At 36.3% G+C, this 144,179-nt stretch overlaps 1 protein-coding gene across 2 annotated transcripts; it reads left to right on the top strand.

Moving 5' to 3' along the window:
- The first annotated feature begins 51,368 nt into the window (after nucleotides 1-51,368).
- Nucleotides 51,369-123,016, top strand: CDH7 (cadherin 7). 2 transcript variants are annotated; one of them, XM_066328532.1, is made up of 11 exons: nucleotides 51,369-51,578; nucleotides 81,849-82,143; nucleotides 89,470-89,589; nucleotides 91,922-92,089; nucleotides 93,935-94,122; nucleotides 104,427-104,680; nucleotides 108,378-108,514; nucleotides 110,430-110,541; nucleotides 112,401-112,546; nucleotides 114,607-114,858; nucleotides 122,160-123,016. In XM_066328532.1, the coding sequence occupies exons 1-11, from the start codon at nucleotides 51,369-51,371 to the stop codon at nucleotides 122,651-122,653; spliced, it is 2,376 nt and encodes a 791-aa protein (XP_066184629.1). In that variant the 3' UTR covers nucleotides 122,654-123,016. The 2 variants fall into 2 exon arrangements, with proteins under 2 accessions (XP_066184629.1, XP_066184620.1); XM_066328523.1 differs by having other exon boundaries at nucleotides 110,430-110,551; nucleotides 112,429-112,546.
- The last annotated feature ends 21,163 nt before the right edge of the window (nucleotides 123,017-144,179 follow it).

The following is a 144,179-nucleotide window of genomic DNA, read 5'->3' as shown; positions in this document are numbered from 1 at the left end:
TTCTAGGTCCTCAAAGGAAAAATGTAATCTCTTGGAAAAAATAGTTGCTCCTTTCCTTGAAGAGAAATCTCTGTTGCTGCTACATGTATATATACTGCATACCATTATTTTCTATTCTCTTGATAAATATACTAAAGATAATGCTTTTGTGCCTTTTTAGTTATGTTTCCTCAAGACAGCTAGTTAACGTTATATTATATATATACAGCTAGTATATATATATATATATAGTTTATGTATTTAGTAAACTATTTTGCTATTCTATGAAATGCTATTTTTCTATTTTTTTCTGCCAATTTGCTGTATAGCTCTAATGTTTCAGACCACAGATATTTATTTTTAAAGAAGGGATAATAATTTTCTGCACATATCATTCATGTCTGGATACTTTGAAAACACATACCAACAATAAATACTTCAGGTGGTTTCAAACTGTATGTGAGTGTGCAGGAGATAATGAATAAAACGTTTTTTCTAAGATCTGTGATTTACTGTTCTACCTGATAATTTCTTATGTAAATAATATATAATATATGCAAACATATATATCATGGAAGAAATGCTGAATTCAAAGAATCTTTACAAAGAAAATATTTCTTAAAATTATTTGGTTATTAGATTGGGAAAGGGAAAGGACAGTTTAACTTATGCAGTATTTCTGAATAAATTAAAGAAAACAGGAGGATCTTAGGTTTCACATTGTGTATCAACACCAAACAAGTTGTCCTTATTCTATATTGTCATTTTTATGTGTATATAACAGTATGGAAACAATTATTTTAGAGGACAGAGCTGAGACAATGAAAGAAGGTAGTAATGTTTCTCTTTCTGAGAAAAATTCATCACTAACTTTACTTCTAAGTGTAGCAAAACAACTCAAAATATCACAACTCCTTAAGACCTCCATTACATAATGTATGTGAATTATACCATTATCCCGCTTTGGGTATTATATATCCAGATTTAGGAGAGAAAAAAGTGTTATACCCTACCAGCAAAGCACCATTTAGCAGAAAGAGAAGTTCTATGTCACTGTTCTAAGCAGTTTAATTCTGAATGCAAAAAATCATACATACACCCACCACACACACATGTTGTGATCCTTATTAATTTATTAGAGGTGTATGTTGTTTTATTGGAGAGAGAAAAAAAAAAAAAAAAAGCAAAACCCCATAAGCCAAAATTTGAATTGCACAATACCGTATCCAGAGCTTTCCTTTTAAAGGGATGAGTCTGTCACATGCATAATTTCAATTTATAGCAACACAGACATTAATGCAATAACAAACCCTCCAAAACCCACCAATATTTTGCTAAAAATATTTTCTCTTCGCTAACAAGTGTACTGTTTCCTAAACTGGATTACTACTATATTGGATATAAATCAGCGAAAAAGCCTAATTTCCATACACATGTGTGGTTTTGTATTAGCACCTGGGCTATGGTGGTTTTAAGAGGGGAAAGAATATTTATAAGCTTAAGATATGAGTTGGTCTCTAGCTGATTTTAAATGCTTAGGAGCCAAATTCTACTGAACTCCAGAAGTCATGCTCAAATACTTCCATGCAGTGAAGCAGATCTTTCAGTTGTCAGGTGTCTGCTGTCACATCTTCATGCTGTAGGAACACACTGACACAGGAAGCACTGAACAATGACAGATCTAAGTCACAAGAAATAAAAGTTTAGGATTTCCTCAGGTGTCAATTTAGCTTCTTAACAGATACATGAAAAAATACATTTTATTTTATATTATCAGAGTGGTTTCAAACACAAAACAAATCCAGTTCCTTTACTGGAATGATTTCAGATCAAGAAAATGCATTTTTGTTTACAAATGCCTTGGAGAGGTAAGGTTTTTGTAATTTGCCTTATGAGATTGGAATGGTGAAAGTGAGCACCTTCAACCATCATGGTAATGTCAAAAGTTGTTTTCTAAGGAGCAAGCCTGTCTCCCTGGTCATTTCATTTTCCAGAACATTCTGATTTGGTAATGTGTCACTAGAGGGTGCTGCAAAGTTGTTTTCTAATATATTATACAGACAAGTAGTATTTATTTTAATGATTGTTGAAAATACAGGTGCAAACTTTCTGGATAGAAAACCTCTATGAAGTATTGATGAACTATCACTGGCTGATAGGCTTGAATGTCATAATCTGAAAGAAAGGTAGAAATTTTTTCGAGTTTAAATGACAGACCTAAAACATCAGCGAATTAATAATAATATATCTTAGGTTTTCCCTGTATGCATTAGAAAGGGTCTTGATTAGACACCTTTGCATAATTATATAATAATTCAAATTTATTTTAAGCATGTCTTCTGACCATTAATATGCTACTATGTTGAATCCAGAAGATTAATTAAGAAGGTAGGAACTTTACTTTTTTGGAAAGACTTAAGTAAAATCTTGTTCTTTAATATAAGACAAGGACCAGGCCTTATTTTTTTTCATTGTTGTTCCAAAGACTTCTAAATAGAAACAACAAACCAGTAGAAGAAATAGCATGTGGCATGGTGTTGGTTGAATTGTGTATAAATAATACAAATCACATCCTATAGTTCTGAACTATCATCTGTACTTATGACCTCTAAAAGATAGTGGAAAACATTGTGACTTAATCAAATCACTAAATTACAGTGAGGGGCACCTACAATATCTAGATTTCTGGCAGATATAAGACACTGTGAGAAATAATAGAGAAAAGAGGTACCAATAAAAAAAAAACCCTGTAAGATGATGAGCACTGAAGAGTGACAGAGGAGTATGTGTGATTAATGTATCAGTATGATTGTCATAATTACAGCCAAATGCAGTTCAGATGTGATAGCAGTATATGGAGGTGAAGGATTAGAAAAAAAGCCCATCTTATTCATGTACATCCTCCTTACTTCTGTTTGATAACTTTGTTCCCCCAGCATTCTCTTACTTGTGATAGCATTATTAAAATTAATTTCCAATTAATTTACAAACCACTAATCACTGCCCAAGTAGCAAGCTATGTTTACAGATCCTGTTTTTGAACCTAAAGGCACTAGTACAAGATATCATAAAGTATTTTGAGACCTATAAATCCCCAGGACCAGGTGCTGGCACAGTAGTGCAAGTCACGGCCTCTGCTTGCACCCCTGGAGCTGTGGCAGGTACTGCTGGAACCATGACACAAAGGCTTCCACCTGAGGGAATGATGTGGCTCAGCAAGGAAAGACCTGCCCTGTCCACAAGAGGGCTGAGGTGGTTGTGAAGTGCACAGATTTAACACGTTGCTTGGAAAACATTTGCAGGAGCTGTCTTTGTGACTGCACAGTCGTTTGCAGGGAGGTGTGGGTTCTCTCTGCCATGGAGCAGCTGCTATGGGGCCATGTCCGTGTAGTGGTGTGCCCCAGCTCAAGCTCTGGCCCCATGAGCCGGCTGCTGGCCTCTACTGAGAAGCTTCCCCTGCTGTTGTGGCTTGCAAGCTACCCTTCCTCCAGCAACTCAGGCTGCCCACAGTAGTCTGACCTTCCTCAGAGGTATTTCTCTTTACTTTCCCAGTCAAGCTCAGATGCTCTTTTCTATCAGGCAACAAAAGGATGCAATGCGAACCTTTGCACACTGTTCCATGTAACTGTTGGACTCTAGGAGCTCCTCACAATGCTTTTCAGTCCTCTAGGGCTTTGAAAACAGCATGAAAGGGCTAGAAATAGGGTGGAGGGGAATATACTCAGCAAGGTCACAAAAATGATTTAGTTGTTATTGACATTTTTGCCTCTTGCAGCCACCCATCTAAGAATAGAATGAAATCCTTGTCATTTATCTCCCTCAGTGGATCCTAACCCTGTCACAAACTGAAAATTATTTCCTTTCCACAATAGATAGTGCAATGTCTGAGCAGTAGTTAGTAGTTACTGTGTTGGTGTGAAGCAATAGGCAGCTATGATAAATAGCTTATTGACACAGTACATGGTAATTTCTCAGCTGGAACAATTGTGTCAATACACACTTGGGAAGTTTTTAATTCGTGGAAATTCTATTAGTAAAAGATATGTCATTATGGAGAGACCTCTGTTCCATAAGTTCACCTATGTACTGCCATGATCTGCTTTAGCAGTGAATTGATGAGGTCAGAAATAAATATTTGAAACAATTAATATATTATACTTAATGTTAATGATAAATATGCATCCTCAAAACAATAGAAAGAAGCATAACACTTTGAAGTTTTAGAGCTTAGACCTTACTACTAAATTAATAGAAAAAAATAAAATCAGTCACTGATCCTAGTTACACATAAACAACTGTAATGTTTGTGGATTTCCCTTTCAAAGCATTTGAGTTACAGTGGTGATGAAAAAACATCCACAGAGTGTTTTCATTTTTCACTGTAGTCTTCTATAACTTCATAATATCTAAACCAATTTAAACTTGTATTAATAAAAATGCTTTGAACTGAGACCTTGCATGTCAACTTGCAACACAGAAAGAATTTTTACTGTCAAGTTATGATCCTCTAAATTAGAAGTTGCTTTATAATTGAAATGCTGACACAGACTTCTAATTGTAGAGGTGTTGGCAGGTGCTGCTATGCTAGCATTATATTAGCAACTTTTGCCTGTGAATCTTGTTCATTAAAGGTTATGCTTATATCATATGCATACAGATTATAGGTTGTAGAATGACAGCTGTGTAAAATCAGTCAAATTAAAACACACACTGTAGATGAAAACAGTCACATATTAAACAGATTAAATTAATAGCTTTCAAAGTTTCTTTCACTTTAAAAATATATAAGGGAAATATTTTTAGAGCTACCTGCTTAAGAGTAAAACAGTTCATGCAATGGTTTCTGATACTGCATTAATCATTAAGGGACAATAAAAACACATCTTCTCCTTTAACTAAACATTAAATTAGTTCAACTATAGTAGTAGTCTGAATTGCAAGTGAATAGAGCATGGACCTAATTGCTGTAGTGTTCCAACCCTCCAAGCAGTGCAGATGTTATGCAAATAGTTTTGTGTTCATTTTCAGATTGTAAAATGTGGTCCTTTTTGCAAAATCAGAATGGATACCAACATAGATGCGCACAAAGTTAAAAAAAATAAAAAAAAATCACTGAATTCCCCTATGTCTGGTTATTAGAAAAACCTTTCAAAGCACAGGCTTGTTTTAAGCAGTCATAGTGACTGATCCGCACCAAAACTCTTGATCAAAAGATAGTAGACTTAGATAAAATTTGGATCTAAATCTCACTGAGCTGCTGGTTTTGCTGAGGGTTTGTGTGTGTGCATATTGAGCATGTTTGCACTGTAAAGTACCAGTGTCCTATGCAGGTACAAATGTCTTCTTAAGTCTTTTCTATCCTGTCTCCATCCTGCAGAAAATCATAGTCCCAGTGTGGAAACAGCTGATACGTTCTGCTGGAGTATGTTAGCCTATTTCCATCTCTGTCTAATGATAATTTACCATGTAAGTGCCTTAGGGACGAGACCTGTGGTAGATGTTAAAATAATAAACATCATCCCAGTTTTGAAAATGGTGAGGCCTTTTTCAGATTTCTAATGTTTCCATGCACCTTCAGTGGGGAATTCCTGTTATTCAGGGTTACAGTGCAGATGCTAGTAGACTTAAATTATTTAAAATACATACAAAACCATAACCAAATGAAAAAGAAATATTTAAACTTTTTTTTTTCTTTCTATTTTTAATTTCCTTTAGTTTTCATTTTGTTGTTTTTGATTTCTTTTTTGTTTTTTTAGGAAGGTAGTCAATTTGATGTTAAAAACATGTATTTGTTAAGCTGGTTCTGTGATATTAAATTACGCTTTTTACACGGAAAACATACATTCAAGTCACTTCCCAGCAATATATTTAAAAGCATTTTTATTTTTGGTAGCTATTCTTTTAAGTAGATATCATATTTCCATATGTATTTTAATTGACAAAGAGGGAAAAAAGCAATGCAAGGATAAAAATGTTATTTCATGGTAACATTTCAGTGTTATTTATTGCAGGAAGTTGCATTTTTTTTTCATCCCATCTATTTATATCCTTTCTGTGCCTTATCTATACCTGTCTTTACCACTTGCTCAGTTACATAGATTTCCTTTTCTCAGTTTGACCCCATGTATATATGTGTATAGTAACCCTAATTCATTCCTACACTTATATATCCACATATAATTTTGAATTAGCATGTCTTGAGCTTATTTGCTTAGTTTCTAACCCAGCTTGTCTGTTGCTATCACGCTCCATAATTTTTTATGTCTATTCACTTTTTTCTCTTGTGTAATTTATCAGGGCATTGGACCACAGTGAAAGAATTGCCTTTTTTTTTTTTTTTTTTTTTGATTGGAAATTTTGAGAGAAATCAATGGTGTTTTTTGTATAAATTCTTAAAACAAAATGCATTGAATATCAACTAAATCTTTTATCAATATCATTGGTTTTTAAAAGGCCCAAAATATTAATAATGGAGTTCTTTTGTCTGGCAACTGCATCAGAATTCTTCTATCACTGAGACATTATTCTATACAGAACTACTTGTTTGGGTATTTTTTAAGTACAGTCAAATCTTAGAATTTTTTTTTTCTTTGGATAACAAGCACAAATTAGGACAAAAAGAACAGAGAGAAGACAGCTGGATACATTTTCTATTCTTGTTCTATTTCTCCCACAATGCATTTAAGAGGGGTGATTAAGATCCTGTAGCATTCTCTCTTCTCTTGCTGTGGATCCTGAGACAGCAGAGTTCAGATATACTTTCAAAACTTGTCTCCAAATGAATCAGTGGAGAGAACTGAAAAAAATATTTGACTTATTACTAGTTATTATTGCAGTTTAAGAATAAGGTGTACTATGGGTAATTTTCTTATTAAGAAGAGACTTGGAGACTGATACAGTTACTGGAGGGATGTTTGCATTGTCAGGAAACATAGAAGACAGGCCCATTTTGTGGCTGAATTAGTATTTTATCCTTTATCAAAAGAAATACAGGACAAAACAGGTGAGCCAGTTATAAAGCCTTTATCAATTGCTCGAGTATCTGCTGCCAGTCTGCTATTAAGTAACTGTTAATTTGGTAGATAAATAAATGAACACATAAAGTACTTGCTTTCAAAAGGCTACATTAACCATAAATAAATAAAGTTTTTCAACCAAGCAGTAATTACATATTTGCTCTACTCAGTGTCTCAGGCATCTTCCACTGCACTCATACTTGCAGAGCTGGGACATTACCTGCAGAAGTGCATGTTTTTCCTCACTTGTAAGTGCAAGTGGCTTTAAAATTGATTTTTTATAACAAAATAAGATATGAAAACAGAAATATCAGAACATGCACAAAAATCTTATTGTTCTGAGCATACAGAAATGCCAATTTGATTTCACCCCTGCCACCTGGAGGAAGCACATTTTGCAAGATTTTACAATTGCTGTCGTTATGGTTATTACTACTTCTCCTTCCTCTACTTCTAGTATTAAACAGATTTGTTAAAATGAAACATCATGCTGTAAATAAATTTCTACATATCTAAAGCAAACAAAACTAAAAGGAAAATTACTTCTTTTACAGACAGGACAAACCTTAGCCATGTGCTACTGAAACAGCTCATATAATTTAAAGCCAAAAAAGGAAATTACTAAAGTTAAAATATCAGTGTTAATCCATTAAAGTGCCACCATCATCTCATGCTCTTTTGTACCTCAAAAATGTGTTAGAGAACTTTTAAATACTGAATAAAATCACTACCGAGTGCACCTAGATAATATTGCATTCATAGGTGAATAAATCTGTTGCCATCCAAAGAATATGGGTAGTTTGGTGTGTGCCAAATGACCCTATATGTATATACATAAGTAAGTATGTATGTAAACATACCTGTATATATACAAAGATATGAAAATAGATAATAGATAATAGAAAGATATGCTTTTATGCATACAGATGAGTTTCCCTATTTTTCAAACCAAATACCTTTCTTTTCTCTTATATATTTAGATCTGTCAAAGCTATTCTTCCATAAAAATAAAAAAATAATGTTTTGCTGCATGGTATAATCATGGTTTAGTTAGCAGGAAAAAATTCTGTTGAAGGAACTGTTTTCTGTAAGTAAAGTCCTTCAATTCAAGGCAAGGATGGCTTTAGTAAAACAATCTGTTTGTGGTCTTACACTGGTTTAGAATGTGTAACTTAGTCTTCTTCACAGAATCATGGCAACCTAGAATGGTTTGGGTGGGAAGGAATCTTAAAAATCATCAAATTCCAATCCCCACCATGGATAGGGACACCTTCCACTACACCAGGTTTCTCAAAACCCCATCCAGCCTGACCTCGAACACTTCCAAGGACGGGGCCTCCACAGCTTCTCTGGGCAACCTGTTCCAGCACCACACTACACTCACAGTACTCAATTTCTTCCTAATATCTAGGGTAAATCTGTCCTCTTTCAGTTTAAAGCCATACCCCCATGTCCTATCACTACATGGCCTTGTAAAAATTCCTCTCAGCTTTCTTTCAGCCTCATTTTAGGAATTGAAAGGATAAAGGATATAAAGAAGATCCTGTAGCAGTCTCTTCTCCAGTCAATAAGCCCAGCCCTTCATGGAAGATGTGCTCCAGCCCTCCTTATCCGGAGTCATTCCAACAGGTTCTTGTCTCTCCTGTGCTGAGGACCCCAGAGCTGATCCAGCACTCCAGTTGCAGTCTCATCAGGGCAGAGCAGAAAGGCAGAATCCCCTCCCCTTCCAGGGATGTCCCTGCTGCTTTTTATGTGGCCCAGGACATGATTGGATTTCTGGGCAGTGAGTGCACATTGCTTGGTCATGCTGAGCTTCTCATCAGCCAACACTCTCAAGTCCTTCACCTCAGGGCTGCTATCACGTCATTCTCCTCCCAGAGTGTACCTGTGCTTGAGATTGCCCTAACCCAGGTGTGTAGGACCTTGCACTCAGCCTTGTTGAACCTCATGTATTTCTCATATACTATTCCTCAAGCCTGTCAGAGTCCCTTTGGATGACATCCCTTACCTCAAGCACATCAACCGCACCATAGTTGGGTGTCATGGGCAGATTTGCTGAGGGTACACTCTATCACACTGTTCATGTCACTGACAAAGATGTTCAGCGCTGGCCCCAATACTTGGAAACAATTGTCTGAATCACCTTTAAAGGTGATCAGGGATTTTTTTTTTAATATGCTTTCTTTAGTTCTGGCAGAAAATTAAGTTCTCTGAGGACTAGTGGTGAGCTACACTCCAAATTAACTGCCAAAATGCAGCAATTTTTCCCTTCTGCTTAATTGTATTGTGCAAGCAATCAATCATGCAGGAAAAGCAATTACATTTTTGTTTTTATTCTATTTTCTTATATTTTTGTTAATATCAAAGTGCATATTGTGTTTGAAAAGATGCTCTCTCTCAAACATGCTGCCTCTCTGAGAGCAAGGAAGCAAATCAAATCCAACAGTAATGAAATAATTCTTGGTTTTGTGGTAGGGTACTGGGTGGAAAAGAGATGCATATACACAAATATCTCATGAAAATATTTTCTCAAAGCATATTTAATACATTTTGACTAAAATAAAAATTAGAAAGATGTGTCTGCCCTCTGTAGAAAATTGCATCTGTTCAACACACCCAGAAACACCTGAATGTCAGAAATACTCAGCTGAAACATTTTATTCACATCTGCTGATAATAATGCCCCATGGGTATTCAGAAGCCTCATGCCACTACTCTCAGTAGGTTTGGTTCATTAGCAAAGAATTTTCCCCTTGATGCACTTTTGGCCGACATGTAACATGACTATTTTTTTATTGCAATGAGTTTTCATCTCCCAGGAGGCAAATATATCTATTTGCTAAAACTATTATTGAAAAAATACAGCGATTTTGTAACTCAGATATTTTACATAGGGAACAACCTACTTCTCAGGCAGCTTTATTGGTAACCTTGGCATTACAAAGATCCAGAGCTACAGAATACACTACCAGCCAAAAAGCTAACCAGCAGGCTGGGATTCCAGCCTAAACTACTCCATGATTTGGGTAGGTAGTGTGGAAAAGTATGGTTTTGTAAAAAGTTTTTCTTTCCCTTTCAAGAATAATGGCAAGGATTGTTTTTCCATTGATTTATGACACAGAAAAAGTCCCACTGAATTAAGCCATCATGACTGGACTTGATCTTAGAGGTCTTTTCCAACCTAAATGATTCCATGAGTCCATGAATACTTCATTCAAGTATACTGAAACAAATCTGTCTTCCTCACTCTATACTGCTTGACTGTGTACATAATTCAGAAAGACTCAGAATTATTCCCCAGTTTTAACTGATATTCTGAAATCTCTAAGGGTCTGGAAAAGGTGTTGGTGAGAACAATACTGCCATAAATTTCTTTGGATAACATTCAGTGATTTCTTATATTGACCACACTGAATCCAAGACTAATTACTTGATAAGTCTAATTTTCTCCTGGTATAACCTGACGGAAAATAGTGAGGATGATTTAGTGGATAATTTAGCTATTAAATTTCTCGTACATTTAGTTGTATGGTGAATGAACTTGCTAGTAGTTAAGTTTATCGAAAAACTCAGCATCCAACATGGAGAAGAACAGTCTTGACACATTAATATCAAGTTCAAAGGATCCAACCAATCCTGATCATACTTTAATCATAGGTCTTATAATTATGTGAACCTTCATATTTTTATTTAAAAAAAATTGAGCAGGAAGAACAAAATTTAATCATTTTGATGGGCCAAATTTATCATCTCTAAATAGAGTTTACTAAAAGGTACTTTATTATTTTGATGTCAGATTTCATCAAGTTCAAAAAAAATTAAATAACTAGTCTCCTTTTAAAACACCTTGAAGAACAAGCTGTTGTGAAGTCGCACTTAGTAGTATACAAAAGAGATAAACTTTACATTAACCATGGAAATCTAATAAGTAATAACCCATTCATACACCATAACTCTCAATATTCAAGAAGAACAATTCTTCTGTTGATGTCTCATTATACTGTTCATCAGATTATAAATGTAATATATTTTTTCATATTTTATATATAGCATTTTAAAATATCTGTAGTACATATTTTCGTGGGCTTGATTGGAAGATGGACTAATGCATTTACCAAACAGTTTATTAAACAGATTTTACAGGTTTTCAGAATAAGATCTTGAGCTTTTTTTTCTTTTTTCATTATTCCTCCAGCTTTATTACGTAAAATATGCGCATCTTAATAACATTGGTTTTTGGTGGTTTTTTGGTGGGTTTTTTGTTTTTTTTTTTCCTTTGCTGGATATTTTGGAGTTCAAATTAATATTAAGTAACTTCCTTTAAAGTTTTTTTTTGTCTTGACTCTTGAGCTTAATAGGCTGAAATTGAATTTAATGGAGCAGAGAGGAGGGTGAGTGGGTGGGGAGAGCACAGTCACAGTGGGTTGTGGTGTGGAGTGCTGCAGTTTGCAACAGGACTCACATTCTGGGACCTGGATTTCTTCTTCCATGCTCAGTGAAGACTATTACAATGTGCTTTATTTTCAAGAGACAGCACCTCCTCCCTCTTCTTTTCTCACATATTCTCACTCCTCCTTCTGAAAGGAATTGTTGAAGTGGTTTTTTTCTCCCCCTAAATAATGTTATCCCACAGGTGATACCATAGTTGCTGATGCACTTGGCCTTGTCTATTTTTGGATCTGGCTGGCATTGGCTCTGTCTGTCACGAGGGAAGCTCCTAACAGAATTCCCATGGAAGCCACTACGGTCATAACACCCCAGTGTCATTACCAAAACCTTGCCATGCTAACTCAGCGCACACAGTTTTAACAAAAGTCATTTAACTACCTATTTTCTTAGAAAGTTAGGAAAAAGACCTGTTTGTAAGGCCACCTTTTCTCCTTCCCCATGCTGCACTGCAGTTTTGAAAAGAAGCCCAACAAAGCTGACAGCATCACTGTGCTAGAGAACCTGGGGCTGCTGCTGGTTCTACAGGTCCAGCCCATTCCAGGGTCTTCCCACCCCAGGGGTCTGGCCTGGGCTGGAGTGTGGTCATCACCAGGAACCGACAGACCTCTGAATCCCCAAGCAGGATATATGCAAGAGAGATTTGGAAGCAGAAACTAGTGCCTGAAGCACATTAGGGAAGACTTTTAGTTTTGATACTAAACATTTGACCGGAGTACTCTGCTTTAGGTTAAAAGTGAGGAAGTAAATTTTTATAGCAATTAAGTACTCTCTCTGCTGTAATGTCAGGAGTGTGAACCTGGAAACAAATCCGTTCTGTATTCATCCAAGATTTACAGAAATCATGTGAAAATCTCAAGTACTTGAGGCAGTGCTAAGGAGTGATAACTATATCCTTCATTGAAATGGCTTCCATTTAGCCCTATCATTTGGAGATGATGAAAAAGGGGAAATGAAAGGTAAAAGATGGATGTATCTACACAGAATGGTGAGAGTACGCATGAAAGATGATCCTACACAGCATACCAAATATAGCTCTAAAGATCCAGGAGTTAATGAGAGTGTCAGTAGTGGTTAATGCACTGCTCTGCGAGGGATATGAATGAGGCCATATCCTCCCATGGTAAGGAAAGTGTAATTTCAAATTGCCTCTGATATCAACATGCAACAACTGTGAGCAAATATTGAACTCATAATGGCAATTACTGCATTTTAATTACTGAATAAATTATGTTGCATATAATAGACAGTAAATTGCAAACATTTTACAACTTTTAAAATGCTAAAATCTACTATCTGCTAAGAAAAAGAATCCTGTTTTCTCAAAACCATGCAAAAAATAATAAAACCAGTAATTTCCTGAAGTTGATAATTTTATTTGAAACATGAAACAAGATAATTATAAAAAAACAAACTATGATGGACACACTTTCCTCCTGCTTATCTTCTTCCTTTTTCTTCTACTCCTAGCTCAGATAGTTGCAACAAAAGGCATTTGGGATTACATCATCTGTTCTGTGTAGAACACTAGAAGTATGAGTTGCATTGCTGAATAATCAGAATTTTTTTTTACTAGAATGCCCATTCTGTAGTTTGAGTTAATACACTATTCTGAAAATTTAATATCTTTGCAATCATTTTAATATAGAACAGAACAAAGCTGTGCTGAAAGACGCTTACATTTAAATAAATTAGAGCAAACTAGCAAAATGCAGAGGTTGAGATACAGGGTGAATTGTGCACATGAGGCAACTTCATCGAAAAAGGTTTCAAAACATGTTTTATCTCCAAGTCCTTGAGAAATGAAAAGAAAATCAGCAATAAAGGGAGCAATAGAGGAAGCTAGCTTTTTCAAAGCAAACCTCTGTAAGGGCAGATCCACCACATAATCCTTATTTACTGGAGTCTGAACTCTTGTAGGCAAATGTAAATATTCAGCACAAGAATGTGTGCACAATACAGATATTCTTTATTCCTTCAGAGCAAGGCCTCTTCAGTATGGCTTATTGTCAATACAAGATAGCTGTCTGTGTAGAGAAAAGAAAAAACACATTGTCCACTGTAAACTTAATCTCTTGCTCCTAAATGAAGCTTATTCAAATGTGAAATAAGTCTTTCTTGAGTCTTGGCATCGAGATGTTTTCATTCAATAAATACGTATAAACAAGCTCCTTATTACTGATTACACAGAAAGCTTTAATAGGGTATCTAAATTACGGTTTTAAGAAAATCCTATTTCTTGTGTGTGCTGGGCAGTTTTCATATTTCCTACATTTGGTAAAATCTGTAAACAAAACTTTCAAGATTTCATTAAATTACTGTGACATATGGAGATGGAGTAAGCAAGTATCCCCACTGAACATACTCAGTTCTGAAATATACAATGTGTGGCAGTACTTTAAAATTAAGGATTGTCTAGTTCACTGTGTTTGTTCTGCATGTTGTCAGTGTGTTCTAGTGAGAGAGGTTTTGTATTGTAAAGTTTTAGCGAAGCTAGTGGTCATTTTGCACTATGCAGTGTAAATGGCTTGACTGCAGATGAAGAAAAAGGAGGGTGAGGAGGTGGGGTGGTGTTCTTTGGAGTATTATTACTCAATCATCTAAAAAGGTTGGTGTGTCATATTCTGTCATTTGATAATTATTTTGCAATGCTCTTAGCACACATATTGCTTCCCTAGGTAGTGATTGTCTGAAGATTTCATTACAAACAGGAGCCTTCAGGGAAGAACTTTGCTTAATGAAATTAATCATTATATGGGTTTACTCTTTAATAAGGTACTTTGCAAGAGATTATTTCTAGATGGAATATATTAGTGCAGATATGCTGTTTTGACAATCAACACACTATATGAGAAAGAGAGAGAGTAGGAGAAAAGAAGGTGGGAAGGAGGGAGGAAGGGGAGGATAACAGGGAGAAAAATAGCTCTTCACCATACCTTCCTCTGGCCCCCTTGACATGTACTGGGAATCATTTGACCTCAACAAACCATTTGGTTGTTGATAATGTGATAGATGGAAGATGACTACATGACTGCAAAGAGGGAAGATATTTGGTTGGTATATTTTTGAGCTGCCTTATTGTGCCCCTCAGGTGCCAAGACAACTCAGATAATCAGTAGAGAGGCTGGGTTTGATACACAGAGATTGAATTTTAGCTTATGCTCCCATTTTATCCTTGAGTTTGTTTTGGTTTTTTTGGGTTTTTTTCCTCAGAGTCAGAATGCAAGACTTTAACTTCTTTCATTTCTTTTCTTTTTTTGACTAGTGCACCATCTATTGAGCTTGAGTTACCTGCAATTATGCAACTTGAAGAACCTTTGTTTCATAAACAACAAAAAATTAGTTAATGAATCCAAGATTTTGGACAGTTAAAACTACTTACAACATCTTAAGAACTATTTCTACTCAAGTTTCAAATCATATATACCCGATAGATTTTCCTGAAATCTATTTTGCTTTACTTGAAAATATAGTTTGCGTCGTACCCAGTGTTTTCTTAACTGTGTTTGAACATAAGGTAATTCTGGAAGATTAAAAGAAAGACTGTCTTCTGGTGACCACCAGTAGTGTTAGTAAATGGCTGGTGTGTCATGGATTAACATTTGATACTTTTAAAATTGGAGAATTTAATCTCTATCTTTCTTTTGATTAACTTTCATGAAGACTCAGTATTGTCTCCAGTGTTAGCTCTACAGGAAAGAAAATCAGCACATTACCTTGGGCATAAAATTAGAATTGTCCCACAAGTCAAGTCTAAAAAACACTGCAAATCAACCAAGGATGATGGGGGAAGATGCAGAAGCTCAAGTTTCAACTTTGTGTCCAGTGCCAGGTTAGTTTTCTTCAGACCACAGTGGTAGAGGAAGACATGGCTTCTGCCTCAATGCTGGAGCAGGAGCTGTCTTTCATGTCAGAAAGTCCTGATAGAAAAGGTATGTGGTGGACTACCCCTCCCTCTCTCTCCATCCATGCACAGCACCCCTTAGACATATATATATATATATATATATATATATAAATTTTTTTTTAGTTTAATGTGTTTTCAGAATTCACAATATATGACCTTCTGAGGTGAAAAAATGCTATACATCAGCAAAGGGTGTATTATGGATTAAACATAAAAAATTAGAAATGTAAAAACAGATAACGTTTATGAAAGGGCATGGCATTTTAGTTCGGTTTATTATTGTGAACACAGGATTAATTCACATAAATTAAGCTAGAAATCATAAGCTTTTTTTTTTTTTTTTTTTTTTTTTCCCATTCAAACAAAGAACACAGTCTGCAAAAGAAAGAGGAAAAAGCAATTATTTTTGTGAGCATAAACTATAAACTATCAGATTTTCTAATTTGGACACTAGCTTCACTCTGAAGCTTATCCAGCCTTTTATAATTTAACAAGTAGCCCTGATAATCTGCTGCATTGTGCACAATCATTTGCCATTTCTAATTAAAATTGACAACCCCCCAGAAACTTCCCCTAGACAAATGTGGGAAGTTTAGAATAGCTTCAATTGGTTTAACTGTTTGGGACTGTATTTCTACTTAAGCTCCTTTTAGAAAACAGGCAACAATATATGGAATGCTATTACAAACCTGTAAAAATGCCCAGAAAATAGATTTCTTGTGATGACGTGTAAACAGTGCCTACAGAACCTTTACCATATGAAAAAAACCATAGTGAAAGCACCATTTTCCCTCTAGACATGTCAAAGATACTTTGTTCTTATTTGGAAGCAGTCTCTAAGAAAAATATTGTCTCATATACAATGTGATCACTGCTGCTGCCTGGATGACTGCTTGTCTGTTAAACTCCAAACTCCTACTGCAAAATCTGGTGTGTGCTTGGGCTCTTATAAATGACCTACTTAATCTTGATAGAGGCAGCGCTGGACCTCCTCATACAAAGGTAACGTTTCATACCTTCCCTCCTGCAATGAGATGGTGTCCTTGTGGTTCAATAAAAGAGTGACTGGAGGGTGACATACAACAATTTGTGCATTAGGAAGCCAGAATCCTTTCTTTTCTGTTCAACTGTGAATTATTGCAGTCCTCTCTTCCATACTTAACTGTCATTAAAGCTGGCTGTGTAATTCAACATGTTAATAGAAAAATATTTTTCTCTACTTCTCTGAAAATAATGAAGCCCTTAATGACTATTTTTTTTTTTTTTTTTTATGGATCAAATAAAATAGTGGGGAAAACATTGCTGATTTATGTATGGTCATGTAAGAGTGCGTGCATTTTGCATATTTCAGGAGATGGATTTTTGCCTGCAGCTATGCAGTCCATTTCTGGAATGTCCACACTAAATTCCCGAGACCACACATGGAGAAAGGGAGAGAGAGAGGGAGGAACAAAATGATACCAAAATGCAGATCTGATGCTCCCCATGTATTAGGGGGCTTCTGGAAACTGATGTTGTTAACATCTTTACAGAGTACTGAAGTTGCTGTTGTAGAGGCATTTCATTCTGGAATGGATTCTGGAAGGAAAATGCATTTCTTATTAATAGTGGGTCTCTTTTGCTGTATGAATACAAGATGGATGATGCTGAAGGTCAAGTCTTGGCCAAGAGACCTAGAAAGTGTTGTAATAGACATTCAGTGCACATATTCAGTAAGCATCTAGTTCATAACAGAAAGAGAACTATGTTCTTTGAATGTATGTCTTGCAGGTAGACAAATCAGGAGATTGGTTCAAATACAGGATTTTGCATTCGAACCTTTAAAGACAATATAAAAGAGTATTGGCCAGAATGCTAGTGGCTTCTGAAAAGATGTATTTTTCTGTTTTGCACTTGTGCCTTTGCATGTGACAATGACATCCAGGGAGAGACTTATTTCCTTGAGAACTTGATGACAGAGACATTGGTTCAGGGAGAGGAAGATGGAGTTCTACATAAAAGTTCTGAGATTTAGAGAGAAGAAAATCACAGACATACAAGGAAAAAAAAAGTAATTACTTTCTGTGTATTTATTTTCTATCTCAATGTGTGTGTGTGTTGTTTTCTGTTCTACATGAGTGCAGGAATTTTAAGGAAAAAAACTCTAAACTTCTATTTATTACTCAAATTTGAAACCAATTTTTGTAAGTTCTCTGTGAAAAGAAGAACGACATAAAAGTCCATAAAAAGTTATAGACTCTCAGATTTCCTAGTGCGATAAAATGAGTCTCTTTTTTATACCTGTTATTTCTTTAGATTGAGTAATGTACCTGACCTAGCCTATGCTTCCTTGTTTCTGTCTTTGTTGATGAGACATATGAACAGCATTTATTTCCTGGCTTCCCTCTCCTTCTCTCTCTCTTCTCAAGTACTTGAATTCATGTACAGCATATTTTGGCTTCATGTATCTTCTTGCATGATGAAGCATCTGCCTGTGGTGCTGAAGCTACTGGCAGTGCCTGTGTTTGCCCCAGAGCACATTACAGATGGTAGTGTCATTGCAGATAATGATAGCCTAATATACTCAGGGTAGCAACAGGGGACAGATGCTGCTTTTGTTCAGTTTTCAGTGGCAGATCCACCCTTACAGACTGGGGCGGAGGGGAGAAAACGCCTCCAAAAAACAAGCAAAGCTGGCAATTTAGGTAAAGGCCACTGGGTGGGGTAAAAGTGCACATCATTAAAAACAAAACAACAAAAAACCCAACCGAAACACCCGTGGATGATTTGTCGGAAATAACAGTGCAATCAAAATACTAATTTTTTGCCAGTAGATTCTCAGATGTGCAGAATATCAGTTTCTACATACGGAACAGTACACACTCTTCATTACTTTTATTACTTCCATGATAATTTACATCAGATTACACATGGGACCATTTTAAGGCTTTTTGTCTCTCAGGATATGGATATGAGCAAATCGCACCCTATAATCTTCCATCATCCCCAGTGCTTTTTCCAGAGGGGATTTACACTCACACATAAAATAAACATGTAAACCCCTACTGCAGAACGGCAAAGGCCCTTTCTTCCAGTGACTGCAAGCATCTAAAGTACATGCTGTTTATCTTTTGCCTTTCTGCAGCATAGGCAGATGAGGAAAGCCTTATCAGATAATAATTTTAAGTAGGAATTTAACTTTAGCACTATTTTTCACTGAGTGTAATGTTTTAACAAATTGCTGTTGTCTTATTTCCCAGTTTCATAGCCTGAGATAATTTTAAAAAATTTACAATTTTTTAATGATTAACATGATTTTAGAACAATTTTTTTCTTCTTGCAGTTAGCAACACTAATGAGGGAATGGAACCCAGGTTATCCATGTCATCAGTCATCCATGTTCAGCCAGTGTACCAGAAACACAGGAGAGATGCCAGTAGCTGAGTGGGGAAAAAAAAAAAAAAAATCACAGTGTGTATGAGATTAACTTCTTGTACATCCTTTTACCAGTACTCAGATCTGCCATCTGTTTTCTGCCATAATGTAATTGCTCTGCTGAAGGTCCTTGAACAGGTTTCTTCCCATAGCACTGCTATCCTTTTCATATTTTTCTGTGGGAAGGAAAACTGTTGGCTTGATTTCAGCAAGCCCCTAAAATGGAAGACACAAGGAAAAACAGAGAAAGTATTACAGACTTTTGTAAGATTTTTTTTTTCCCAGACATGTTACTGAAGAGTGGTCAAAAATCAAATAACAAAAGAATCTCCCTTGTCTTTGTAACACTACTGCCATTTTCTAAATCAGCCAAAAGGACTGTTCTACATGCAGATGTTGAAGCACCAATTCCAAGATAGGATATTGCCCTTTCTGTATAGAGAAGGCCATAAAAACAAATTGCTTTTTTTTTTTTTTTTTTCATCTTCCTACATTTCCATGGTTGTATCCATCTATAACTCCAAAGACCTCTTACATTTATTAACTCAGTATCTGTTATCACTTGTGTCATAGGGTCAGTGGACAGGATAGTACCAATTTCTGCAGGGAGGAAAGAATACCATCTCCTATTTTTAGCAAAAAGACTGAAGCAAGGCAATAAGAGCCATTATACTTCCTCTGTCATTTAACACATTTAACAGCTGGTGTCGTTTTTCATTGACTTCACATCTTTGTACAAACATCCCCATTAGAGCTACTTCTAGTGGGTAAAGCAGCCATCTGCTGGGGCTGCAGGTCCTTCTGCCCCCAGAGAGGACCACTTCACCTTATTCTTTTTAGAGAAGTTGACTGCCTGGACTTATTTCTACTTGCAGTGCTTGGCCTACAAACAAACTGCTGATTTCAGCCCATTTCCTGTTCATCAGGAATACCAATCAGCAAAAACCATTAGAACAGATGTTACTGTCTTTAAGTGGCTTTAAGAGAGAAGACACTGAAGAGCTGAACTATCTTACAGAAATTTTTAGATGTGAAAGTGTCTGATGCACATCACTTTCTTGTGGTTCCTAGCCTGTGTGTAAATGAATCTTATTGTCCACTGTTGACAGCTGTTCATTTTTCAAGATTTTAAAAAACAACTTGACGGAAAGCAAGCATAGTAACAGGTAACAGTACTTAAACTGCTTAGACTATTTTAGAGAGTATCAGTAGGGCAAACAAAAAACCTCTGTTAATGTTTCAGAATACCTTTTAATTGTCCTGTTGTGGTGGTGCTAAACATAGAAACAAAAAAATTAATCTCAACAATTTGTGTAGTTTTGCAGACAGGTCATTTACCGAAATGTGAAGACACTACCCCTGGCTTGCTAAGTAAGCCTATACTAAATTACTAAATATTGGACATCAAACCCATAGCTTCTGTCCTGTAACAACAAGATCATCTTTCCACTCTGCCTTGCACTGCAGAGCAAAGATAGTAATGCTTTTTAATAATGTCATTACTGATAGTACTTATTACTTAAACGATTACCCAGTGTTGTAGTACTACTGCCAGTCAAACTGTATCTGCTTATAGCAGAGCTGAATCTGTTTCGTAAGGCATTGTAGAATTTGAAGCACTTCAAACACGCAGGGAACCATGACCAAATAAAAAGGAGGAGATTGAAATAGAAGGTTTGGATTTTCCTCCAAGTAACTCTCCCTATTCTCCACTACCGTACAAAGCAGAGTCTTTCAAATTATTTCATTTTGAGGGCCTACTATTGGCTTGAGCATTGTCTAACTAGGTCATCCAAGGTATCCTCCTCCAAGCACTGAAAGGTTATGATTTGCTGCTCTTCTAAAAGTCAGTCATCATCCCATTCTAAAGAAGCTGTAGCTTTCCAGCCTACACAGTGAGCACACCACAGATTTCTGTTTATGTTTATACCTCCTAAATTTCTATCCTTGTCTTTGACCATAGAGAAACTCTTCTTTTTCATGATTGTGTTGGGAATTAAATGTGGCAATACATTCAATGTGGGTTCCATAGTCAATAAACAATTATCAATAGCAACTTGAAATATTCATTTAGGGCCTAAAGTAAATTTAATAAAAATTGCATAAGAGTTAATTAACATAAAACACCCGAATGCAAAATGAATTAAACAAACTAAAATAAAGTTCATGTTTTAATCAGCAAAGCCTTGTTGCTTAACAGCTCCTCCAGGCTTAATGTTCAGCTTAGTTTCTGGATCACACTCTTTCAAATTGCTCCACAGAGGCATAAATCTGACTGCAGCTACTGTATACTCTTGTGAGAGTGAGTACATGTGTATATTTCTGAGTGGGAATGTGAAATATAGCGTGCTGGTGCACTGCATGTGAATTAGTCCTTTCTGTATTAGCAAAAATACATCGCAGTATACTTTTCTTAAAGAACACTGTCAAATATTTTCAGCTTCCTTTTTTTGGAGGGTGATACCAGAGAAATTCAAGAATAATGTTGGACTCAATTAGACAGTGTGAATGGAGAATATTATTGACTTCACTGGAATTTTCTGGAATAGACACCAACATGTTTGAAATCTTACATTATCACAAAGTTCCCTCCTTTGGCATGCCTTCACTGCAGTATTTTTCTTTTTTGAGGCAAAATAAAAAAACATTTCACAATCTGTTAATCCATAGATCTGGGACACATGAGTTTCAAAATAATGTCCAAACTTACACTTAAACCCACACAACTAGATAAGTTGTCTGGATTATGTCACATGTGTTAGCCTGCTCTGATCCACTATGGCTCATCATGCAATCCTCTGAACACGAGTGAAAATGCAGCCTGAGATAACTTTTCCTCCTCTGCTTTCTTACTAAGGTTCAGCACAACTTGACCACAACGTGCTTTGAACAACATGGCTAGTGCTGTTTGACAACATACAGCAACTAAGCAATCAATGCACTAGCCAGACATTTCTTGGATCTAAAGCAGGTGGGAACTCCCAGTTGATTCCCACTGCCCTCCTGGGACCCTGCCCTGGCTGTTGCGTCTCTGTCTGGTAAGATGAAGAGAGAAATGATGTGTAGTATTAGCTGTAACACTGGATCCAGGATGAATCAGAGAAGTTTTTTTGGGGTTTTTTTTGTATGCTCAAAGACATGTCTAAATTTTCCTGACAAACATAAAAATACCTGAAAGTTTTCCTAATAACTACATGAAAATCTGCTTGCATGGTAACCCAGCTTATTTGTGTTCTACTAATCTACTCCATTGTCCAGTGTATATTTCTGCTAAGGACTTTTAGCATATGAGTTATCAGAGATTTTTTCCTAAATTTCTCCATCTGTGAGATCATAATAGTGTCTTTCTGTATTGCAAAGATTGTGAAATAAAAGTATCAGGAAGCAATATTTGAGCCTCAGATAGAAAGGTTCACACAAGTGGAAAGCACCTTTTTTATTTTCTGAAGTCTGTCAATGATTCTGCAGTGTAGAACAGGTTTGTGAAAAGCAACTTCTTTGTGGCAAAATTGTTCACATGGTTCTACATTAGACAAGCAAGTTCTGTTGAGAATATTGTTTTTTTTCAAGTACAGCTAATTGAATTCCAGAAACTTCTATGTGGGAGGAATTACTGAAAGAAATCCTGTTAATATCTATCATTAATACTGAGCACGACTTGCTGGAGTTTTTAAAGCAGTACTGATTTTCAAGTGTCTTGTTAAATGACTAAAGATCCCTATTAAAGAGAGTCCCCTCTGACAAGCCTGTGGCCACTGTAGCTCAAAAGAGAACACTTGTGGAAAAAAGGGTAGTCATCCTTTTACTATTTAGATGACTTAGAGAGTCACTGCATGAAATTTCTAGGTTTAATCACATATTCAACAGAAAATGTTTTTAAGGGTGAAATTTAACAACATGTTTGACAGCCCAGAAAAGAAAAACCCTCAGGTACACTCCTGATTTAAAACAAACTTGCTAAAATAAAAACTTTTGATGGAGGACATCTTATAGGTTGAAATTCTTTCTCTGGAATAAAGGATTGCATCCACATCTCACTCCTAGACCCACACAGTAAAACTGATTTGATGATGTGGAGAAAGTTGCTTAGTCTTCTTGATATATTATTTCCTAAAACTTTTCTTAGGCAGAACTTTCAAAAAACTGAGACCTAAATGGTAGCCAAACTGGTCTAAAGGCATCACAAACCAGAGGAACATAATGAACTTCTGAAATAACTATTAAAATTCACCTGGGCATTCCCTGCTGCAGAGGAAGGGTTCACCCTGGCTGAATGCCAAGCACACACTGATCTTCTCTATCACTCCCCTTTCTAAGTAGAGTGGGGAGAGGAAATTTAACAGAGGGTTTAAAGATTGAGATAACTAGGAGAAATCACTCACCAAATACCTCATGGGCAAAACAGACTTGAATTAAAGATGGCAATTGAATTTATTACTAACAAAATCAGAGCAGTATAATGAGAAGTAAAATAAGACCTTAAAAACACCTTTCCTCCACCCTACCTTCATTCCCAGCTCTACCTCCTCCACCAAGCAGTGCAGGGAGATGGGGAATGGGGGCTATGGTCAGTTCATGACAAGTTGTTTCTGCCTCTGCTCAGGGAGAGGAATCTTTCCCCTGCTCCAGCATGGGGTCCTTCCCATGGGATATAGTTCTCCATGAATTCCAACATGAGTTTATCCCAACCATGGGCAACCATCCTGCATGAACTGATGCAATGAGGGTCACTCTTCCATGGGCACAGGCTGCTCCACTGTGGGCCCCCACAGTGTCACAATTACTACCGGGAAACCTGATCCAGTGTGGGGTCTTCTCTCTACAGGTCTGCAGGTCCTTGCCAGGAGCCTGCTCCAACAAGGGTTCACAACCTCCCCTCAGGCTTCCACTGCTCCAGTGTGGGTGACCTTCAGGGGCTGCAGGCAGATCTCTCCATCCCCATGGTCTTCCATGGGCTGCAGGGGCTCAGCTGCTTTACCACAGTCTGTCCCACAGGCTGCAGGGGAATCTCAGCTCCAGCTGCAGAGGACTCTCAGCTCCTATCTTCCCTTTTCCACTGACCTTGGTGTCTACATAGTTGCTCCTTTCACATATTCTTACTCTGCTCTTCTCTGGCCACAGTTAGATCTGCACACTTACTTTGTTTAGTCTTTTCTTTTTCTTAAATATGTTATCATGGAGGCATCACCACCATTTCTAATCGTCCCAGTCTTGGCCAGTGGCACATCCATCTTGGAGCCAGCTGGCATTGCTCCTGCTGGACATGGAGGAAGCTTCTGGCAGCTTCTCACAGAGGCTCCCCTGTAGCCCCGTCTACCAAAACCTGGCCATGCAAACCCAAAACACCAGCCTTGTGCTCAGTAATGGGCAATGTCTCTTTTGATGATATAGTGAAAACTAAGGTATGTAATATTCTACTCAAGATAATATTTCTTGGGCAGATTTTAGTGACACTTTTTTTTTTTTTTTTTTTTTTAGGGGAGGGAGGGGTGGGTGTTCCCCTTTTTTGACACTTCTTTATGTTGCCATTTTTATTTCACATAAGCAAGGGTGGTCCTGGTTAATGCGTCCAAGAAATTGTGGCACGGGCTTTAAATCTATTTCAAAGTCGTTCAGATGCACTTTAAAAGAGCAAGAATATCAGCCCTATACCTTGTGCTTTCTCTCCACTGAGTTCAGCTACAGGGCAAGCTGCTGCAAAGAAAGTGTTTATGTGAATTTGTCAGCAGAATGCCCCCAAATCAACATGAAATAGAGGTCAAAACAAAAGTGGAGGGCAAATCAGTTATTGAGCAATTTCTAAAGAAAACCAAGGCCAGGTTAAATGTAGCTTATGTAATTCTTTTCAAAGAGCAGATTCAATAAATTTATGGAGCTGAAATCCTGATTCTCAGGCTCAAGCAAATGAGAGCTGAGTGGAGAATACATTTTATTGGTATCAATCTTCGGTGCTGTGCCACAGACAACTGACCCCCTGGATGACTTGAAACATAGTTCTATTAGTCACTGGATCCTTCAGTTCCTGTGATTCCTTGCCTGGGATCTCTGCCCAGAAGAACATTTTATGTTTTGAGTGATTGTTCACTGGTTATACAAACAACTACCCAGAGTGAAGTAGAGGATCTCTATAGAGAAGAAAGAGGGGCTAATATTTGAAAATATAAAAAGAAATTTGAAATGTTAAATGTCTAAATTTAGATGCTCTATGATTAAAAATAGTATGATTTCAGAGAATTTGCATTATTTGCAGAGTTGTTTCAACATACAGATCAACATACAGGTTGCATATGACTCATTAATTTGAGAAGCTATATGTGCAGACTAGTGAATGCATTTAGAAATATATAATGTGTTGCAATTTAACCCTTTTACCCTCATTTTATTAGGACTTGTGTTGATTTCAGCATCAACTTTGATTTTAAAGTGTAGGGTTATTGATTTAACTTGTAACATCAAAGCAGATCACTTTGATATTTTTTTCTTCTAAACTAAGTAAATTGACTTGAAAAGTGTCTATGTTTTGGTTTCTGATTACATCTCAGAAGTACTGGTGATGAACCAAGCAACTAACTGTGAATTTTTCATATCCTTACACTCCTAATATTGAATATGTATTTACATTCCAGATTTTGTATTTCCCAGATATATGAAATCTACCATAAGAATTAAAGGTAGAATGAATGAGATATTTTTATTTTAAGAAATGAAGTATCATCTACATCTTCATGAACCTGTAAATCCTACAGTATTGACATTCTTACTGTCAACAGGCCCATTTAAGTATGAACAGCTTTGCTAGGGACAGAATTATGTTCAGGGTTACCAAATCAGTCTAGTGTTCCATATAGTTAAAATTAGTTTTAGAAATCATGGTAGTAGCACACATTTGCAGCTGTAATGCTGTAATGCTCGTTTCATCCAGCCATAAGGCTGAGAGGTCTATGTTTACAATGATTATTACTTTATACCCAAGGAATTAAAAATTCCCTGCAGATATTAAAGGACTTTATTTCTACATAATCAATAGAGAACCTTTCCTTCAAATCCCCTTTTCTTTGTTTTTTTAAATCAATGTTTTTCTTCTTATAAAGACATCTCTTTTGGCTGTTTGTATACTTCATTAAAATATTCTTTTATCCTTTAAAGATAATACTATACATTTTTACTCATGGTTTCTTCATTCCAAAATACAGTAAAATAGATAAGTGCTTTAATATTTTTTATGCATTTCAGTGTCTGATAGATGACTATGATTTTTGAAATTATAGAGGAGATCTGAAGTCCAGTTCAATTCCTTCATGCTCTAAGAAAGCAGTAACCTCACCAGACATGAGGGGTTTTGCATCATTCTTCTTTTCATTTGAGAATGAATGCTCTTTTAAAATATATTTTTTTTAAAGGTATTCTAACAAGCAGTAGTGGAATGCCCTTTGCCATAATCTAAATACAGACCATGCTTGGGAAAAAAATGACTCTGTGTAGTCATGATATTTCTTAAGAATAAATTTAGTTTGTGTGCTCTTTGGGTCCTTTTCTATGTTAAGACTGCTGTATTTATTGAACATAAAACAACGAGAAAAATACCGTTTAAGTTTTTAAATTGGGATACTTTTATCAATTGACAATACCGATTGAAGTTAAAAAACTAAAAATATTTTCTCTTTTTCCATTTCATACAAGTAAGTTTTCTTAATTTCTCTATATAAAGATTTCAGGATATCATAAATATTACTTGGGTGACCCAAGCTAAATTTGGAATTTAGCTTCAGGAAAAAAAACCAAAACTCACTCTAAATGCATTTAATTGGATATGCAAGTTTTCATTGGCTTATGCTTTAAATTTTAAGACTTTTAACAAGCTGCAGCATAATTGAACTATGGCTTATTCCTGTTCTTCTTTTCTGGATTTCTTCTCTTAAATTATGGTGCAATTTCCACTTAATTTCCTCTGTTTTGTTTTGTTTGTTTTTTTTTTCAAAATCTAAGGACTGCTGTTGGACCAAATAATTGAACAGCTAAGGGTTAAATATATTTGGAATCTACATCAGATTTCTTCCATGGATATTCTCTGAGTTTTTTCACTGTGTCTGTTGAGAAGGTCAGTTAACCTGTGTAACCCTTAGCTATTCTACAGTGGCAAAATTCTAAAGTGAAAAATTTTATCAGTTTTATTTTGTTACATCAGAATAGCTAATATATTAATTAACTAACATAATATTTCAAATGCTGTAAGAGTTTTTCTGGAAGTCCCCTTTTAAAGTGGAATTTCTCTGTAAATTTGTCATTTGAAACAACATTCCAACACTTGTATATCGTAGGCAAGAGCATAAAACAGTTTGGAGGCTTCTAAGCTGGTAAGCAATTACATCCCCTTTGTAATTGCCTCCTAACAGAAAAGCATCCAAATTATGCTTTCAGTCTAGTCAAACTGAGAACAATGTTTTACTCTGAACAGAAAATAGCAAAAGAGGTCCAAGACTTTGAACAACATCAAATAAAGTATCATAATGTACTTCATAAGGTATGGAGGGAAATCAAAATATACTGAATGTAAATTAGTATATTAATGAAAACTTCTGGAATAGAAGGGAGCTTATTCTTGTTTTTTTTTTTTTTTTTGTTTTTTTTTTGGTTTTTTTTGTTTGTTTGTTTGTTTTTGGTTGGTTTTTTTTTTTTTTTTTTTTTTTTTTTTTTTTTTTTTTTTTTTTTTGGTGATATTTAACTTAGCGACTCATTTTCAAGCCTATGTAGCCTGGAGAAGTTGAAGAATACTACTTTATCAGACGTTTTATCTTGGGGAGAAATCCACTTTTAATGAACTTTTACTTTATGCCTAATAATTTTTTTTTTTTTTTTTTTACTTCAATGAGAGCTTTGGCTGACTAAGTAGCGGAGGAAATATTCATATATAAAAATATACTTATATATATGTATACATACATGTGCATATACACACATAGATACAAAACCAAACATATGGAACCATGAGTATGGATTAATTCCAAAATATAATAAATAAAAAAAGAGAAGGATAATGAAAAACAAAACAAAACAAAACAACAAAACATAACTGTCAGATTTTAGAACTGATGAAGGTACCATTTTGGCTTCCAAATAAGAACTATATTTAAATTCAATGATGGTGAAATGCTTTAATTTTAAGATGTTGATGATTTAATTCCATGAAAAAGGAAGGTGAAGACATTAAAAGAGTTTTATAGGAAATTATTAGCATTGTTTTTTCTTGTCTGTTCAAGTGAAATAGTTAAGGATAATTCACAAAAAATAATATTAATGTATACTCTATTAATCATGTTTAAAAAGTGCTTTGAGAAAGTATAGCATTTCATAAATGAACACTTATTTTTACTATAATATCATGCACCTCTTTTAGCTGTTTCCCACTTTCACAAAACATTTTCTAAAACTGTTCAGTAATAGATACAGTCTTCCATCTTGGGTAAGTAAAACTTGTATGAAAAAGCACATCATTGAATTGTTCAAGAAAGGTAAAGATGGGACTCTATGTTCACACTATATACACTTAGAAGTGTTCCTGAAAAATTGTGACTAGTTCTGCGACCACCTTATGCTATCATTACATGGGAATTGTGATATTGATTCAGATCTAAAGCCTGTTCTGAGCAGAATCACTATCTGAGAAAGTGGCCAGTGTCAGATGCTTTGAAGTCCTGGAGCCCTCTCCACAGGCACTTCACATCACATAGTCTGCCTCTACTTTTGATATTTTTTTGGTTGCAACCAGACATTCAGCCCTGAATCACGAAGCACTTCAATAAGTATCTATGTCAAAAATATAGTACATTATGTATTGTGTGCAAAAAATGCTAAGTTCTCCAAGCAGATGTGGGTGAAGAAAGGTTTTTGGTAGTTGTACAAGGAAGCAGTTGAGTGAACCAGTGGGCTGCCCTAACACTTACAATCGTGCAAGGGTTTCTCAAAGAAAAGTGCTGCATGCAAAAAACCTCCAACCCTTAGCTCCTTCTCATCTCCTAAAACCTTCATTACCTCTGTTATCCATTATCACATTTTCAGTAGACTATTTTGCATCCATGTTCTGATTCTACTTCTCTGATATTTTATTTCTCTATCAGGGGATTACAGTGCAGTGTAACTTTGTATATATGCTAATCCTCTCACACATAAATCAATTCTTTATTCTGGGTTTAAAACTAAATCAAGATCAAAACTCCTCATAATCTTTTGGTTTGTCTTTCATTTGGATATTTTTGATAGACCTTCAAGATATTGGCAAAAGACTAAAATGATACTGCACAAGCAGGAATGAGTGAAGTCCCTTAGTGAAAACATGCCTGAAGTTGATACTAAATCTTTGATTACATTCCTAATTTGGTAGCATTTCAGTCTATATCCACTGTATCCCTTATCAGGTTCTGTTCAGTTTTAAGAAGAAGCAGGATAGCAGATCCCTATGCAGTAAAAAGCTTTTTACTTTGTAGAGAAGTTCCTTACCTTAGGCTCCTAACTTCATTAGGTGACTACCTGCAGTTTGTGGCCTCAAGGACCAGAGTGAGGCTTGTGAACTAAACTGAGATAATGAGCTCTCTGCAGCCAGCGTGGCATTACAAGGATCACCCACCCCTTCAGCATGGCCATATGTTAATGGGTGCCAGAGGTCCTGGTTAGCAAATAATCATTACTGAAGGGAGTCCCACAAAGGCCTAGAAATGGATAAAACGGGCATAATTTGCCATGAAGTGTTCCTGTGGGTCCATAGTGGGTGACATCTCTGAATTGCTGTCTAGTCTTCTTGACCATCCTGGAACTGCCAACATGTAGGTGCCACATGTAAACAGGAAATTAGTCAGGTGATCATCCTGCATGCCAACTACCATCAGTGTAGCTCTCTGTAGAGAAAGAAGCCATTTCAGAGCTGAACACTTCCCTTCAGTTTTCATCAGCTTGCTTAAGGTAGAAAAAGAAACACTACGCAAAACTTGAAATTTCCTTTTTACTACTTTCTTCCAGGTTAACTAGTCAAGAACAAAACTAAAATCCATTATATCCTTTGGATGTTGAAGATCACTCTATACCAGTTGTAGTGAAAAAGGAAACAAGGAAGTTTTGAAATAGTGTTTTGATTTATTTTTTCTTTAATTTATAAGGATACTGGAGAGCAAAGAGTGCAGCTTTCTGCAAATAAGGTTTGCTCTGGCACTGCCGTGTGAAAACAATCACTCACTTCTGGGTTGTGAGCTGGAATACATTCCTACTCTGTGTTCTGTCTCCTAATTAGTTTTTAATCCATGACATGACTATGCATCATCCCCTCTCATTCCTTAATATCCTCAAAAGAAGAAATCTTTCAAAAGGCTCTTGAAATTCTAAATCAGTTATATTGCCTGCTTCTATTATGTATTTTGTTAACCATCCCAAGTAGTACTAACCCTTTAAGAATGTAAAAAAATCTCTGCAACAATAAGCTTTGTAGCTTTTTTCCTTTTCATGTTGTACTCATCAGAGACTCTTACAGACCTTTGGTCGGTACTACCAATTAGGAGGCATACACATACAGGAACTCAGATCTGTACGGTTCTTGCCTGCTCCTTTCAGTATTGAAAGTGCCTCAAGCACAGCTAATATGATATGGATGATACCTTTATTAAAACATGGCATAGTAATAACCATCCATGAATTCTCTCTAATGAGGAAGTCTTTAAAATTTCTTTTCTGTTTAAGTTTATCTGCTTAAATTATGACGGCTTGAGAATTTGGGGTTTAGACTACATTCTGCTGAAGTGTATTTATACAGGCACACACACACATGTATATATAACTCTTCTTTTGTATGTCACCAAAACAATGTGCACACCCAAATACTGAGTCCTACACCTTCAAAATGAGTGCATGGGAACTGATATTATTTTTTAAATAGGATGTGCTATCCAGAAAAGGCAGACACAAGCTCTTGCGCACTGACTTTTCTATTATGCACGAGAAGAAACTGTGTAAAAGCTCAAAAGAGAATTTGCTTCTGTCAAACATGAATCTAGCCCATTTCTATACCCTGGCACCTATCTTATTAAAGCCTGATTCACATCAGACTGAAAACTGGCAAATGCCCATACCCTTTCTACTGTTTTCCTCAGCATTGTTTGACACTGACTGTCATACATTCCTGCTTACATGCTGTATGAATCTGGCAAGTGTAGGCAGAAGCATGCTGAAGGGAGTCTGATCTTTCTTGTCAGATTAATCCCAGAATGCTCCATTTCCATCTCCAGAACTTGCCACTGAAGACCTTGGTAAGGTTCAATTGCTTCCCCTTTCTCATTCAATATCCATACATCAGGAAACTGTGACTTGCCAGAGGCTTGGAAGAAGACCAGAGGACCAGAAGAGCATATACCCAACTAGAAGAATGAGATCAAATACAGATAATAAAACAGCAGATATGGCCAAATACCTATTACATTAAGCTTCTCAAAGAAGGAATCTTTGGAAAGTTTCTGAAGGAAACTGAAACTTCCATTTGCTTGCTTCTGCCCTCTCATCCCTACCATTTGTTCTGCATAGTTACATATGGACTCATGCTGTGAAGTTGATCAGGGAAGCAATACGTATTAAACAAATTAATTGAAAAAAAATCTTTTTTTTTAATTGCTTGATTTAACTTGAATCATTGAACTGATCTATTTTGCAATGTAGACTCACACATGTGATGTCACCTCAGCTGAACAGAGAGTGAGTGCCAGCACCAGGGGTAGGAAGGAAGGAGAAGAGGAATGTCTCAGCTGGCTTTGTTGTCAGTGGCACTGAAATACACAATTCCACCCCTTGTCTAGCTGAAAACCACACATTACTATTGGGAATGAGTTTTCAGATGCAGCTATTCAAATTTCATGATGTGTAATGCCTTAAAGAAAAGAATGTTTTGAGAAGTGTTATGAAGATTTCATGATATTTATATTTACTTACTTAATGTCTTTAAGGACAGTAAAAAAGTGAATTTTCTGTTGAAGATACAACTCTTCCTGCTCTTCTTTCCAAAGTTTTCTTTGAATATGCAGCTTTTTTTTTTTTTTTTTTCTATTTTGATATTTGACAACAGTGGCAAGTAATAGGATGAAAGGCTAATAAGAGAAGTTTGAGATGCATTTCCATTTTTTTTGTCCATAATTCAAATCATTAAAAGATATTTTTAATTTTATTTTTGTTTTTGTGAAGTCCTGTATCACAGTTTCTAGTATACTAGTTGGACACCTGTCTACATCTCAATTTTTTCTGAGTTAGAAGGCAGGTTTTTTGCATATATTTTTCCTTAAATTCTGGTTCTATACTTGCTAATTAATCTTTCTTCTTCAGCTTACTTAGCTACCTCTTGGATTACTCTACTTCAAAGGCCATGTGCTACACCCAGCCATTCCATTTAAATGCAGAGCCAGACTAAATGCTGTAATTCCTAATTTCCCCTGATCTTAAATCCACAGTTTTATGAATTAACATTAGCATTATTTTTTTTTTTTTTTTTTTTTTTTTTTACCAGTCTGGTAAAATTACCTATCTATCTGTAGAGATTTTGCTTTCCTTTCAGAGGCATCAAAGCGTGCTTCCTTTTGAAGTGGTAAGTGCTTGCTATCGTGCTTTAATGCAGTACTGTATTGTTTTGTTTGGCCTCAGACTCGAAAAGCTGCTGGCCTGATCCTTCACACGGCAGAAAATATTGTGATCTGATAGCTGGGACTGAAGCAAGTAATGTGGGAGCTTGCCTGCGCCAGGGAAAGGGGGAGGGTTTTGTCTTCATCTTTCCCTGCTAGTGTCTGCTCTGTGCTGTTCTCTCTTTTCACAGATGGGAAAGAATATGAAAAGAGGTAAATACCAAAGCTTTATTTTTTCTTCGTGTATGTTTGGTTTTGGTTTTGGTTTTTCCCCTTGGATAACAGCTATGTAGCCACTTCCAGCCACTGAAACAGGTTTATAAATATGGTAGGAAAGGATGCTGTTGATTATTCTTCTCTTTAAACTGATCACAGAAATAGTTTAGAGAACTTGCATTCAATGTTCCAAACAATGTTGTGAGGGGGATGATGACGCCACTGATCTTGAATCCCACTTATGCCAAGAATATTTTGCCAGGGGTTAAACAGCAATTCATTCCCAAGCCCAAACTGTCAGTATTACCATTTAAATGTCCCCCAATTCAATAATTAGGTGTAACTTAATAAATGTTTGAACACCACTTTCTTCCCTCTTCTTTCAGTCCAACTGTCTTGTAGTTTATGTCACTATGGCCCACTTTTCAGCAAGAGCATGTCTTAATATTGACTGTATCAAATTAATCCTACGGTTTATTGTGGGCAGCCCCAGTTGGTCCTGTTCTAAGGCTTTCCCTCCCTTTCTGGTGAAAAGCACTTGTACCGTGGCCCTGCTGGTGGCTTGAATCACCTCAATTTGTTCTAGCAATCAGAGGCAGCTGCTCCTAGTGAAAGGAGTGTGGACCACTGAACAGAGCATTAGGACTGACCTCAGGCTGAATGCAAAAGGCTCAGCCTTTTCGGCGAGGTCAGTCGAGCATGTGCAAACAGATTTGCTGAAGTAAAAAATGGTCCAGTGATTTAATGCAAGTTTTCTTCTCCCTTTCTCTCTTTTTCCCTTTCAGAAATGAAACAGGACAGAGGATAGCCTGGGTACAATCTTAGCAACATCTGTTGCCTTTCACTAGGGTCTTGGCCAAGGCCAATAGCTATTCAAAGAGCTACTGACACTTTACTGAAAGGGAAGAAAGATTTAAATAGAGAAGTGTTTGGACATGTTTCCCAACACATACAGTTGGGTCTTTCTATGGGTCAGAATGCTTTTGGAGAAACAATTCTCCACTCCTTCCCCCACACCCCTCTTTTCTGGTGAAAGTGTCAGAAAACAAATCTTCAGCAAATTACAGAGCTCAGTGGGCTTACAACAGTGAAGAACAGTTAAATTTTCCTTTCTTTGCTTTTATTGTCTGAACTAAAGAGTGTTTGATGACTAAAATCTTAACCACAGTTAATAAGAAGTGTGAAGGAATTTATGCTTAAGATTGCTTCACATCTGTTACTTTCTAATTTCCACATCAATTTATCTTTTAAAGTAACTAGTAATAGCAGTAGAGCAACTGCAGCATTTTAGCACTATTGAGATGACTGATATTGTATGAAGATATATTTTGCAAAGTTATTTCTTATGTTTGTTTTCCTGTGTGCTCTCCCCCCCTCCCCCATAAATATTAATTTCATCCAGCACTTAGGAAGAGGCAGTTACCTGTTTCTCTCTCCCTTTTTTTCCTCACATAGCTTTTCACAGGCAATTTTGCTCTGTCCAACCATGACATGCCTTCATAAAAATGACAGATGAAGCAGCTGAGTAACTGGTGGGTATATTATCCTCCTGCAGGCATCTGCTGCTCAGAAGGCACCTTTTCTTTTGTTGGCCTTGAGACAGAGGATGTATATTGCATCCCATACATGAAGTCATTCTTATCAGCCTTCTCCTATTTTGAGGATAATCACAATAAATTAAATAAAAGCTACTCAGAGGAAGTCTAGTAGAGTTATTCAATTAGGTATATTTTCAATGAAGCTTGATATAAGTACACGTCTGTAGACACAAAAGATATTGCTACAATCCTCAAGGAGAAAACCTGTGGAGCTTCTAGTTTTACTGAATTTTGTTTTGATCAGGCCATGCTCATTAAATTCAAAGCAAGATGAATATCTATGGATGAGCACAAGCTTCATGTCATGGGATGTCTTAGAGTAGCTGACTCGTGCGTATTATACTTGTATGTGTAGTAAATTATTAATGTATATCTGTATGGTAGTAGTTCACACTGAGATAAAGGTGCTTGTGCTCTGAGTCCCATGACTGACCTAAAAAACCCCTTGTCCCAGAAAGTTCCCAACAGAAATATATGTGACAAACTTCAGTGACTCAGAGGAAAACAAAAGGAGTACTTTTGAAAAAGCAAGGCTTGCAGGGCTGGTAACACCAAGGTCAGTGTTGATGAATGACTAGGCACAGCATCCCAGTGACCAGCACTGATGTCTCCAAAGGCCAGACTGGAGGAAATATGATAAAAGAGTGGATTGAATGAATTACTTCTGGTGCTAGGGCATTATTAACCTCCTAAGTGTGGGAGGAAGCAAGTTCCACAGAACTGCTATTTTCTTTCATCTGCCTTCGGCCCTTTTTTTCCTTTATACATATAGCCATGGGTAGAAGTAGAAGGAAATAAGCATTGGCCAGGCTCTGGCTTTATTCTTGCAACACAACCATTGGTGTAATATTCTGGGACTTGCATCTTCATCTCTGCCATTTGGGACTTGCAAAGATTTCCATCATCTTCTGCAGGAATGGTATAAAATTTTGTGCTTTTGTATGCTGAGCTAGTTTTCAAACCAACAATAACTTAGGTTTTTCCTAATACCTATTTTTGTCTCATTGACTAAACGACAGTTTCCCATTGATTTTAATGAATGCAGAACCTATCCCAAGGAAAGGTAGAAGCTATATAGGATTAAGGGATTTATAAGGTTTTTAACATTTAAAGTATAAAAGTAATGTCTAAGTTGTCATTCCTAAGGAATAAAAAAAAAAAATTGATGGATACATTAGCTGGAAAATTTACACATGAAATTATATCTCCTTCAGCACTCACACCAAATAATTTTGAGAGTGGGCAGTTCAGTATGATGAAGATAGCGACATTTTTTTCTCTAATTCGCTTAGAAGACATTTCCATCTGCCTCCTATACAACTGCTTACATGCTGGTGTAGAATTCTTTCTACATAAATATTCAGGTATAGGAGATTAACATTTCATTTAACATGCAGACTTGAAAAGTTGTATTATTTGAAGGGGAAAAGGAAGGGTCAGCAGCACACTCGTTGCTTTTAGTGCTTCTTGTGCTTATAATACTTTACATTTTGAAAATGTGTTTTGTGGTTGTTGTAGACTTTTTGCCTTGTTTTTGTCTTCAGCTTTGGGAGGGATTTTCTGAAAGAGAGAGTGCTTGTCCAATTTTTGCTGTGGTCAGGTAAAAAACCGACAAATAATAATAAAAAAGTTGCTTACTTAGCTAAAGTTTTCACACAGGGATGGTTACGAGCATCTTGAATACCAGTTATGATGCAGAAGTATACATAATTCAGGCCATTTATTCAGAAAATACTTCTAAAATTGCAGCTGTAATCGCCAATTTTGTTTGTGCAAGTGTTCAAGCTTGTCTTGACAAATCACACTGGAACACTGAAATCCGGTTTGGGTTTAGAGGTCAGTGGAGGAGTTATTCATACTAATTCTGTACAGTTGATGCAGACTGTAAGGTCTGACCTGAAGACAGACATTCTGCTATGTATGGTATGTTACTGATTTAATTGTGTATATACTGGCATTTTTCACAAGTAACTTAGCTGCAGATTTTCTGATGGATGCTACACAGTAGCAATTTCCCTGAAGCATGCAAAACTCCTTGAAGTCAATTGGACTTCCTATGTACAGCTTTTCATAGGATCAGACAAATTGTGATTTTCTATCACAATTCCTCTGAAAAAATTACTTCAGTTGTGCCACAGTATGAATGCCTGGCAGAATTTATCTTAATATCCAGCAGAAAGGCATCTAACCTATTTCTTTTTCAGCATACACCAAAAAAGAGAGGAGTAATGGTTCTAAGGACAGTAATGCTTCTCCACCAGCAGGATGTTGCCATCATGAAGCATCAATCTGAGACCCATGGGCTTTTTTGAACACAATTTAGATGACTGTGTTCATCAAGAGATGCTCATAAAAGCAGCTACGTGACGCCTGATAGAGAGTTGCTTTAGCGACTTAGCCCCATTGCAATGTTAGTACTGGTCCAAGGATATAAAAGTAGTTGGCATTTTGCAGGTTCTTCCAGAGAATCCAGAAACAGGGTTATCTTCTGCTCCTGCTCTGACTGCATTTTTGATCATTTTTTGTTTGGACAACATTCTTGAATGAAACAAAAAGTTTTTTAATGATTCTGCCTCCCTTTTTCCCTTTTAATCCTCTCATTTCATTTCCTATCTCTTATTCCTAGCCTCCCCTTTTTTAATTTGATTCTAATGTCTTAATATTAATGCTTTTATTATCAGCACCTTTCTTTGTCTGCTACTGATTTCTTTCTTTTTTTTTTTTTTAATTCTTCTATTGGTAATCCATACTTCTTGCAGAGCATTCACTGCACTACACTGCCAGCTTTGTCACTCTGTATTGTATCTCAGTGCTGGCCAGCTTGGTACATCCACTTATAATATGATGAATAGGATCTGGAGCCTGGCCACACAGCCTCCATTCTGGTCTTAGGGCTTTTTTAAGCCATCTATCCTTGCTTGTAAAAACAGGCTATTCCTATGTGTCCATAATGAAATTCTCCATTTCTCTTTTCAGTCTTCTGACAGCCTACCTGCCATTTGCCACCATCATACTGTGATGTTTTCAAAATTTCTGTGGTTTTGGTTATTTTTAAATTATTTATTCTTGTGCTGCTCTTACTGGTATGTGACTAATAAATGACCCTCAATAGCAGAATCTTTTAATTTTGCATCTTCCTTGTGATTAAACAAACTTATTTTCAATTTACAGTTGCTTTACTAGTTCCTTTCCTACAATTCCCTTTGTTGCTATTCTCTGTTCTTCCTGACAACTTAAACTCCATTTTTAACTGCATTCACTTTTATTACCTCAGGCAACTGTGATTTCTTATTACTTTTACAGTTACATTGCCTCAGATTAGCTAGATTTACTTTTGAAGAATACCACTCTTGCAAATATATCAGTTATTCAGATTTGCCAGTATATGTGGACCAAATATGTCATCAAAAGATTGTGGAAACTCAAGGGAAGATAGAGAGGAGCCAAAGAGGGGCAGATGGAGCCATGATGGTAATATTGAATTGATAAGGTAACACTTCCTAAGCAGAATGGGTGGTTGTGGATACACAAAGTGACCTGATAAATTCCCCCATTGAATCACCACTATTATTTACTATAATTTAGTTCATATTATTATGTCATTTTGGCTGACATATCTTTACAAGCTATTCTGCAAAATGTATTCTGAAGAACAGGTTGTTGAGCTTATTATTGTTAGGCAGGTCCCCTGTGGTTCTACATTGGATGGAAAACACTCTTGAAATATAGACAATATTGTAATTGTCTCAAAAATCTCAAAGTTTAAATAGTAAATTAAACTATAACTGTGAGGACGCAGAAAGGCAGAGACATCCTTCTGTTAAATATCTTGTCAAAGGCTGTGAATGTCTTCAGTTTCAATAGGCTTTATTTTTTTCACCTTCTGCTATTTGCAGAAATAAGAAAAAAAAACCGAAAACCAAAGAAAAACATTGCTCACTTCTAGACTGGAATCAAAGCTAGTGTAACCACAGCAATGGACAGTGACACAGAAGATAAGATATTCACATCAGAATGTGGTTGCTGTTAGGAGCACGAAAGGACGAGGCAGGCCAGCAGGAGGTCAAGCAGAAAAAGCTCTACTTTATTTTTCTGACTCCATATCTATACAGTTTTACAGACAGGCCAAGATTGGCTACACAGGTAGCCACCTCTTCAACCTCATTGGTGAACATCACCATCAACCATCTTTCTCCTCCTAGAGAGGAGAAGAATGTAAACAAATTATATAATTTCTAAAAACATACATAGTTTACTTGAAGCTGAGTGAGAACAAAATGCAAACAGTGAAAAGCAGCAAACTTGAGGCAACATCAGAATTATAGCGACTGTAAGTATTATGTCTGGACAGCTGAAACACTTTAGCAAAGAGTAATGTAGGGAGGCATTCGTACCTGTACAGGGAAATGAGTGGTGTTAAGAAATGATTTCCTTTAAAAAAGATACTAAACTGCAGGCTCTCCTGCTTGCTTTGTGAAAGACCAATATCCACAAAAAACAAAAGGAAAAGTTAGCGTTTTGCCTCTGAGTGTAATATATTTTCATATTGAAGGAACTCTACAAACTATGCTGAGTGCATAATAGAAGTTGCTTCTTCCAACACAGGGAACGACCAGGACTCAGGTAGCAGTTACCTGACACTGCTCTTTTTCAGAATCTGCATAATGAGTGTTCAGATAGAAATGTTAATATTGAGAGACAGAGGCTTAGGGGACTGAATACAACCATTAAACAAATTTGTTTTGCGTTTCAGGTCAAAATCCTCCATAAGCAGTGGCAACCTCACTGTCTAAGAAGTATTTAATGGCATGTTTCAGGGCATGCAGTTTCAGGTTCTGTGGTCGTAAATCTGACTATGGATCCAGTCTACAGAACAGCAACATGACTTGCAATGTGAAGAGGCATCCTTGATAGTGTCAGAAGTCAAAAGACAGGAAAGGCGCCAATACCAATGCATTTTGACGCCTGCAGTTACTTTTTACAGCACCTACCTAAGAGGCAGTCGTGCATGGCCTAAGGTTTGTTTGCACCAACTGTAGACTTTCCTCTGGAAGTGGTACACCTGTACCTCTCAGGATGAGTAAACACACTACAAAACATCTTAGAAAGAAACACAACAGCGCTGTAGGTGTGGATTCCTGCCAAAATGATCCAGTCAATGCATTGGAATGGACTGACTCATTGGCAAAAACTCACAATCAAGACAGTTAAGAACAAATCGAATTTAAAAAAAATATACATTTGCTTATATTACTAAGAATGGTAGATTGCCAAAAATTATTAAGAATAATCGCTTCTTTATATTTTATTCTGCCTGTGCAGTGAAATTAAATTGGTCTGCTTAGTCACATATTTTGCTTGGAGTCACTGTTTTACTCCCATGAAAGTCAAAAGGTTTCATACATTTTGTTTTGATATGACAACATAAGCATTTAGAAAAATAATAAGACAAAAATATCTATCCTATTTTCAACAGAGTAAAAATAAGTTCAAATGTTTTCACTGACACACAGTTTAATGAAAGGTTTTGCTTGAGGGACTAGATTCTTGGAACATAAAGCACATCCTTGAGAGAGGTCTGTTAGGAAGAACGTCATGAAATACTCTGTGAAGCTACACATGAAAGCTTTTTAATTGGGTGATAATTGAATATTTTATTTTTCCATTAGTAATATCTGGATCAGAATCAAAATTAATGAGAAAGAGTCCTTCATTTATAATGATTTTAAGTGACTATTTAGTCCCTATTTTGAACCTGAAGAGCAAATAATAAGTTTGAGGCTCTTAGCTGGAGCCAAGCTCATGACCCCTTGTAGATTCTTTTATTATGCCACCCTATTTGCAGACAAAAATTTGTTTTCTATGTTTTTAGCTGTTCTATTTTCATCATTGAAGTCATAGCTACTGAATTAAGGGGTAAAAGATAAATTTTCATGGTTATGTTTCTGAATGAATTTGAAAGAAGATAAAGCAGAGGTGTTTTATGATAGTTCATGATTAAAAAAAAAAAAAAGATAATCTGTCCTTGAACCTTGTCCTCTAAGGATAAGTGCAAAGAGTCTTATTTTGATTAACTTGTAAAAGATGAATTAGGGATTGGGGGAAGGAGAACAAAGGAAAGGCGAATCCTTAATTACAATCTTAAGCAACTGTGTGCAATCATGTTTCAGGATTTTCTTGCCTGAATACATCTTATTAAGTTGTAACCATGCACTCAGACACTCCACAACTCGGAGAATGTAGATTGCTTCTAGTTGCTCTCTTTAAACCACTTCTTCAGTGCACAAATGCCATGATGTTGAATTGCCTCCCTCTGATTAGAAGGGTGACATCGGAAATCACGTCTGAAAGCGAAGCTTAAAGACAAGAAACATACAGCAGTTACCTATTACATTCAATCAAATAATCATGTGTGCTGCATTTGTGTATTCAAAGGATACAAGGTACTCCAGAAGTTAAAATTATTTTTAAAAAAGCCTCTGTGATCCAAACCAATTGTTCTGTTGCTGTTTTTTTTCTTATTGAAGTGACTTTATCTGTACATTACTTTATTATTGTTGACAACACACTTCATGGTATAATGTACAGCAGGAATGAAAAGTAATTATATATTTATATCATTAGTTTGTTTATATCATGCTAAAAATGCTTTTCTGGTAAACATAAACCAAAAGACATTGGCCAAGGTGCATATTTTACAGTTGCCCTTGGTACAGTCCATTGTTCTAAAAACAGTACGTGTTAAAAATATTTTTGTCCATGGAAAATGTCAGTTCAGCAGCTCTGCCAACATTTGGAACCTCTGCTTGCCTTTTTTTTTTTTTTTTTCCTTCCAGGAGGCGTGCTGACTCCTGGCTGACCACGTCTCAGTTGTAGGTCTGTTCCGTTCCGCAGACCCAAACGGCTTCAGCAGTGCTGAAATGAGGCAGAAAGTTTGTGCTGCCGCTTTCCCAGCCGGACCCCGTCCGAACAAAGCAGGTACTCACTTCCCAGAGCGGCTGCCCCGAGCAGCCCCAGGGTTGCGGGGCCGTGCGTGGGCGCTGCCGGGCACCAGCCCCAGCGTGACACCGAGCCTTCTCCTGTGTGCTGCCGGGGCGCACACTCCGCTCTCTCCGCCCTTTATTCTGGGAAAGCACGTCGTTTACTTATTCAACCTATTTTCTACTTTTTTTAATCCCCTTCTCCCCGCTCATCACCACCCCGCCGTATATAAACAGTCTCCGGGGAGGCGTGACAGCAGCTCTAGGGAGACAGAGGGCAGCACGGCGGCGAGGTTTGAAGTGCCCCGAGCAGCTCGGTGCCGTGCTCGGTGCCCTGCCCAGGCAGCAGCAGAGGGGACCCTGGCCCGGGCTAGCTGCCCCACGCCCGGCAGGAGGACGGGCCAGGGCACGGAGTGTGAGTTTCACGAGTGCCACGCTGGGCAGGCTGAAAGGGCAAAGCTTTAAAAGCAGGGACTCCGCAAGTTCGGTTTAGTTTTGCGACTTAGTCTTCACGCCTCGAAAGCTCAGTCGCAGCTTGTAGGACAAATTCGTGGTGGGTTGTGGGGGGAGGAAAAAAAAAACCCAAAAAACTTGAAGTCTCTCCTTCAACTCCCCGTTTCAAATGCAAATAGGGAGAGAGATTGGTTCCCGCCCCACCCCCTAGCCCAGCTCCTGATTTTTATCCAAAGGACTCCATCTGTATATCCTGTCAAGGAGGGAGGAGGAGGAGAAGAGGCGGGGGGTGGTGGGGCCGGGCAGGCGGCTTGCTCCCTGGATCCCGCTTCAATAGCCACCGCTGGGTCTTCGGGAGCTACAAAGAGTCCCTGTGCCGCCTCCGCGCGCCCTCGGACGGAGCTGGCAGCCTGCTCCAACCACCGAGCCGTGATATCCCCTGCCCAGAGCAGCATCCCCACCTCCTCTGCCTTCTCCCTCCCTCCCTCCCTGCTCCTTCCCTCCCTCCTCTTCCTCCTCCTCCCGCAGCCACGATCCGCACCCAGTCGGAGCTGGGCTTGGCACCGGCACCCACTTCTCCCATCGTGTGCCCAGCGGCTGCCTGTGCAGTGCCGCGCCGTGCCGTGGAGGAGGAGGAGCGGAGCAGCGCAGCGCTCCCATCTCCGCGGGTGCGGGCAGTGCGCGGGCGGGCGGCAGTCCCCATGCCCGCTGGGCGCCCCCCCGCCTGGGAGCATCCCGCCAGCACTTCCCCGCGGAGGCACCGTCGGCCCTTGGGATTAAAATACTCACCGCGCCGGGCGGCCGAGGGAAGGGGGGAGCAGGTAAGTGCTGGCTGCACCTGTGCCTTTCCTCGTCTTCCTTGCCTTTCCCCTTCCCCTCCCGGGTAGGCAGAGGGCGGTCGGAGCAGTAGCAGGAAAGGGCTGTGTGCTGCTCCCCGCACCCGCTCGCCCCGGAGCGGCTCCTGCCCGGAGCGGAGCCGCTGCTCTGCGGAGATGCCGGGGGCGGCGCGGCCGCGGCCGCAAGTTTCGCGTTCTCCGGGCTGGGGGCGGCCCGGGCAGCGCGGCTGGGACCGGCCGCGGGAGCGCCCGACACCGGGTGCGGTGGAGAAACCGCGGAAAGTGAGATCGCTGGTTCTATAGGCGCGTGTGCACCTTCTGAGAAATACGAGAACAATAGCATCACTCTTGACTCTTTGGAGAAGTCTCTCAGACAAGCGGGGAAGTGGGGTGGGGGAAGGGAGGACCACAGACTTGTGCAAAATACAGGCATCCCAAAGTCCTGACTGTCTCAGTCCTTTCTGCCCAGCCAAACCGGCTGTCTTGCTTAGGTTCGAAGTCTGGCAGTGATGCTACAGTGCAAAAGATTACAGAGACAGGGAAATTTCCTGAGTTATTTCACAGAGCTTTCGTCCTTCTACGTCAAGGATGTTCTAGAGTTTGCAAATGTTGAAATTATGGGAGCTGTTTCTTTGATTAGTATTCAGCTGGTAAGGCTAGCTCTGCAGTGCTTGGCTGATGCTGACCCTTCCCCCTCCGCCCCGTCCCTCAGTCCATCCACATATCCACACACGGGCATGTCCTGCTTTCCTACAATAGGCTGTGTACACCAGCAGCAAGAGATTTGTCATCTGGATTATCAGACTTCTAGTTGCTAGTGGAGGCAAAAAATGCCCCTTTTTGAGATATGGTTTAGCCTTTATATTGCTTTCAAAAGGTGAAGTAGTTCAGGTGAGCCAAGATTCTACAAACGATGTCTTCCCCGGGATGTGGGAAAGGATGGGAGATGGATACTTGTGATGTGCTCTGATTCTGGGAGCTGAAATGCTGGTACTTTAATCTTTTCTCCTTGCAAGGATAGAATCTTATGTTCTGATAGATAACTTGCTCAAGCCAAAGCAGAGACTTGAAAGGGCAGAGTATACTTCATAGTCTCTCTAACAAGACATACTGACTTGCCATTTTTCAGCTAAAACACAGGTGATTGTGCAGCTTTGCAGAAAATAAATCGCTTTTCCAGAGCAAATAAATAAATACATAGAAGAGCCAAACTCTTGAGCAAGCCAGTTTCTGAAACAGCCTCTCCTTGGCACTGATGCGCGACTTTACTTTTCTGTCTTTAATTGTTTCTCTGTTTCATTATTTGAGTTTGCAGGGAATTGCTACTGGTGAAAGCTAGGTATTTTGTTTCTGAGAAAGGTAGGTCTGCACAATCTCAGGTGCAGAGCTGTTCAGATGGGCAGTAGCATGAAAGTTGCATAACTAAATTAAGTTTGCTTACCATGTAACTTCTGAAGGTACAACAGGTCAACAGATAAAGATCAGCTGTAAAGTGATGCTGATTTTCTCTCAGCAATATCATAATAGTTTTAACAATGCAGAAGCGAAGTGAGGATATTTGCAAATGGTACGATTGTGCCTCATTAGAGCTAGTTCTAGGGTGTGTTACCATCTTTGAAGGAAAAAAAGAACACAAAACCCACTTAACAAACCCAAAAGAACTATCCAGGGACCAAATGTGCTATTCTTTTAAAGTCCTTGTACACAATTTTATAGCTTTTCAGTCTGCAACTACCAGGGGATCTAATCTAGACATCTAGACACACTTTTTTTTTCAGGGTCATGAAGAAAGGCTAAGTAAGATTTAAAAGACAATTGCAATAAAATCCACAGTGAGAGAAGGCCTAACTGTAATAGCTTTTGATATAAAATATGTACAACACCTAGGGTTTGAGTACTCAATAAAGATTTAAAACTAGCAGGAATATCAAAGATAATAATCTGAGCTACGACTGCATGCTAGAAATGCGTGTCAGTTAATGTGAGTGAAAATACAAACATCAGTAATGCAGTCAGCCTATTTTCTTGCAAAAAAGCCATTAAAGACTGCAGTTTTAATCAAGGAGCATTTCACCCTTATAATGGGAGATTTTACTGTAATTAAAGGCTGATGTAGGTCATTAGAATTGTGTTAAAAGTCAGATGACAGCCTCACAACTCTCCTAAATCTACTTTCATTGATCTAATAGAAAGGCACTATTGATTATTTGCTATTGATTTATTAGCAAAGTATTCATGTTTTTTCATGCAAAAGGGTAATTGTAAAGCATTTGTACAGCTGCAGATTAACTGTGAATTTTTTGATGAGAAGAATGGATACAATACCCACATAGATTTTTGCCTATCTTTTCCATGTATAACTCTGTGCATGTACACGTTGTGCCCACATTTTTCTATGTTTCTTCTGCAGTCAGAAGCTTGACTGAAGAAAATCATTACTAATGCAAGACCTTATATTGTTCTACTCCAACTCAAATTCCTACTTTTCTGTAAACCTGGCTAAGCCTTTTCTCAGAGGGATTCAACTCACAAATTGACTCTGATGTGTGATGAAAATAGAAAATAATTTAAACTTAAAGTAGTTTGCGGATGAATATACTGCTTGGGAGTCAGTCCTAGTGATATGTAGTAAGTTTTTGTGTGTGTTTTCAGTCTATTGGCTTCAGTACCTTATGTGTTCAGCGGTTCTTCAATGAGGGCCTTTCCTTGAGCCATTCCTTTTCCTTTAGTTTATCACACATTTTTTTTCATGTACGCTTTCATGCTACTACTGGGTATTGTTTTCTTGTGGCAGTAAAAATCATTAAATTCCATCTGAGGAAGGGTGCATAAAATTGATGGTTACTTCAGTTCTTCCTGTCAAACCAGGCTTAACTCTAAGCAGTAATGCAGGAGTGCCTCCTCTGGGAATTCAGCAGTTCTGCAAGAAAGTCATCCCTTGGCATTATGTGACGTTCTTCAGCTGAAATGAGGCTGCAGAAATTGAGCTTGTGGAAATTTAAATATTTGCCTTGATTGGTCCCAGATTCACAAATACTACTGGCGTTTCTTTTCAATAACTGATCGAATTAGCATAATCCTTCCAAGCAACTCAGATCTTTCAGATGTACCATGGCAAGGTGAAAAACCAATAAAACTCTTTCACATGGAGAAAATTATATTAGAAAAAAGAAAAAGCTTTCTCTTGTTAATTTTGCTTGAGCTCTCTTGTTAATTTTGCTTGGGGAGCAAAACTTACCAACAACCCAAACAATTCAGCACTCTAGACACGTGCAATCTCATGATCAACTGCAGAGCAGTATAAAAGACCAAAAGCTGTTGCCTGGTTTTCTTTATGCATTTTTTAAAGTCGTGCAATTTATAGCAGTGTGCCTAGTGTTTTTCTGTCGTCTCATCAGGTCCTTTCACCTGAGTCAGAGGGTATTGGAGCCGGTTTAGTGTAACAGTGCCATATGTTTGGAGCAGTGATAGTTTTTTGCTTGATAACCAGATGCAGACTGCAGGACGTGCACTACATTTACAGATCTCCCATGTGAATATTTAGGCCAGTTAGCGGCAGGAGGTTGTGGTCTGTAGTTGTAATGTCATCTGGCACAGGGAGTTAATAGGTTTCATCGTACTGTCTTGACTTGAAGAGCTTAATTTCATCACAGGGTTCCCACCTCACTTGCTCCAAGGCACCCTGCTTTTCTTTTTTTCTTTCCCTGAAAAAAGTGATAACCAGACATTGCAATTGACACCGTAATTAGACATGTTATCTTCTCAAAACCTTTTTGTCTCAAGGATCACGTTCCTGTTCATGTGCCTGTGAAGGAGTCTCTTGTAATATTTAGGATGTGTGATATGGAGGAGCTGCAGGCTTGTAACAAAGGGGAATTTTCTTTGCCACTAAATGTAAGACCCTGTCCAATGGGCATTGTAAAATTGAATGTCAAAGCATAAATATTTCAGTGAGGGCAATCCAGCTGTCAGGGGGCTCACCTGCTGGTTCTACTTTGTTTAAGGGATCATGGTTCAAAATCCAGTGGCAACAGTCACCTTTGGAATTATTTCAACACCCTGAGTCTGATTTTACTGAATGACTAAAGTAGAGAAAAAACAAAAACACCCCATGGGATAACTGTGCATTTTTGACCAAGCTAAAGCAAGATTTAATAGCAGGTGGTGGCTGCTCAGTCAGTGAGGTCCATATTTGCACAGTAAACTTGGCAATGGTATCAAATATTGAAGCAATTTGATGAGAGGAGAATAATGGGGCAGGGGGGAGGATAAGGGAAGAGAAGGAAATAAAATAGGAGTGATAAACTCTTCAGTTCCAACTTCAGTGAGTGGATGACAGTGAGGTTTTAAACTAGAGTGATGCAATCCAGACTGGTGGAGTTTAGTAATGGAAAAGGGTTTGGATTTCCACTGCTTCCTGAAGCATTTTACACATTAGAAACACTTCAGGACAAACTATGCTGAAGGACAAAATTCTCTGTTAGGTTGAAGAGGTTGACAGGAAAATGATATGGTTCATAGATTAAGCTGGCACTGTGACACTGGTAGCAACGTATGAGCAGAAGTCTGCAGGAATTTGCATTTTGGCTGCAAAGGTTAGGGGTGGTGCAAAGACATCTCAAAGAGCCTTCAGCAAACCGCCCTAGGGGGATGGGGAAATCTCAGGCGTGGGGAAGGAGGGCTCCAAGATGATATCTCTGAGGCTGAAAACTTGTCCTTATCTAGTGATGCTCATTGTGGCATACAAACAATGAACACTAGACTTGATGGGTTGTTTTAGAAATTATGGAATGAAGCAAAATATTCAGAGAGATTTTCAGTGGGTGTAAATTACCCTTAATTGCTTGCAGTGAGGGAGACTATTCCTTTAACTTGAGGATCTTATTCATGATCTGAATGTTTTCAACAAATCAAGACTGCCCCTTGGAGACAGTGCATAATAGTGTCTTTTTGACACTAGCAGATTGTTTTGGCAAAGGAGAGTAGTAATATTTTTCAGATTTAGGCAGTGTACACCAGAACACTGTGGCTTAAATACAGTTTAATTTTTGTACAGCAGATGGGAGAAAATGTAAGGTTTATGATATATATAGAATGAAGAGGTTATTTTTTTTTCAAATGTATATTCTTCAGTCTGAGGTTTCATTTATCAGCCAGCTATTTAAGAACGTAAATATGAGAGTTTGGATATCTAGTGGATGTTTTTATGTTTAGTTTTTTGGGTTTTGTTGTGTTTTTTGATTCGTACAACCGTTCACTTGGACAGCATGTTACTGCTCTGTTAAGACATGTTACCTGCACTGTCCAGACCACATAACATACTCTCCAAATTATACACCAGGTCTTTAACTTTGTATTTTTCATATTTGTCATTGCCAGGACTACATGTAAAGCAAATAGGAAAAACAAGCTAGAGCTTAATGCTTTAAATACACGAGCCTTTATTTTTAAAGGCCCAAGATACTTTTTGGTTGGCAAAGGGGATATAATTTGGTTTACCCCTGTTTGGGGAGGGGAGTAGTATTTGGGAGATCAGAAATTAAGATGTAAAGGTACACTTTTAGTCTAGGGTAGTTAATGATATCAATTAAAAGTGTAAATATTTCTCAGTTTTGTATACTCTGAATATTGTTTGTGCAGAAAGAGATATTGTTTCATAAAAGAGCATCATTAAACAAAAAGTACAAAGTGGTTGGAGGTCAGTTTTGCCATCACACTCAAATCAGTAAACACAGATGACAGTGAAGACACTGGAATCAGAGCACTGAATACCCTCTGTTGCTGTCAGTGTTAATTTCATCCACTGCTGCAAGTGCAACCCTGAACATTTAAGCTATGTCTTAATGAGGAAAAAAAACACCAACAGTGTCTCTAACTTACAGTCTTATGGATGCTGTGACATTGCTTATGTGGTCTTGTGGACTTAATACTTAGAGATGTCATAGAACAGGTGATGTTGAAGTCCTAGTTAGGCTTGGACAAAATTATTTAAAAAAATCAGTAAAAAATACGTATCTATCTATCTCAGTAAGAAAGGTAATGAAATGCAATTTAATAAAGAATTATTCCCAAAACACAAATAATTTTTAAATACAAGGGACTTCTGCTTTTGAAGGTATCACATATAAAAGACAGTGTGCTGGAAGAGCTATAAATAACAACCTAAAAAAAAAAGGACTCTAAGAGGAATAGCAAGACTTATCCTGAAGAAGAGAAAAAAGGGAGGGAAGGGTGTTTCAGAGCAGAAAGTGCTTCCACACAGCTGAATAAAAATAATTGAAATTTTGGAGTCTGTGTGGTGAAAGTATTTGAGAATGAGTAAACCACAACAATGTTTTCTTTCCAGGAGGTGTGAGTATTCTGCTTTTCATCAGATTGTGCTGTCTAGCATATGGACTGTTTTTCAGTTGGTATTTTGGGTGCGTTTTTCAGTTCTGTGCTGTGGCGTGTGGCTGGGGACCATGGCACTCCATATGGTGGCTTTCATACTTTCCTGCAGGTGTAAAAGAAAGGATATAAGAGAACACTGTTCGAGATAAAGGTTAGAGCAATTCTAGGTTTGAAATGTCTGTTCAGAGCAAGAACAAGACATTTCAAACTGCTTAGTGAAAAGACTCTAGCATATTGTAAATGTTTTACTGACATTTCTTAAGAAAATCCATTTTGTATTTTTATCTTCTGTTAAATAACAATCTGCTGCCTCTTCGAAATAAACTGACAGTTTATCAATATCAGATGTCTTTAACATGATGTAACTTAGGCACTGAGAGGGGAAATCAAGGATGCATAAACAGCCCCTACTACAAACAACACTTACTGTAGTTGAATGGAGCAGTAGGAAGTGAACATATCACAGGGAAAGCACAGCTACTTCCTTAACACTCATTGGCAGGCCTCTCAGTAATTACTGTCATACGGTCATGATTTACCCAAAGGGCCAGATCAAAACTGAGCTATGACTAGTTGGGATTAATCATGTCAAACTAGGCTCTTCTAACGAGGATGACACCTGCTTGTTAATCCTGCTGTGAAAAGAATTTTGGTCCATGTTGGAGTGATGTCTTTTATAACTGTAGCATCACGTTTTCAAAATTAGGCTGTTTAGGTAAGGCTTGCCTGTTCTCTTCATTTTGCCTGGATTTTTCTGTATGGAAGCTTTCAAATTGCTGCTGCTTAGCAAACACGCTCAGTGGGTTTGTGGTTTATCCCACCAGCCTCTAAGCAAAGCCTTTTTGGTGCAGGGCAGTACCACAGAAGGGATTACTATAAAAAGGCTTTAAATACAGTCTGTAATCAGAAGAGCTTTTTATTTGTTTCATGTTTCTGCCCTCTAGGTACCTTTGGCAGCACGATGCATAGGCGTTCTGCAGCTGAAAGAGCCTGACATACTGAAAGCAGATAGTGGATATCACATTTCACTCAGTTTTACTAGTAATGGGTAGGACTATGATAATCAGTCCAGAGTGTTTAATGTGTATGTGATTTAATGTCTAGCCTTTTTAGATTAATTAAAAGCATGAAGGATGAAATCTTCTTTCTTCCGTGGCTTCCTAAGTAGCAGCAGTTCACTCCAAATTAATGCTGTTATCTATTTTAATTTCACCCTTATTTCTACTTCATGTTGGCACTTCGTAAGTGCTTCCTTGTCTCCCTTATTGCTCACTTGGAAAAGGAGGATGTCTATTTAAGAGACAGCTTTGCTTACCTGGTGATTCTCCCAAAAGGCAAAGCTATGTTTGGTTCTGACTGATGAAAGTTACACTCTTAAAAGCATTGTACTAAGTATACATTTTTATATGGGCAGAGAAGGCTAACAGTCATAAAAGGCAGAAAAGAGTCTTGTTTAAGTACTGAAGTTTGTGTTTCTAAAAAAAATAAAATATGAGTAAGTCCTATGAGTTATTAAATGATTAAATTTTTAAATAAAAACCGTTTTAGGTGTGTTAGTGCTGAAAAATCATTTGTTATCAAATCAAGGTTTCATTTAAAATACAAAATGACATTATCTTCTGATCTTTCTAGGCCTATTTCTGTATAAATATATAAAGCAGTCTAACATGTTTCTTATGGTGCCTGACATTTGCTTTAGGAATGTAGTGAAATTGAGTGGGGAGACTCAGGGCTTTTTACCAGGTCAGATTCAGATCAGAACAAATCATAGCATCTGGTGTACTGTGACTAAGAATCAATAAAATTGTTCTGATTCATCTTAACGCTCCTTCATTTTACTTCTGAGTTATATGGGAGAGAGTTAAACTAGGATATGTCCCTGCCATTAATATAACTTGCTGCCTGTAGCTGGTTATAATTGTATCATAGTAATGGCAAGTAAAGAAGCCCATAGCAGACAGAAGAGAAAATGTCAAACCAAACTACACTTACACTGATTATTTTAAAGAGGAAGAATTTTAACATTTACACTGGAAAGAAATGGTATATTAAGAGAACATGCAGGAGAAAACTTTATGGCTGTAAATACAGTATTATCAGCAGTAGTAATGCCATCCAAGAAGTTTGCTGTAAACTCTGAGAGACTAATGTAAACTCATTGGTGTTGATGAGAAAAGTAATAAATAAACAGTTTTGATGCATGATGTGAAAGCAGCAAAGAATTTTCATTCTCTAAAAATAATTAAAATTCTGACGACACTTCTTGTCTTTTTCTTCGATAGGTACCTATTTCAGCATTTCTTTGGTGAAGACTATTCAGCAGTGGTGACATCTTCCAATCAACCACTCTGCAAATTATTATCTCTGGACTCCCAGCTGACACCCTGCCGGAGGCTAGAGTTACTGAGACAACTGGAATTGTGCCTGCTTTGGTCAAGGTTTTTTCTTTCACCGAGGCAAAAAAAAAAAAAAAAAAAAAAAAGAAAAGAAAAGATGAAGTTGGGCAAAGTGGAGTTTTGCCATTTTCTTCAGATACTAGCTCTTTTCCTGTGTCTTTCTGGGATGAATCAAGCAGAGCTCACAAGGTCCCGGTCAAAGCCCTATTTTCAATCAGGGAGGACGAGAACCAAACGCAGCTGGGTGTGGAATCAATTCTTTGTGCTGGAAGAATACATGGGTACAGACCCACTCTATGTAGGAAAGGTAGGGGACTTAATAAACTTTGGAGGGTGCAGATGCTTGCTTTTTGATGTGTTTACGTGATGCAACCTAAAAATTGTAATTTTGTTATCCCAGTACAGCAACACATTGCATTCTTGTAAAAATGCAAGGTTCCTGTCACAATTTTCTTTAAGAGCTCTACATATTAACACTGCTTGTTTAACAAAGTACAGTAATGGAAGTGTTCCATTGTCACTTATAGAAAGAAAATATTTAATACTTATACTAGGTTTTAAAACAAAGGAACGTAATGATGGGTATTCTTTCTTGAACATAATGATGGGTATTCTTTTTTGAACATAATGATGAGAATTCTTTTTTGAACATAATGATGAGCATTCTTTTTTAAGGGTTAACAGCTAGTCCCAGAAAAAAAAGTAGTTCTGTATTATGTTGTTTGCTCCCTAAAACTCAGCACTGCTGAAAGCAAGAGAGAAAGAATCAGGATTCTGTGGGTGTGATGAGCGAGAAGGAGGGCATGTCTGAATTACTGCTTTTCTTTGACATTGCCTGGCTGGCAGATTGGCACCTTGGGGGCCTTGCTGTCCTCTGTACACAGCACAGCCTTGTGGCTTTACCTCGCCTGCGATGGGCACAGGTCCAGTACAGAGCCAGCCCTTTTCCATCAGGGCATCCCAAATGGTTCGTTGTGGGCGCCCGCCGCTGCACATGGAGCGCACTGAGCACAGCTGTGAATCCGGGACTTAGCTCATTTACTGCCTTGTGCTAGTGGGTAATACGCTGCCTTCAGCAATTATGCAGGGGGAAAAAAAAGCCCACAAAACAAAACCCCCTCTTGTGTTTCTCTGTAACATTTATGTGTAATCATCTTATTGAAAGGAAAACCCATTTTCTCAGTAATATCAGAATCAATAAATAGAGTTTCTCGTTAAAATACAGCAAATGCATAGAAAACAAGGGAGTGACAGCTTTTGGCACAGCAGCATGCTTACAGAAAAAGAGATGAAGTAATCTGAAATCCAGTGCTTCAAGTATACCAGAGCAATGAATTTCAGCTTACTTAATTCATCCTACTGAGACAAAACCTTGATGTTTGTGTTAATACAGTTAAGCACTTAGAATTTAATCACGCCAACGGAATAATCAAGTTAAATAGGGAACTGCTTTCATGATTGCAGCTATGGTTGCGTTTAGGTGCTTTTCTGAATTGGGACTGGTACTTTGCATAATTGAACCCTTAAGAAAGGTGTGCTAGAATCAGAAACATCATCTTGTATTACAGTGGTATTGAAAGTTTTGGTAAAGTTTTATGTTATGTAGCAGTATCCATTCTGATGCCACACAGCTACTAGTTGTCTGTGTGGGCTTGTCTTTTAGGCAAATTTGTCTCCAGGTTGGAGTTTCTCCTGTGGCTCTGGAAATGGCCTATTTGGCATTCTTTCCCACTGATAAAAAAAGAAGTGTGGCTTGCAAATTTGAATTTCTCTCCTGGAAAAGAAGCATTTCGAAATACTCGAGTGAAGACTAGTTTTGATCTGTAGTATTTCTCATGTTCAGTCAAATGCTATATAGTCAAATGCTATATTATGGCCAGAAATGCTGTGGTAGTGATATAGTACATGATATTTACATGCATGTGGTTATTTTTAGCTCCACAGTCTGCTCTTCCCCATCCTTTGCAGAGTCCTAGCATTCACAAGCAGATATCTTCCAAAATGCAACCTTTTTTTTTTTTTTTCCCCTGAAACATTCTGTGCCCAGCATGCTTTTGTATCAGCAGTATGAATTGTTGGCTCAGGAATTTGTACTAGCAATCCATTTTGTAGGAAAAGCAGATAAAATTTTTCACTTACAAAAGGAAGCCCATCTTCCTGGAAGCACAGTCTTGCTGAGCATCTTGTAAGATAAGACGTGCCCAGTTCCTAACCTTCTCATTGCAGAGGCTTTTCACTGTGTGGCTGCTGAGGTGCAATCATGACCAGAACCGTATTCCCACACAGGGGAGCAAAAAGGTGAAGGAGTGAATTTCTTTCTGTGTCTTAACATCTTACGTATAAAACCACTCTGAAGTGAGAGCAGTCACCTTCCCCCCCTTTTCTCCTCTTGAAAACATTGTTGCTCTTGTTTCATATCCTTTGCAAGCAGATAGGAACAGAGAAGACAAGATTTGGATAGGAAGGAGGGATTTTCTTTCTTCTTTTAATTTTTTTTTTTCTCCTTAGTGAGGAAGCTGCAGCAAGCAAAAAAGCTGGCATAACTCACTTTTCTCATCCAGTGAAGTGGAAGCAGCAACCAGATTCTGCTGAGTGCTCTGCTTCTGGGGAGGCCAGTCCTGCACTGCCTTCCGTTTAGGATGCTTTGCAGGTTGCCAATCTAACTGCACATCCTGGAAGGAGGGACCTTCCTCCAGCTTTTAAGGGCTGTGAGATAAAAAGGCTTCAGAAACACTCAAGCAAATGGAGCTGTAATGGGGAATACTGTCTCCCTGCCACTATTCAATTTTATAAAGCCCTAGGCAATTCTGGTTGGAAGGCAGCATTTGGGGGATGTTAGGGTTACATGGCAAATCATTCGAGAGTTGTGAAATAGCAATGTTAATTCCGTGTTCAGCACTAGCTCTGTCCTCCTGAGTGTCTGCATGCTGACACTTTAATTACATGATCATGCAGGGTAAAATCCTATTCCTTGTAAATAATGTAGTAGGGTTCCTACTCAGCTCAGCAAAACAAGTCCTTCGCTTAATTTTTTGCAGTGTTTCCATGTTTGATTAACAAGGCATCACATCTATACTTGAGGTATACCTTTTTTTTTTTTTTTTTTTTTTTTTTTGTTATTAAGGCAGCAGGGCTTGTTTCTCAAGAGACTGGAGAAACCTCTGGAAGAGTTCCATTAACTTTACTCTAATAGGAGTCAGAGGTGACAGAAGTTTGGTCCCTTTTTTTATTCTCTTTTAAAATTTAGGTCTTTCCTCTCTATGATATGAATTTTAATCATCTTGGATGTAATTCTGAGCACCTCTTGGGATGTGCTTAACATGTGATCAGATTGTGGACTGAACCATTTACAATTCTTTTCTGTCGGTCAGCACAGCATATGTTATGTTCACTTGAAGGGCTGAAGCATTTAACTGTTTAGCAAATTAAAGTGTTTGAAGAGGCACTGTTCTCTTCCAGACATGCCATGTAGGAGGTGAGGCAGTTAACTGTGATGCTTATTGAGGTAGAAACATAGCTGGCTTCTGATTTCTGGAAAATGCTTACTATTGCTTGGTAATATGTTTCTGTGAAATGTCTTACTTTGTATTTTCCTTGTAAATTACGTTAACGGAATCTGTTTGGGCAAAAAAAGATAGTATAGAGCAGTTTTAAATTATTTGAAACATAAACACCTAAAATTAGGAAAAAGTGTATGCTATTATGTTGATTATTTGAAAAGCTGTATATGGTCTTTTAAGTGAAGTTTCCATGGGTTTGCATTGGCAAAAAGAGATGCAGTAAAAGTAGAACTTGAATGTTTTGATGATACTTTTTTTGTTTTGTTACATGACTATTAGACATTCAGGGTTTGGGGTTTTTTTTTTGGTGTGGTGGGTTGAGGGTTTTTAATTATTATTTCTTTCAATGTCTTCTGCTGCAAGGCTATGAGTCTCATCAAAAGCATTATAATGACACAAAATCTCTGCCAGTAATAATTTCATTTTTCTTATTAAAAAGTTTAAAAAACCCCAAACAAACAAAAGAAGCCACAAATAAACCTGAAAAAACAAAAAAAGTCTTTGAACTCCATGTGAGATGCTGGCTGATAGCTGGCTTCATTGTTTTCTTTTGGATCCAGACCAGCTCTCCTTTTCCAATAGCTGCAAATTTAGGTATAGTTACAGGGCAGTTTCAAGCTTTTTGCTGAGTCGAACTCTTCTTTTCCCTTGAGATCTTCCTAACATATGAAGGACTGAAAATAAAAGACTTTTCACTGAGCACAAACCCAAGAAATTCATATGTAACTTTGAGAGGCTCACTGGTAATTCTCAAAAATAACGCTTTGAACTCATAAGATGCCCTGAGTGGTTTTTTTTTTTTTTTTATTTATTTATAATGTAAGAGAAAGTAAAGTGTAAGTCCTAACCTGCATTTTCTAGATTGTAAAATCAAGAAAAAAAGTTAAACGAGTGAACTAAGAGCATATAGTTTCCTACATCTCACAGTCACTGCGTTCCAACACTATTTTACCTGCCTCTTCTGACTGTTTTAAGGTAAATGAACCTGTTAGATTCAATTTTTGAACATGGAAAAAAGTGCCTAAAAGCTAATATTTGCATTATTATTTCCTGGAGTAGTACAGAATGAGTGGCATATGAAAAAAAATGAAGTGAACTTAAACTTTTCCTGTAAAATTAGGTCATTTAAGAGAATTTGCAGGTTTTACAAGTTTTAAGAGAACTTACAGGCAGGGTCAGGAAAGAGTTTTTAAAGTAGCAATATAACAAATTTATGCTATTATTAGCACAGAGAGTGGGTAGTTTTTTTCCAGTCTCCTCATTTTGGAGGAAAGGAGGCTGGATAGCGGAGGATGCTGGGGTTTTTAGTTAATGCTTGGGTTTGTTTTTCAAAGGCGTTGGTGAGTATATCAATAAGGTGACAGAATCATGTGCTATATTTATCTGTGGTGTGACCTTGTCTCAGGCCATACAGATGCAGTGAGCAATAGGACTCTTTCCATAGAATCATAGCCTGACAATTTCTGATGTGCCTGACGAATTTTGACTGAGCTGGATAATAGGTGTCTGTGCTAAAATACTTTAAGGCAGTGAGTACTGTATAAGTACTGGCCACTCAGTCAAACTCAGACTGAACTCTGGGAATATGATTGCCATTTTGGGAAATGGAGAGGACATGGAGTGATATTACAAAGGCTAAATATAGGTGAAAAGGATGGGCTGCCTCACTTGAACACAGTGTAGAAGGAGTTTAGTATTGTCCAATTCCCTGGAGGGATCTCACCCTCCTGCTACTTCTAGAGGCATCCACAGGGACTATGGCTCTCTGCTCAGATTTCGTCTGTGTTTTTTTCCTTGTAAACCATCCTGTGCAAGGTAAATGTGCAAGTGTGACCTGCTCTGCAAGTCAGCTCCTGACTAAGAGTACCCACAGCTCTGCAGATTTTTGTTCATTTTCCACCCCAAGTAGCTTTGGAAAAAAAAACATTCAAACAAACTCAGACCAACCATTTTTCATATTTCTTTGTGGCCAGCCTCTGTATGGAAAACAGAAAGTATATTAACTCAGAAAGAAACTTTGCCTTTGTTTTTTTTTTTCCTCTCTTTCTATTTTTGTTATCTTTACTTTTTTCATAATCTTTGAAACACTGTTGTTTTATATACTCCCAGAAGGCCACTTATGAAAGGGAAAAAGCAAATCTGCTGTATTTCTGATATTTATCCATTTCAGGAACTCTTTGCTTTTCTGTGCTATGAAAATTGATAATAGTTGACCTTTTAAGTAAAATGGGACGTGCCATTCCTGTCAAGTATTTTCTGGCCACAAGTGCTGCAAATGGAACAAATGAACAGGCAAAACAGTTATGTCCTGCTTACTTGCTTTATGTATTGAGTAGTTCTTGGGGAAGTGAAGCTTCAGTTGTACTGCACAAGTATGACTTTACCATCTCAGCTTGTTCTGTCCAGTCCTCGTATCACACATTTTTCTTCACTGGATAGTCACTGTGGGCATTGTGTTAGTCCATGCTGTAATTTATTTGGATTATCCTGAATAGCAGAGAGCTGACTGACAATCCAAATGTTCCTTCCTTAGCATGCAGGGCTAAAGTGTCTCTAGGGAGAATGATGAGATTAAGGCACACAGGAAGAGTTATCCGAAAGGATAACCTAAAATCTGCTGCCTTTTCCTGGTCAGTTTCATCAGTTTGCACAGCTACAGTATAATTTCCTCTTTCCCTCTTTACCAGAAGTTCTCTTTTCTCAAACTGAATGGATACTGGAGAAAGTTTTATGCCAGGTGATGACAATTTCACAAGCCTAAACACTAAAAGACAATTTGTATGTAATTTCATTTCTAGAAGTGATAATAGAGTTGGGAGATTTATGGTTGGATACTGAACCAGAACATGTAGGTTTTTGATCTCTTTCTATAATGTAGAACATTGATCCTTAACATGTGCCACTACAGAAGAGGAAGGTTAGTGAAGGTGATGACAACATCAGTAAATTAGGCAGCCCTCATGGCAATTTTTCGTTCAATGGCACATTCATGCTATTTATGTAATCCTGTAAAACCAGTTTTCTGTATTTCAGCAGACTGAGAGGCTCTACCTGCAGTGCGCTGCTCTGGATGTCTTTTGGGCATTATTTAAAACTAAATTTTATGAGTCTCTGACAAAATAGAAAAGCAAGAGTAAAAACTAATTTTGCAATTATACGTAGATGAGAGGCTCCTGTATGCTTGGCTGGTAATCAGAAAATGCCTTATTTTCAGGAGAGCATGAGATTTAAAGCTCTGATGTCAGTCAAGCTGATGCTGCTTCAGCTGACATTTTTAGTGATGTTCTGACATTTCTTCTCCTTTTCATCTTCTGAGATTGTACTTGGTCCCTTAGTTCTTGTTATTGGCTGTCATCCAGCATCCAGTTTTATGTCTGTCCTCTTGTCTCACAGTTCTCTGTTAATCACATTGGAAATACAGCACTGTAAAACTATGGCTATCAGGAACTTTTAAGTATTTGCATTGTTCTAAGACTAAGGAAGTCCATTCGTGAATTATTTTGCTAGCTAAAATTCAAGCAAACACAACCTCTGCTCTTAGGCAGTGGTCTCATAAGGCAAGAAATAGTAGCAGACTAAGAAGAAATGACAGAATTCAGAGAACTATAGTGTTAATCAACATCTGAAAATAGTTTGAGAACAGTGGGTCACTAGTGTGGGTCACTTGTTTTCTTTGGAGATAGAATATTTCTTTTTCTGAAAATGAGACTCATGCAATATTTTAAAACATTATGAACATACAAAAGAGAGTTCTTTCCTGCCTTTACTTCCCAGTGTTTATAGATGGCAAGTTGGTTTAAATTTCTAAGTACAGACCGATTTAATATCTATGATAGTACTAGGCTACATCTTCTTTCAGACGAGTAAAGATAAAGGATGCTTTCCAATTGCTTTCAAAATATCAGAATGCATGTGCTTTACAGTTTTGCATCTTGTAGCCTGCTGTCACACTACCTTTTTCATGTTGCTTTTTTTTTCTTTTACATCTTCTGTTAGCCATAAATGCCTGTCTACAGACTCATTGGGCATTCATTTCATGTATTAAGTATTTTCCATGTGTCACTGTATAAAAGTGCTGCCAGGGCTGTTGCTGCCTTGTCATAATTCTACTGCTGAATTTCTTCTTTGCTTCATATTTATTTTTAAACATTATATTGCATTTCTTAATTCTCCCTTCTTTTTTTTTTTTTTTTCCAATAATCACTTAATAAAATAGTACATGTGTACATATGTCAATTTTTCAATGTTAACTTTAACCACTTAAAGGGAGGACCTGGGACAATGTATTTAAAGATCCTGAAAAAAATCAGAGAATGATTCCTTTGCGTGCAATAAGCTGGCTTTTACAATAAATACACTAGTGATAAGTACTGGAAAATCTCTTTGGTATAATCTTTTTCTTTCAGCATTATGCATTTCCTTGGAAGAGATAGCTGAGCAAAGTGCTAATGGTGGAACTGCTGAGAGAAAAAAGATGTTAATACACTAGGTTGCTCAATTCTTTCAGAATAACTATCAGCTATCCTATGCTACCAGCATCTTCTCTGTCACTTTTGCACTGGAAAAGACACTTACTGTCATATAAATTAGTGAAAAGTAGCTCTTAGAAAAGGTAGTGGAGTGTGTGCTCTAGGAGAACTCTAATTCTGTCTTAACTGTCCAAACCATGGTCATGGTATGAGTACCAGCCTGTACCAAGAGCAGAAATTTGAGGCTGTCATAATACTTAATCTTTCATAACTTCAAGGTTATAAGAAAGACAATTAGCCAGTTAAGAATAGGGATATACTTAGGTATATCAAGTTGTTTACTTGATAGACCTAAGTGTTGTGAACACCTAACTATATACCACTTGAGCTCAATGTACAAATGGGAGCCCACTTAACCTTCCCAGGAAAGTATTATTAAATTTATACTTGAAGAAGCTCATTGGCAACAGACACTGATCACCAAAATCAGTAAACAGATTCATAAAATTGAAGAATATATTTAGGTTTATTTCTTGCAGATGTTCTTGAAAAAAAATATTACCATTAGTAGTTCTGTCAATGTAAAAATATTTGATGTTACAGACCTGTGTTGTTGCAAAGGTAATGCTGTTACTTATGTAGGTGTAAGGCACATATTATGGAAGTAGCACACTACAAGTCATAAACATAGCAAAGAATAGGCCTTATTTTTCTTCCAGATAAATAGCAATACTGAGTCAGATACAGTTCTTTTACATGCAGAGAAGTTCATGCACCATTACTTATGTACCAGAAAACACAAAATATACCTTATTGACTTGGTCTCAAAGTGTCTTTTTCAGAGTCCTCCCCTGGGAGAAGATGATAATTCTAAACATTCAAGGAGAAGGTGATTTTTTTTAATATGTTTTGATTGTTAAGTTATGCTGTTCATAGAGTAACTGTAGAGTTAGTCCAGAATCTTCAGATCAGTTTTATTCATCCTAGGAGACCATTTGAGACTATTAATGTTACAATACAAATACTTGGTCATTTAAAAATCGGATTTTTAACTCATATTTTATTCTTTAGGTTAGTGAAAGAGGAATACTGAGGATTGGTTTGCAAATATATCAACATATTCCACATTTTGACAGTGAAGAAATAGTGCCTTTGTTTCATATAGTACTCTAATATTTCTAAAGCACCAAAGGGTTGCACTGTGGCATTTCATGTGGGTGAAAAAGTGTATTCTAAGAACAACTAAGGACAGTCTGACATAATATTCTATCTACATCACAGAAAATTCTTACGCCTTCTTTGAATAGAAATAAATAAATTCATTGTAATTTTCTAGGTGATGTAAGGAGATTTTGCTGCATGAATTCCACAAAACATTGCCAGAGTCACACTGTTTCATTTAGTTTTCCTGTTCCAGTAAACTGTGGAATTTATGGAATTCATTCCAGTAAACCCTTACCTTAAGGGTTGCTGAGACACACAGTTCTGTTGCTGTGGAGCATGTGTGAGAAGAATTTAACCCAAAAAGTTATTTTTAATTTGAAATGCTTCCAAAATATGGAAAATCTGGTAGTGGGATGGTACATCTGTATAGGATGATAGGCTGCTTAAACACTTCATACTGAGATACCGAATTGTAACCCTGCTGACGAGGCAATCAGGCAATTTGTTTTCCTTACAAGGTAGGCAGGTGTTGTATTAGGCGAAGTTTAGCTGCTTGTCCTGTAACAATGAAAAGTTTTCAGACACAGCTGGGAAAAGCAGATGGTCATTTCTTAAGTTTCCATAATCGTGGTATAAACGTAATGCCATAAATTAGCAAAATACTTAACTTGTCTTTCTTACACAATCTAAACATTATACGGGCAGAGCAGGCATTTGGAAAAGTGCATGACATATTTTATGTTTCTTTTTTAACTGGTGGGATTGTAATTGTACATAGTCTACATATTAAAAACTGTTTAAATAATTCCACTTGCCCCTGTATGTTCATAATCTTGCATGCATGTGTAGGCTGTTATCCATCCCACCCATCCTTCACCCTTTACCACTTAGCTGCTGCTTAGCCAAGCAATACTTTGAAAAGGCTTTCCTTTTGAGTCAACTGTAGTCTTGTGTTCATCCATACTGCTCTTTTATTCATCCCCTCCTTTTTTTTAATATCTTCTTGACAGTGAAAAACTGAGAACAAAAGCATGCTCTTGTAGCTTCATCTAAACAGGAAATAAGCCAAGTGAAACTGTTACTTCCTTTCTCATTGTAAGATTCAAATTGCACTATTCATGTTTGTTTCTCTCTTTGCAAGTTCATGTTCACTACCATGCTGAGAATCTTAAAGCCTTATTGCTTTTCTCTTTTATTTATCTTTATGCTGAATCAAGCATACTTCTGAGTGAGCATCAGTCCCAAAGTGAAGGAAATAACAGTTGTTTGAAACATTTCAATATGTTTGACTGACAAACCAAGTGAAGCCATGTCAAACAAGGTTTTATGGAGCAAACATGCAGGAATTAGAATGATAGCAGTGATGAAGCATATACATAAATGGGCGTATATGTCTGGAGGGACCTTATATTGAGGAATAATTAATTCCTGCTTGTACTGACACATTTATTTAATTCAGATTTATCTTAAGATTCAAAGAAAATGTAAAAATTCCAGTCAATACTGGTTCTAGTTTAGCAAAATAGAAATTGCAAAAGTTAAAGAGAGAAAAAGTAGGGCAGAGAGTAAATGTGAGATGGGAAAGAACATGATTTTGCTTTTGCATTTTGCTTTGTTTTTATCACTTTGGAGCCTGAAAAAACTGAAAGCAACATACCAAAAGAATCAACAAAAAAATAAATTTAGATTAAGATATAACAATCTAATCAAGAATGGATCACATTGGGAGGGAATACAGTGGGTTGTCTGGTCCAGCTCCCTGCTCAAGCAGGGTCATCCTAGAGCACAGGATTATGTCCAGACAGCTCTTGAGTATTTTCAGTGAGGGACACTTCACAACTTCTGTGGGTGGCCTGTTCCAGTATGTGGTCACCTGCATAATAAAAACATTCTTCCTCGTGTTCAGGTGGACCTTTCTGTGCATCAGTCTCTGCCTGTTGCCTCGTGTTACATTGCACAGCACTACTGTGAAGAGTCTGGCTCCATCTTCTTGGCACCTCTCTTCAGAATCTTAAAGACACTGCTGAGGTCCCCCTTTCAGACGTCTCTTCTTGAGGCCAAACATGCCCAACACCCTCAGCCTGTCCTTGTAAGAGAGACACTCCAGTCCCCTAGTCATCTTTGTTGCTTTCTCTTTGACCTGTTCCAGCAGTTCCATGGAGATCCAGGAGCTCTCTCTGGCCCTGAGGAGAACAGAACTAGACACAGCACACCAGGTGTGGCCTCACTTGGGCTAAGTAGAGGGGCAGGATCACCTTCCTTAATTTGCTGGCAATGCTGTTCGTAATGCAGGCCAGGATACCACTGGCCACAAGAACACACTGGCCCATGGACATTTTCTGCTCTAGCAGGATCCCCAGGTCCTTCTCCAAAGAGCTGCTTTCCAGTATGCAACCCCTGGTCTGTGCGGGCACATGGGGCAGGACCCTACACTTGCCTTTGTTGAATTTCAGACAGCTCCTCCCTGCTCACTTCTCTGATCTGTTGAGGTCCCTTGGAAGGGCTGCCCAGCCTTCTGGGATATTGGCCACTCCTCCCAGCTTCGAGTTATCAGGGAGCTTACTGAGGAGACATCTGCCTCTTACAAGTCATTGATGAATAGGTTAAATACTGGATGTAGTTTCAAACCTTGGGAGGCACCACTAGTGACAGGCCTCCAGCTACACCCTGTGCCACTGACTGCAACCCTCTGGTTCAGCCAGCTGTGGATCACCTCATGTGTAGGTCTTAATTCCCTATGCTCTTTGCTAAAGAAATTACATGCATCTGTATGGATCACACGTTGGTTTAGGTCACATCAATCCACCCCATGGGTCCTAGAAAGGAGGCCTGACTTGGTTATGTTAGCACAGATGGAAAAGGAGGGCAAGGTATCCAGAGATCCAGTAAAATCCAGGTTTGAGAAATATGCAGGGGAGTAGATCTGTTAACTAGCAGATGTATTTGAAAGAGACAAAAAGGTAAGTAAAGTTCATTTTTAATCAAAAGAGGAAAATGCCATGTGCAGCTAGGTAATCTGTGACACAAGACATCAAAAGCAAATATCATCGAGACAAAAACTAGTAGAACACAGTTTTATGGTTCTTTAATGAGAGTAAGGAAGCAATGAATAGAAAATGAAAGATGTAAATATTTTTTATAAAACATTACTGGAGAGAGCTAGAGAATTTGGGATTTGTTCAACAAAGCCTAAAACATGAGCAGCAGAGTGCCAAGCAGCACAGGACAAGACAGAGTAGCATTCTATACGTAGAGGTTCCAAGAATTACTGGGTCAAGATAAAGCATGGATAAGTGAAAAACAACGTGAAGATCTGGAGGAGTCCAAGCAAGTCTGAGCTCCCAGCAGACGGATGGAAGGATGCAAATATGTGCAGCTGTCAGGGAAGTAACTGGACCATGTCCAGACTGTTTCCAAATTAAGAGCCAAAAATCAAAATGATGAGTTCTCTGGTGTACCACTGAAGAAGGCAGCTCACACCTTATAAAGCAAATTTTTTCTTAGGAGCTAAAGGGATGAAATAATGACACCCATGATTTTCAGAACTTCAGTAGACACCTTTCCTTCTAGACTGGTGTTTTGACATTGATCATTTCATGTAATTATATTTCCTCCCATCTGTTTGCAGGCTGCATGAGAATTTCTCCATGCAGACTAATTTCAATGTCCTGTCAAAATTAGATGCTATTCCATACTATGTAAGTCATAGTATCACATTCAACAATTTCCATTCATCTCTTATTTTAGTAAGCAGAGATGGGTAGATAACGATGGTCCATTCTGCTAGTCTGATGAAAAAATCATCTTTCTGGATTTTTTTTTTTTTGGCAATTTTACTTCCAGTGGCACAAAGTGAAGTCAGTGACTGCTTTTTGTGTGGGATGATACAGACTAAGGGCCCAGGTGCTTTGTCAGGTTTCCAAAATACCTGCCAAGCAGAAAATGAGACTGTGAGGAAGATAGAAAGATTAAGATGTCCATCCTGATGACAGATCCTTCTCATTTAAAGATACAAGGTTCTGTATCTGTTTGCCATATAAAAAAAGGGAAGATATTTACCTTTGCTTCTAAAATTATGTTATCATCTGTTTTAGACAGTGGCACACCTTCCAGTTCTGATCATTTGATGCATGCTTTGTATTATACTTAAAATTCAGATATGATTTTGGAACACAGTTTGAGGCTTTAGCAGGATATGCTAACAATTTTTGTCTCAATTTAATTTCTTTTGAAAATTACTTTGTAAAATAATTAGCAAGATTAAGGGGAGACATGCTGCAGATTCACCTTTAAGGTTAGAAGAGTTAAGTTTACTAGAGTGAACAAAATGATCTGCAATATCACAAATTTTCCTGGAATCTAACATTCCTGTACCTGTAAATAATGTTTACTGATAAGAGAATTTTAGCAGAAATTATATGTGTGCCATTGTAGAGAGTCATGGAGGGAAACCAGATGTTTTTTCTTCCACAGTAACTTGAACCTGGTGAAAATATAGGTGCAACTGAGGATGAACAGTATGCATAAAATCAAAGAGCGTCTTTAGTTTAGCAGCAGAACTAGTGCAATAAAATAAGGTAGATTTTCTTAAACATTAGGGCACTGTTTAATAATATTTGGCAGAGGGTAACATCACTTTAAAAATGATGTCTTGCAACTCAAAGTAAGAGTTACTCTGTATATATTCCTGAAGTTTTCTTTCTTAGTAATCAACAGACTGTCCCTGTAAGTTTGGGATCAAGAAAAGCATTTAATACTGTTAAACTTTTTGTCTCAGTATTTAAAGACCTTCCTGGCTGGAGTGTCAGAAGAAGCAGTAGTTTGTCACATGGGAAAGGTGACTCAGGGCCTCAAGTCTTGACATTGGCTTGGAAACTCATACAAACAATATGAGGGTTTAATATGTGTCTGATTGTTTACAGACTAGCAGAAAACTTATTCTTAAAAGTGACTGCATAAAAGTATACTGTGCTGCTCAGTAGATGAATTCTATGTGTGAGTCACACCTGCCTCTTCCCGTGATAATTTTTTCCTACTTATTATTGCCATTAGTCCTGCTGAGCTAACGCAGCTGAGAGACAACAAACTGAGTGTCATCCACAGACTTGTTTGTTATGTTCCACTGACTTACACCTGCAAAACCCCACTGTAAGGCCCTACATTTTTAAAGTGAGAACAGAATCTGAAGATAGCAGGGGTTTTACTTACTTGTAACCAGGGGAAAGACTCAACCAAGTTTGCAATATGAACAGCTTGAGTATGACGTGTCCACTGAGTCTGAAGTGCAAGACAAAGGCATTGCTGGTTTTAAACTACCACTTTTTAATCACGCTGCATACTAGTAGAGGTTTTATATTCTGTTTACTGTCCTAATGCATTTTTTAAATTATTACATTGGCTTAGTTGGTTAATTAATTTTGTTTTTTACCAGTTAACATTGGACTCACTAGATTTGCTATTGAACAACTACTATCCTTCCACTTGTACCACTGTTTTTGTGTATATATGGACAGAAAATCGTGGTTTTATAAGTGAACCTTTGACAAAAATCATTGCAGAATTTATTAGTGTATTCTGGTTCCTTTGCTCTCTTATGCAGGCACTGTTTTTACCTTCCAGTCTTTCACAAGTTTTAAGAGTAGCTGCAAATGAAATGAAGGGTATTCCTTATCTTGAGCTGTCATGAGCACTGACCATCAGTCAGTGCCGATGACTTCTGTGAAAAACATACTTTAGAATTTCTTGTGTATTCTTCACTGAAAACAAACATTAAAAATCCCAGAACAATCTCTTTGCCTTCTCATAAATTTTGTTCAGCAAATATGAATAGAGACTAATGGAGAGAAGAAAAGTGGACAAAGTGATGAAAAGGATGTATGTAGGAAAAAATACGCCAGCCACAAACTCCCAGAAGAGCAGGGACACTATTGGACAATGAATTCAACATGTAGGAATGTGTGGAAAGAGTGTGGCTGAGGAAACACAGCGACCTTTGAAGACATATATAAACCAGGTACAGGCGGAGAATATGAATTCTATCAGTGAATCACTAGTGAGATTAGGAAGCAGAACTTTCTGTTCACTTCGGAAAGTTTGATTTTTAGTGATTTGAAATGTGTAGATCCTTCATTCGAGTAATCTGCTTGTGACTCTTATTTGCAGAAGCTCTTATTTGTGTTATTTTCACAAGGTAAATAATCTATTTGTGAACAACATAACTGTTTACTAAAATGCCATTGTGTTTACATGACAACTTGTGCAATTTTGATGGGAAAATGTACAGCAAAATAACATAAATAAGAGCGTTTTGTTTCATGTGCAGAAGCAGTTACTAGCTGAAAAAATATTTACTGAAAATAGCATTTTACTTCTAACGGATATAAAAGTTTGGCACTATCTATCAGTGTACAGGGCTCAGAGGCTAACAAATAGGGATATAATTAATTATTTGTTGTCCCTGAAAACTACAGGATCCTCAATTAATAGAAGTTGTGCCTTTCTTTCAGTGCACAGAGCTGTGCTGATTTACACCAAGCTGTATAGAACTTCCCTAAGGGGACTTCCTTAAATGAAATGATCATTTTAATGGACCGCACAGAAGGTGCAAGACAAAAGTGGAAATGCCTTGAGTATAAAGTTCTGAACATTACAATTGGTGACAGAAGGCCTATCAATGAGACAGTAATCCTATAAAAATACAGAAAGATCAGATTGTTTGTCGAATTAGACTTGCTTTAATATGGATGCAGGCAAGGGGATAGCAAAGGAGCTGGAAACTTTCCATCTGCTTTGTATACAAAGTGATTAGATTGTGATCACTTAGTCCAAGAGGATAGAAATGATGCACAATTCTGCCAGGATGAGACATGCAAATTGGATCAATTAAGCTTTGAGAGCGCTCAGACAATCTGGTAGAGAAGTTTACATGCTGTGTCAAGTGAAACTTAGCAAAGATCAGTCTTAGATGCTAGGGGCAAGTATTATAGTGATTTAAACTTTAATCTCCAAGAGTAATTCATTGTTTTCAGATTTAGTTATAAAATGGATCAGATACTATAGTAAAAGATCCCTTAAGGAGATGTTTGATGGTGCACCAGAAGTATACACCAGAAGTATGACAGAGAAAATAGCAGCAGTCATTTGAGTTGCAGCGTTTGAGGTAGATGAGAGTAAATTCAGATGAATGATCCTGTTTGCAGCTAACAGAATGCACAATTCTAGTAACTTCTGTCCTTCATGTTCACCACAATGTTTCAGAAGCAGGGACTATTCACTGTGTGCACTATTTTCATTGAACCACTCAGAAGGGAGTCAACAAGAAAATGATCATTAGGTAAGAGTGCTGTAATTTCATCAGAGACCATGTAAGAATTTGAATTGTGTTCCCTTTTCAATGTCCTTTATAGTGTCAAAAGGACATGTTGTTCTAGATAATCAGAAGGGTCTCTATGGAAATTGAAAATCCTCAATACATGTGAAATACTGGAAACCTCAGAATAAGTTTTGAAAGAAGACACTAAAATTTTCAGTAGAATCCAGACAGCTTACAGAATTAGAAACAGGTGTACGCAATTTGAATTTTCAGGTAGATAAAGCAAATATACACTAGTAGTGTAAAATATTTTCTCAAAATTCATTTATCAGTGACACATACATTGATGGTATGACTGGTATTTATTGGCAATGAGTAAGAAAAACAATAAGAATATGTTATGGTGAAAACAGACAAAAAAGTCTTGGGTTGGCATTATCATTGCATATGGCAAATTTCATATCCTTGTTTTGCTTTCTATTTTTTTAATACAAGTGAAGTTCAATCTTAACTCATAAATATCTTCTCACATTATTTTAAATATTTCCCTAAATATGATTTAAGGAAACAAGGTAAAAAGACTGCAGAGGAATTTGATGAGATTTTCTCTGTTAAATGCTCATTGCAAACACCAGTATAGAAAAAGGCACTAGAAGAGCACTGCCTTTTACATAGAACTGTTAAAATCCTTCCAAGTTAGGAGGATTTACAATTAACCTAGTGTTGTTGATGATAAGGCAGTTTTTTACGGGTTTGAAACAGGCATTATCCTCCCCCTCAAATATTTTCTGAAAAACAAGCAGAAAACATGGGCATTAAAAGCATTTATTTCCCAGCCCTTAATCCTGTGGAGTTTAAATGCCTATCAAGATATGAATTAATATTTTGAGATCAGCCTGGTTATATCTGAAAACCCTTGCAGGCCTGCAAGTTTGAATGGTTAAATAAAAAAAGCTAAGAAAAAAATCAAACTTCTTAAAGTATGTATTCACAAAGGATCACTTTAAATGATCTGAACAGTTTCAAGCACGCTTTCAAGTGTCCATATTTACTGTGCATACCCTGCTTCAGCCTGTTCTGAATACTGAACAGCTACAGTGTGAATTTATGTAATGAAGTCCCTTAATCTTTCAATGCTGCTTCTTATAATTAGGCTTATGTGACACACATATTCATTAAAGCAACCTTCCTCTTTGAACAGGGGTTAAAGTACTATTTCAAAAAGGCATATGCTTAGCACCAGCCTTCATGACTGTAAAAGCAAGTCCTGACAAAATGCACATGGATAAGGATGTTTTCCTAACTTAGAAAATTCTAAAACAGGTTTAATTTGATGTAGCACCAGGTTAAATTTCCCTAGGTTTTGAAGTGAATTTTGAGCAACGGGCTGTGAATTAACTAGCCAATATATATATATGGGTGGATGGATGCACTTGAGAAATAATTTTGGGAAAAAAATCAATATGATAAACTACCTTCAGTGGAATATGTAATAGTAGGGGAAAGAAAATAAAAATGTTTCTATAGACTTCTGAAAAAAGAGCATGTTATTTGTCATTTAGTGTTTTACCTTACTTTTACCTTTACTGCAGAGTTAGAAATGGGTCACAGTAGTTCATGGAAAACATTTACAGAAACACTAGGGTATTTGATCAAGCCAGACTCTAAAATAAATTCTAAATGAAATGTAAACACACTAGCAACAGTAACCCATGTTTTATGATAACAAATTAACCAAGGAATTCTTTGCTCTTTTTTACCTGAATGAATTTTAAGACACAAGTGTCTAGGTGAAGGTATCTAATACTCCACTTTATTTGGCCATGCATTGGTTTTTCGTCTTACATTGTCATACTAGCAATGAAAATATAATGCTTTACCGTAGATATTCATCCATTCCCTTTTCATATTAATTAATTCACTCATTTTAAAATGCTACAGTAAAATTTTGTGTTCAAATTCTCCATTAGTGACTTATTTCCTTGACTCATGGTCAGCTCTGGGCAGTTGTGACTTTCTCCACAACAAGCCTTCTGAGGTACTAATTCTGTCCAGTGTGGGCATTGTGTCAAAATCTTAATTTTACACTTTAGATCTAGGAGTCCCATTGACCTTTGTAAGAAGACCTATGGGATGAGATTCATGAAAATGCTTAAATACCTGGGTGGCTTGAAACATTTTATAACATATACCAATTTGTTCATATGGAAAATTGTCAATTTAAAGTTGACTATATATCTTTCATGGAAGTCAGCATCAAGTATTATTTTCAAACATACAGTTTTATAAAGAAAGACATTAGAAATTTTTTTTAAGAAGAAAAACACAATTACAAACACTTTATCCTGACATTTGTATTATCAGTTTTGTTAAAAATTAAAATTAACATTTAGATCAACATGTAAAATCTGTTTTGCTCTGACAGTTTATAAATGTTAATTAACAAGTCCATATTTGTTCTCAGTAAATTAAAGATTAGTGGGCATGTGGACCTAGTTAACTACATTTTTTTCTGTATTGCAAGTCTTTAATCATTAAAACAATCAGATCATCCTCTCTTCTGTAGTTCAGTACTTTTTGAGTTTCTCCAGACACATAAGCCTAGTTACTTACACTGCTTTACAGTTTGGTGTTTTACCATTGTCTTCCAGTCTGTCAGGGTGTCAGCACTTCCCACTAACACACAAGGTAAGTTTATGAGTCGATCTTTAGAAGCATTAAACTTTCAAAAGCAAATTAAATGTGAAGAATTGATACAACATAAAACCAAAGTGAAAACAAATGGAAAAAGCTCTACACCCTCTGGGTGTCTATTCCTTGGTACTAATGTTCTTTGGAAGCAGGTTCCTATGAGAAAAATCATTATCAACCAAGCAATGCTTCAAGCTATTTTGGATAGTTGAAGCAGAAAGAGGATAATCTCTCTAAACTATAGATCAGTAGTTCGACAAAGAAGAGACAATATGGGAGGAATAATTTCCAATCTAAAATAAATACATTCGGTGTAAGTGCGTATCTTATCTCAGAAAATACTTTAATACCAAATGAATTTTTGTTTGTAAATTTGGTATTATAGGTATGGTAGTCAAACAAGAAGTGTGTATGATTATTTTTCCTGTGCAGTCCTGTTACAGATAATTCTCTAGATTACAGAGTTAGAGATGAAAAAATAGATCCTCTAATGTGCTCTCATTTTCCGTGGTTGAAATCCTAGGCCCAAATTATTATGGCTGAGTAGAAAAGGCATTATGGGAGAAACAACTTTCTAATTACCATATTTGTATTCTAATTTCTTATTTCTGTTTTCAAGGACAGATAATAAAGTAAAAGCATTAATTTTTCATTATTGAAGGTACATAAATTCTATTACTGCCTTTCTTGTTTCATTTACTTTCTTTCCCTTCTTTCTGCGATATAAGGGATAGTGCATTCATGCGTTGTCTGGTCATAATAACTAACTTACTAACTAAAAAAATAAATATACTGAAATAATAATAATAATAGAAGTATGTACAGAGGTATAAGAAGAGAGAATACTCCTATTACTATAAATGTATATATTTGCACACCTATGTATGTGTTTCACTCAAGGAAAATACATGCTCAAGAAACGGTCCTTTGCTGTATGTGTGTTAGTACTGTGCAAAGAGATTGTGTCATGTATACTGAGGAAGTAATTTGAGAAGAGTGAGTGAAGTTTCTTGAAGGTTCGGTTTCTGCAAGCTGCTACACGTACATAAACTTTTCAAACCCGTGGACATCTGCTAGCCCGGAGATACTCTTCTATGAAGTATGCTGGGCACTTTGGTATTTTTGTATGCTACAATTTTTAAGCCTGAACACTTTAGTAGAAGCCATATGTGGGAAATACAGGGAGTTAGCATCCTTTAAACAAGTTTATTATACTGCTGAAATAGAGTGTAGTGACTTTAGGAGAATTTTGTCTTGCAGCTTCAGTGATTTTTGGCATCAAAATAAATCAAACCACTGGGCCAGCAAATACGTTGGTTTAGTATATAACAGCAAGTTTTGTGGTGCATTATGAATACATATGGATCATGTGGAAATGCTTTTGGCATGTATGGAAGGGAACTTAGGCCCTTTCCTGGAGAAAAAGTAAGACCCAAAATAGAGCTAGTAAGAATAAACATTCAGGAATCTGTAAATAAGAGTTTCACTTCCGTGGTATTTTCACATGATTTAATTGTTTTAGGCACTTCTATGATGAGGTTTGAGTCATTGGTTTCTTTAATCAAAAATTAAATCTCTTTGAGTAGAAACCAGCTGTTTTTGTATTAAAAAGTAAGTGAGACGGCAGACCCATTCTAAGTGTTGGTTTGTCAGTGATGCTGTTTTGTTACTGAGATATTTAGAATGAGTACTCCAAGGAATAAATACTGATAGGCTGAGAGTAGTGTGGGGAAGAAAACAAACACCACCACCACCACCAAAAAAAACCCCAACAACTGAACCAAAAAACCCACGCAAAGCTGAATATTGAAATGCTGTATGAGGATTCCAATGTGCTTGTTGTTTGCAAACTGTGTGGTCTGTTTCCATTCTAGGAAGCCGATTTCTGAAAAGTTTGAAGCCTGTGTGTGAGGGGAAAGCAGGTCTCTTTTTTTTTCCACTTCTTGTTATGAACATGTTATGTTATCTATAGGCTCTTGGTGGTGCTACAATACAGTATTGCTGTCCCCCCACCCCCCAAAAATATTATGCAATTAATACATGATGATGTACTAGCACAGTATGCAGATGGTTTTTACCACCCAAAGCTGCAAAACTGTCTTTTTAAAAGTGTGAATGACAAATAGTCATTTTGGGGAGTGACATGTCATGATGATGGCCCATTAAAACTCCTCAAGAATACTCAGCCAGCTACATATGCCCACTCAGCTCCATCCACAGCAGCAGCTGCTTCTGAGTTCCTCCTGTAGCTGCAGTAAACTTAATGGGCTGGCTGCACAATTCCCTGTCGCCACAGGGCATTTGGTGTTCTTATTAAAACTGGGGAGTGGAGAAGGCACAGATTTGTGGCTACAGCAGCTGCAGAGACTGGAAAAGAACAGAACACAAAAGGGAGGGGTGTATGTGTGTGTTTGCATGCACATGTATACGCGTGCATACGTGCACTTAAATGTATGTATAGATATACAATCTCTGTCTATATGAAGAGCTACATTATATAAGTATACAGGAGTAGAGAAAGTACACTACAGAAACAATTCAGTATTATTAAGAGAAAAACATCTTAGAAATGTGACATGGATGCTCTTATCACATCAAGTTTTCAGTATTTCCTATTAATTATTCAACTCACTAGCCTTTAGATGAGAGTATCATTTATTCCTAGGGGAATTTTTCATCTGAACTTTGTCTTCAACCTAGAAGCCTTGAGGGCTTACTTAGATGCTAACTGAAATATTATGAAGTGAAAGTTTTAGAATTTTAGAACTTCTTATTTGAATGTTTTTTGAACAATAGCCATCAAGGAGATAAAGAAGTTTCACAGTTCCCTTTCCTCTTTAACCCCCATTTTCAAAAGGTTGGCAAAATTAAATCTTCATCTCACTTCATGTGGATGAGATGATAAAATTATTATCCTCCTCAAGCACTGATACACCACTTAAAAGTATAAAGGCTGTATAATGGCTTTAACTAAACACTTCCACCAATATTTCTGAACATTTAATTTTGGAAACAATACAGAGGAAGGAGGGAATAGTAAAACCTAACTGCTTATCCAAGTTTGATGATGGAAGAGCATAAGTAAATTAATAAATTCTTGCTATTCTAGTTTCTTAGGCAGAGAAAGATGCATTAAAAGGTGTTAAAAAGCTGCATTAACAGGGAAAATAAAGATTGTATGGGGTTTTTTAAAAGAAAAATACCTAGTTCATTCAAAGTTAGCTGACAGTTATGCTACTCACCCTGCCCATTAATCATGTTTGTTTTCTTCTCTGGTTTCAGGACTTTAAAATCAATGGCAATTTAAATTTCAACCTCTTTTTTTGGTGGGTGGTTTTTTGTTTTTTTTTTTTTTCACCTCCAGAGTAAGCATTTCTTTTCCCTGTACACTTGTAATAGTAGTATTACACATCCTCAGTAAAATGACACTTGACCAAATTCAGGTAATCATCTTTTTAAATTGTTGTTGCATTAAGCAGATGCACTTATTCTTTCAATTCTATTAAGCAGATGCACTATTCTTGCACTTCAGATGTATCCATGTTCTCATTCACTTTGGCTTTTGGTTTCTGAATATTTTTACGTTTTATTTATTTATTTTAATTTTTTTCCTCTCTTGCCTGTTAAACATTTGTATTTATTTTACCTCACCCTATGCTTTCTTAATAGTGCCTGAATAACTTGATTGTAAATGAAACTTTATTCTCTCTAGTTTTATATACTGTTGAATATGAAGGTCTTGGAGGTTCAGATTACACCAAATGTCATACATTTTGACTGCAGAAGGACTATTAAGGACAATCTGTGGGATAAAAATTGATACTCCCAAAGGGATGTGCCTTGGTTTTACCTTGAATCTGCAATGTGTTCATTTGATAGATAACTTCTGATGACCTCATTGCATTTGTGGTGTTCCTGGGCAGATATATATCTGCCTTGTGGTCATTCATAGGGCTCTAGGATTACCTGTGTCAAAACAAAATATGATTCAGAGGCAGTCTGAGTTCAGCCAGCCTGTAGAGTCAGTGCTGAATGTGAAGAGATCTCTGAAATGTCCTGGACCTCAATTGTCTAAGAAGTTTTTTAGTTCTTTGGTCAGCTCTGAGCACTTCTGATACTGTTTTGGATATTTTAAATTAAGTCAGAAGAGAAGTCTTGTCTGGGCTGACCAGATTTTTAGTAACGCTGTCACCAACTGCTTGTGTTAGATAAATATAACGTGGTTATACTGTGGTCTGCTGCATGAGACCTTGTTGTATTCCCTCGTGACTGTCTCTGCACTTGCCTGACAAAGAGCAAGTCTGAAGGCAAAAAAGCAGGGCATGAAATTGCCAGTACGTCAACATGGCAAATTGTGCCACAGTGACACAGTTGTCTCTGCTGGTTCCCTGCTATGCTGACAACATTGCTGAGACAAGGAAACTCTGGTAGCACTACAAGCATATTCCTTCTGTTCAAGCTCTAATTAAGCGTGTTGGAGTTTTGGGTATAGCCGTTTATATTGACTTGATCTCTTGGCCTCAGTGTTATCTGTTATGCTGAAAGCACAGAATGTAGGCTAGCATATTTCTTTCTGAGCCTAGGCCTATACTATAGTTTAACATAAATTAATAAAACCAAAAGCAAACAAAAGCCTTCCAGGAGCTCCTTTCTCACTTCTTCTACATTTCTTGGAGAATAGACTTTTATAAGAAAATCATTACCTACTGAATAATTCTTTCACTGGTGCCTGGGTATAAAGTCAATTATATGAATCACAGGCCTTTGCTGACATCAATAAAATGTTGAGGAATCTTTTTCTTTCCCACATGACTTCTGTAATCAGACTGAAGGATAAATTTAAAAAAGATATCTTAGGCTGTTGATACTGAAGTATGGTTTCAGTTTACAAGAATGATAGTTTCATGGCTCCCTCTGAAGATAGTGATCCTATTAGTAACTAATGTGTTTGTGAAGCCCTTAGACATTGCAAAAACGTGGTATGTGTGCACATTAGATTTTGCTGAAATGTGAACTCCCTTTTCTAGGTTGAATTTTAAATATTAGTTATTAGTTGCATTGAAATCGTTCCAAAGCACCAACACTGAGCCCTTAGTTATCCTGGTAGTTGAGAGATATAGTGTTACATTAAAAAAAAACCCAAACCAAAAAACCAAACAAAAAAAGCGCCCCAAACCAAAACAAAACCTACCTCCACGAATATCTAGTATTTTTTGAGTCATCACAAAACACATACTAACAATGATAGCCTAAGGAAAAAAGGGTTTTGAAAACTTTGTATGTGTAACCATAGCAAATATTGACTCCAAGAAAATCCAAGAACAGCAGTTTTAAGAACACAACTGTTGTGATGACCAAAGTTTAATAGAAATGGTACAATCGGGGTTTTGTTTAAAATCACCAGCTTTCTTTAATCTTTTAGAAATTGTGTATTTAATCTTTATATACTCTTTTTAAGTCTTCCCAGAAAGGAGGAGGGGGAGAAGGAGGCATGAAGAAAAGTTTCTTCTTCCCACAGTTTGTTCTGAGTTGTTTTGTGATAGTAAATTGTGGTTATAAAATGGACAAGAAGATTGCTTCTGGCTTCCAGTTCTTTTTTTCTTTTTGATGATTGTTTTTGATTCTTAGTGCCTCCTTGCATTTCGTGAAGAGGCAGGAATAAAGTTGCAGTTGTGTCAGTTCCCCATCACAAATAATTATGGATGCTGCGCAGGGCATGAGGAAGAGGCAGTTTTCATTCCTCTCCTCCTTTTCTACTCATTTTCATAGAGAGAAAGGAAGAGGCACAGACAAGGCAACCCCTCCTTGAGAAAACTTTTCAGTTATGCAAGGGAGGGCACATTTCCTCTGGTCTCAGAGAGCAACAAAGCTAGATTGTATTGAGGCATCTAATGTTTCCCCTGTCCATCTCTTTCTCTCCATTACTTCTGTCATTCTGCTAGTGTCAAAAAACCATCAGCTCCTCATGTTCTTCCTTCTGTTTTCGTCTTCAGCAATAATCTATAAATTCTGCAATGAATCATTAACCATGTTGGCACAGAGAGAAACAAAAGCAAAGACAGATCTTTAGAGAAGAGAAATCAGAGAAGAGAGGCATATGAGCATCACACCTGCTTTAAAGGAGCTTGAACTGGAAATCAGAAAAAGAGCAAACCTTCCATTCAGACATACAGGAGCTGAGTACTAACCAGATAGGCTGCTTTTAATACTTTAAATGTTTTTAATAATGCAGAGCAGTATCTCTCCTTACTGAGAAAAATAAGTCTGCTTCTCTATTGGAAATACTGCTTTAGTTCTTTAATGCCAAGTGGTACAAAATGATATAATCTTTGGTTGTACAGATTTTAATGTACAAATAGGCAATATCTAGAATATATTGAGTATTAGGAATTTTGAAAACAATGTTTTATTTAGGATTCCCTAGAATAATCACCACCCTAAAGGACAACGTAGACATTGATATGTTAGGGGAGACCCTAGACTAAACAATATTGCTGTAGGGCCAAAAACTGTGAGAAAAATATTTGATTTATTAAACTAGTTAGGGTAATAATACCTTTGCTGTTTAGTGAATCTGACTGCTTCCTTCTCTCACACATATCCAAACAGGTATTTTTTAAAGCTGAGAGTCTCAAAAGATTGAGTGGCTTTTTTTAGCTTGAGTTCAGAGTCAACAGAGGGCTCTCAATAAGTTATCTTCTAAAGAACAAGAAAAAGTGCACTTTTTATGTGCATTGTCCCTCTGCCTCAACAAGGCTTACATGGCCTTTATTCTCAGATCTGTTTGCTCTCTGCTAACTTTCCTAGCACATCAAAAGTTATCCTCCTGGTAAAAAATACATCATCTCTCTCTAGGGGATTCTCTTTCCTGTTCTCATGTACTCTAGTATATGCAGAGATCACCCAAATCCAGAACTCTTAGAATCTTCATGTTAAATGTATGCAGTATGTAACAAAAAAGCTGTAGGATCAGCATATAAGAATTGGATCATTAATCTCATACTGAAAATAAGCCTAGTTGATATCCAAGGCAAGCTGGAGAGTCATCATCACAGATATTGTGTGGAGGTGGCAATGGATAAAATTAATTGGAGGCATACAACTGTTTCTGTAATTCCTCTTTCTGAAAACATGGTGTTTTTTTACAGTATTTCTGGCAAACTGATACTGAAAAGAAGAATTGTTTGGAATGACCCACAATGGAACCAGATGAGATTTACCCAATGAATCCTTGAATCCTTCATGTCTCTTGAAACAAGGATTTGAAAGTGACTTTGTCTTGAGCCTCTCTGCTTCTTAAGTCATAGTCCCTATGTGCAGCTACAGATTGAGCTCCAGTTCTGTCTTCTGCAAGAATGGCCCTGTAGAAAGTGGGAGGACTGAAAAACAAGCTAGTAGATGGTATGGCCATAGATACTTTCTGGAACCTTCCTGTAAAGTACTGCTGTCCTGGGGACTAATATCATTCACAGAATCACAGAATCACTAGGTTGGAAGAAACTTTCAAGATCAAGTCCAACCCAACCCTAACCTCAACCGTGGCACCAAGTGCACTCTATATAATTGTTGCCAAATTAATAACAAGAACAAATAAAAATCCCAGCCCTTACTTCTTCTATTGAAAAGCAGGCAAAGAGTAACCCAAAACAACAAAAGCAAAAGAAAAAAAACAGACAACAGCTAAAAATATACAGTGTTTACTAAAGCAAACATTATACGGAAAAGTGTACTTCTCATTTCCTACTATGTTAAATTAAATATCTGGAAGCACAAGTAGTTTGCAGTCATGCTTGGTAGTACCAGAGCTCTGCATATTTTACAGGACATTCAAAAATGTTGTTCATAGTTGCAAAGCATTGATGCCTCTGCACTAATGACTTTGAAGATCACTGTATGGGAGAATTATACAATGTGAAACTGGAATATAGGTGACATGAAAACTGCATGAAAATGCTCAATTTTTTCAGCTCTTTTTTTCTTTTTTGCATTGTTCTCTTGTACTGTACTTTTAAGTTATCTCAGATCTCCTCTAAAATGCATATGAAAGGGTTGAAAAAAGCTCTTTAGGGTGCTTTACACTGAATTGATTGTTCTGTAGTGCCAAAGATAAACTAAATCTTGAGCTAGATCACCTTCCTGGGGTTAAGTAGGTAGAGAATGGTACATTACTAATTTGAGCATGGGCCAGAACAGTTTTTAAATGCTTAGTAGAACAAAGTTTTACTAAAATATGCAAAGAAGTTTGCAGTTCCACAGCCTTAACCTTGGAATAACAAAGGTCTTCACTAATCACTTTACTAATCCATATGGTAGCAGTTTTCTTACCAAGGCATTGTTCCAAAAAGTGGCTTCTGTTCAGCATTTCACTCCAGGTCACCAGCCACTGTAGTGCAATCCATGAGGAGATTTATGGACCTCAAAGTGGAACTCCTTAAAGAACAATGTGTTGTTAATCAGCAAGCCACTGAGTGAGCAAATGGGAAATGCTGAAACTACACAATTTCTTCCTTCCCTGGGATGCCTTGCTCAGTGCATCTTCAAGGATTTACTGGCCTCTCCCCTGAAGGTCTCTTTTTTTTTGGTATCTTTTTTTTTTTTTTTTTCAAAGCAATGCTGGTTACTTACTTGGGATAGGGCTGGATGCAGGTATAAGGTGAAAGGTAGTCTGTGCAGCCCTGCAGTTTGAGGCCACTGTAGTGTGCTGATGGGCTCAGCTCCATCCCCATAGGACAGTGCCCTGCTGCTCTCAGCAACTGAGATATGGAAACTTTCCTTTCCCTGCTTGCAGAGATTTATTTGTACTCCTCTAACATTCAGAAAACTGCTCTGCCTGGTGAAATTCTGGGTATGATGGTGTCCTCTGCTTTTATCTCATCCAACATCCATCCTAAAGTACACCAGAAAGGTGGAACAGCCTTTACAGGGACAATATGAGAGTCTCAGCCACTACAGAAAGACCAGCTAGAATATAGGGTAGGCAGAAAACAGAATTACTTAAGAAAGACAAAGGCATGGAATCTTTGTATCCCATAACCTCAGTTCTTATGTGATGTGGTGTTTATTTTTTCAGCCTAGACTGTAGGATTCTGGCTATGTAGGGAAACCCACACAGCTCCACTCTGGCACACAGGGGACTTATGCACCCTGAAGTAGGTATTAGAGAAAGAAAAGAGGAACAAAAAAAAAGGTCAAACAAAATCAAAGGCAAGTTAGACAGATTCTTACTTGCACAGGCCAGTGTTCCTCTGTAGGGAAGATGGATGTTTCTTCCAGTCAAGTTTGAAAAAGCTTTGAAAGCCTCAGCTGTCAGACATGTGAGTTGAACAGAGGTATGGTTTGTTCAATAAACCCCAGCCATTGGGACTGAGGAGTACGCAATGCTGTGGATACTGAAAACGCCTGAATGTGAGATACATTTTACCTTGGCCTGCGCACAGTGTCAGCATTGTTTATTCCTGAGTGTGCAGAGAAGCAGGGCTTTAAATGTTTGGGGAACTCCACCAAAGAAATTTCAGGCTTGTTTAGCTGTCTCTGGATTTAGGTAGCATCAGAATAAGGATAAACCATATTTTGAAATAATGTAGCTAATCTGATTTAGATACCGTAGTTCTATTTTTCTAATCCAGTCCAAAGCTCTGGATTCCCTTTCTGTCATAAAAGAGAGGAGTGCACTGTAATTGCATAAGTATGAGATATCCAAACAGTGTAAGTGAAATAATGTGTAAGAAATAGGCAGCTTTTTATCCAGCTGAAAAATTCAAAACTGAGCATGAATACTTCCCTGCTGAAATAGGAAAAGATTTTGCAGCTGTGCTGTCATGCCCAAGATAACAATTTTCTGCATGTATTTGGGAAGTGAATACTGTCACAGTCATACTCCTAACAGAGAGAAAAAAAGTTAGTGGTGGAAATTGTGATGATGATGATGGTGATGACAGTGAACTTACCTCCCATCTCAAGATAACATGGAATTAGGACAGGTACAAAGAAGAAATGAGATAGAAAGGTCCAAGCATATTTAAAATTGTCTTCAGCTATTTACAAGTTAATCCACTTTTAACAAGCAAGAAAATACTTTAAATTTTACTGATATTCTTTTCACTTGTACAGTATTAAATATATTATGTGTGTGTGTTACTATAACATGATATCCAGATCAATGACATTCTTGATACATGTTTGAGAAATATGTAAGAAGTATTTCAGTCTGTGCTCTGTAACAGGAAGATGTAACTCAGTGGACGTGAAAGAGCTAGAAAACCTGTGGGATCTTGCTCTGTAAGTTAAAATACCTTGAGTGATGAGGAAAAAAAAAATCTTTCTGTAATTCTACCTTGCATTTCTAATGGAAGATACATTTTGACCTACTGAAGTATATTTCTTGTGTGCATACTACAAGTAATCCCAGGGAAACTGCTCCTGGCCTTCAATGCTGTGTGCTTCCAAAAGCACCAGGACACCTTGGTCTTTCTCAGAGTCTGCATTTTTCTGTAATTAGATAATGGAAAGCAAGATATGGAAGTGAAGAATTGCAGTTACAGACCCGTCAGATAGTAGTGATCAATTTATCAACCAGTACATTTTACCTCATTTTATAGAATCATAGAATATGCTGAACTGGAAAGGACCTATCAAGATAATCAAGTCCCACTCCTGGCCCTGCAGAGGACCGACCCAAAGTGTCACACTGTGTGCCTGAGAGTATTGTCCAAATGCTTCCTAATCTCTGTCAGGATTGGTGATGTGACAATTTCCCTGGGGAGCCTGCTCCAGTACCCAACCACCCTCTTGTTGAAAATCTTTCCTGCTATCCAGCCTAAACCTCCCCTGACCTAGCTGCATGCCATTCTCTTGAATTCTGTCACTGATCATGAGACTTAAGAGATCAGTACCTGCCCTGCTGCTTTCCCTCATGAGGAGCATCTCACAGGTTTTACTGCTCTCCGCAGTAAGCACTGAGAAAATACGTAAATACATACAAGAGCAAACACATAGTGACATTAAGTTTATACTTAATGTGACATTTGTTTGAAGTCTCACTCTTCAGTAGGATTATAAGATGAAGTAAGCAATGAGGTTAAATTCAGGTAGGAATAAAGTCATGGTTATGATCATGTGTGTGCATGTGTTTGCCTATGTAAAAACCTGGCATGAGAAGAGTGAGATTGTTTGCAGGAGAAAATGAAGTTTGCTTGCTTAAAGGAGCCAATTTACAGATTCTAATGGTCCCTCACATGTTGTGTGTGATAAGCATTCAGCTTATATTTGTGGGAACAATAAAATATCATGTACTACTGCTCAGCATAGGAATTATTTTTACATATCTCCATGCCACTGACTCTCTTGTAAGTTAATCTCATCTCTCATCAATTTTTCACCAGCTTCACTCTGATGTTGATAAAGGAGATGGTTCCATCAAATACATCTTGTCAGGCGAAGGGGCAAGTTCCATTTTCATTATTGATGAGAACACGGGGGACATTCATGCTACAAAGAGGCTGGATCGAGAGGAGCAGGCCTACTACACGCTCCGAGCACAAGCACTAGATAGGCTGACTAATAAACCCGTGGAGCCAGAGTCTGAGTTCGTCATTAAGATTCAGGACATCAATGACAATGAGCCAAAATTTCTGGATGGCCCCTACACTGCTGGAGTTCCTGAGATGTCTCCTGTGGGTAAGTGCGAAATACGCTGTTGGTGTTGTGGGAAATTTGTTCCTATTGCCTTTTTAAAAGTTTCATTATTTTTTACTGTTTCACACTAAGCTACTTAATTATCTATGAGACACCTGCAACAGTTAGATATTTCAAGACTTAACTGGAAATAACATGCTAGATTAAGTATTTACCCTTTCAGAAATGTTGTGAAACTCAAATAGCTGTGCAAGGATTCAGATAACCATTTGATGGTGTATTTGTCATTCCAGGGCCCAGAGGCTTTGTTTTATAGTTCCCATTAACAGTAATAAGTTTCACACCTATGTTATGGTACTCAGAGGTTATAATTTATAATTTCATTCAGATACTCTTTAAATTCTTGCTAGTGAATAGCATAACCTTTTTTGTAAGTTTTGTACATTTTATTAATAGTTTATTGGATATTTTTTTCTTACACTGAAATCCCATTTTCCGGGGAATATAGGCAAGTGGCAGGAACTGGGGTGCAACTTGAAATAGTTCAAAGTTCTACAAAAATCAGAGAAGAATGGATTTTAGAGGCTTCAGACCCTTTGTTGGATACTGAGAAATGCTGATTTTTCCCGAGTTTGAATTAGGGAAGAATTTCAAAATAAAATCCATTGTCTCTTCATTCTAAAGTAACCAAATGCTCAGCCACTCAGACAACAGGTGCCACTGTTCATTTGAAAGTTGACTCTTTCAGACCAGATTAAGGCTTGGCCCAGAGATGTTTTGGTAAATATTACTTCAAGAGGGAATTATAAGTGCAAGCACAAAAAAACCCCCCAAACAACAAAACAACACACAAAACCAAAAACCCCAAAACAAACCAAACAAAAAAAAACCCCAAATTTACTTTACTGCAAATATGTCTAAGGGAAGGCTCACTTCAGATTGGGAGATTTCTGTGGTGATTGAAATAAAGATTTTCTTCACTTGACTGATTTTAAACTGTTTTAAAATGTGGTACTCTTACAGTTTGGCTGCACATAAAAGTTGCTGTAGTTTCCTCAGTACGATCTCCTGTCTTTTTGAATGTTAAACAATGCAACTAAATTGGAGCTAGAGAGAGAAAAAAATTTTCCCTACCTAAGTGCCCTGCAGCAATCAGTAGCAAACATTACTTATATATTTGGAACTCAGCTTAGGAGTCAATAGAAGATAAGTAAAACATTGGTAATGAGTTTTCTATACATTTATTTTACTAAGCAGCGAGCACAGACTTCATTTCTCATTGATGCTTGTCATTTCCTCATTGTCATTCAAGCCCTATGTGGATGGCTGAGGAGGCAATATTAGCCTTGGAAGAAAGACACCATTTGCAGAGTAACAGGGAGAAGATGAAGTTGTAATATATTGCTGGGAACTTTTACTTCTGAACTTTGAAAAAATCTAGATTACAGATAATCTAAGACTGTAAAACCTAAATAATCAACTTCAAAAGAAATATTGTGCTAAAATACATTTTCTTTTTTTTCTTAATTAATTTGCCCTTTTATTTTAGAATAAGATCATTTAAGGAAGATGTTGCATGCAGTAACTATTAGATTTTTTTTTCACTTTTATCCTCTGACTTGAAATTATCTCCATATTTCACTTTTGCATTTATCGCCTCTGTCTTTTCTTGCACTGGCATATTGATGCACAGACAACTAGTACAGATATATGAGGTTTACCCACCTGTACAAATCCATGCCTCTACTCCTATGGTCCATTTGTTCCAAAGATATATTGGAAATCAATCTATGGGGAGTGCACTGTGTGCAGTGGCGAATATAGGGACTGGTTTTCAAACCGAGCTGCTTTGCATATTTTGTTGAATCTTTACATCATAAAGGAGTAAAAAATATTCTCTCCCATGTGGACCATACAGCACCAAGTGTATTTTCACTTCAGGTGTAGTATTATGCAAAATTATTAACTGAGGCTGTGCACTCTGAGATTTGTGTCAATTAAGGGTGGTTTCAGATTCATGAACTTCCTGCAAGTGCACATTTTAAACATATTCATGGTTAGTATCACACACCTACCAACTACTGCATTGTTACAGAGTTAAGGATTACCATGAAATTTCTTTGTCACACTTTGTCGCACTTTGTCGCACTTTGTCTTACATAGTTACAGCAATTCATACTTTATTCATATAACATAATTTTTAATTAATCACCTAGAGCATCCATGAAATATTAAGGAGACAGAAAGTAGCTCTCTCTTATTTTGTTTAAAATTATATCCATGACAAGGATTTTTAATTGGATATTAAAGGAAATGGAAGAGATCACAGGATTATAAACCCAAATTAACCATAAAGCTAGGAAAGCTATAACCTTCAACCTACAGGCTGGTTACACAAGTATAATGGTTCTGTATTTTATTTGACAAATATTTTTGGACATTATCTAAGGCTAATTGAAGTCAATCTCCTCTTTTATTTGAAATGACTTCAGGTCAGGTTCAAATTATATTTGGGTCAGGCCCAATTATATTGATTATACTGAACAGAGTAAATATCTTGATGGCTTGTAAATCTATTCGTGGCAAAACCCCCAAAGATATGGCTTATCTGAAAATGGTAAGGATTTGTTTTTGTCATATTTTTTTTAAAGTGTGTCTGGTACTTAAAAAGCTGAGCAGCATTATATTTCAAACAAAAGGATACTGGTCTGTTTGAGTTCTATCCTAGGGAAGTAGGGATGAGAATTCCAATGCCCAACATAGTTTTGGTTTGTTTAATCTTCTCTGCTCTCCAGCCATATCAACAGCATTGCTTGTTACCCAGCACAACAAATGTCTCTCTTGCATGTTCATTACCCCTGACTCAGATGGATAGAAATATCTGAATTATATAACAAAGAAAAGAAAGCAAAAGCCCTGCATCAGGCTTAAATCTTTGATACAGTAGGCTTTGCGAGCCTGCATGAAGGGTCTCTCTCCAAGCACAAGCCACCTCTCCTTCCCTTTGTCTGAATTTGCTGCTTAGCTGGGACCATTCTTGAGGTTTTTTTCCCCAAGTGAAGGCAAAATAACAAGGCAGTGGGAGGGGATGAAAGGAGCAAAGAGGGCTCTGACTCTTCCCTTTCACACTCCTGGAGGTGAAAGGCTGTGGAGGCATTGCTGCATCATCTGTGGGTGGGACCCAGAGGCAGAAGCACAGAAATACCAGAAGATACTGAGCAGAACCAGTCTAGATTGTTGTATGTAAGGATTATGCAGAAATTCTGGATAACTTGATAGTAAAAGTGTTTAATATTTTTAGTAGCAGCTGATACCATGTAGAAACTATCATGGAATTATTTTGTGTGTTAGACATAGTGAACATCATTAATTGCTATAAATTAATACTTTTAATAGCTGACTGCCTTAAAGCTCAATTTTCAATTTGTTAATGTGGCTAAAATTCAGTTGATAAGAGTTTGTGCAGTTTCAAAATTAGGCATTTGTAAAATTAATCTAGTTTTAGAAACCAGTTTTCTTTTGAATGATCTCACCAATATTAAAACAGAAGTCACCGAATCATTTATCATAAAATGTTATTTCAAAATTTGCATAAAATATACTGCAAGTTACCATCAAGCTTTCTAAATAGCTCTTTTTTTCTGAAATAATACACTTGGAGATTCAAAATGGATCCCTTTGAAGGATCTCCAACTCAAATTCCAACAACCAGTTTTCTTCTTATCACAGAAAAGTTTAATCTCTGCAGTGTGTCCGGAATATTGTTGAGCCTTGACTTGGCTAAATTTAAATGCAAATAACATTCTAAATTTAAGGTCCTCTATGCAAATATTCTCCTGTCCTTTTACCATAATATCAGTATAAACAGGTAAAGTTCTAAGATTACTGTAATTTAGTAATCTCTACCAATAAATATGTTTTATATATTATGTTACAAATTACCTCAAAAATTCTGGAAAATAAAACCAGAAATCTGTTCCAGTTACACAGAATTAAGTCTATTACTAGCTACTATAAAAAAAAAAAAGAATTGTGTGAAACACTTTGTTAAGCAGCACAGATTTTTTTCTCAGTACTTGCTACACTTGCTGAAAAAGTTTATGAAGTTTCTACATGTAGAATTGTTTTTAGTGAACTGACTTTGAAGCTTTGTTAAAAAGACATAACTGTAGAGAAGAATAATTTTAGGGAAATCCATATCTAAAAGAGGGGGCTATTTTTAAAATAAATAATGCATATTTAATTTTTCAGCCCATAGAAAATACACAAACTGTAGGTAACATTTAAAGTATAGTTGCAGTTTATATTAAATCACTAATGAAAGTTTGGGGTAGGCTCAGTGTCCTGTCTACACTTGCACTCCAGGATTTATTGGAACACTCTTTTTGTTGGATGAAGTAAATGTATGGTACCATTTGTTGACTGTCCCTGTTACCTGTAAGTCCTGATCTTGGATGCATATTTGACAGCTGACTGTCTCTGCTGGAGGGTGAGGCAAAGAGTTCACAGCTGCAAGGAGGACAATTTCAGTGCAGGAACACAGATGGTGTGTTCTAAGATGGTGTACTTGGAAATACAATGTAACTGCCCATTTTTCCTCACACTTTTAAATTTATTTACTAACCATAAGTATCCCCAGAACTTTATGTTTGGGGTTTTTAGAAAGGGAAGTATTTTAATTTGACATCAATCTCTTGCAGAAAGATTAGGACAGCAGCGCATGGCAGTTATACTCTGAAGGAATTCCTGTTCTTCAAGAGCAATCTGCTTGTTCTGGAAAAATCTCTGGAAATCCTCAAATACAGATCTTTCTGTGCATTTTGTTTCCTTGAAACATATTTCCTACACATAGGACTTTTCACATAGTTAGAATACCTTCTGTTATCTTGCAAATTGTTAAAAATGTGTTGTGCAGAAATCTCCCTCTCAGCATGGGGCTTCAGAAGCTCATCTTTTTTTGTCTGCAATTAGTAAAGAAATAATGACAATGGCATGGGTTTCAGATCTTTCTCCCACTGATGTTTAGAAGATGTTGATTAGCATGGAGGGACTGGAAAAGTATAATTGTTTTAAAGTTACTGATTACATTTAAATGGAATTGTTGCAGAAGGATTTGATGTTAGAATTTTCTACTTAAAACCTACCCTTTTGTGAAGGATTCATGGGCTTTAAGAGAGAGACAATTAGATTCAGATAATGGCTTTATTCGTTTCATGGAATGCAGAGGGTTTGTTTGCTACATCAATAGATTTTTACAACAAACAAGCACTTCTAAACTTGCAGCATTTTAAAAATGTCTGTGCTGAGGTTGCAGAGCTTGTAATTTCTTTGATCTTGTATTGGTCTGGAGCCCTTGGAAGCAGCAAGAGCAAGGGTCAAAGATGTAACTGTGTGTGAGGTGTATAAGCACTTTTGCCAATATTTGCAGACATTGTAAGCTTCATTGGCAGGGCTTAGTGACTTTGTAAATGTGGTAAGCCTGGCTTTCACAAAGAACACAGGATGTCAAACAGTCATTATGATACCCTTGTTCTCAAAAGCTGGATAGACTTTGGCAAGTTTAAAATAGGTCCCTGTATGAAATTACATTATAGAGCAATCTGTAAAATCAGTTTGACATACTGAATCAAAGCTCTTAGTTACTGGTGAACAGAAAATGGATGTATTTTAAGTCCCATAACTGATAAATGACTTGATGGATTAGCTACCAATTTTCTTTTTAAACTTTCCATCTACTTAATAGTTGCATGTGAAATTTCAGGTTGGGAAGGACCTTTTCCCTGTCCAAAAATAGGCCACAAGAGAGAAAAATTGCATTTAAATAGAATTGCAATCATACTGCTTTGTCATGGATACTTCAGGAACAGAGATCAAGAATGTGGTCCAGCTAGGCCTTAACCTGAATAAATTTATCTTAAGAATGATCATTTCTGGTCAGAATTCTTTCAAGCAGGACCCATCCTTTGCTCCGTTTTATGAAGGGCTGCACTTAATCCTCCCTCCAAACTTTCAGCCTAGTCCAGGGCTCCATTTATGATGTTCTACTTAACTGAGAATAGAAAAGATGAGGAAAACGGTTGGGAGATATACTATATATTAGATGAAAGGAATTTCAGAACTTTCTCCCATTTCTTGAAAATTATAAGTAAAACTGACTAGAATATTATTTATATTTAGTTTACCCTGGACACTTGCTATTACAGTTTGTTCTTAAAAAGTGATTTCAAGACTTGCTGGTCTCATTTTCACATGTCAAAAACATGTTCTTTCAGAAAATGAACACTGTGTTTAACAAATGCTTTTTTTCTTATCATGTGTCTAAATAAAGTCTATGAAGCAATCTTCTCTTAAAGACCTTTGCTGGGGCATCTGCCAAATTGCTACAATATTAATTTGCAATCTCACCTCCAAATGGGTCCCTGGGCTGTTCAATGGAAGGTCTGAATGTTCCAGACAATCTGCCAGTGGGAAAAAATAATCCTTTCTGTCTATCAAAGGGTGGTGACCATGGCCAAGGCCCTGACTCCCGGCTGTTATTTTATTCTGCTCTCAGCATACACCATGGAAGCTGTTGTACAGAACAAAACAAATGGGAACTGACATGGAGAACATAATGAATAGGAGCTGGATGCAGAATGAGGTCCTCACAAAATATAACCTTCCTATCAGCCAGTTAGAAATTTTGCTTTCTTATTCCTGTCAACATAGAGACATTTCCTTCTCAAGGAATTTTTATGCAATACATTACCACAACTGATATATTGAAGGAAAATAGTATTGTATATTGAAGGGAATATCTGCTTTTTAAAGGAATTTAGAGACAGCTTTCACCAGCTTTTCTGAGCTGAGAAAGAAACTCTTCAGCCATCTGTTTATGAAGCAGTAAATAATTTTATAGGCTAACAATAATTTTGTCCCCATTTCCCAAAATTTGTAAAGCATGTATATGTATGTATGTTTGAATTTCTAATGAGTCATTACAATTTCAGCATGCTGACTTCTCTTAAAAGGAAGACTGCTACTACTGTATTCCATACCCAAACAGACTTCAGGCCTCACCATTGTAATAGAAATTTTGTTGACGTATACTCCACCAAGTAAAAGAAGAGATAGAGAGGAGGAGCTAATGAGTGAGATGGTTTTTACTGCTCTGAGTCAATGCCTGTGACTATTTGGGAAGATAGAATTCTGTAATAGCTGATACTACTACTTTACAAATAGAACCTGACACACTAAACAGAGTCATCATGGAAATGATGAACACTTGTGAAAAAGCCACTTCAGATATGCATTGGAACAGCATAATGAGTAAGTGTAGTTCAGGTTTTTCTGTCTTTCACGTGAAACAGTCTCTCAAACATTTTACAGGTACATCTGTGGTTCAAGTGACAGCCACTGATGCAGATGATCCTACTTACGGCAACAGTGCTCGAGTGGTTTACAGCATATTGCAAGGACAGCCTTACTTCTCTGTGGAGCCCAAAACAGGTAAATTTATACAAACCCTTTGCAGTAATGCTGAGAAAAAGAGGAAAATGTGCATTAAAAATTGCTAGAAACTTATTAATATGACCTCTTGGTTAATTGAATACATTTGGGTTTTTTTGATCTTTTAATCTCTTTTTCTTTAGCATAGATTATGAAAGTCACATGTCTGAGCTATGTAATAAATAGAAATTGCTGGAATAGAATTTATTATCTTTGCAATCTACCAGCTGCTTGGTCTGCTGCCTGTTGTCATCTCTCTTATCAGTGAAAATTTCAAAATAAATTGAACATTTTTTTCAGATTTCAGAAATATCTAAATGTCTCATAGCTTGTTCAATAAGAATGGGTTTGAGGCCAAATTACTCTCCATTCTACTTTTCAAACTGAAGTTTTGTTGTGAGATATGAATCCCTTCTTTATTAATTTGAAGAAGAAAACACTGTGCTTCTCCTGCCTATCAGATGTAATATTTTGCTGCCACTTTCAAAGCATATTACTGGTGAAACTTTGTTTTTACAATTTTCTTGAAATTTTGTGAATATTTTTAAGCCACAACAAAATGCAACATTTAATCCTCTGTTGGTTTAGTAAATATTGCCCATTCTGCTATATCATTTAATAAAGCAGGAAAGTAAGTTCTTGCTCTGCTCATTTAAGTTTAGTGTTTGAACCTTCACTTACATGTACAAGGAGAAGAGTTATAATCTTAATTTTGGATATAACCAAGCTGAAGCAAAAGAGAAGAAAAATATTTACCCTTTTAACAGTAAAAAAAAAATCTGTCGTGTGAATCAGACCTGAGTCCCAGTGTTGTGACCAAAAGGTCACACTCTATCTAGTAGCATCTAAATTTGCAGAAATAGGTAGTATAATTATCTTCATTTTGCAACAGATCCATGTTCTGCAGGGATATATAGCACTGTCCTTTTCCCTTCAGTGAATATGATTTGTAGTGGTTTTCTGTTTCTCTTTCTCCCTCTCCATGTGCATTCATGTACCATGTATGTTGTGATAATGCCTGCAGGCAGCCCTTGAACAATAATATGGTAGATTTTGCTAAATAAAAATCTTGAAGAATTCAGACTGAAATATTTGCATACATTTTCATCACTTGGATGTTATACTCAAATTTCCTGTGTGCATGACAATTTCCTTCCAAGTGGTTGAGTAACTTTGCCTGGTGATTTAACTACGACAGAAAAACAAGCATGCCAAGAAAAGCGAGGTAGAAACAATAATGCTGTTAAATTGTATATTAATTATATTTTTACATGTCTTATAGTTATATTTTTACATGTCCTGAAATAGTGCCAGGCAGTCTGTGAAATGAATGTTTCCACCCAGAGGTGATTAATGGCAAGTCCAACATTCATAAGGGAAAAAAAAGGAATGAAACTCTAAGCAAACATTCAACAAATAGCAGATGAAGAGATATGTGTCCCAATGTGCCTCTTCTTTATTTAGTTTGTTTATGTTTCTTTTACTGCTGACACTAAGTGCTGGAGGAGCAAATGGCTGCCTCTCTGGAAATCAGAGTTAGCATCTGTACTGTGTACTGAGCATGAAATATTCATAAAATCATCATATTTTGTGAAGGCATATTTATTTTTTGATGTATATCAGCATAGATGAAAAGATGAAACATGGAATTTTCTTGTAGTTTTCATTTCATGTCAATTAATTACAAATTAATTATTTAATTATACAGATCATCAAATGGACATAACAAAACTACTTCAGATATTTAAATATTTCATTATTAGATTAAAAAATCTCTTAATTATGTCAATGATTCAGAAGTGGATAGTGGTCAACCCAATATATGGCAAAATAAGATAATTTTTTGTATCTGCAAGGTGTGGCACATTATCAGTATTGGTAACAGTTAATGACTTGAAAGGGTATTCAAAAGTTAGTGAAATGAATCTTGACCTTAGAATTTTAAAAATGAAATCAGAATACTCTGTTCTTCCTAACTCTAAAAGAGTGGGAAATCAAACACAGAAGATTACACCCTCCAAGGAAGGGAGTGTTACCCAAGACATTTGGAAGAGTAGTTCAGGGAGGAGATACTTGGAAAGCACAATCATGCACAGCATTACCCAGTGAATCTAGTACTAAATAAAAATTGGTAGGTTTGGTGACTATTTAAATAAGCCTACGTTATGTCAGTGCAACTCCTAGTCAAAACCTGTTATATAAGTTATATAAGAATTAATTCATACCACTCTTGCTGCAATCACTGATCCACTGTTACCTTTTACAGGCAACCTCAGCTTTCACAGTAGCATGTTTTTCCTTGCGCCAGCCTTGACACCTTGTCTTTCTGCAGGTGTTATCAAGACTGCCCTTCCCAACATGGACAGAGAAGCCAAGGACCAGTATCTCTTAGTTATCCAAGCTAAGGACATGGTTGGGCAGAATGGGGGATTGTCAGGGACTACATCGGTAACTGTCACCCTGACCGATGTTAATGACAACCCACCCCGCTTCCCACGCAGTAAGGAACTTTTTTTTACTTACTACCTGACTTGTAATATGATTACTAAACACCACTATTTTCTGTACACATTGTGATATTTCTAAATAAAAATTGCTTATTTTCCATGTTAAGTATTTTGTTAAACACGGAATGCAAGATGATGATGATGATGATAATGATTATTATTATCATCATTACTATTACTATTATGTAGGCATTGTTTTTGTTTGCCTCATGCATACCAGATTGTAGTAACGCACCCCACACCCCTAGCAGGTGTTTCCAAATAGGGAAAGAGTTTCAGTTTACCTTTAGACATTTTAGGAAGTTTAACTAGAAAGTTCTGTGTTTTTCTCATTGTAGTTGGCTCAGATCCAGCACAGGAGTCTGGATTTGGCTCCAAGAGCCAAACTCAAAGCCTGTTGTTAATTTAATTGGGCCAAAAGCCAAATTGTCCCTCCTAAAACATTCAGTATTTAGTAAAGAACCCAAAGGAAGTAAAGGGCTTTTTGGAGTGTTTCTAGCAGGGTGTCAGAAGTTTTCTCGGACACCTGTGCGCAGCTTTTCATTTATTTTCTGTAACGTTTGTTATTTTGATATTTTTCATTTATTAAACCTTTTGCTTTACAAAACACCTCTGAGGAACAGTCTCACTAAGATTATTTTAAGCCAATCTGCAAGGGCTGGACCCTCAGAGATTGATACATTAACACCTGGTTTATCAGACTCTGGCCGTGTGCTAACGTGTATCACCAGATCAGTTGAAATGGTGTGCAGCAGCAGGGACATTTATTAATGAATTTTGCTTCCTCTGAATGAATAAATAGACAAAAATATATATTCTAATAGATATTTAGGTCTTGCCAGTTGGATTTCAGAATGCTCTTATTTTACCCTTAATCCTTCGTATTCTTTGGGCATTGTCACACAAAGTGAGAGTTAATCACAAGAGACCTGGGAAGTCACCTTCCCTCCATTTGATTTCTGTGACCAAGGTGGTTCTCATCCTAACCTAAAGAAAGGAGCACACAGCTGTATGCTCAAACCGAAAGAGCTCAGTTCATTCATAGCATTCTGTCTGGGGTGCTTTTTTCTTAATTAAAAAAGTGGTAACATAGCATTAAAGTAATATATATAAAGTGAAGGATATATTCATGTTGTCTCCAGCCTCACCTCCAGTGATGGAAAAAATAGATCTGTACATAATAGATTTCCTGTTATTTCAAGCCACCAACTGCTTGAAATAATAATAGAATAACTGAAGTTGTTTTTGAAGGTGAGGGTGTTATTTGCTACAGAATACATTCTGATATGCTTTTGACAGCATATATATAATTTTGTGCTTGAATAAAAAAAGCTAGATTTCTCAAGATCATGAAATTAGTGTTAAAGAAATTAATATATATTAGTTTCTAATGATATTCAGATTGTGAGCAGCCTAATAAAGATATACAGCTATAGAATAATAAGTTTTTATATTGGCATTATTTTACTTGCTTTTCATTCCTCTTTTCTGGAAAACAAAGTAAAACTGTCTGTATTATCAGGGAATCACATAATGATTTTCATTTAAACTTCATTTTTGCATCTTTGCCTTATACTTCTCTTGTCATAAGAAGTAGTTATGCCTGTTGTACTTAGAGTCTATCACAAAGAAAACCTAGCCAAAAGGGCAATTTTATTTCAAAACTGAAAAATATATTCTTGTAGCCTGAGATAAATGTTCAGGCACATGATTTAAATGAAGGTAGATTTAAGAAAGCTAGATTAGCTAGATTTCTCTCTCTTTTTTTTTTTTTTTTTTTTTTTCTTTTCTTTTAGTCCCAGGAGACTCTGAATTCATTAAATCTTTAAATTTTGCAGGATCATATCAATATAATGTCCCAGAGTCTTTGCCAGTGGCTTCTGTGGTGGCCAGAATAAAAGCTGCAGATGCAGATGTTGGACCTAATGCGGAAATGGAGTATAAGATTGTGGATGGGGATGGTTTGGGAGTATTCAAAATTTCTGTTGACAAAGACACCCAGGAGGGAATCATAACTATTCAGAAGGTGAGTCTGATCTTACCCACTGGTTCTGTTTGGAACTCTTCAAGATGGGAGCAGGTACTTAGGGTATGAACATTTGTTTCTAAGAACCTTGTCTGCTCTAAATGTTTCCATTGGTGTATTTCATTCTGACTTTACTGTGTGATTTTGAGGTTTTTAATGACTCATGCTGAAAAATATTCTGCATTTTCTTTCACAAGACCTGTATTTTTGTGAGGAGGATGTTTTAAAACATTGCATTTGAATGGGAATCTAAACTTTTGTCTTTGTGTTAAATAGTAGAAAATGTGAAAATATATCTTGCAACAAAAACGGAAGCTCCAAATTAAAAAAAATGGATCCTGAAATTAAGTTCAAAAACAATTATCTAAATTTCTTTGGCTGTGATTGTACTATTCAGAAAGCATACATTATTAATTTAAAATTATGTAACAGTAAAAGTAGTAGGTTTACAAGATCATGTATTATTAAAAAATAGTATTTAAAAAATCCTGAAAATTTTAAATAAGTATTTTTTTCTTCATAACTTTTCTAACTGCAGTTAGAAAACATTATGACATTGAAAAATCATGTTGATATGAAGTTATTGAAACTAAATTTTCTTACTCTGCTGGAAAACATTTTTGGACTAACCATTTTTATTTAAAAAAGTAAAAATATGCTGAAGTATTTTTCAAAAAAAAATAAAGTTTTTTGAACAGTAAAAGAAATACAACATCTTTGAAGAATCTCTCATATAATTTCCTACTCCTAATGTGTGAATGCTTGGCAAGGTCCCTCTGACCTTTGTTATGCAAAGGGTGGTATTTCATGGCCTGGGGCTCATGGGGCTCAACCTGCAGCTCAACCTGCAGCTCCCACTGCAGCTGCTTACTCAGCTACCGAAAATGAATGGATTCCTCAAAAATTTATCATCCCTAAAATGTAAGAATGACTTACATTTTGGAATACATGTAACTATGTTTCCAAACAAGGACCTATGTTTGTGCTCAATATTATTCCCTAACTGATTTTTCTTCCCTATGTATTCTTTAATCTTTGTGAACTTTACCTATTGGTGGGGGGGGCTTTTTTGTCTTGTGGTGTTGAGTTTTGGTTTTGTTTTTTTTTTTCACTTCTCTGGTGTATCAATTTCTTCTTCAAGCAATAGAAAGATTCGGTTATATTTCTCCTTTGAAAGAAGTTAAGACTGCTAGGTTTTGCAAAACAATGGGCTAATTCTTTGATGCCCTTAACACCTGTTGAGAGCTGGTAATCATCCATAGATGTCACAATAAATGAAGTATGATCACCCCTGAATGATCATAATATGTGTAATGTGAATCATCTTTTTTCAAGGAAAAAAAAAACCATCAAAGGCTTCTTGCAAAATGTACTTCTGCTTAGCATGTTCGAAATATAAGTGATGAGAAGTTAGTAGTCTTTTTTGTTCAACAGCCAAGTTGAATGTGGCTCCTTCAGTTTGCTCATTTAAAGATTTTGGGCAAGAATTTGGGAGAAATGTGCCTATCCTAGAGGGAGTACCTTTACCAATGCCACAATAAGCAACATTGAATCAGTCTGGGTCTTCAGTGATCTAATAAAGAGTTCATTTCCATGTTTTTTAGTATGGTTTGGTAGTCATGATATTTGTTCCTGGAGTATCCTGATTTCTGTGCTATACAGTGGGCCAAATAATTGACATTTGTTATTTCCATAAACATTCTAGCTAGGGAGCTGGACTGGACTATTCACTACTGAATATTTGTTTAGAGAAATGCTTTATGAAATAGCTGTTGGACTACATGAAAAGGATACAAATTGTTGACCTGATTGTCTAATTTCTTAATAATTTTTATACCTACATACTGCTATATTTTGACACAAGAATTCAGACTTCTTTCTCTGCAGCCCTAGGCCTTTTCTTTAATTTTCCCACTATTTTTGACTTATTTTCCTCTGCGTGGTAGGTAGTCCTTGGCTAGTGCCAGGTGCCCACCAAGCCAGTCTATCACCCCCTCTTCAGCAGGACAGTGTGAGAAAATAAGATGGAGAAAACCCTGTGGTTCAAGATAAGAGCAGTTTAGGAAAGCAAAACTGAAGGTCACATGCATGCCATGCAAAGAGAAAAGCCAGAAGATCTTAGTCCTTATTGAGATGCCTGGCCACTTCCTGGGAAGCAGGACTTCAGTCCAGGTGGCAGTTGCTTCAGAAGGTGAAGGTTGTAAAAAACAAATGCCCACTCCCCTGCTCCATCCTCCTGCCTTTCTCTTAGGTTTTATGTCTGAGCAGACACCCTATGGCATGCAGTATCTCTTTGGTCAGTTTGGGTCCACAGTCCTGGCTGTGTCTCCTCTCAAGATCTTGAGCATCTGTGTGGGAAATGCTGGAGAGACAGCACTGATGCTGTGCCAGCACTGCTTGGCAGTAGACAAAAACTGACGTGTTGTCAATACCTTTCCAGCTCCCAATGCAAAGCACAGCACTGGTCTGCTGTGGGGAAAATTGATTGCCCTTCAGCCCGACACACTCTGACATACCCAAAGGTGATTCCCCATGCTGAGGGCCACCTCCCAAACCTCAGGATGTCCTTAGCTTTTCATTTTGACTCCAAGGATACTTGTGCTTTGCCCAGTGCTGAAAGACCTTCCTTGCCAACCCTGTAGAGAACATTGTCTAGGATAGAAGTGAGAAACTGAAGCACAGTGCCTATCAGGCAATCGCACTCTCTTCTGCACAATTAATTGAATTAAAGACCATTAATAACTGCATGTGCAGGTTAAGTGGGTTTCAATGACTGAGCCTTTCCTGCCAGACCACTAGGTTAGGTTATCCCTGCATGATAATGTGTGCTTGTTAGTAAGAAATCAGGGAAGAAATTCAGTTTGTAGCCTGGAATCTGCCTAAAAATTTTACTGTCCAGCACATGATGTTCTGTACTCCTCTGAGTGCAATTACCTTTCTCCTTTTCATGCCCTAGAATCAGCTGAGGTATTGAGAAACAGCTCCGCCTCAGAATGCATGCCTATCCTTTTCAGCTTCTGATTATTGATATGCTCAGATGACATGTCTGTGTACACATCAGGCAGTAAAATGCCAAGGCAAAGGCTTATGAAAAGGCACGCTTTGGTTCTAAATGCAAATGAATGCTTTAGTTTTGCATACTTCTGCTGCAATTGTACATAAAGCTCAGCAGGCTGGGCATGAAAATCACCGGCAGTAACTCTGAGCAGCTGAAGGCACTTCACCATTCATTTTTGTGTTGGGTGTTGGAGAAAGTTTGGCACCTGGTTAGCCGAGTTCCACACACAAGCTGAGGATTTTGCATTCTGTTTTTAGGAGGATATCCACTTCAAGACAATTTTGAAAGTTGAGTTCCTCACTTGAAACTAACACTTCTTTTAACACATAAGTAGCATTAAATTTAAAAAAGGAGTTTTTGTAAGAAAGAAGAGAAAATTGTCAGAAGAGAAGTGAGATTTAAGAATTTACTGTGTAAAGATGGATTTTTATGGGTTTTTTTATTTTTTTTATTCCACAATATTCATTTTATGAAATATTAAAAAAAATGCCCAGGGGTAAGGAAAAGTTGCAGGAAAATGATCTGGTTTGTAACAGAGAGATTTTTCAAGTACCATGATTTCGTATGCAAAAAATTTATCCAGCATGTATCTACAATGGTACATAAAAGTGTGTAAATCATTTTTAGGCTATTTTCAGCTACTTCATTACCTGAAATAGGATATGAAAAATTCTAGAAGACCATTCATTTTCTTTGTCTTTGTTCTTTCTTCAGAAGTTTTTATAAATAACAAGTGAATGAGACACATAAGTAGTGTTCTCAGATTAAATGAAGGGTGGGAAAGTGGCAGGAAAGTTATTAAGGGTCTTTTCCTGTAACCTACTATATTCATACAATTTGTTGCCTAGCAGTTTCAAGTCCCTGTGGAAATCTTCCCACTTCTTTATTTACTCACTTTCTCTTTTGTTAAATAATATTAACAAATAAATGAAAAGTTCTCACTTCTTATTTTTATCCTATTCAGAGCAATTCATGCTACAATTCTGATGTTGCAAAAAATGTGAGAGCTTGGCTAGTCTCCGGACTGCAGCACAGTCTCTGTGGTAAATCATGAAATACAATAGTATAGAATAGAATCATAGGATAGCATCATTAAGGTTGGAAGAGACCTCCAGATTAATTAAGTCTTTGATCTAACACCACCATGTCAGTTATACTATAGTGCCTTATCCAGTCATTTCTTGAACATTTCCAGGCATGATGACCCCTGGGCAGTCTGTTTCTATGTACATGGTATAAAATGTGTGTTTCTAAGTACCTTTTTGGTGAAAAGAAATCTACATGATGTCCAGCCTGAACCTTTACCTGGCACACGTTGTGGTTCTGTTGTCTTGTACTATCCCATGTTACTTGGAAGAAGAGGCTGACCCCCACCTACTACAATCTCTTCTTTAGGTAGTTCTAGAGAATATTGTTCCCTCTGAGCTTCCTTTTTTCCAGGCTAAATAACCCCAGTTCCTTCAGCCGCTCCATAGACAACATATTGTCTAGAGCCTTCACCATCTCCATTGCTCTTCTCTCTGCACTCCAACACCTCCTGAGTGGGGGGCCCAAAACTGGACACAGGGCTCACCTGTGCCAAGTGCAGGAGGGCAGTTTCTGCCCTTGTCCTTCCAGACACTCTGGTTTTGAGACAAGCCTTCTGAGGCACGTGGCCACACACTTACTCATGATGAGCATCCCCTGTATCTTTTCTGATGGGCAGTTTTCCAGCCACTCTGCACCCAGCGTGTAGGGTTTCTGCAGGGGTTGTCACTCAGACACAGAACCCTGCACTTTTCTTGTTGAACCTCACACAATTGGCCCATTGATCCAGCCTGTCCAGTTACCTTTGCAGAGCCTTCCTGCCCTCCAGCAGATGGATGATCCCACCTAATTCAAGTGTGGCTCGACTCCCTTGTCCAAATTATTTATAGGTATTAACCAGGACTGGACTGAAGGTGCTGTCAGCCCTGGGGAGCACCACTGGTGACTGGATGGCAACAGAATGTAACTCCATTCACTACCAACTCTGAGCCAGGCTAATTTTTAACACAGTGAACAGTGCACCGGTCAAAGCCATGGGCTGCCAATTCCACAGTAAAACTAAACTAGATGTGTGAGTTACCTTTAAGCTGGGTTTGCAAAAATGTCCATCTTATGTGATCTTTTCAGGAAAAAAAAAACCCGAGTTGTAGAGTTTATGAAGAGGAATCAGGCATTTATATTTCTTAGAAGTATCTCAAAAATTTTTCTTCGTTCACACTGTGACTCAGTTCTCCATCTGTAGAGTAGGATCAATTCCTTCCTGTAGTTTCATTTGTAATTTACATACTGCTATCAATGCTCCGTTAGTAAGGACTCAGATCATTTGCATAACTCAATTTCACAGTGGTGAGGGTGTTTGGAGAAAAAGCGTAATTTTTCTGCATATATTGGAGTTTTAAAAAATGTGTCAGATTTTCTTCTGCAGTAGAAATCTTAGAATTGAAGAAACATTTATGGAAGTGAATGATGATTCAGTCATTTACTAGAACTGATTCTGAATTGTCCATGCAAATCTATGTACAATTTTGAAGTGAATTCATGTTGATTTTTGTCAGAATCCTGATTATAATACACATGAATGGAGTCTTGGCTTTGCTTTCTAAGCAAAGTACATATACAAACCCTTATTTTTTGTGGTTTTCAAAGCACTATTCCTAGAAATATGTGTACTAAAAAAAGCATCATATACGCACAGGTCTCACTTTATCCACAAAGTTTCAGGCTAAAATTAGACTTCAGCAATATTAATAGCTTAATAGCAAAACATCTAAAGATAAAAACATGATGGTCTGTATCCACCTACACTTCTATCAAATATTTGGTTCTTAAAGTAGTTTGGTAATTTAATAATGAAAAAAACCCGCAAGGTTTTTTTTTGTTTATTTATTTATTTATTTATTTTATGTATCATGTGTGACTTTTTGAAATGTTACGAGATGTGATTCAAGCCATTTGGACAACTGTGGGAAGATTTTAGTGGATATAAGGAGGGGAAAAAAACCCCTAAAACCCTCTAAATACTCTGTAGAGTGAGGGTTGTAATGTCTTACTGCAGAAAGTGACAAGTATGAAGATTTCCCATGGTAGAATTCTTGGCTCACTTCGCCTTTGTTTTTACCCTCAGTACACAGCCCTACCACCAAGATCACCTATCAGTATGAATGTTAAAGGGAGAAATAATATTGTAAAATACTTTCTCATAGAAATTGACTGCTAGAAGATTATTTTAAAACCTGAGTTCATTCTAAAAGCAAAATTGGCAATTATAAAATGGGGGTGGAGAGAGAAGAGGGTTTATGCATAAGCTTTTGAGTGAAAAGCTATCTTTTCATTACTGTTACACATTTCTTTTAATTTTTTTATCTAGAAATTTTTCTTTCAATTCTGTATTAGAGTTTACAATGTAGGAATTTGTGGCTTCCCTGGTTCCATTGAGAGATTGTGTGCATTTGTTTGATGTACTGCATTTTTCAATATAAAACCTCAACTGGGTTTAAAAATGGGATTTTCACCTCTGGAAAGTGCATTATTACAAAGTTACCATGCAATAAAAATGAACATTATAAAAATGGGCTTTCTTTGAGTTATAACTTCATATTCCGCCTCTCTAAAATAGAAAACTTGTTTTGCGGTTTCCTTCAGAGAGAATAAAATTCGTACTCCTTAAAAGGAAGCAAAAAACACCTCACAAAAGGAAAGATTAATGGATCCTGCACGGGATCTAATCAGATAATACTAATGCACAGATATTAATGAAGCTGTTAGCTGTATTCACTATACTGAAGGACTGAAGTATACATTGTCCGTTTCACCTTCACCATTGATGCAGTGATTTGCAGTCTGTTAACTTGGTGTTCCATCACTGGAATCTTGTGCTTTTGTTATAGCAAGAAATAATGAAGGCGTGATCCAAAAGCCATTTAAATGATGCTCTCTGTATAATAGCCACCAATGATAATAAGTTAAGAAGAAACAAAAAAAGAAAATGTTTTCCTTTCAGTTTCCCACTCTTTCATTAGTGTGTGTAGTGTGCAAAATTTTCATTATATTAGCTAAGAAATTGAAATATTCATGTCAGGTCAAGAGCTCTTGCACATTAATCATACCTTAGATATTTCATTTGTTTTTCACAGATTACATTCTGCCTCAAACTCTGATTGATACTTCTGTATTCCTCACAGGATCTGAGACTGTGTCTTAGAGCAACAGGTTGAGGATGATGACTGTAGCTTTTGTAGATATTGCCACACCCCACAGAAGACAGGCTCTGCTAGAAAGGACTGAAAATAGCATTATTGCCACTGCAATTGTAAACACTTGAAATTGTAAAATCCATTTGTCAATCCATAATTACCCTCTTCTAAACACCAGCTGTTCTCCACTCTATAAGCATGTAGATTCAATTTTTAAAATGTATTTATTTATTTTTTGTTAATGAGGATCCTTATATATTTTGAATACTGCCAGAAGCATTGAGTACCAGAAGATACCTGAGGGAATCCTAGGGAAGGATTCATGTTGCTAGGAGCAGGTGATTACTTCTTTCAGTTATTGAGACTCCCTTACTAGTGAGTGGTGCAAAACAGGCACTCATCAGCTGATATCTTTCCTGGAAGAATTTTGCTACAGTCACACTAAGACCCATATGGTGATTTTCTCAGATGTACATGGCTAAGTTAGAGAAGGTTGAACATGCACTTAGTAAGACTGCTTAGAATGTGTATCTACACCACTGTTAGTTTTTCATCCTTCTCTATGAGAAAATACTTTTCTAATGAATATGTATTTTTTGTAAATTGCCTACTAGTCTAACACTCCTTCATAATAAACATTCATATAAACAAACACCCACTTATCATTTCAGTTAACAAAGTTCTAAAGTAGTCTTCTTTAATCAATACAGAAACATGGGGATGTCTTGAAATTAATTTAAATAGTGTTTCTTTTTTGTTGTGGTAGTCTATTAAAATAAAATTAAAATTTATATAATTTTCCCAATTACATATATGGTATACATTTCATCTATTAATTTTTTAATTATTATCTTACTTTGAAGGAATTTGCAGAAGAAGCTATCTCTTCTGCAATCTCATGATATGTTTCCATGTGTTTGATTAGGTATCACTCCAATCTCAACAGATACCACTCATTAATGAGGATAAATTAGCTTTCCTTTCTCCACTTCATGCTTTTGTACATTCTGACTGAAAATAAACTATTTGCAAAAGGGTCGGTGTTTCTGTTTATTGAGGAGGAGTTCTGGTTTTGGTGGGGTTTTTTTTTATTTATTTTTAGTTCAAAAAATATAAACCTTTTGACTTTGACATCTTTCAGGTAATAATTTCTTTATTTATTATACTGTTGTTTCAGGTTATACTTTTTTAATTAATAGTTTGTTTTTATTAGATAATGTCATGTCTTAAGATATTTGTGTGCTTGTTTGTCCTCTTTTAATCTTGCTGCTCATCTGGTCATATCAGTTGCCTAATTGTTATGATCACAGAATGAAGTTTCTGAGGCATTTTTCATCATTCCAACATCACATTGCATTTGCATTATGGCTGTGAGGTTGATTCATAATACATGTACTTTAAACATAAAACCAAAGGGAAAATAATAAATTAAAAAAACCTATTAAACATGCTTTACTAATGAATACTGAGCGGTTTCATCCAGGACCATTATCCAGACAAACTTTCTATTTCAGCATATCTGTTTTCCAGGAGCTGTGGATACTGCAGCTTTGATTCAATGCAAGAAGTGCTTGCATAATATGAGGATCACATGTATTCCCATTTGGAGAAGCCTTTTGCTGCCACACAGAGTTAGTAAAAGTTCAGTGCCTTTCTGAGTGTGCTGTGCTGCAGTTCATTTTTCATATCTAAATCTAGACTGTTTGCAGCTGTATTATAGCATCAACATAATTGCTGACTTTAAGATGCTCATTTGGGATTTATCCGACTGTAACTAGACGGAGAACTCGGGCCCTTGTAGGTCAACAGATGTGTGTTTCACCTCTGCTGCTCCTCTGAGCGAATACTGGAATGTTTCACAGATGCTGGAGGATTAATTTGCAAGCACATCTCAGATCCCTGTGATGTATTCAGTAGCAGAACTGCAGAAAAATATTTTTAATCTGTTTTATACACTTGGAATTGTAATTTGAAGATATAGTTGAGCAACCAGACTGCGGTTTTATAAGTGCTTGGGTATTTTGCTGCTGTTTTTAATGATTAAACTTGGAATTACACACAAATAGTTGGCTAGATGTTTGGTGCAAGCTGACAAACTAAGACTACAGATACAGGGTAAATGGCTCTAATGTTAACTTGATGTTTTCTTTCGGTAATGGCCTGTGAGCTAAAATGATATTTTTCCTCAAAAATAATTTTCTTCTTTCTGAAGAATCTGAATATCCTCAGATCATAGATATCTCATTTGTTCTGGGGGGTAATTTTTGATTCTTATGAAGTATTTATTTGGAAAAAAACCTGTACTTCCATTGAAGAAAATTAAAGCAGAAGGAAGGTCTAAAAAATAACGTGCATTTTGCTTAGTAAGCAAAACAAGACAAAACAATCTCCAGGCTGCATCTCAGTACAAAATTTTGTGATATAAGCAGCATCATTTAAGTCATTGCCACAGTTTCTGCATGAATTTCTAAGAGCTTGGAGGAAAAAATTGCTTAGTCAATTCAAATACTATGCAAAAAACCAATAAATTCAAAAGAAATTTAAAACAAAAAACAATCCCACCCAAATTTTTCTGAATAAGTTGTTTTCACCTGTAAATAATCTTTAAAGATTATATTGAGTTCTTATGTCTGGATAGTATGTCACTTTGTATTTGCCATTAGCTTAGATAAAATATTAATAAGACAAAAATAAGTATTAATTCACAATGGTGAAATAATGAGTGAGAATTTGGTCCTCACAGAAGTTACAGAAAGTTTTGCCATTATCTTATAAATTTTTCATTTACAAAGTAGAACTGTCTTCATCGCTAAAGTCATTGCAGAATATTCACTAGTGAGACATTGCAAATAGTGTTTTGAGAAAGCTAAAAGATGAACCAAAAACTATGGTGTGTCAGTAAAAATGCTGGTTGTATACAAATGGCAAAGGTAATTTCATTTTATACTGACTGAAAGTTTTGAACAAAACAGTTTTGTGTCAACATCACTGAACAATACAATTTTCAAATAATTTTACTTGTATAGGAGCTGGATTTTGAAGCTAAGACAAGCTATACTTTGAGGATAGAAGCCGCCAATATGCATGTTGACCCTCGTTTCCTGAGTCTGGGACCCTTCAGTGACATGACAACAGTGAAGATAATTGTAGAAGATGTTGATGAGCCGCCTGTGTTTACTTCACATCTGTACTCTATGGTGGTGTCTGAAGCAGCAAAGGTTGGCACAATCATTGGAACTGTAGCAGCCCATGATCCAGATGCCTCAAACAGTCCTGTCAGGTAATTGTAAGAATTCTAAATTATTTATTCAGCCTTTGCATTGAAGTTGTTCATCTTGTGGTGGGAGGGGCTTTGGTTACACTGAAAGTAATTGATAAGCTTTATTCCCTTGCAGAGGGACATTCAGATGTTCCATGAGTCTGCGTGGTTTACCTTTAATAACCTGAACTACAGAATCTCTGAAAAAAAAAAAGTTGAAATCTCTGTGAAACAAAGAAGAGGAGATATCATTTCAGAAGCCCAAGTGGAAAAATCACCAAAAAATATTGCTCATATTTATTCCTCTCTAAACTTAGCAAGAGTCTATTATTATCTATAGCAAGCTGTGTTCTCTTAAGCAGGATCAAAAATTATATCTATAATATACATGTATGCTTGAAAAATGATTCATAGTCTGTGTGCACTAGGAATCAGAATGTAATAGGACATAAATCAGGAAACATTTGCAAAAGGTCTTTATATGAGAGAAGTGGACAGGATGAGATGCATCCTGTTTGAGTCAGGGTAGTTAAAGGCTTTTGGTGTTGTAACTTTTTCTGCAGCCTAATATCTTCCATTTGGGATAGAAGAGGTATGATCACTGGAGATTCATAAACTGTCAAGGCCCTCCTTGTCGTCAGTGTCTGAAAAACCTGCAAATCTTTCACAATATTATGTCCAAGATCATTAAGAAACCATAAGAGAACACAAATTCTCAGTCTTATGTTTTACTGTATCTAAGGTCAGAGCTCAAGGGCAAAGAGCCACCACCTTAGCTAAACCAGCAATGGGTTACTTGTAATTTTTCTTATGCAGAGTAGTTATGTTAATTCTAAAAGGAGCATGCAAAGGATCTAGAGGGTAATGGTTTTAACTTAGTAATTCTGTGAATTTAAACACCTGCAGGGGGAGGAACTCGTACCAAATTAAAAGTTAGTGCTTAGTTTCATTTGTTTTTATTGCTCACTTAGGGCATACATAGGAAAGATCTTTGTAGGTACTTGTTTGGGTGTCACTTGTTTTGGTAATGTTAAGTCTTTCCTTTCATGCATTGAAAATGAACTTGGGAATCTAGTGTAATTTCTAAAGCAGAGATCTTATGTTGCAAAAGTAAGGCATATGTTTCACTCCTAGAGGTGATGCAAGTGTTCTATCTTTGTCGTTATATATTGGCAACATATTCAAAATAGCTGATTCCTATCATGTATAAACAAGTCCTAGATGAATGTTTGGCATAGATTTACTTGTGAAATTTATCTTTGCTGTCACAGTATTTTCTGGCACTGATGTTAGCATCTGGGGTATATCTGGTTACCAGAACCATTTCGAATAGGCGTAAACACAGTTCCATTAATACAGGCCATGCTCAGAATGCTTTTGACTCCTTTGTGAACATAAAGATGAGTTTATTTTCCTTGACTTGGTTAATTTTTGCAATTCTATAATAAAAAGTAATTATATCACCTGCTAACATCTTGAAAATTCCTTCTGCTTCAAAGTTTCTTGGAATTTGAGGGAGAAGAAAAAATAAAAGTAGAGAGAATTTATCTATATGCTTGTGAACCTGCTATGTACATGGTCAAAGGTACTGAAAAATCATATAATTTAAAGCTGTTCTGCATATACTATGGTACATCAGAGACAGATTCACCTAAAATTGGAATGTGCTAAGGAGGATTAATGCATAAAACTTTTCATGATCTGTTTAAGGAGTTTAAGCTATTAATCTCTAAATAAGTATTCCAACTTCCAAACATTGGATTATATTGATACTGATTAAAAACTAGATTTGTTACAATTCAGAAAATGTTGAAACTACAAGATCAGACACAGAACCTTGACAATACCAAGGACTAGGGAAAATAATAAATGTTTTGAAAATAAGAGGTTATCTCATAAGGGCCAGAGAACTACTGATGTTTGAACTAGCTTAAATAAAGGATTTAAAACTCCTGCAGCTCAAAGATTTTCAAGTACTATGGCTGTGAGGAATTAAAGGATTAAATGTATTTAAAATATGTTTTTTTAGAATTTGAGTATGGATACAATGTTTATAAATAAGGGAAATTGCTTGCTCCCTAGGCATAAAATAATTTTTCTCCTTGTTTCATAAGGATCTGTCATCCAATTTATATAACTTGTTTGCTTTTCCTCCCTCCCTTTCTCCCTCCTTGTCTCCCTCCTTTACTGCTTTCTTCGTTTTTGTCTTTCCCATCTCTCCATCTCCAACTTCTCCTTTTCCCCTTCTTCTGTTTCTCCTTCTTCTCCTTTGACTGCTCAAGTGGCATAGTGATAGTCTTAATAACTGGGAAATCTAAGGATTTCTAAGGGAAATCTGGCAGGAGATTGAATCTCAGCTACGAGGTGTGCCAAGATTAACTACATAGCAGAGGTGACAGGTATAGTCTTGTGGGAAAACTTGCCAGCCACAAAGCAGCTGCAGAGCACTGCTGACCAAATAAACAACAGTGCTGGCAAGAAATAAAGTAAAAAGTGGCCTAAAGTTAAGGCAAAATGAAAGAAGAAAAGAGAAAGCAAAAGAGGGAAAGGAGTAATCCACAAAAAACTGCTGTGTTGTTATGACTCATTATTCTTCCTCTCACTGTGAAATAACACAGCAAAACAATTCTAATTATGTAACAAGGCTCTGCACTTAGATTATACAGTGATGAGAGATAGATAAAAAACACAATAATACAGTGAAGAAGATGGCATACTACAACACAGAACAAACAAATGGTTTGATAAGATCATTGTGTCTAGGAAGTCCCATTCTTTAATTGTCTTGCATAATTCTTTTTTTCCATGTTGTTCAAGGAATTTGGTTTATGTTATATCAATAGTCTAATATATCATCAGTATGTCAGTAATTGCGATGATCACATTTGATCTGGTTCAGACATTTAAATTCATCCTGAGTGTAGGGAAGTGCTCTGAGTACATACTTGACCTAAATGAGAGTGCAAGAATCTGACCCAATAATAAATCTGATGTCAAGAATATTCCAGTTGTAAATCTAAATCTGCCTAATCAACTGTCCCTTACTCTCAAAAAGGATGTAAGCAAATCACCCACAAGTGTTTTGACCTTTTCTCTTACGCTATTTTCAGTTTGCTAATGAGCTCCTAAGGGGCCCCCCTTCCTAAAACAAATTGTGAGGTAAAGATAAGTTAAGCCAAAGAGTTAAGGGCACGAGCCTGTGTTTGTCTAATGACAGTAAAGCATTGTGATCTGACAGTGATGACATGCAATCCCTTGACCCTAGTCTGCATCATTTTTCCTTTTTCCCCCTTCCCCTGCAGCTCTGGGTGACTATGGGGCTCTTCTGCTGGTGATAGAAAGCTCTGCACTCAGACCACCAGCCCCCATGGGATCAGTGCATGGCTGGTACAGCTTTGTCACAAATTCCAGCTCACCTTCTCCTTAACTGCCTCTCACAAGGATGTTGTTTGGCTAATTCCTGAGTTTGCTTTACAGCAGAGAGAAAGAAAGAAAAGACAGAGGAATACCTATGACCTCACTTAAGATGACACTAGGGGTGTGGTGCCTGCCACTGTCACCAGGCTTAGCTTCTCTCAATGCCCCAGGGAAACTGGATTAAGCAATGCTCAAACTAAGGAAACAGTGAAAACGCTTTCCCTCTAATAAGACATCAGTGAAATATATTTACAAGCTGTAATTGAACATAAATGAAAAGTTTTTGTCATCCTTTACCCAGGTATTCAATAGATCGAAACACAGACCTGGAGAGGTATTTCAATATCGATGCCAACAGTGGAGTCATTACAACTGCCAAATCCTTGGACAGGGAAACTAATGCTGTTCATAATATCACAGTTTTGGCCATGGAAAGTCGTAAGTATCCATAGCAAGATTTTTATCGACAGTTTGTGTCTAAAGCTTCAGGCTTGGTTTCTATGAGCTTCAGTCAGAGAAATTCTGGCAGTTGTAAACTATGGCAGATAAAAAAATTAATCTATTACTATTACTTAACGCAAAACTTATCTGCATGATAAAAAATTTAAAATTAAACAGTTTAGTTTTTTACTCTTTCATTTGCTTCACACCATGTATTCTTTTGTCTTCTGAAAGACAACTACAAAGGAAGATGAAATATGCTAAGTCAGCAGTCTCACACTAAGTGTCATCACAGGAAGGGTGATATGGAAGATAGGGAAGAGTGGTTACCCCAGCTCAGTGAGGGCACTCAGAGTTGATTGCTGTTGATCAACCACAGCCTTCTTAGAAGATAAAAAGAAAAGAGATGTGAATGCCTATGTGGTTTCACTTTCCTGACTGTCTTTCACTGTAGAAGTTATTTTGTACTTGGTATCTTTTTTTGGTGTCAGATGAAAAGTGTTAAAAAATGTAATGCTTCAAATGAATACAAGAATTCTTCTAATGCAGGTTCAAACCTAAAGTTGTTCTGCTTTGAATACATTTTGTGAAGTGCTTTTATATTTGAAGAATTTATATCTTCAAATTTCATCTTTATTACTTCTCTGTTGGGCTATGATAATAATTTAAAAAAAAAGGTTATCAGTTCTCTGGCCTGCTATTGTAAAAATCATCACTTCTTGATTTCAGTGAGCTTAATTTAACATTTGACCTGAAAGTTAAGATTTATCATTTAGTCTCTCAATGAATTTATCTTGTATTATCACAAGTAGAATTTTGGTCTAAAAAACCCAAAACGGAAAACAAAAATTTTCCTGGGTAGTAGCAAAACTGTTGAGGTAGACAAGGGGCATACCTAACACAAATGAGAGTCTAGGAGCACAAATAAAAACTTGTACTGCTTTAATTTATATTCATGCCTGCTTGGTTTTCAATAGGCTTAGTTCAGCAGGAAAAAAATTGGTGTCAAAATTAGTTACTTCTCTGGTGTTTCACATGTGGTATAAAAGACAAACCAATTTACATTTGGATGCTTGCTTAAAATATTTATTAAAATGTGGTTGCAATACACTATAAAAAGATAGATACATATTTGAAGTTTTGTAAAGTTTTTAATTTTGTCCTACTGTAACACTAATATGAACATTTTTGATAGAAAAGGACTATAATAACTCTTTTAAACTGCTCCAAAAAAGCAAAATAAATATTTTACTCATCGATGTCCCTATGCTTAGTTCAAAATATAATTACTGTTTAAGGTTAAATTATGACATTGGACACTGAATGTACTCATAGTTTAGCTGGATATGTGTGTCAGTTCAGGATGTGATAAATTTTTAAGGTGTTCAACGTGTTAAGGACAGTATTGACATACTCAGTTGTCTGTGCATTTTAAATACTTTGTTTGCTTCAGAATGCAGCCTTCTCTTCTTTTGTCTTACACAGCTGGTAAAATTTGGGGGTTGACTTCTTAATAGACTGATCCGTCTAAAATTCAGGGAAAAAAAAAAGAGTTTAACCCATAATAGTCATGCTGTGTCCGGTATGAATAGTGATGTTCTGGCTATCTTGGTGATGATTTTACATCATCCTGCCCTTATCCTTCTGTGTGATTTGATTCAATGCTATGATTAGTGAGATAGATTTCCAGTTTATCTTGAATCTAAGTAAAATCATAGGTTAACAGAAGCAGCGGAGTGCGTAAATGTTGGTCCAGAAGATCAAGACAAGAGCTTCCTTTGTATTTGAGGGAGGAATTAAATGGATTTGACATGCATATCCAAAAGAAGGATAAAATTGAAAAAACATAATGACCTTCAGAATAAATTGCAAGGATCTCCTCTAAATTGCTTTATTCAACGTTTTTTTGTAGAGAATCCGGCACAGATTGGGAGAGGCTATGTAGCCATCACAATCCTTGACATCAATGACAATGCCCCTGAGTTTGCCATGGAGTATGAGACAACTGTCTGTGAAAATGCTCAGCCTGGTCAGGTATGTCTTGATAGGTTTTATGTTTATTTTTACCAGATAATCAGCTATTCCTTATGAATGCCTTCCAGCTTTAAGATAAAGAAAAATCATTAGAAAGTAAAAATGAGACTCCAACGAACAGTACAAGCAAGCAGCAAGAAAGATATAAAAACTATTTTATAGGTATAAAAACTATTGGCTGAAAGTAATGTTAAAATCTCTGGCTTTCTTACTTGTATAACTGATGCATTTTGCTTAACTCACCTAATTTTGAATAATACTAGAGAACTTATACTTCCTAATTTTTTGTGGGAAGTGGGAAGCAGTAATACAAAGGTTACTCTGAGACTAAATGTCCACCATTCTGAAAATGAATGAAAATGAAACACTTTTAATCCCCCTAGGAAGTATGGACCTTAAGGACACAGTTTCACAAGGGGAATAAATTCCTGATTTTTATTCCTATATTTTTAACTACCTAAATATCTTCCAAGTGATCCTAGACTTAACTAAATCTATCACTTGTTGTTTGTCCTTGGTGTCTCTCCTATTTGGCCTTTTCCTCTGTGCTTTGGATGACCTCACAAAATACATGTACTTTGTTGAAGTCTGTCCTTCCACATCCAGAAAACTACTAGATGTTGCACTTGCACAGATCCCACATATTTCCTGGAAGATTTTGCACCTTTGTGCCTTCTCCCAGTGTATTGTCCTTCCTGTGCTAGATGTTTATTGTGCATTTCAAAATCACCTCATAGTTTAAATTCTGATAAAATCCCAGAAAAAAAAATCTTATGCTTGTGTTCGTGAGAAACACAGACTATGCATGCCCTTACTGTTGTACCTCTCAGTTTTCCCTGTGCTCTGATTAGAACTGGACAGGAGAATTGGAGTTTCCAATTTTTGTAGTTTTTAAGCAGTGATGACACCTTCTTTAGAGATAGATTTTGACAGAATTTTAGAAAATGAAATTTTAAAAAGTAATGAAATTCCAGAAAATAATTATATACTTATGATGTGCCTTTCTGGTTTTCATTACATAAAAAAAAAAAAAAAAAGTACATGAATTCAAATGCTCAAAAAACATCACGGTTTCCTTGGAAAAGTTTACCACATTGATTGCAGCCATGATAACTGCACTAAGAGCTGTCCAGAAGACACACTTCCACTGCCATGTAGTTTATTACTCCAAGCTCTGGTGAATGACAGGACCTGTGGGTTTGCCCCACACTCTGAGGGCCAGCCTGCAGAAAAGTGGCCATAATAATTAGCGAGACTGCTGCTTGAAAATATTTTGTAAATCAAAAGTTTTAATAAAGAAAAAATAACAAAACATTGCAGAAAACAAATAACAAGCTGCGTACAGGTGCCTGAGAAACCTCAGGCACCTTGCTAACACACCTTGAAAAGCTTTTTCTTCCTGTTGTGCTCTTTCTTAAATACTCGATGTTTTAGGCGGGATAACTTTGCTTGCAGCCAATAGGATCACAAAAGGGTTTTAAGTTACATTCTCAGAGTCCAATCTGTGTCCCTGTGCTGGCACTGAGCCAATCATTGTCAGGAGGCTATGGAAGAATGTATGTAAATTTCCTCGTATGTCTCAAAGTAAACTGAAACTCTTTCCCTATTTGGAAACACCAGCTGGGGGTGTGGGGTGCATTACTACAAGGACCTAACTTTCTCCCAGACCCTGCAGAGCATTGCTTCGGCCAGTAAATCTCAGACAGATAGAGAGCTGAGTCACACATTAACTGTCTCTACATGCTTAAGAGATTAGAAAAGCAAAATGCAGCATGATTAGAACTCGAGGGAGGATTGATATTTTGATAGGTAGCAGAGGAGTTATGTAATGTACATGTACATATGCTTCAATGAAACCCTGCTGTATCTCAAAACAGGTGATCCAAAAAATCAGTGCAATTGATAAGGATGACCCACCAAATGGCCATCAGTTCTACTTCAGTTTAACAGCAGAAGCAGCAAATAACCACAATTTTACATTGCAGGACAACAAAGGTAAGAAAATTTTGATTTGGTAAATATTCACCACTAGCACCTTCTGTTCTCAATACAGCATGCTTCTTATGACTTACATAAACTTCTGTTCTGGTAAGGACATAAACTACAATCAGCCTGCCAAATAATTTTATCTGTAGACTATTTGTCAAAGGAATTAAGCTATTCTTAGAATCATTTAAATCTTGAGCCAAACAGAGCAGCATCAAATCTTTAAATCTCTCCTTTTTTTTTTTTTTTTTTTTTTTTTTTTTTTTTTATCAATCACTCTCCACATTCTTTCCATGTATTTATAGGTTTTTATCTAAATGAGATTTTACCTTGGGGCAGTGACTGGAAAATGTCCTGGAATTCTTGTCATATTAATATAACTCAGGGCATAAAAAATAAGTGCATGATAGATGGAAATATTTTGTGATTTATTGGGATTTTGTTTTGTTTTTAGAAAAAACATATCTTTTCAGTAACTAAGTATATCCCCTTTTGAAGAATGCTTTTGATAATGAAAGCTGGCTTTCTTAAGACTGCTTCTTAAGACTGCTTCCTCAAAGACTCTCTCTGACATCCCATTTCTGTTAGTTATAATATCTGAGAACACACTCTAATTACTGCCCTCGTTAGTTGCACTGCACAGTACAGCAGCTGGGCACGTGTCAGGCAGTTTAGCTATTAGCTGTAGCAAACAGAACTAAATAGACAGGGTATTGCTCTTGCATTGCTCTTTTATGGGTGAGTACTTAGCCAGAGCTACCAAGTCATCCTATTAGTAAAACAAGAAAAAGAAACATATGGACACTGAAGGATGCTGTTTGTACAGGCAGACTTTGAATAATATTCAGCAAGAATAATATGTGACCCAATAAAATTCTTTCATGCAGGTCTTCATTGCCTCACCTTGCAGAGTGGCAGTTGATGAAATGCTTAATTTTCTTCATATGAACAGCTTACAGTTTAAAACTGAAAACTCCAATAGTAGCTATGATCAGAATAATAAAAGTGCATTAGAATAGGGCTGTTCAGAGATCTGACATCATGAGAACGTTAAAGTAGTTAATGAAAAGAGACCCTCTTCCAGAGAACTTATAATTGACAAAAGAAATTTTGTAATGCCTGTAAAATCAGTGGAGGTACAGGACACAACAGCACCTGCCTCATTCAACATTAATTAATTTTATGCATCTCTCATGTGATGTTATATCAGGAGGTGTTTGCATATTTTGCCAGATAAATCATAATAGATAACACATTAAGATAACTTTACTGACTACCAATGTATCTGTCTTTGGGTAGGTAGGTAAGTAGACAGATAGACAGACAAAATGAACAAACATTTCTATACATCCTGGGGGATGTAACTCCCTGCCTCTCAGGAGCTCTCAGTCACTGTTGTACACAGTGAGCTTTGCACATCTTCTTGAACACACAGGCTTTTTAATCACACAGCTCAGACCAGTGTCAAACTATACATTTTAGACTGATTATCAATAGCCATCTTGAATCTCAGAAGAGTCTGGAAACAACAGCATGTCTTTCTTGCATCCACAATTACCTTGTTTGTGCACGGATGGGAATTTTTTTTGCATTCAAAAAATATTTCATTGATCTTCAGAACCTATTCTCCCGTTAATATGGTCACTGCTTCCATCAATGTGATATCTATATCTGTAAATAGCTGAAATGGATGCTTGTAAATTAACTGGAAACATGTATTTAGATACTTAATCTGATCACTGAAGGGTATTTTTTTAATTTTATAATGATCTCTTCTTCAGCCTTCTATCTAGATTGTGAAAATATGAGCTTTGCTAAAAACAAATGGACTTCTGAATTTTTGAAATATTCTTTTGTCGAAAATAGAAATTTTCTTGTTTAATTGTGTGTGATTTTTCAGTTGATCTTACTTCTGCAGATTAAAAAATATTTGACTGGGAAAGGTAAACTGGTTGAAGTAATATGAATGGTTTTTATAAAGTCTTTAAGTAGAAGGCTCTAGTATTTATAGGTTTGTGTTTTAGAAAAGTCACATATTTTATAATTTGTCTTTTTATTCCTTTATCTAGATAATACTGCGACAGTATTAACCAAAAGAAATGGGTTTCGAAGACAGGAACAGTCTGTTTTCTACTTGCCAATATTCATAGTGGACAGTGGATCACCTTCACTTAGTAGCACTAATACTCTCACCATCAGGGTCTGTGATTGTGATGCAGATGGTATTGCTCAGACATGCAATGCAGAAGCATATATCTTGCCTGCAGGACTTAGCACTGGAGCCCTGATAGCAATATTGGCTTGTGTCTTGACACTGCTAGGTATGTCTTCTTTCTGTTACCCTTATTTTCCGTTCAATGCATCATAGCAAAAGATACGTGCATATAAGCTTCAACATTCCCCTCCACCCTGATTTCTGTGAACAGGCATAGATAGTATTCAAGAAAGAACAGCACTTTGTATCATTAGCACAAAAAACCCTTTAGGCTGGGATTATCAATTTAGATACTTTGTTTCTATATCAAGCTGTCTCCAGACAGATATAAGAAATAACAGTAAAAGAAAAAAAAATATTACTTGCATCAAATGCAGTATTTATGAGATAGAAAATGCAGTTTATTGAAGTATTTGGTTTAGCATACTCACCATATAACCAGTATCAGTGTCTCCCTTTTCCACAGACAGAACTCTTTTTAAACATTTCTTGATTTGCATACAACAAAAGATATTCAGAAAATAAAACAGAATCATTATTAATTAACATCATATTCAGAGTAATCTTTTCTTATTTCTGCACGTGGTAGCACAGCTAGATTTTATGTTTAGCAGTAAAACTGCAACTAGATAAAAGGCAGTGGAAAAGAGTGGAATGGTGTCAACATCCTAGTTTGCCTGCCATTGCTCATGTAATACCTAGTCATTAAATAATAAATGGAAGAGTAAAGGGTGAAATCAAGAAATAGAGATGAAGGATAAGGTGAGCAAAAGTGAAGTTTCGCTTTCTGTTTGAAAATTCATATGTTAACAACAGTACCTGGTTCAGCACACAAGAATTTTCATTAGTATTGCTATCAATTAAGACATTTTTCTATTCCCTGTCTGTACATACCAATCTAAAGAAAGGAAAAAGACCACAGTCTTCTTATGTTGGTATAATCCCGGTGTTTTATCTGCCACTGTTAACAAAATGACTTGGATAGGTCAAATCAAGAAACTTGTTTCCAAACTTCTGTTCGTGGCAGTATTTTCACCACGTCTTCTTTTGCACTCTGATTCATGTTGCTGGAAACCCTTGGAAGGAAATGTTCCTTCTGCTAAAATATTTCTAAAGGATTCCAAAACGAAAAACCTGTTGCATACTTTTTTACAGAGCAATAAAAATCACTACCTCTGCAATGAACTCAACCAACTTACTCAGTAGCTATATATATATATATATATATATATAGGAGGTGGCATTTCTAAAGTTTTTCAGCTCCATGACATAAAAAAATCTAACACCATAAGACTTTATTCTCACTCAACACATGGTTAGGCCTAGGTTTAAAAAATGGAAGGGAATTATTGCCAAAAGTTTTAATGAAAATTTTTAAATACCATTTTCTAGTAGCATTTCTAGCCAATTTATGTACACAAATGAACTTTATTTGGACATGAAGCTAAATGTTAGAGTTCAAAAAGATACAAAAATATTCTCTTATATCAACTGGCATTAGTATCAGTGAAAAAACACCCACTTAAACTTTAGTCTATACGTAGGAATAAAAGTCTTGTAACCATAGCAATTAATTTGATCCCAAGATGAAATGTCACCATTTTTGTTATACATGAGAAAGGAGTTTCTGAAGATTAGATAGGAAACTGCTGTAGGTACCATGCAGCTTGGTCTGGTAATAAACTTTTCTTTAATAGAAGCAGTAGGATTTCAAGAATACCACTGAGTTGAGACACAGAATGCTGGCACCAAATAACTATTCTACTTGGTACACCAGTGGTCAAATACAATCAATAAACCAGCAAACTTGAGCTTTTATTGCAGTTATTTTTAAAGTGTTCTGAACAAGAGTCTGGAAAAAAAAAATCTTCCATATTACTACCTCACCACTGATTTTATTTGCCGAAAACTTTGGGTTTCCAAAGTCATCTGTCTGAAGGCATCAACATTGTTTATGCAAAAAGATATTTGTATGTGCCATAATCACTTCCAGTCTAAACTAAAAGTTCCTTTTGAGTACAGTTCAAAGCTGCAGGAACAGGTTAGGCTGTGTTTGTATGATAACCCTGGCCTTGGGTACTGCATTTTGATACTGTATCCTGTTTTAGTCTCTGCCACATGCTAGTGTACGCCAGGAAGAGGTATCTAATCATCACTGATGCCCAGTGAAATCCAGCTGCTTATCTGGCCCCAGAACCTTTCTTCTTCTCTCATTTGCTCCTAGAATGTATTTTCAGGGACCAGCTGCTTGCTGGTATTTCTAGAAATTTACTTTTCCCCTTTTGCTCTTTGCATTAGTTCCTGAGAAAAATGCTGAAGATCCACTAGTACAGCATAAAAAACAGGCTTCACCTGTTGGCAAGTGGCTCAAGGACTGGGACAGGGGATGCACATTTTTATGTAAGACTGTATCAGTGAAGAGAAGATACAGTCTGCTGGATCAATATCTTTTCCTAACCCAAGATTAACACGCAGTGCAAATCCAGTCACATTAATCAATGTCATAATGTGGATGCCAGTTGTAAAGCAGAGAATGCATGAAATTTGCATAGAGGGAATGAATACGTGCATTCTGGCACTAGTGTCTTGAATTCTCAACCAGCTCTTACTTTCTTAAAGTTAGTATGATACACTTTTTGATCTTGCCCCATACATCCCTATGGCTGATATATAATCATTTGTCTTTGCCAAGACCCAGATTGTCTCAGTGGGTTTTCTTAGTGTTACTACTTTTACTTAATTAACCAATCAATTTTAGATAGGCACAATGTTTTCACTGACTCTAAGAAGAAAGAACACTTAAATCACACTCTTTTAAGATAATTGCATATAACATGGTATAGCCTATTTTTTTAAACTAAAATAATTTTTAAAAGTTGAAAACATTTAAAAACAAAATCTTTTTTTGTCTTCATACTGACTGATGGAGTTTAAATTTTAAATTTTATTTCACAAGAAAATTCCAGTACTTTTTCAATTACTCAAAACAGCTTTCCAATTATGCAGTAAGGCTAAGCTTTGCAGAAAGAAAAAAATTTAAAAAGTAGTGAAATGCTAATCAGAAGGTAGTTTGATTAATTTTGGACTGCACGTAATTTTGAGGAAAGTAAATAGGAATTTTTTAACTTTTCTGAAAATTGTATGGTAATTTAATTCAAGGTTATTTGTTTTTCAGTTAACATCTTCCAGAAACAGTACTTGCTTTGTAACAACTGTTTAGCATAAAATTTTTACATAAAATCACATAGAGAGAATATTCGCCTATAGATAACCTAACCACATTTGAGAAGTTAAGTATTTTCTATGTATTGATGCAATGAAGACCTAGATTGGCACAATACCTTTTCAAGAGTTTTGTCTTTCATATTTCTGATATAATCTATTAGTATCACCTGTTAGAAAGACTGAAGAAAGCTTCCTATTGGTGTGGTACTGGGGTTTACAAGAATAATACATTGATAAAACTTGAAAATACAGCTTTAAATATTTTTTTTCCAGTGGGAAGACAGAAAATTTGTTATCATTATCAAAATACTTGGAAAAACCGAAATTTAATCAGAACACGTAACTGTGATTTGTAAACAAGAAGAAACAGTTCTAGTCAAAAGAAAATCCTATTCTCTAAATACGTATAACATATAGAATATAACTATGTAATAGGTGTAGGGTTTGACCTTGCAGTTTTAAAGATGATAAATGTGTAATTGGGGGAAAACATTTAACTAGGGATACCCAAACCAACATTTCCAGAAATGAGTTGAGCATGAAATGCAGCAGCTGTTTTCTGAAAGTTAGAGAGCAGATTAGGGTCACTCAGTGTGAGCATTTAAAGGTCACAGTCACTTGGCAAATATCAATCCAAACTGATTAAACAACAGGTATAAATGAAGCTTGTTAAGCGGGAATTAAATTCAAGTTTCCTGCATCTTGGCCTCTGTAATCCTCAAACCTTGTCTGACTGTACCGGCAACTGCAAGGTCTAACTAAATAGGTTATTAGTGAACTGCTTAGATGGCTGAGGATCTCCAATCATCAGCTTTATGAATCATGACACACCTAAGGCATAAACCAATGTGCAGATCTGCTCACCGCTGATGCGGCTTATTGCTATAGTAAATTCCTGGCTTAGGGGTGTAGTCTACACGAAGCACAGTAATGCCTCTGATTTAGCTCTGTGCCTTTCTGTATAGCTCTGCATGTAGGCTTCTCCCTCAGGGCGTCTCACGACTTCTGTGGCTTCCTTACAATTACGTTGCAGTTGCCTTGAGTACAAAAGGAAAAACTAATACTAAACCAGAGAAATACATTCAGGCGAACTAAACCTGACTTATTACCAGATCATGCCAAAATGGAAATTTCATGGTAATTCCAGAAAGCACACTGAAAAGTGGCAAAGCAAAAGTTCACTCTTGCATCCAAAAGTGTTTGTTTAAAGACCGATTTGGGTGTATTGAAAAGACAAATATTAGCCTTAAATGTATACTAGACACAGGGATAAAACTGTGTATTACCACAGCTAATATAAAGAAAAAATAATTTCTTTCTTGGCTATTGTACCTATTAAAGAAATTCAATATTTCTAAAAATTCAGGTAAATCAGAACAATCAAAAGGTTAGTTTAAATCTGCCTTTGTTAATTCTAGTTATTAAGTCCTTATAATTAGTTGCTTAAATATCGATTGATTTGTCTGTTTGTTACATCACATATGAAATCTGTATTGTCGTTTCATCTCCTTAGTATGAGTTGGATGTATCAGTATCGAGCCAATCTAGTGCCCTCAATGTGCAATACTTATACGCCTAAAGGTTTTCCACTGTATCATTTCTTTTCTAACAATCATGAAATTAGGTTTTCAGATAATATGGTCCCTAATTACTAACTTAATCTCTGCTTTTGTCATAAATGTAGGAAATAAAAACCCACCATGACTTAATGAGAAACAAAAAAAGCTTTGAAATAATTTGCATTTGATTTAGATAGCAGTGAAAATTGTTTAGGGCTTTTATTCATCTCTGCAGCTCCTGCAATGCAGCTAAAGCCTTGTTCATTTAGAGGTTAAACTTTATTGTTCATGGCTGTTGGAAAGGCTAGAAATTAATAATCTTATAAAGTCATCTAAATGCTAAAATATTTAACCTTTAGAAAGACTCCATATTTTTCTTGGCTTCAAGCAAGTATGAGAGGTAGAAGGAACACTATATAAAACATTCATTGTATCTTGATTTTTATTGTACCTTTAGGCAGACTTTCCTACTAAGTTTCTTATTTTACACTTATTAGCATGTCTTTAACTTTCAACATGAAGTATGTTAAGAGGGACAGTAGAGTAAAAATGCATTTAAACTTGAGTAAAGAAAATTATTAGCTGGTTACTTATATGGCAATAAAAATATGGCAGAAAATGTTAAAAATAATAAAGAAGTTATGTCAATAGAAATCTTGGCTTAAATATCTATTTGTACTGTCAGCAAGCTAATTTCACTTTAAAATACCTTTAACAATAAAGAAAAGCATTAAGAGTGGAGTGAAATTGTATCTGATGACAATTTTATGTTCTCTGCCATATAATTTACAGCTTAATTTGTATTATATAAATATCAGAATGTTTTGAAATTCCACAAATGTCACTTTAAAGGTCAATATTTCATATTATTAAACTGCTTATGTAAATATTGTTCAAAGAAAAAGGCCCCAAACTAGTGGCTTCGGAATTCATTACATAAAGGATGAATCAGGTAGATGCCAGGGGCAAAAATCGTGAAAGGGTGATGCTGATTATGTAGTAATATAGTCATGAGACATCTATTAGTGGATGGATTATTGGATATGTGCTTGCTAGCTACTGAGAAAAGAGGAAAGAGTTGTTGCCTAATATATTTGTCAAAAACTTTAGGGGAAAAAATGTAGTTGCAGTTTTATTTTTAGACATGTGTGGCTCCAAGGGGAAATAAAAATAGTGCAGAAAGGCATCTCTGGCTTTAGCCAATTCCAAATAGTACCATAATATCTGTAGATATATACAGCTTTCTTGCATCTACAAGTTAACTGGTTTGCTCTAGCCAAGTGATCCTAATATTAAGTCATTGCTCACAATGACTAGATTGATACTGATTTCAAGATTCCTCCATGAAAAAGCTTTCAAGAGTGGTAGTCCTGCATCATGCAATTTGTGGAGGCCACTTTTGAGACTACCTAGGGAACCTCAAGCTTAATTTTATTTCTATTATCTTTTAGCTTTTGCTTTTCCATATGTTTCCACAGCATTTAATTGGCATTCAAAGTAAAGATTGAATATGTTATCAATATGTTATCACATATCCTTAATATGAAAAAATAATCATAAAATCAGAAGAGATTAATTAAATGTGGAATGACACTTTCAATTTACTGTTATTTTTACAATCATAGTGATGCCTGTGATTTCCTAGGAGTGTCATTAACTCAGCAAATGTTATCCAGATGCTACAATATAGTGTTAATTATTTTCTAGGAGGATGATTCAGACTCCATCATGTCCCACAGATGGGTGCAACATTCATAGTATTGGTTCCATATTTTGTGTGTCGCCAGGGATGTTTCTCTACCAAAACTGTATTAGAACAAGAGGATCTAGTTCCTTGCAATGCTTTTGGCTGCGACAGCATTTTAGTATTAGTTTTCAAACTGAAAGAAATGTTAAGCATTAAAATTAAATAACCAATTACATTTCTAGTATGGGTTCATCCAGTAAGCTCTATCTCTAGCAGTTCCCATTAGATGTAAGGCATAAATATCAAGTGAAGTACTTTGCATGTTTCAGGAAAGTGAGATGTTATACCGAGGTGGTTTTATTCCATGAACTAAGACAGTCTTATTTTACACACTGCTTAAAAATTTGGTATTCTCTGACATAAAATTTTTTATCTTTATTTTTATTCAGCAGGTATTGGTCATACACTCTAATTCAGTCAATTTCCAAACCATGGTTTTTAAATGGGCCATTTAAGAATTCCCTTGGGCATTTAGGAGTTTAGGAAAAGGTCCTTTTAAAAAAATTATTTTTAAAAATACATTTATTTTTAATTATTAAAAAATTAAATTTCTTTTTAATTATTATAATTTCTTGGCTGTGAGATTTTCATAGTCAGACTCAACCAGTATTGAAATTTATGTTTAGCTAACAATATAGGATATGAGACTTAGACATGAAGATACTAATCCTGAATGATTTGTGAAATAGATTATTTAGGATCTCAAAAGCTTATGGTTTAAATGTTATTTATAATCTGCTATGTTTCACATCCACCTGCATAAATTGCTTGCTATTTCCTTGGGTCTTTGCTATATAAGTTCATGAGTACTTCCAATATTAGGAAAAATACAAAAAACTTCAGCACTGCTAAAACTGTAGCTTTTCTTTGTTCCAGTTCTTGTCTTGCTGATTGTCACCATGAGGCGACGAAAAAAAGAGCCCCTCATTTTTGATGAGGAGAGAGATATCAGAGAAAACATTGTCAGGTACGACGATGAGGGTGGTGGAGAAGAAGACACGGAGGCTTTTGACATGGCCGCCTTGAGGAACCTCAACATCATGCGAGACACCAAGACCAGGAGGGACGTGACACCTGAGATTCAGTTCTTGAGCAGACCGACTTTTAAAAGTATCCCGGATAATGTAATTTTTAGGGAATTCATCTGGGAAAGACTAAAAGAGGCTGACGTGGACCCCTGCGCGCCGCCCTACGACTCCCTGCAGACGTACGCCTTTGAGGGGAATGGCTCGGTGGCAGAGTCGCTCAGTTCACTAGATTCCATCAGCTCAAACTCTGACCAGAACTACGATTACCTCAGTGACTGGGGCCCTCGTTTTAAAAGGCTTGCAGATATGTACGGGACCGGACCAGACTGCTTATACTCCTAGCCTTGGAACTTTTCTCTGAAAATGCACTGAAGAATATTAAAACAGAGAACTCAACCTAAAAGACTGAGGAAAGTTGTAAATATTTCTCCATTTTTAAAATTTTAGGTTTGTTTTTTGTTTTTTTTCTTTTTTTGCCTTGGTGGAACATATCTTCATTAGGCTTGTCCTAGGGACTGCACTGACCACACAGAATATGAGCATTTGGTGGCATTTTTGATAAAATGAAATGCTCAGAGGCGTTCAAATAGATAGCAACCCTCAAATACCTGCAGAGGCAACTCACTTTCAAGAGTATGTTATACAGTCACGGCAGTGAGCTGGTGATACTCTGTAGATGCCTTCACAATATTGCTATATTGAGAATACAGTCTCTGTTTTAAGAAAAAATAAATTTTCAAGTGTATAACTAAATACAGTGTGACAGTACATAGTATTTACACAGGCAAGGGTTTTTTTTAGTATATTTTCTTTACTGTGTGCATACAGCTTACTAGAACAAAAGCCCAGGAAATATTTTTTTGTGTCTTTCTTTCTGTTTGTTCGCAGAACTATTTAATTTGAAATCTTTAATTTTCTGAGTAGTTTTTGAGAAATTTTTGTTTGTCCTAAGTGTGTCATCAACTAACGAAGTAGCTTAAAATCCACATAAAATGATAAATATGGATGTGTAGTATTATGGCTGGGAAGTTTTGTGATGCCCATGTAGGTATAGAAAAGGTGTTGCTATCTATTTGCTATTTTTTATTCTCTCTTCTGATTTGTACAGGAGAATTTATCCTTTTTTATTATTGTTTGACATAAAGTGTTATATTTATTTTGGAACTCCAATCTCCACTAAATTCAGGTCCATTTTACTGCCTCATAATTTTAGACTTGTCAGAACATGCTGACTTTTCTCCAGTCTCAGATAAATGTAGGAAATGAAGCATGGAAGTGGAGAAATTACAGTAAACAATGCCACCCACCATTCATCGCACAGAAAGCAGAGCAGCTCCAAGGATGTGCAGTTGTTCTTCTGAGCCATTACCAAGTCTGAGACATTTAAAGAAAATATTTGTGCATTGAATTTTTTGAAAGAAGATTGCAGAGGTAGCTGGGAGTGTCTTTAATGCAAGATTTAATTTTCAAGGTTAAACATGTTAAATGCTTCAAAGACTGTGAACACCTTGCTTTTCTGCTTCCTCTTCTCTTTTGCTGCTGATGAATCACAGTAAAAGATTTTTCTATTTCTTTCTTATGTTAAGCAATGTAATACTATTAACTTCAGCAGTCACCTTTAGATCCTGCTGCACATAAGTATTATTTCCCCAAGGTGTTAACTCAATACACGTAATTTCTATGCTGGTTCAGGAGTGCCAAAACAGAAGGACAACTATTGTTGGTTAATATACTGTATGATTTTGAAGTAGGATTTCTTAGAATAAGACAACTTTTTTATGATTCTGACAATATTTATACTTCATCTTTCATGATTTATTACTAGATAATAAGGCATATATTCAAGTAAAATAGTGGGTTTAGGTATTATTTCAGAATTTTTTTTGTTATGTTTTAGGTAAAATGTAGATGAGTTCCTAAATTAGAATCTGTTCCTGCAATTTTTTTGCTTGTACCTCACTTGAAATGACTTGACCTGCCTACAATTACTGAGAGGTACACAGAATTGTTTACAGAACTGTGTTTGTGAACAGAAGGTGCTCCACAGAGGATGATGCTCACTCTAAAAGTACTTCTTTCTGAGAGAAGGATCCTTGTACTGAAATCCTAATGTATAAGTAATGTGAGGCTGGGGGATGAGAAATTGTCATTAAGGCTTTATAATTTTTGCAGCCCAGCATTATCAATTAACTATGTGAAAGTGGCCTTCAGCTCTAACAGAAAATAAAAATAGTTTTAACCATCTACAACATACTTAATTTGAGTTACATTTTAATAGACAATCATTGTTTCATAATTCAGTAGATTTACTTCTAGTTGTATGAAATATATATATATAGGCATATATATATATATATGGGACAGATTTTGTAATGGAACTGAAAGATATCATCCTTGACTTTTAGTCATACATGTAAGATTTTCAATAAAAATATTAAAAAATAGAGAAAAAAACCCATGTGTACACAGTTTAATGAGAGCAAGATATGCTGCAGAGTTTAAGCAGATATTAAATCAACAGGGTTCTGAGAGACCAGTTTTTCATTAATCTCCTTGTTCTTTTTGGGAAGATAATTCATGCATCTGGATTAAGATGTGAAAAATGCTGATTTTAGCACATAACATTCACAGGAGATTTAAATGTGGTTTTGAGTGAACTGCCCAATTTCCTTGGTAAAAACTCTTGCATAAATATGTCTTCTGTTTCACAGTTCTAATTTATTTAAGTTTGCTGTTACATGCTACACACTTGCCTACTGATTGTATTGTTACTGTAGGAAAGGAAGGTGGAAATCCCTTATCTTTGAAGACAAATAATAATATAGCATATACATAAGGGTGTGTTTAATATACATACTATATAATGTTCACCAAAAATCACCATGACATAGGTTTTTACAGTTTGTCATCTTGTCCAGTCTAATTTATGTTGCATAGCTGGATGGCATAAAGCATATTCAACTGACTGAATACTCTAAAATGTAAAATATATTTTGTGTTTCCTGGAAAGATAATGAAATCATTTGGGCAAGTTAATTAGAACAACCCTTTAAAAAGACGTCCATTCCTATTTATTTATTTAACTTTCTGAAGAGCTTCAGTATCTAACTGCAGGCTACAAATCCTAGATAAAAATATGTCAAACATTGCCATCACTCCTATCATACAGTGGAATAACGTCTTTCCTTCTTCCATATGCCAATTGAACAGGCTTATTTTAAATTGAGATTTCCAAGAATCTTGAAAAGTTTTAAGAGTGCTGCTAAAATATCCCTACATAAAATAAAGCTGTTTGAAGACTTAAGGTAAAGACTTCTTACTCTGTTTTGACCAGTGACCAAATCTACTAAATTCAGTAGAATGCAACAATGGATATTCTGACTTGCATTCCTTATTCAAAAGAACAAACTTAGTGTACTTACTCTAGGTTATATTCCCCCTAAGACATAGCACAGGCCTTCCTAAGCCCTCTAGTTCTGATGGCTGCTTAGTACAATTACTACAGGATTCATGAACTTTGATAGTACCAACTGAAATTTCTCCTACTCTCTAAGAATTAAGGAAGAAAAAAACCCAACTTCCTTTTAATTCTTTCTTTTATTTCTAGTTTTGAAAGGAAGGGAGACGATTCATCACAATGCCCCTTTTCAGTGAAGGTCTTTCCTCAGTTTTTTTTCCTATTTACCCTTCAGGTGATAGCAATAATTAATAAAAAAATTTTCCTATAATTTTTTTTTTTTTTTTAGAAATTTTGGATGAAAGCATGTTAAAAAAAATAATTACAACATCTTATTTTTATGGACAAATACTCTTGTATAATATAAAGAAAAGTCTTAGTTTGTCATTCTGAAAAGGAAATAAATATAAAAAAAGCATACAATTACATTGGCTTTTAAGATCCTTAAAGAGTTGAAAGTTGAACACAATTACCTATATCAAATCTAGTATTAAATTCCTGGCTGTAGTCTGTCATGTGACTGATTTAATTTTTTACATATAGTTTTGTCTACTTTAGAATCTATGTAGAGTATTACTGCTTTAGGGCATCATTGTCTTCACCTCATTAGTGATAGAAGGGGTCAAGTATATTTTTACTGATCTGTGATTCTAAAAGTGAGTTGCTAAAGATAGAAATGTCACTTTATTTATTTGACAGAAATGGGAAAGTCTACAAGATACCAAGGGCTCTACAAATTGCATTCTTAACTGTGCCATCCTTAAGTTTGCTGGATCCACACCTAAATTTTTCAGATACATCGTAAGATATATTTTCACCCCAGGATGATTCCTTCCACACCAAGAATTTTTCTTCAGTTCATTTTTTAATGCAGCTAAAAATGTTCTTTATTGTTCACTGTTTTTTTTTTTTATTTTATTTTATTTTTTTTAATAGATTTCTGTCTTAACTTTTGTTCCTTGAGTTAGGGGAATCTCAGTTCACAATGTAATCTATTTTCTACATGAAGGGAATGAAAAAACATCTACATAACATAGGCTCTACTTAGGTACTATAATTTACCTTTTCTCATAAAAAACCAAAAAAATCTTTCCCTATGGTACATAAAATCTGTGAATCCTTAGACCATACAATTTCCTACAGAAATATATTGGTTGAAAAAACTTGATATACCTCATCGTTATATGACACAAGATTGCAATGGAATCTTTATGTGAAGCCTTATATGTATAATCAAACATAAAGAAAGAAGAAATCAGCATAAGAATTTTCTGGAAATGAGAAGAAAATCTCATTTGAAGCCACAGTGGTATGTTGCAAACATTCCTCATATGTGAACACATATTTTCTAAAGTTATATGTATGTGTAAAATTTCCACTCCCAAACAATTCATTTTAAAATATCTTTTATTAACCAGAGAGTATATGGAAAGAAGTAACCCTACTCTCAAAAACTTTTTTATCCCCATCAATGACTGAGGTAGACAAAGACAATTTACGTTCTGGTAAAACTTTTAATATTGCCCTCTCGATGAAAGCAAATTGGTGTCGTATTTTGACCCAAAGTGTTTAAAAGCTGTTAGAATTGTTGGAACAGTTTCTGTGATTTCTGTGAATTTTTTGAGAGATTATATCAGATTGAAGTTCCGATTCCTAGAAATGATGTGAAGTTAAATGGATTTTAATATTTGGATGATTAAGGTCATAAACCAATTGTGCTGAATGTTGAACCACTACTAAAAAAAAAAAAAAAAATCAAGTGTTTTACTTTCTTCTTCTATTCACCAGTATCTCAATCAAAGTCAAATTTCATTGTACACCAAAGCAAAATCATGTTGAGTATAAGTTAAACACAGTAGGTAATTAGATGTTGTCTCTTCCTCACAAAAGCTAGAAGACCATTTACCTTGTCATTCTATTCACATATTCTTTTCTGATTATATCTTGACTGGCTAGGTCATTCTACCTGAGATCTGTGAAGTTGTTGTGGTTTGGGGCTTTTGGAGGGGTGAGGTTTGTTTGTTTGTTTATGTTTTTGTTAATGTTAAGATTGGTAGTCTTGCTGAAATGCTTATGTTTGAATGAGCTGACCTTTTTAATTTAATTTTTTTGGTTTATTTTTCCTTGGTCAAAACCATACCAGCCATGTATATCCTGACTTTTCTTCTGTTTTGACTCCAAATCCACCTTTTTCTGTACTGTTAATAGCAAAAAGAGAGTTCTGAGATGTTCCCTATCTTTCGAGGAGGGAAATACGTCAAGAATCTATGAAGAAAAAGATAAACGGAGGATCAACAGATTGCAGTGAAACTAATCTGTCATTTTCTTGAAACACAAACTCACAAATTGCATACTGCCATTAACACCATTCAAATAATGACATGGATCTAATCTTAAAGCCTTAAAATATTCTGGCACTACTATCAGCAATTTTTACACATTTCATGAAATCATATTTTACAATTGTCAAGGTTTGTTACCTGTAACTCAGTTTCATCATAATTATTTATATCAGGATCTTGGTGCACAGAAAAAGAAGGAAAAATTGCAAAGTAAAACAGCCCAAGTACAAAATGCCCCTATGTGCACTGACATTTAATGCAGCATTTTAATTACTGCTCTGCCTTAGTATTCCTCATACACTGATAGCTTTTCCTCTCTTTGAGACTAACTACTAATAAATTAAGATAGTGTGATATCAAGCCAGATATTCAAGCCACATTAGGCCATTTGAGTCTGACAAGAATATTCAGTCTGAATTTTAATGTCCTTCTATTTCCTTAATGATCGGAACATCCTTTATTATTGTCATCAGACTGTTGAAATTTTATGGAGAAAGAAGTGTTTACTGATACACCTACAAAATGCTAGGCAAAATCTTGATCATGCTGAAGTGCTTGGCAGATCTCCCTGTGGCTTTCAAGAGGTGTCAAGATTTATAGATTGTCAAAGGAGACAGAAAAACAATCATTTACATCTTCAGGAGGGGGGATTGTTGTTTTGAGTTGGATAGCTTTTTTTTCTTACACAACCTCTTCTACTGAATTTCCCGTTTTGGAAGACACAATCTCTTAGAATGGTAATACAAGTAGCTTATGCAAGTCGGATGCTTTTAATGGCATAAGCTCCTTACTTACTGTCAGCATATTTAGTACATAACCTTGCTGTACTACATGGTACCCTTGCTCATGAAGATCATTTCTGTGCACATGCTAAATACAGAGTGTTAGGAAAGGTTTACATTTGATGAAGTACCAATGGTAAAATACTGCCTAGAGAACAACACCAAACCAAAGCAAAACACAGACAACAGTTTCTCATTAAAATAAATAACATACAGAACTTTCAGGCTATCAAAATTAAATTATTATACTTTCCTCAGACTGTGGGACCATCTGTAACTTTACTGACCTCAGTGACTGCAGGTACAATCCAAATTAACCATAATCTTCTTGTTTTGCAATATTTTGCCTTGCTGATGCTTCAGATTTTATTAAATCGTAGAAAACAGCTGTAGCAAAAAATTGTCAGAGAGGTTAAAAGTAGCAAGCTTTTTCTGGTGTTTTTAGTGTTTCATAGATGATCTAATGATATGAAAAATAATGTTTTACCAGTTGCTACTGGAATACAATTTCCTTTCAGGTAATATTTTCATCCTGTGGAACACTATTTTCTAGCAGTCTGCAGTGCTTGGCCTGGCCTGGCCTGGCCTGAACTTATTTGAATATAAAGAAATAGTTTTTAATAGGAGAGATTAAATGCATAAGTTATAAGCCTAAAAAGAATTTTTTTCTCTTCTAGGTGTGAAGAACACATGAATAAAGCTCTCATAGGACATACAACCTGTTGATGCAGCTATTGATTCTGTCTGGATATTTGTTCACTTTTTTCCCCTTCTTTTTCTACTAGTTTGTGACTTGGTTTATCTTTCAGTGGAAGTTAGTATGTGATAACAAAATCAAATAATATGAAAAAATTATAGTAACAGCTGATCATGATAAATAGGTTAATGTAATAATGTTATATAAATATGTAATGTAAGGTTAATATGACTTCTTTTTTTTTACTGTGGCTTAGTGCAGGTCAGTATACTTTATTGGGACTTGGAGATTAATGTAGACCAACTTGGCTCATGCACAAAACACCCCCATGAAAGGCTTTTAATTCAAACAGCTACTATAAAATGTGGAGTTATTTAAATATTCAGAAGCCACTGTTCCTTGGAAATAAACAGAAGTAACCAACAATCCATACTTGTCTCTCTGGGAGCAGGTAGATATATGCAGAGAAGTCAGAAAGGGCAGGCTCTTCAAATTTAACACCTGTAGTGAATATGGATGAAAATCCAATTGACTTCAACTGAAAGCAAGATAGAAACCCAGGAGGCATCTGTCAATGGCATTCATTCTAATCAGTCTAATTTGGCCAATTAGCATCAACTGTATTAAGAGTTGTCTTACTTTAGTTTGGGCTTTGTGTACTACAAAAACCCACAACTTCAGAAACTGAAAAGATTTATGTTGCTTCTAGTCAATTTTGCATTCATGAAGAGGTAAAACAAATACAGACCAAAGCTGTGGCTGGCTGGCAGTCTAGAAGTCTGGCCTTACCTACAATACAGATAAAACTGATGGTATGGGGAGGCCATGCTGAATGCAACAGGAAAGGGAATATTTTCTCATTCCCGTTATGCTCGATTTATGAGTCAGGACCTAAGATCATTGTGCCCAGCAAGTTTGTCAGTATCCCAATTACTGGGACTCTCCACTGAGAAGCCCACTGGAATGGAGGTCAGTTCAACTAACTTCCTCAAGGACACACACTACCAGCACAAGAGAGACATCCTCCCAGGTTCCTACAGCTGAGGGTGTTATCCACTGCCCGTGACTGCCAGCACCCTTGAAGAACTCACATAAACAATTTACAGAATAATATTATTAGTATAATAGAAAATCGTGGGAGGTTAAGGTCCAAAGGTTGCTAGTGATAGTATTTGACTGCAAAAAACTTACTCAAAGCAATATATGGATAAGCTCTAATCCCTAAAAAAGTTTGCTAGAGGTAATTATTCAGTGTGCATAGAATATGATTCTTACCGGATAGACATTTCCATGGGGAAGACAGGTTCAGCTTGTCACCTGATCCTGGCAGTTATCATGGAGTCTTCCCTAACTTCTCTCAATTATTAACTTACTCTTATAATATTTCTTTGTGTCTAGGTGGATCTTGAGTGACTCTAGGCATACATCATACTCAAGAGGGTTGCTTATACCCTGGAGACAGGTAGCTTTGAGATGGAGGTGAGGATCAGTATTACTTCTGAGGTAACCTTGGGATGGAGATGGGCATCAGTATTATATATGATGAGCGATTTCACTCTGGTTTCTGGTTCAACAACAAGACATCTTATCTCCCTTGGTAGGCAGATAATACTTGGCTTAACAGCTAAAAAGTATCACTGAGTTCCCTCTGTAAGGATTTCAACTGAGCTTGGTCACCATTTCTCCGCTCTGCTCCACTGTTGGTTTCATCCTTCTCTTTGCATGTATTGTGACTGGAAAATTTGGTATGTTGACCACATTTCCATCCAAGGAACAGCAATTGCATTTCCCCCCTATTCTTTCCAATGTATTGCTGCCTCACTCTTCCTTCCACTGCTCATCTTTTTCTCTAGCTGGTATTTCCTAGAGGAGAGTTGTAGCTTTGGAGTGTATGGTAGTTCATACCACTGATCACAGATGTTGATTAAACCCTAAAACAGAACAGCAATACTGATGTCACTCTTACTACTAATAACAATGATGCTGTCAAAAAGAGACACTGTTGGTCTTGGAATCAGAATATCAAGGTATCTGCCCAGCTTTGTCAGTGATCTGATTAGTGGCACTTGTTAATCCATCTTTGTCACCTGTTGACAAAAAGACCTGAAGAGGAACAAAACACTTTCAATTTTTTTGAGAATGAATATAATATGGCAACATTAATGTAACTGTTTGTTTTTGTTTATTTCATTCCTGTCACAAATCTGGAGTAAACTATTCCTTAGCCAATGTCAGCAAAAAATGCAATTTCGATGCTGTATACGGGATGTCAAGGAAGCTTCAGAAAACAGCAAACAGTCCTGAAAATTATTTGGCATTAAGAAGGCATACAAATGCAATGCGATATTCATACCAATGGGATTGAATGCCTTAGGAAAAACAAAAACAAAACCAAAAACCACAAAAAATGATTTCCCATACTTTAATTTCATACATTTTATGATTCATAGAGTTTCAAAGAAAGCCATTAAATTTGCTTAGTCATTCTGTCATTGAAGTAGCATTCTCTCAAATCTGCAGTGAAAGTGGCATACAAATATTTTGGAGGAGTAGTATACTTTGTACTGAAGTAAAAGGAAGCTACATAGCCTTCCATTGAGTATACAAGGAGGTAAAGACAAATACTTGATTGATGTTTTAATATGAAAGAAGACATATTTGCAAGTAACCAGAAAGGTTTTGAGAATGTATTTTCTCCTCAGCTAACTTATTTCAACAGCTGAAGCTTGTTAATACCCAATACTAAAGTAAAACATCTATCTTTAAAACCTTATGGTTTAACTAATATGAGACTAAAAAAAATAAAAACGTTACCAACATGGAAGCTCCATCTGAGGAGGGATAATTAATTCATCTTGTTTGCCATTTAATCATAAGAAAACCCAATGGCTTTGTAAGTTTGAAAATCTGTCCTCTCTTTGGAAATCAGAAATTAAAGAAATTAAAAGACTCTCTCACTAGCAAGTTTTATTGGCAAAGCAATATGTGAGAAAAGCTAATGGCCTTGAACAGACTACCTCACCAAATGATATCTCTAAGATTAATCTACCATGTGCCTAAGGAATCATCAGATTAGAAATGCAAAATCATCACTGTTAGATAACCAAACTGGAGGCAGTTCAGGTAAGCTCTTACCAGTTTCGGGAGAAAAACAAGTTTTGGTCTATCACTTTATTTCTGTAATGTTTTGGTTAATGGAAATTATATATACCGAGTGATACAGAAGAAATTAACATATTATTAAATTTAAAGATGACCATGATGACTAAAAGTAAAGTGTGAAACAATTCATCAAGATTGAGACAAACAAATCTGGACTGCGTAGATTTTTTCTGAGTGAATTAAAAAGAATGCCAATACTCTGACAGCAAAATTATTTTTTTAACTAAGTGGGATCTCACAGAACATGTGTTCTACTGTTTGCTTTCAACATGCTTAGAAAAAAAAAAACAAAAAAACAATACCCAGAGAAGCGTAAGAAATGAGTTCAAAGTTCTCAAAGAGGATTTTCTTATAACTTTGTACAGTACTTGCTTTATTTGCCTTCTGGTAGCTCATATTTTGTGTAATATAGTGGCAATTATTTGGTACTATATTTGAGCAGCAGTGAACTGACCCAGAGAACAATATGGTTTTTCAGCATATTCAGCCTCAGATTTTTAGAGGTATTTAGACGTATTTAGGGTATGACAGTAGGGAAGCTAAAGACCTCTTAAAGGGCCATGATCAGAACTGAACCCTCATCTTCCAAATTCCCCAGAGACCAGACATCTGAGGACAACACCTTTTAGACAGTGGAATGTGACAAAAGCCTCTACCTTAGGAAATCTAGTTTTAGGAGGAAAAAAGGTCATACAAGGTTCATTTTGTGATACTTTCTTATAGTATGGAAACTTATCAGTCTTTTATCTACAAATAAATAAAGCATTGCGTGAATCTTTATCAGCACAATTCACATTAAAACTCTGTAAGCTAAATTCTTTAGAAAGTCTTCTTAATTATTCTTGAGAATCATTGACATTTAAAAAGGAAGTCTTAAAATTTCGAATTGTCTATTCCTTCTTTCTCTATATACTGGGCTTACTTGCCCAGGTTTTAGTAGCAGGGGCCTACAGGGGTTGCTTCTCTGAGAAGGTGACAGAAGTTTCCTCCAAGTTCATCAGAGCCAGTGCCAGCTGGCTCTAAGAGGGAGCTAAAAGTCAAGCCAATAAGGAATGGTGGTATGTCCTCTTGCAATAATGTATTTAGAGGGAAAAAAAAAGTTTTTGTGCAGATATAATTGTGGCCAGAGAAGAGTGGGGTGATAATACATGAGAGGAACAACTGTGTAGACACCAAAGATCTTTGGAGGAGGGAGAGGAGGTGCTCCAGGTGCTGAAGTTGAGATTACCCTGCAGCCAGTGGTGAAGACCATAGTGATGGAACTGTCTCCCTGCAGTCCATGGAATAAGAGATTTCCTGGCAGGACTTGTGACCTGTGAGGAATCCATCCTGGAGCAGGGTGTGCCTGAAGGACTGAACTCTGTGGAAAGGGATGGACTCTTGATCAGTTCATGAAGAACTGTAGCCTGTGAGAAGGATTTACACTGGAGAAGTTTATGGAGAAAGATTCCTCTCCCCAGGCAGTGGCAGAAACAGTGTGATGAACTGACCATAAACCTCCATTACTTGTTTCCCTGCGCTGCTGGGTGGGAGGAAGTAGAGCTGGGAAAGAGGGAAGGGTGGAGGAAAGATGTTTTCAAGATTTGTTTTACTTGTCATTATCCTGCTCTGATTAATATCCCCAAGCTGATTCTGCTTTGCCAATGGCTGTGATCAGTGAGAGAATCCCAGTCCTTAACTCATGAACCTTTTCCTGTATTTTCTCTCCTGCGTCCCATTTTGGAGGTGAGCAGCTTTGGTGGGCACCTGGTATCCGGACAGTGTTAAATCAATGCACTCCATGTGTTGGATAAAGAACCATGCATCAATAAAACTTTATTATTACTATTATTTAGTTTTTTATAAAATCTAATTTTTTGACGATATGAACAGAAGCATAATTCAGAGTATCTTGTGTTTAGAAGATTAGCAAACTACCTGGGCTAAGGATAAAGCTAACAGTTCCTGAAAGAACTTACTATTTTTATTTTTAAATGCTTTTTCTGCAAGTGAGATCATACTGACTTTCGCATGACAAGAGAGACAGGAAATGTAACAGGTTTTATCATATTGTCCAAGGACATGATGAAGTGTTATTTACACTTAACAGGCAGAAGACTGAGTGTGTACAAGAGTACATGATGTTAGGTTAAAAGGATGCAACTTTAACCAGCTTAAAAACAGCACATCTTGTTTACAACTGAGTGTATTCATCAGAGAGCTGTTAAGTATGAATTATTAAACTTAGAGCACTTCAGAAAATGTAATTGAACATGGAATAGTAAATATATAAATTATAGTCTGCAAGAAAATAAATTTAACCTTCTCCTATTTCTAAAATACAAATAAAATATAATGTTACCATACAATTTAAAGGTCAATTAGCAGTGATAGTACACCAGTTTTATGGAGGTTAGCCATGTTGGGAGTTTGAAAATAAGTGACTTTCGACCTGATTTTAAAGACTTTGTTAAAACCATACTCCTTCTATTTTTCCTGTTATCTTTCCTCTCCTTATTCCCCTTCACTTCATTTCTCCCTTAATGAATCTTTTTTGTTATACAACCTCTCAATCTCTAAAAGGTATAGATATACGAGGCACTCTTAATATTTGAGTTGCAAAATTAGATTTCACGAATGCTTTTTGTAATCAGTGCTTCTGGTAGTGCTGCCTTCTAGATGCAACTTCAACATATTTCTCTTTATACATGGTCAGAATTTTTCTTCTTTTTATAAAAGGCAGGCAAAAGACATTAAACCAATACACTGCCTTATGTTTTCTTCCTCTGCTTGTGTATTTTATGAATATACATTTATATGAATATAATATATTCATATTCTATGAATTCTAAAAGAAAAGCTTTTCAAGAAGCTGTGACACTATGTAGCATAAGGATGGAGTGAGACAATGGACTTTGTGCCTCAGGAAGTTAATAGTGAATTAGAAAGTAAAACCTCCTACCTATATGAACTGAGTTTTGAGGAGGAAGGAGTTTTGAGTAGTCAATAATATTTGAAAGGCATTACATTACACTCTAATGAAAATCAGGGAGCTTGTGTCAAATGAATTTTGTTTTGAAACCAGCTCACAGAGTGTAAGTCCTCACATAACTGCTGACAATTAATTTAACAACTTTTTCAGCAATCTCAATAAAGAAAAAAAGAACTAAACCAACACAGAGTAAAATACCCTCTCCCTGTCCATCTGATTAAAAAATGTTTCCTTCAGGCCTTTTTTTTTGTGACACCAGCTGTATTAGCCATCACAGAGCAAGAATAAGAAAGCTTTAGATGTTGTTGAACTGTTAATTCAGCATTTTTCTTATAGGATTGGAAACAAAAGAAGATAGTTGACTAAGCAAAGATAATTCAAGTTAAGGTCAGTCATAAACCCTTTTTGATATTTAATATCCTACCATGCTCAACTTTCAAAACATCTATCAATTATGTTCAAATCATGTCAAAAGTAATCATTAAATGAGATATGTGTTCAGACAGACTTTAAATTCAGGTTTAGATAAAGTTCCAGAGTCTTCCTTTTTCCTCGTTTTTTTGTCCTTTCATCTATAAAAAATTGCAGAGGCTTGCTATGTAATAAGATCAGTAAAAGTTCTGGAAGTAACAAGTAAAATAAGTCTGAAACATTATAATTTTCTAGGCATATATATAAAAATAGATACAATAATAACTTTAGGGATAAAATATTCTAGCACATGGAGGGGGCAGATATCTCTACCAAGTGCTGAAATGAAGGTGAGAAATAAATTCTTTTAGATCAGAAAGCATATTTTTAATAGAATTAGCCTCAGAAAGTAATCTGAGATATTGAAATGTAAGACAAAAATTAGCCCTCAGACTTTTTTATTTCTAATTGATGATGTTGATTGGCTTGAATGATGAACACAAGTATTGGAAAGGAATGAGCAAAAAATTATTTTCTGTAAAAAGTGCAAATTTGAGTATGATCTTTCATTCAAAGCAAGAGGGCACTCATATAGAACAAGTGCAAGCCTCACTGAAGGAAAGAAAACCAACAGAAAATAATGTAATATATGTTCAAACAATTATTAGGAAAACAACTAAAAAGTATGGAAAAAGATTCTCCAACAAGATTTCCTATGACAAAATAGCTAGGAAGTACAGAAACAAAGTGAAAATAGTCAAAATACAGTTAAGCTGACTCTTTTAAAGAAAATTACATCTGTCAGTGACAAAGATAAAAATAGAAAAGGGTCAGCAGGAGAAGGAAACAGAAGAAAAAGGATACTAACACATGCTTGGAAAGTAGAAAAGAAATCAATGTTAAGCTATTCCGATTGCTTAAGGAAGAATTTTGCCTCAGACTTTTTTTTTTCAATGTAAGTGCTATACAGAAAAACAAATAACCAATTATAATTTAAAAAAACAACAACAACCAAAGAAACAAAAAAACACACCAACAAAAAACCAACACCACCAAAGAAATGACAACAAAAAATTACCTAGCACAAGTAAGGATATCTGAAAGAGGACAAAAACTTAGATTTCAAATTCTAAAAACAACAAAAATCAGGATAGTCTCTTAGTGTCTGTTTTGGAGAATCTAGTCCTTCAAAGAATCGTCATTTGAAAGTCCAGTACTATGAATGAATGATGGAAGTAGTCTCTGAATGAAGAGCAGAAAGCACAGCACTATAAGTACATCAGATATATGCACATAAAAGGCCTAGGTGCTGTATAGTGGCCTAGAATATATTTTGGAGAAAAAATTGCCGTGGTAGTCTGTGGACCCTTGAGTAAACTGTAGAGTTATTATCTAGCACAGTAGATTCACTTCTATATTTTTTTTGAAATACATATATATGCATGTTTTCTGACAGCTGACCTATTAGATCATCATCGTGAAATCATTGCAATCTGTCTAGAGTAAGAGCACTTCATAGTGTTCCCTACAGAGGAGTGGACTTAGATTAATTATAAATTATGAATAGCCTGGCAACAGGAATGTGGCAAAAGTTGAGTTGGACAGATCAGACTGGGAAGAAATTAGATGATGATTTCCTTCAGTCATTCCTCTTGCAGTAGATATGTTTAACATTTTCGTTAGAGACTTTTGTGGAGTAAAGTGGGCACCCTGAAATGTGGAAGTGTTAGAAAATAGAGAGCATTATCCAGACCTGATCAGTAAGTGGAAGAGTTGGACAAACTTGGGAGCTAAAGCAATGGAAATTAAATTAAATAATACAAATTCTAAAGATAAATACTTTAAGATTAATGAGAATTTGAGCCTATAAATGTAAAGTACATTCATTGTATACAAGGAAAGGAAATGTATAAAAGAAAAACTTGAATACATTAGTGAGTAACAGGATGACTGTGACATGGTTGTGAAAATAATAATAATATCCTTGAGTACATCAAACAAGGAATTCTCATTACAGAAAGGAAAATAATATTCCCATTTTGGAACATATTTTCATGATCTTACTCAAAATATTGTATACAATATTACTCGGCTGATAAGGATAAAATTTACCTGAGTTTGATACAGAAAAAGATGATGACTGTGAAAATGGAAAAATTCTTACCAATTCATGTTAGAAGAGATAGTAAAGCACATGTGGAGTGCAGATTACCTTTTTTATTAGTGTGAAAATGTAAGAAGGATAAGAATGATCTGCCTTAGAAGACAATGCCTATGCATGACCAGAGAGATATGGGATGGTTGTGAATAATGCTGTCATCACAATCAGAAAGGTGTTTCTAAGTAATGTCCTGAGATAGCATTTCTAATGATTTTGACTCTAACACTGAAGTTGAAAAGATTAGAAAAAGAAGGATTATGTAAAACAAAAATCCTAATTCTCATGATGAAAGATTATGTGTATTCAACTCATTTAAATTTTCAAAGGTTGTTGAAATAAACATAAGGGTTTCATTGATCAAAATGCCAACCCTGCTGTTTGGTATTACACACAATTTACATGTCACCTAGACAAATAAATTTGTTTTATTTTGTTGTTCCATCTTTCATTCTTCTTCCCAAAAAGCATTTGGAGACTGATCACTGACTACCATACAGGTTCAAAAGTAGCTCTAGCAATACTGATAATTTTTGAAGTGTTACTTCAATGATATATGATGATACTGAAGTGATCATCATATATCATTGAAGTAATTGTCAGGAAGTAATCAAAGACTGACTGTCAGAAAATACTGGAAATTTGTTTTGCATATGACAAACGCTTGTATTCTTCCTGGAATCTAGGACAGTGTCAATGTCCTTGATATTCTCAGCTTTATTTCTATGCATTTTTGTAGCTTTTGATCTGATGTTGAAATACTGAAATCTTCAGTTGGTTGAAAGAATGTACTATTATGACTTTTGAGTTTAGGTTTCCCAGTGCCTGTCCAAGAGGATGCCATGAAATCTACAACTAGTGAGCACCGACCTCTGTTGCTATGCAACTTTTTTTCTTTTTTTTCCATTTTTTCCTTTTTTTTTCTGCAAGCTCTCTTTTCTTACTTATTTGCATTTATTTATGCATTTAAGCTATGTTATTGACCTTTTCCTGTATGATTACAGAACACCCCATTTTGTGTATCCCTTGTTTGTTGTAGTCTTAAAAATTTACAATTTTGACATTGTAAGGAGCAAAATTCTAGAAGTTAGAGTGCCTTAAACACTTCAAATGCACATACCTCTAAAATCTCTGGTTTTAGTTAAGCTGCTCTGCATTTTCTTTTTTTTTCTTTTTTTTTTTTTTCCTCTTAAACTTATCTCACGTTTTCCAGTTTCTCTCATTTCTGGTTGAATATCTGAAACTAACTACCTCTTATCATTCCTCTACTATATGTCACTCAAGATCTCTTTCCCAGTAGTTAATTGGGAAAACACTACTCATGCTGGCAGGAATAGCCTCATGATATTTGCATGCAGGCGTCTTCATCACTATGTTATCATGACTGATACTGCTCTATATAGATCACTGAACAGAAAAGTGCAAGAAATCCAGAAGATATGTGCAGTATTTTTCTTTACAGGACTCTAAAAGAGAAATGAGGAAAAAAGAAAAAGATGTTTTGTTAGATAAAAGCAAAAAGGTAAATTAAGATTAAGGAAGGAGAAAATAATATGTTTAATGCTGAAGGTATAAGCGTAATTTCGATCAACTGTTTTACAATATTTATATGGAAAAAAAATGTAGACCAGTTTGGAAACAGACTTGCATGATGATATTAATTTTTTCTTAATATTTTTCTTCTTCACTAGTTTTTCTGCTCTATTGTGACAAGTAGCAGGAAATTGCTGAATGTATTTTTTCAGTTCTTTTGTTATCTGTTTTAAAGCAATAATTTTTACGTATCAGCTTTAGGAAATACATATTTTAAAGTAAATATCACTCATCTACAGAAATAATTACTTAAAATATTAGATTTACTCACAGCAGAATCATGCTTCATTTAAATTAGTAATGCATCTGTTTCCCCTAATTAGGGAAAGGTCAGTGTAGGAAAAAAATAATAATGATAGGAAAAATATTTCAGATATATATTATGTGCTGTGTATGAAGAATTCAAAATATTTTTGAAGCTCAGTAGCATTTAGCCAACTATTAAAACTCTGTTGACACAGGAAGCTAAGAATCAGGGCACAGACAATTTAAATTACTTACCCAAGTCCATGCAACAATTCAATTTCAGTAACAAAAATAAGATTCCATAATTCTAGTCTCCTTTGTACCTAGCTATGCTTCATTCCTGCCAAGCATCTGTCTTAGAGACAAGTACCCTTGTTCTCAATTGTGAGGTGAAATGAAAGGAAATGAAGTCACCTTGTGTGATTTTTATTAGATGACCTGTCTTAATGAAATATTGAATCCTCTAAAGGTGGTGCATAGAATTTATCTTTATGATCCTAAATATGTTAATAATATTCTTTTTCTTCTGTAGAAATTTTGGAAATAACAGAAATGTGTCAGTGTCAGCAGAGGTACATACTTACAAGACTGTCTTTTACAGCTGGGTAGATTCAAGAATAGCAGAAAGCAGATGTGATAGCAAAGGACTGACTGCATAAACAGCTTAAATACAAAGTAAATGGCATATCAGACAGAAATGTAAAGGAAGTGAAATACCTTCTATCTAAATATACACATGCAGTCGCAGCTGTTTCCGAGGTAACACAATGTGCTTTTCTAAACAGTAATTCCCCAAAGCAGGTGTAACTTTCAAGGGATGAGTCAGTGCAGAAAGACATTCAGAACTGTAACTTTTCTAACACCAGCAGTTAGTTATTTTAGGTGCTTTTTTTTCTTGACATAGTTTTTTTTTTAATTATTACTAACAAAAATTTGCCAAGAAAAATAAGCTCAGTCTTCTGAAAAATCCCATATATGCTTCCTGTAGGGTGATCTGTGGTTCTGTATGTTAGTAAAAACAAGAACAGTAATAAGTTGGTAAGAAACCAGGAGAAACAAGAAGAAGTATGGGTTTAAAGTTTCACTGCCTGAGTGAACAGCTGTCTATAAATCTTCTGTGCATCTTTTACCTTTGTAAAACTGGGTAGCAGCCAGCAGTGTACAATCCAACCTAGGCATGGAATCCAAATTTTTTACTGCCTGAAGCCTCTGTAATTTCTTATATCTTTCAGCTTGCATGTAAAGTGCTACTATTCTGATCATACCCACACTTTGCACACAAGATAGTTACCTAAGGCAGTGTGGAATCAGACCAAGAAAGACAGGGAAGAGGACTCTTTCCTTATGATCGATATTTAAGTGAGAAAATACAGAACAAGAAGTAACACATGCATTTTCATGAGTACTCACTTTTTTTCTAAGTGTTTGCAATAGCATTAAGCATTTTTAATTACTAATTCAGACAGGTGTTAAAATATTCAAACTGTATAAAATTTTCCAATGGATTACCAATGCAATCAAATCCATTTAAAATTACATTTTTGTGGCATACCTGTATAAAATTCTACTTACTCATCTCTGCAGAAGTCCTGTTTAGAACCTATAAAATATATTTAGAAAACTAAACTCCTTCTGAATTATTTTGGAGTGCTGTAATGTACCTGCTAGTACTTTGTTCAGAGTGCTAGAGGACTAAAATATCTAACAATGCATGGAATGATTATACAACATCTAATTAAAAGATCTGTTAATCTTTTATAGTCTTTGAGTACATCTTGCTGCACCTTAATCAATTTGTCACATACTCAAAAGGGTGGTTTACAGTGAAGGACTGCAGGTTTGCAGTTTAAACTGGGTTTGTGTGCTTCTTTTTGCATATGATCCCACAAAATCTTTTACAAGATGTGATCAACTCTCTGTTTCTCATTCATACTTAATTTTTTTTATTCACAGATTGAAAGTAGAGGTCTACAGCAAAGAAGGATGTACCTGGCTGCTTTTCAGCGCTATAATGGAGAAGAATTATCCATCATTTATGTTCTCCTTCCCCCTCACACAGTCTTACTCATGTGTGGCAATAATTGCAGTTTGGATGAAAACTGCAGCAAATATCCAGGTTCTGCTGTAATTTTGAGAAATAACAACATATTTATGGGAATAATTTCTAATACTACATCAGCATTTTAGATAAGAAGACAATGTCTTTCAGGGAAACCTTAAAAATCTGGAGAAATATGTTAAGACATAGAAGAAATAAAGATCCACAAAAATGTTAAGAATGGCTATGGTTTAGAATAAAGGCCCTGTATTGTAATCAAAAGTGAAAAATTAGTTTAGAAGGAACCTAACAAGTAAAGGATGTGCTGAAAGGTTCTTAGAAAACTTTCCTAGTCTTGAAATGGGAATTGTATTTCCAGGACACAAGGCAGATGGTATCTTCTAGTCTGTACTACACAGATGAAAGTTGAGAATGGAAAGTGCTTTCACATCTCTAGGCTTATATGTTCTTCCTGCATTTTATCCCACTCATACTTTGTTTTCCTCAAAACAAACTACCCATTTCTGTATAAACATACTTCACTTCAGAGACTTCATATTCTTTGGTAATGATAAGTTTACTTGTCAGAGAACCAAGGACCATTATGAGTTCATGCATATTCCTCAGCTGCCACATCTGACCAGGAAGTAATGCTTACTTATTGGCACAGTTTGCTTACAAATTGTGCAAAAACAAGGCTATTGCATTTTGAGAGATTGCTTTAATCTATTAGTTGGCATGATTAGTTGAGAGGAAACTGGTTCTGCAACTTTCATTTCTATGGAACTGCAGTAAAATTGTAAGAATTGGTGTGAAGGGAGAATTAACAGGATTTTTCTGCTATAGAAGCACTAGAAGAAAAAGCAGAGCACTAAGCCTATAAGAATAATGTATGCTGATAGCATGTAGCACTGATGTTCAAAACATCCAATTCAATAGACAAATAACTGAGAAAGTTCTGAAGGACTGTAGAAGCTGAACAATATAGAGAGATTAATCTTGGGAGAGTCCAACAGACACATGAAAAAGGAGACACTTGCCTAAAAAAATGGAGGAGGTGATGAGTTGATGTTCTTTGGAACATGCATAATTCTGAGGCCAACTACTGCTGTACAAGAACCTTGGTCATTGCACACTGAAGAGGATGCTAAACTACAAAATCTTTAATTTTTAAAATTGAAAATTTCATTTTTAATAAAATTATCTTTCTCTCCTATAGGGCCTATGCTAAGATCTGCTACAATTTTTTACTAAGTTATTACATTACTCTCTACCTTCTCTATTTTTGTTTTGTTTCTATTTTCTATTTCATCACATATTTTCCTTCTGCATGAGCTGAAAACAAAACAAGGAAAAATAAACAAACTCCTCCAAGAAATCCAAATAACTAATCAGGTGCAGTCCCTAAAATTTGTTTCACAAGATAGTACTTTACAACCATAGAGGTTTAGAATATAGATTTCCAGAAGCTGAAGTACAGCTGGACTATGAACAAGTTTTCAAAAATGTCTCCTTTAACAGAAATTAAACAAATGCCTTCTGTCAAGAGTATGCAATTTTCTCTGGCTTTCTGTACTTCATAGACCCTGAGCCCTTGACAATCTTGTGGAATTCAGCAAAGGTTCAGTGGTTAGTGTGACTTGGTTGTTACATGATTTGTCTATCAATGAAATTTGCAAAAAATTAAAACTGTGTCAAAGGCAGAATATTTACTTTTTGGTTATAAAACCAGAAAAGGATAAGGGATGACATACATGTACAGTGGCTTTCACAGTCTGAAATGCAGTTGTCCTCTGCATTGCCAGCCAGCTTGGAAGGCCAGTGCAAAGGGGCAGCAAAGGACAGTCTTCCAATCAGCTTTTGGGGACATCCTGTTTCCAGTGGGAGATGTAGAGATAATGTAAATTCTATATGAAGAATAATCATATCAGGTCATGAAGGATGCACTCCAAAAAAAGGCTGTTTGAGCCTCTTATATTGGAAGGAGTAGATAAACCAGCTCCATATTGGT

This window comes from Sylvia atricapilla, chromosome 1, assembly GCF_009819655.1.
Source record: "Sylvia atricapilla isolate bSylAtr1 chromosome 1, bSylAtr1.pri, whole genome shotgun sequence".
Lineage (NCBI taxonomy): Eukaryota > Metazoa > Chordata > Aves > Passeriformes > Sylviidae > Sylvia > Sylvia atricapilla.
Note: the sequence above shows the minus strand (reverse complement) of the source record. Positions and strands in the feature narration are given on the sequence as shown.

Excerpts from the sequence above, each read along its gene's own strand:
- CDH7 (XM_066328532.1), top strand. The coding sequence starts at position 51,369 with ATGAAGTTGGGCAAAGTGGAGTTTTGCCATTTTCTTCAGATACTAGCT. Across the intron at positions 94,123-104,426 it reads GAATCATAACTATTCAGAAG|GAGCTGGATTTTGAAGCTAA; the intron begins GTGAGTCTGATC and ends TTACTTGTATAG. Across the intron at positions 114,859-122,159 it reads TTGTGTCTTGACACTGCTAG|TTCTTGTCTTGCTGATTGTC; the intron begins GTATGTCTTCTT and ends TCTTTGTTCCAG.